The 116,805-nt window shown below is 31.2% G+C and overlaps 8 protein-coding genes, 1 long non-coding RNA gene, 1 other non-coding gene and 1 pseudogene across 17 annotated transcripts; 5 read left to right on the top strand and 6 right to left on the bottom strand.

Moving 5' to 3' along the window:
• Positions 1 to 1,180: 1,180 nt before the first annotated feature.
• On the bottom strand, positions 1,181 to 3,310 carry LOC128031944 (F-box/kelch-repeat protein At3g06240-like). The gene is made up of 2 exons (XM_052622319.1): positions 3,155 to 3,310; positions 1,181 to 2,659 (listed from the first exon to the last, which is right to left on the bottom strand). The coding sequence occupies exon 2, from the start codon at positions 2,576 to 2,578 to the stop codon at positions 1,364 to 1,366; it is 1,215 nt and encodes a 404-aa protein (XP_052478279.1). The 5' UTR covers positions 2,579 to 2,659; positions 3,155 to 3,310; the 3' UTR covers positions 1,181 to 1,363.
• A 2,791-nt stretch (positions 3,311 to 6,101) lies between these two features.
• On the bottom strand, positions 6,102 to 25,930 carry LOC105775761 (uncharacterized). 4 transcript variants are annotated; one of them, XM_052622318.1, is made up of 9 exons: positions 25,781 to 25,925; positions 8,344 to 8,405; positions 7,893 to 8,135; positions 7,505 to 7,651; positions 7,334 to 7,426; positions 7,144 to 7,249; positions 6,836 to 7,062; positions 6,564 to 6,753; positions 6,102 to 6,464 (listed from the first exon to the last, which is right to left on the bottom strand). In XM_052622318.1, the coding sequence occupies exons 3-9, from the start codon at positions 8,046 to 8,048 to the stop codon at positions 6,217 to 6,219; spliced, it is 1,167 nt and encodes a 388-aa protein (XP_052478278.1). In that variant the 5' UTR covers positions 8,049 to 8,135; positions 8,344 to 8,405; positions 25,781 to 25,925; the 3' UTR covers positions 6,102 to 6,216. The 4 variants fall into 4 exon arrangements, with proteins under 4 accessions (XP_052478278.1, XP_012453698.1, XP_052478277.1 ...); XM_012598244.2 differs by lacking the exon at positions 8,344 to 8,405 and having other exon boundaries at positions 25,781 to 25,930; XM_052622317.1 differs by lacking the exons at positions 7,893 to 8,135; positions 8,344 to 8,405; positions 25,781 to 25,925 and adding an exon at positions 21,352 to 21,613 and having other exon boundaries at positions 6,836 to 7,053.
• Positions 24,455 to 26,596, bottom strand: LOC105775763 (F-box protein CPR1-like; annotated as a pseudogene).
• Positions 26,597 to 37,888: 11,292 nt separating this feature from the next.
• Positions 37,889 to 38,565, top strand: LOC105777626 (uncharacterized). Its single transcript, XM_012600980.2, has 2 exons — positions 37,889 to 38,310; positions 38,408 to 38,565. Exons 1-2 carry the CDS (start codon positions 37,959 to 37,961, stop codon positions 38,422 to 38,424), a joined length of 369 nt encoding a protein of 122 aa, XP_012456434.1. The 5' UTR covers positions 37,889 to 37,958; the 3' UTR covers positions 38,425 to 38,565.
• Positions 38,566 to 45,289: 6,724 nt separating this feature from the next.
• LOC128033629 (uncharacterized) lies at positions 45,290 to 49,437 on the bottom strand. Of its 5 annotated transcripts, XR_008189614.1 has the most exons (8): positions 48,927 to 49,437; positions 48,068 to 48,149; positions 47,162 to 47,307; positions 46,957 to 47,086; positions 46,768 to 46,874; positions 46,423 to 46,470; positions 45,839 to 45,935; positions 45,290 to 45,649 (listed from the first exon to the last, which is right to left on the bottom strand). It is a non-coding gene; the product is annotated as an uncharacterized LOC128033629 (long non-coding RNA). The 5 variants fall into 5 exon arrangements; XR_008189611.1 differs by lacking the exon at positions 45,839 to 45,935 and having other exon boundaries at positions 45,290 to 45,589; XR_008189615.1 differs by lacking the exon at positions 45,839 to 45,935.
• A 4,256-nt stretch (positions 49,438 to 53,693) lies between these two features.
• Positions 53,694 to 55,657, top strand: LOC105777628 (uncharacterized). Its single transcript, XR_008189617.1, has 5 exons — positions 53,694 to 53,720; positions 53,896 to 53,950; positions 54,219 to 54,266; positions 55,207 to 55,404; positions 55,489 to 55,657. It is a non-coding gene; the product is annotated as an uncharacterized LOC105777628 (transcript).
• A 1,649-nt stretch (positions 55,658 to 57,306) lies between these two features.
• On the top strand, positions 57,307 to 57,858 carry LOC105777627 (uncharacterized). The gene is made up of 2 exons (XM_052622563.1): positions 57,307 to 57,670; positions 57,787 to 57,858. The coding sequence occupies exons 1-2, from the start codon at positions 57,338 to 57,340 to the stop codon at positions 57,856 to 57,858; spliced, it is 405 nt and encodes a 134-aa protein (XP_052478523.1). The 5' UTR covers positions 57,307 to 57,337.
• A 9,670-nt stretch (positions 57,859 to 67,528) lies between these two features.
• Positions 67,529 to 69,617, top strand: LOC105776881 (uncharacterized). Its single transcript, XM_012599826.2, has 3 exons — positions 67,529 to 68,016; positions 68,106 to 68,474; positions 68,879 to 69,617. Exons 1-3 carry the CDS (start codon positions 67,714 to 67,716, stop codon positions 69,518 to 69,520), a joined length of 1,314 nt encoding a protein of 437 aa, XP_012455280.1. The 5' UTR covers positions 67,529 to 67,713; the 3' UTR covers positions 69,521 to 69,617.
• Positions 69,618 to 70,682: 1,065 nt separating this feature from the next.
• Positions 70,683 to 73,156, bottom strand: LOC105776884 (uncharacterized). Its single transcript, XM_012599828.2, has 2 exons — positions 72,408 to 73,156; positions 70,683 to 71,192 (listed from the first exon to the last, which is right to left on the bottom strand). Exons 1-2 carry the CDS (start codon positions 72,758 to 72,760, stop codon positions 70,946 to 70,948), a joined length of 600 nt encoding a protein of 199 aa, XP_012455282.1. The 5' UTR covers positions 72,761 to 73,156; the 3' UTR covers positions 70,683 to 70,945.
• Positions 73,157 to 77,183: 4,027 nt separating this feature from the next.
• LOC105776883 (transcription factor MYB1) lies at positions 77,184 to 79,884 on the bottom strand. Its single transcript, XM_012599827.2, has 2 exons — positions 79,461 to 79,884; positions 77,184 to 78,323 (listed from the first exon to the last, which is right to left on the bottom strand). The coding sequence occupies exons 1-2, from the start codon at positions 79,807 to 79,809 to the stop codon at positions 77,431 to 77,433; spliced, it is 1,242 nt and encodes a 413-aa protein (XP_012455281.1). The 5' UTR covers positions 79,810 to 79,884; the 3' UTR covers positions 77,184 to 77,430.
• A 26,331-nt stretch (positions 79,885 to 106,215) lies between these two features.
• On the top strand, positions 106,216 to 107,241 carry LOC128034031 (lectin-like protein At1g53070). The gene has a single exon (XM_052622564.1). It carries the CDS (start codon positions 106,216 to 106,218, stop codon positions 107,239 to 107,241), a length of 1,026 nt encoding a protein of 341 aa, XP_052478524.1.
• Positions 107,242 to 116,805: the final 9,564 nt, after the last annotated feature.

The following is a 116,805-nucleotide window of genomic DNA, read 5'->3' on the forward strand; positions in this document are numbered from 1 at the left end:
AATGTTTGATAAAAAGAATTTAAATTAATCCCAAAGCTTTAATGTGCAAAAGAAAACATGCCAAAATTGTCAAAGATTCCATTGACAACAAACAAAAATGGATTTGCTTTCACATATCAACTTACCCACCATAATATTAATGCAAATTCCTTTATCAAAACAATGCTTTGAGTCTCCAAATTATAATGTAAAATTGGTTAGCTGGTGTTTTCAAGCATCAAAATATATCTATTTTTGTTGTGATTCACACCAGCTGACAGAAAGATTAGCTTAGCAAGATTCCTTGCTTTGTTGAGTAAATTGAAATTATTGAAGGTGTTCAAGGTCAAATATTAACCTAAATGTTACAATATTTAACGCAAAAGGAATACCATAAGTGATTGTTGCATATCATACCATAGATAAAAAGGAATAAAACGGTGGGACAACCAACAAAGTCAAGACTTGATTCATTTATCAAATCCTTGCTATCTCAGCTCAGCCATCAAAATGTAACGTAGTAGTTTATACTTGTGAGTTTGGTTTCTCAAGAATTGAATTTATTATCAAAATTCAACATTTCCAATAATTATCAAAATACCGGTGAGCTCCAGTTTCCGAGCGTTGCTGCGCTATAATAGAGAAAAAGCTTAGCAATCCAGACTGTCTCTGTGCTATTTTGCAAACTCGTATGCTGGAGTGAGAAATGAAATCCAAGTGTAGCCAGTTTTCTCAATTCATATTTGATCTTTAAGATATCATCCCTATTATTTAGGGATGGCAAAACTCAAACCATCATTCAGAATAGAGAGGATTTTCTTTTGAAAGTGAATGCAGATTGAATTTTATAGTAGTTAAAGCAATTAACACACAAGCTTGTAACACAAGGTAACTTGAAAAAAGTACCATAATTTCACTCACTCGAACGAAATGGGATCATGGCAACATGGATTTGTGGCTGATTCGATGCTCGTGTTGTGTTGTGGTGTTCATCGGATCTTCATCTGTTTAAGAATCTTAACCATCAGGTGAGACCTGTTTTGGATTAAGTTATAAAAATTATGCCACTTACAGCAATTATTTTAATTAGTTAATGACAACCTTAAACATCAAATCCTCTTCGACTTGCAATTTTTTTCCGCAGAAAACAATATCAACATCTAAGCAATCTTATAGATATCTAACCAACAAAAACCAAATATAAACTGAACAATTCTCCAAATACAGAAACCAGGAAATAGTTAACATCTCAAACATATAACCCAAACAATAACAGCAATATTAAGAAGCTCACAACAAAAAATTCCTATTACATCTTACACATATATGTTCTAGCTCCGCATCCCTCTTCATATTCAGTATCCATTTCATGCCTTCTTCATATTTAGTATTCATTTGATGCATCTCTCGCTGGTTGACGTATTACATGTTTCTCAATATTCTCTTGTATTCCATTGATACGAACCAGGCTCTCTAAATATGCATGAAGGGAGATGGTGAACCGAAAATGATCTAGATAAGTATTAATCTGAAGCTCCTTAAGCTCTTGGGTGGAGGCGTCAAATAGGAGTACTTCATCATTTGTGTCTCTAAGAAACAAGTCACCATTTTTCCCAAATCCCAATGGGTGTACAACTCCAGAAATGGATTTAATATTGAATTGTTTAGTCCACACTCCTTCACTTGTAACCCATAAATCAAAAGACGTGTCAATTCCTTCCGTTGGGTAAACAATAGCACCAAGTGATCCATTAAACACCAATAGATTAACATAGTATTCTGGGAAAGACCCAACGAATTCTGGGATAGGTAAAATTGAGAACTTCTCATTCCCCATGTCAAATGAAAGAATTAGTCCTCTAAAATCAAGATATGCCCCTGTCTCTGTTTTCCAATAGCAAATTCCGTCTACATAATTATTTCCCAAAGTTGTTCCAGTTGGTTTATAATCAGGACATGGAATTTCCTGCCAGGAATTACTTCTAAGAGAATACAACTCAACTTGGTCCATAAAATGAGGATGTGGATATTGTTCTTCACTATTAACAAAAGTAAGACTAACAAATCGTATGACTTTGTAGTCATCAGTTTTAGAGTCAAACCCAAAAGCAGCGTGGTTAAAAGAAACGTCATCTAAAGTAAGGTAGGTTTCTTCGAATGGGGAAAAATATGGAGGGCGTTGGATTGAAGATGGTGGAAGGATTTTAAACTCTCTGGTTGATGGGTTCCAAATGGCAGCCTTATCCTTTGAAGGATCAAGTAAACACAATAATCCATGACAAGCACCATAAACAGAGGGGAGATCATTCCTAAAAAAGGGCAAGTGAATGTTTTGTTTTACTATATAATTTTGATATTTTTCATTTGAAAGTTGAGAGAAATAACGTTGGAAGGTGTTACCATCACAGCGACTAAGCAGTAGATTAAGGTTGTTGTTTTCAAGGTTGTTGTGATAATTATTGGAAATGAAATGAGGAGTTTGAAAAGAAGAACACCAATACTTACAAACACAGTTGAAGCGAGTAAGGGATTTAACTGGCAGCTTTGACAGAATTTCCATAACCAAAGCTTCTGGCAATTCAAACCTTGGCCTCTGCATCTTGCTATTTTGATTTTCTTTGTAATTGGGTAAGAGGAATGAATAAAATGGGAGTTGGTAGGTGTCATCTATGGTCCAAACCTTAACCAGGAAGCAAAGAAGCATAAAAGGTAAGCATTTGATAGGTTATAATAATTATATGGAATTTAGGAAAATTTACTTATTTGCATTTGTATCCATGTGAGGAAGGATTAAGATCAAATATAATATAATACGTACTTTTGAATTTAATCCCCAATTTTTAAAAGAATAAATTTAAAGGATATCACATTTATTTACTTTTTGTATATTTGAAATTTAATACTTAATTTTTATTTTAAAGAATTCAATCTCTATTTTTAAAAGCCAAAAACAGTGATGTAGTTTTTTTTCACACGGCAATCAAAAAAAAAAATTTAAAGGTAGTTTTTTTTTCTCGTTTCTGCTCTTTTTCTTTTTTTCGTCTGTTCTATTTTACTTGCGTTTTTTTTTTTGAGTTTTTTCTTTTCTTCTTTCGACATACATATATCTACATTTTTTAAAAAAGAACAGTTTATATATATACATACACAAAAAAATAAAAATAAAAAAACTCACCTTTGAACTTTCCGGACTCGGCTACGTCGGCCGGTGCGGCGGAGACAAGGCGGCCCTTTGGCCGGAATCTGGATTTCATCCAGAGAAAAGAGACCCCCTTTTCCCTTTTTTTGGTTTCTTTACAGACTGCCGGGAATGATTTCTTTTCCTCAAAAGTTGTCTTTTATAGCCCCCCCCCCAACACCCCAGCAAAACGATGTCGTTTTGGTTGGCGTACTTGAGCAAGAAACGACGTCGTTTTGGCCTTAGGATCCGCTTGTGACCCGACCCGCAAAGAGGATCCGCGTGTCACCATTTAGGGGGATATCTTCACAATTGGTGCCTCCACTTTTGTCTCGCTTTCAATGTAGTTTTTTCATATATTTTTAATTTTGGCTACATAATTTTTCGTCTGTTTTAATTTGGTCCCCAGACCATGCACACGCGCCTCACTAGAACGATGCCGTTTGGTCAGTTAGGGAGTATTTCCGTTTTTGCTCCTCTTCCTTTCACGCGTGTTGTGATTTAGTCCTTTTTGTGCTTTTTATTGTTAATTTCGACCCTAAAACCTTGTTTATTTTCAATTTAATCCTTAATCTGCTATTTTAGTTATTTTTCCTGTTAAATTAATTATTTTAACATTATTAAAACTATTATATTGCATAATTATTATTTATTATTAATATTATTATCCTTATCTCGTTTGTACCTTTTTATTCTAAAATTTTGTTATATATATATATACATATCCGCATATGCTTTTCTAATATATATATGTATATTTTAAGGTTATTATAAATATACTTTTATATTTCATTTTTATACTTATATCTATATCCACGTATTTTAATTTATATACATATAGATTTTATATATACTTATTATAATTTTTTATTGTCATAAATACATACACATGTACACATACTTTTATATGTTCTTCTATATTCCATAATTTTATATACATCCATATACATATGTATATTTTAATCTACATACATATATGTATATATACACATACGACATATATTTCTATTTTATAATTTTAAAATAAATATATATATATCTATATATTCTTCTTATTTTTATATACACATGCATATATTTTATATTTCCTTTATTGTTTCGTTGTTTCGCGTAATGTCAACCTTTTTATGCCTATTTTATTTTAAAAGCATTTTAATTCGACTCTTTTATTTACTATTTATCTTACATTAATTAATTTGTCTCTGTATTTATTTTGCTACGTACAAAATCGTGCTACATTTTACCCGATTCATTAAAAATGATGTTTTAAACAAGCAATATTCATATTTTGAAATTCGAAAAGTCGTTCCCTAACTTACGGGGTTTCGACTTTCTAAAAAAAATCCAAATACCCGAACATTTTTAAGCATAAATTTTAAATAATCTCAAGAATTACTAAAAGATCGTGTTCTAACTTAGGGAATATGATTTTTTTCTAAAACCGATATAGTCAAACATCTTTTAAAATAAATTTTTCGGCGTTTATTTGTGCATCAAGAATTTAAGACATTGTGTCCTAATTCACGGGACGCGATTCATTTTCTCGATTAACGTAAAATATGTCCATTTGTCAACTTTTTAATATTTTAACAAGGGATCGTATTTTAAATCTCTTTAAAGTTTTCAATTTTTGACGAGACACTAATTAATCAACTAAGTACCAATTTTGGGCGCGGGGGTGCTAATTAGAGGTGATCATGGGTTGGGCAGTCCGGCCCGGCCCGATGGCCCACCCAAAATATGAGAGGGTTTGGGTAAAAATATAGGCCCGAAATATGGGTTTGGGCAAAAATGAGGCCTGCTATAAAACTTTTTGGTCCAGTTCTGCCCGAATATATAATAAATATATATTTTTATTTTTAAAATACATTTTCCATTTCCCCATTTCCCCATTTCCCATTAGACATTTAGTATTTATATAATAAATATATATTTTTTATTTTTTAATTTTAAAGTATTTTTAAAATACTTCTTTTATTTTTTATTTTTAAGATACAATTTTGTTGTTTATTAAAAAAAGGGTCGGGCTCGGGCTTAGGATTTTTTCTCGGGCCAGGCTTGGACAAAATTTCAGGCCCATATTTTGGGCTAGGCCGGGCCCAGGCCTAGGACGCGGGCCAAAAAAAAATTTAGGCCTGGCCCAGCCCATGATCACCTTTAGTGCTAATCCTTCCTTGTACGTAACCGACGCCCGAACTCGTGCTTATGTGGCACGGCACATAGGCTACTTTGTTGACCTATGGTTTGACCGACGATCAACTCACATTTTCTGTTAAAATTGGGCTAATTTATTAAAAAATTGTACCGTTAACGGTGTCAATCCAAAAAAAAAAAGGTTAATGGCTCAAACCCAAAAACTCAAAAAATTGAGTGTTTTTTCGACAATTATGCGAAATTCTTTGTTAAATTTGTTGGTTTGATATTCTTTCAAAAGTACATTATAATGCCTTTTTTTTTAACCCAAACCCAAACTTTTGAAATCAAATACTATTTTGAGAGGGAAAATATTTGATTTTTTTTTTTGTTCAATTGCTTGAATCTGGTTGGATAGTTTCTATTTTCGTTTTATTAAATTTCCTTTTTCTCTGTTTGAAGGCGACTTTAAAGAAAAGAGTAACATGCGAAGGAATTGCATTGGACTTTGCAAAGATCATAAAACACACATTAAAAATATGTATTATTAGTTCTGTTGGACTTAAAGATTTTGGGTTGTAACACTAGTAGAAATTATATAAAGAAAGATATTGAATGTTATGGGATTGGGTTTGGGTTATTTTAAATCTATATTCAGATTAATGTTATTTTAAAATCGAATAATTTTGAGTTTAAATCATTCAAAGTTGTTGATCGGATTTTATAAAGATAAAAAACATATTGAAAATATGTAATATTAATTGGATTATTTTAAACTATGACATAAATACTTGAGTCTCAAAATAAACACTAGCTCAATAAAACGCATATGATAATTTAGAGTACTGTAATAAAATACATATTGATAATTCAGATATTACATTAAACATTTTTAAACATACATGAGACAATTGTGGTAAAGCTGGCTATGGTAATTTTATGGTATCGGATCCATTACTGCATAGGCCGTAAAATAAGTTGGAACAATTTTGGGGAGTTCCAAAGGTATGGGATGGCCCCGGTCTTCCATAACAAATAAACATCTCCCCGAGTAGTAGAACTCTAGTTCTTCTGTGTTTACTGCATGAAATTTGTGGAGATGCTCCTATAAGTCGGAAAACTATGTCCGCAACTTGTCGGACCGTATAGGTGGATCTAGGTGTGAGTCCCATAGCTAAATCCCAAAATTCATTAAAACAAATAAGAGACAATAAAGTATATTAAACACAAATCTGAATGTGAAGAAAAAATAAAAACAATTTATTCGATATACCCGGATCTAAATTTGTCCTAAGTTGTATGGCCGATTGGAAGTATGCCAGAGGATATGGTGCAAAGTCGGAACATGTGCCATGTTTTGTCCATTCGTTGTGCAAAAAGCTAATGTCTAACTTTCCCAATATCAAGTTTGGCCATAGTCGGGGCAAGTCTACCCAAAGAACTGGATCACTTTTCAGCAAACTCTTTGAAATTAAAAACAAAAATCTGGTTAGATGACAGATAATTTACTTAATAGTTTTAGGCGAAGAATGTACGTATGCGTACTTCGAGTTTCTTCTTATCTAGATTAGGATTCGGATTGTTGCAAAGATTACTTGGACCATACTGGGTCACCGGCTTGTCATTAGCATCTTGTGCCCAAATTCCATGTATTGTAAATTCTGTTGGGATAGGGGTTTTACATCTCGAAGTAGAGCTGCAAACTGATGGAGGCCATTGAAGTGCCAGCTTGTAGAAGTGCGGAATTGCTGGTTGCTGAGGTACTGCAAATGCTACCCATAATGAAAAATTGATACAATGCATTTTTACAAATTTACAAATAAAAAGAGAACTACTCCATATATAAATATTACATGCATGGATGATTGGGCTGAGATTGGATGATTGTGCTTTGCGAGTAGCTGGTTTATGATCTCCTTTATAATCTTGGCGCACATATTTCACAAAATTTTCAAAGTCCTGCAACCATGAAATAAATATTGAGGTTACTTATCACAAAGTGTTACTTCACAATCACACCAAGAGAGAAATAAACAAACTCACTTGTCTGAGTGGCTGATTATTCACCACCACCCATGGCACATCTTCTTGAGGTGGCTTCAGATGTGCAGTCTCGTTAGCATATTGCAGCAGAAGCTGCATTTCATTAATTTGGAAAATCAATGTTAGAAAAAGCTAAGAAGTGTTAATTAAATACTAAGACATGCAGCCAACCTTATATCCAAATCCAGTAGTATAGCATTTGTTGATTATCTCCTCATTCAATCTCAGCTTTTCACTGCAATTTTTCCACAGTGCTTCAACGGGCCCCCCCTTTAAGCTTTGTTGCTCTGTGCAGCGAATGAATTCCAAGTGCTCTTTCTGCACCACAGTAGAGTAATTAAACACGAGTTGGAGATGAGTACAAATACTTATGGCTCATAGCAGTTACTGCATCAGGCCATAAATGGATGACACAACTATGTATAGTGTTTAAGTGACGTTCTTCTTCTCCATGTTGCACATTATCGCAAAAACTATAATTAGTTATAACACCAAAAAGAACTAGAACTTCATTAGTTAATAATGATAATACATTAAAATGAAGAACGGAGTAGTAAACCTGGCAATGGATTTCAGCATTGCCCCAAGGGACCAATCTTAGATTGGTAATGGTATGGAGGTCAGTGCGGAAGACCTTGACTAGGCTATTGGAGATAAGCGAGAATATTGCAAGAGCAGCCAGAATATAGAAGATTAATGGTTGAAGATAAGCCATTGTTTCAGTGGTAGCTTTTGCACAATGCTAGACCTCCATTGTGCAAGGCTTCTTATAGTTGAGAATTGGGATGCTGAGTATTGCTTTCTGTCACGTTCAGAAACCATGAGACAAATTTACAAAGTTATCATCTTTAAAAAAACAATTATACACCACTTTAAAAAAAAATTATTTACATGAAAGCTTGTTTATCTATTTATGTATGAATATTGTCTAAACATGAAAGGAGAAATCTTATTAGATAATAGAGTTTTATAATAACTTATAATTTAAATTAAGTTATTAACGTATTTACTGAATCATTGGCCTTCTAAAATGCTTTTAGATATCAAATCCTCTTCGACTTGCAATTTTTTTCTGCAGAAAACAATATCAACATCTAAGCAATCTTATAGATATCTAAGCAACAAAAACCAAACATAAACTGAACAATTCTCCAAATACAGAAACCAGGAAATAGTTAACATCTCAAACATATAACCCAAACAATTATAGCAATATTAAGAAGCTCACAACAAAAAATTCCTATTACATCTTACACATATATGTTCCAGCTCCACATCCCTCTTCATATTCAGTATCCATTTCATGCCTTCTTCATATTTAGTATTCATTTGATGCATCTCTCGCTGGTTGACGTATTACATGTTTCTCAATATTCTCTTGTATTCCATTGATACGAACCAGGCTCTCTAAATAAGCATGAAGGGAGATGGTGAACCGAAAATGATCTAGGTAAGTATTAATCTCAAGCTCCTTAAGCTCTTGGGTGGAGGCGTCAAATAGGAGTACTTCATCATTTGTGTCTGTAAGAAACAAGTCACCATTTTTTCCAAATCCCAATGGGTGTACAACTCCAGAAATGGATTGTTTAGTCCACACTCCTTCACTTGTAACCCATAAATCAAAAGACGTGTCAATTCTTTCCGTTGGGTAAACAATAGCACCAAGTGATCCATTAAACACCAACAGATTAACATAGTATTCTGGGAAAGACCCAACGAATTCTGGGATAGGTAAAATTGAGAACTTCTCATTCCCCATGTCAAATGAAAGAATTAGTCCTCTAAAATCAAGATATGCCCGTCTCTGTTTTCATATAGCAAATTCCGTCTACATAATTATTTCCCAAAGTTGTTCCAGTTGGTTTATAATCAGGACATGGAATTTCCTTCCAGGAATTACTTCTAAGAGAATACAACTCAACTTGGTACATAAAATGAGAATGTGGATATTGTTCTTCACTATTAACAAAAGTAAGAGTAACAAATCGTATGACTTTGTAGTCATCAGTTTTAGAATCAAACCCAAAAGAAGCGTGGTTAAATTCAACGTGATCTAAAGTAAGGTAGGTTTCTTCGAATGGGGAAAATATGGAGGGCGTTGGATTGAAGATGGTGGAAGGATTTTAAACTCTCTGGTTGATGGGTTCCAAATGGCAGCCTTATCCTTTGAAGGATCAAGTAAACACAACAATCCATGACAAGCACCATAAACAGAGGGGCGATCATTCTTAAAAAAGGGCAAGTGAATGTTTTGTTTTACTATATAATTTTGATATTTTTCATTTGAAAGTTGAGAGAAATAACGTTGGAAGGTGTTACCATCACAGCGACTAAGCAGTAGATTAAGGTTGTTGTTTTCAAGGTTGTTGTGATAATTATTGGAAATGAAATGAGGAGTTTGAAAAGAAGAACACCAATACTTACAAACACAGTTGAAGCGAGTAAGGGATTTAACTGGAAGCTTTGACAGAATTCCCATAACCAAAGCTTCTGGCAATTCAAATCTTGGCCTCTGCATCTTGCTATTTTGATTTTCTTTGTAATTGGGTAAGAGGAATGAATAAGCAAGCAAAATGGGAGTTGGTATGGTCCAAACCTTAACCAGGAAGCAAAGAAGCATAAAAGGTAAGCATTTGATAGGTTATAAAAATTATATGGAATTTAGGAAAATTTACTTATTTGCATTTGTATCCATGTGAGGAAGGATTAAGATCAAATATAATATAATACATACTTTTGAATTTAATCCCAATTTTAAAAGATTAAATTTAAAGGATATCACATTTATGTACTTTTTGAAATTTAATACTTAATTTTTATTTTAAGAATTCAATCTCTATTTTTAAAAGCCAAAAACAGTGATGTAGTTTTTTTTTTTACACAGCAATCAAAAAATAAAAAATTTTAAAGGTAGTTTTTTTTTCTCCTTTCTGCTCTGTTCTTTTTTTGTCTGTTCTATTTGATTTTTTTTTAAAAAAAGGGAAAGAAAATAAAAAATAAAGAAGAAAAGTCGAACTTTAACTCTTCTTTTTTGCGTTTGCGCTGCCGTGGGAGGCCGAGGTTCGTCGTTTCCAATGAAAAACGACATTTATTTTAGGCTCGGGGAGTCGAAAAGCTAAAAAATGGCTTTCTTACAATTTTCGGATGGTCGGAGCCATGGCCGGGGAGGGGAGCGCAGAGAGAGGGGAGAGACTGTTTCTGAGTTTTTCTTTAAAAAAAAAAGAAAGAGGATAAATGAAATTATTGAAAAAATTTTGGTTTCTATAAAGATTGAAACAGCGCCGTTTTGGGCCTTAATCCCAGTGATCAAAATGACATCGTTTCACCCTAGGATCCGCGCGTTGACCCGACCCGCCAAGGAGGATCCGCATTTTTTATTAATGGGAAATTTTTGCATTGAGCCCTTTCGCATTTTCTATCTTTTTAATACAGTTTATTTTTATTTTCAATTTTTACTCTATGATTTTTCTTTTATTTCAATTCAGTCCCGAGCAAAGTGATGCGTTTTGGAGGGCGAGGATATTTCTATTTCGATCCCTCCATTTCATTCGCGTAGTGCAATTCGGTCCCTTACCTCATTTTATTCCTGATTTCAACCCTAAGATTTTCTTTCATTTTCAATTTAATCCTTTTCTGTTGTTATTATTATAATATTATTAAACTAATTAATTTAATATTATTATTACATTATATTTCTTTTTCCCTTTTGTGTTTACTTATTATTATCCTTATTTCTTTTAGATATTTTTATTATTATCTTATTATTTATTTATCTAAATCCTTTCAAACTTTAGATTATTTATTATTTATTTATTGGTTTACTATTAGGTTCTATTGTTTTTTTTATTTTTATTTAGTTTTTACCTATTATTTTTCTTTTTATTTATATAGGTTATTTCTTTATTTTATTTTATTTTCGTCCTTACTATTGTCATTCAAATTACACATTTATTATTATTCATTATGCATGGTAGTACCGTGATTTATTTCTCACATTTTACTACGTACAAAATCGTGCTACATTTTACCCGATTCATTAAAAATGATGTTTTAAACAAGTAATATTTCATATTTTAAAATTCAAAAAGTCGTTCTCTAACTTAGGGGGTTGGACTTTCTAAAAAAATCCAAATACCCGAACAATTTTAAGCATAAATTTTAAATAATCTCGGGAATTACTAAAAGATCGCATTCTAACTTACGGAATATGATTTTCTTCTAAAACTGATATAGTCAAACATCTTTTAAAATAAATTTTTCGGCGTTTATTTGTGCATCAAGAATTTAAGACATTTTGTCCTAACTCACTGGATGCAATTCTTTTTCTCGATTAACGTGAAATATGCCTCTTTCTCGAAAATTTTTCATATTTTAACAAAGGATCGTATTTTAAATCTCTTCAAAGTTTTCAATTTTCGATACCGAGACACTAATTAATCAACTAGGTACCATTTCTGGGCGTTATGAGGGTGCTAATTAAAGGTGATCATGGGTTGGGCAGCCCGGCCCGGCCTGATGGCCCGCCCAAAATATGGGAGGGTTCGAGTAAAAATATAGGCCCGAAATATGGGTTTGGCCAAAAAATGAGGCCCATTGGCAAAACTTTTTTTGTCCGAGCCCGACCCGAATATATAATAAATATATATTTTTATTTTTAAAATACATTTTCCATTTCCCCATTTCCCATTAGACATTTAGTATTTATATAATAAATATTTTTAATTTTTAATTTTAAAGTATTTTTAAAATACTTTTTATTTTTTATTTTTAAAATAAAATTTTGGTGTTTATTAAAAAATGGGACGGGCTCGGACTTAGGAATTTTTCCCGGGCCGGGCCTGGACAAAATTTCAGGCACATATTTTAGGCCAGGCCGGGCCCAAGACCAGGACACGGGCCAAAAAAATTTCTGGGCCCGTCCCGGCCCGACCCATTATCACCTTTAGTGCTAATCCTTCATCATACGTAATCGACGCCTGAACTTGTCTTTCTAAATTTGATGGACCAAAATTGTTGTTTTGAGAAATCAAGTCGTTCATTAAAAACAATCACTTTTTGAGGTGACCCGATCACACCGGCCGGCCTCATCAAAAATGATTGGTGGCGACTCTCATTTTTCATTTTTTTAAAATAAAAGTCGACCTTTTTCAAATAAAATGGTTTCAACAGTTAACACCGTTAAAATTGTTAAAATTCTTTGGCATAATTGTCGAATATACTCTCAATGTTTATGGGTTTTTGGCTTGAGCCCTTAAATTTTATTTTGATTGACACCCTCAATGTTACGATTTTTTTCATAAATCCATCCAATTTTAATAGGAAACGTGAGTTAACCGTCAGTCAAATCGCAAGTCAATGAAGCAGCCTATGTGGCTTGCTACATAAGCATGAGGTCATAGATGACGTCATTTATAAAAAATAAAATTGTTTAACAAAATTCCTTTTTTTTCATTTTGTTTCAATCTTCTTTGTTCTTCTTCTCTTTCTCTCTTCCCCTCTTGCTGTTGTCGTCGTTGTGTCCAACCCCATTGTCGCCTTCCCTTTCACTCCTCACCGTCCCAACCCCCACCACCGCTCACTTCCCTCTCACTCCTCACCGTTGATCTCATTGGCATCTCTTCTAACATTTGTGGTGAGATCAACAAGGAAGAGTGAGAGGAAGGTAAATGACAATGGGTTGGATACAATGGCAACAGTAGCTAGAGGGAAAATAGAAAGAGGTGAAGAAATAAATTGAAACAAAATGAAAAAAAATATGTTAAATAATTTTGTTTATAGAAGACATCATCTATGAACTCGTGCTTATGTGGCACGCCACATAGGCTACTTTGTTGACCTGTGGTTTGACCGACGATCAACTCACATTTTCCATTAAAATTGGGCTGATTTATTAAAAAATTGTACCGTTAAGGGTTTCAATCCAAAAAAAAAAAAGGTTAATGGCTCAAACCCAAAAACTCAAAAAAGTTGAGGGTTTTTTTGACAATTATGCCAAATTCTTTGTTAAATTTGTTGGTTTGATATTCTTTGTTAAATTTTTTGGTTTGATATTCTTTCAAAAGTACATTATAATGCCTTTTTTTTTTGTTAACCCAAACCCAAACTTTTGAAATCAAATACTATTTTGAGAGGGAAAAGATTTGATTTTGTTTTTTGTTCAATTGCTTGAATCTAGTTGGATAGTTTCTATTTTCGTTTTATTAACCATTTAAAGTGTCAAAACCATTTTTTGAAAACAAAAATTAGTTGTCGACTTAAAACGAAAATTGGAGTCGCCACCAATCTTTTATTGAGGTGTGATCGGATCACCTTAAAAATGATTTTGGTCTACAAGTTTTAGAGAAAAGCGGGTTCGGGAGTCAGTTACGCACGAGGAAGGGTGAGCACCCTCGTAACGCCCAAAATTGGTACCGAATTCATTGATTAATAAAAACAAATTTTTATTTGGGCAAGGAATTAGTTTAAAATTAGGAATTCAGTACCTTATGGGGTAAAAATAAGAGAATAAAATATTTTAATTGAAAATGCACAAAAATTCCAAACTTAGGACCAAAGAGAATGCTAAGTTTTAACACTAGCAAACTCAGTCTTAACGTAAGCCTTCAAGAAATTGGTTTTAAGGATTTTGGCCAAGTAGAGAAAATGAATAAAAATCAACAAAGGATGCAATCAAGGGAGTTTGAATATAAGACCTTAGCTTGCTTAACACTTTAACCATTAAGCCTAGTAATCTATTCTTATCAACAATTAATTTCTAATAAATTCTAAGTTCGCTTACCCTATTCTTATTATTCTTTTATAAATTTAAATTTCTTCTACCCCTAATTTTGGGATGTGACAAGGCAACTCAAGCTGTTTTGACGGTGTATAAAATGTAAGTTTAGCAATTACGGTTATCCACAATCGAATTGAATTCTTCTTTATTTAATATATAATTGATTTTAATTTTTTATTATATATATTTAAAATAATGAAAATAATTTAAAAGTTTTGTAAAATCATAATTTTTAGAACTATTTATGGAAGGCTTTCTACATAAATTTACATAAATATTTATGGTGAGGATTGAAACTCAATCAATAAAAAAAAAAAGAGAATCGAAAATTGGAAGAATAAAGTAAATAAACACCCAAACTTTTGAAAGTAAATATTTTTTTTGAAAGGGAAACGATTTGATATTTTTTGTTCAATTGCTTGAATCTGGTTGGATAGTTTCTATTTTCGTTTTATTAAATTTTCTTTTTCTCTGTTTGAAGACGACTTTAAAGAAAAGAGTAACATGCTAAGGAATTGCATTGGACTCTGCAAAGATAAAACACACATTAAAAATATGTATTATTAGTTCTGTTGGACTTAAAGGTTTTGGGTTATAACAGTAGTAGACAATTGTGGTAAAGCTGGCTATGGAAATTCTACTGATTCGATCCACTCTCGCACAGTAGTAGAAATAAGTTGGAACAATTTTGGGGAGTTCCAAAGGTATGGGATGGCCCCGGTCTTACATAACAAATAAACATCTCCCCGAGTAGTAGAACTCTAGTTCTTCTGTGTTTACTGCATGAAATTTGTGGAGATGCTCCTATAAGTTGGAAAACTATGTCCGTAACTTGTCGGACCGTATAGGTGGATCCACGTGTGAGTCCCATAGCTAAATCCCAAAATTCATTAAAACAAATAAGAGACAATAAAGTATATAAAACACAAATAGGAATGTGAACGGAAAATAAAAACAATTTATTCGATATACCTGGATTTAAATTTGTCCTAAGTTAAATGGCCGATTGGAAGTATGACAGAGGATGTTGTGCAAAGTCAGAACATGTGCCATGTTTCATTCATTCCTTGAACCAAAACCCACTGTCTGACCCTGTCGATGCCAAGTTCGGCCATAGTGTGGGCAATTGGTTCCGAAGAGCTACATCGCTTTCAACAAGTTCTTTTAAATAAGAAACCAAAAATTGATTAGATTACGATAAATTACTTAATAGTTTCAAAGAAGAATGTACGTATGCATACTCGAGTTTTGATTGTAATATGGTAGGTTGTGGATTGGTGCGGGATGATGTGTATCATATGGGGCACCGCATGTCATGAGCGTATTGCACCCAAATTCCATGTATTTTGAATTCAGTTGGGATTGGGAGTTTACAGTTGAGAGTAGAGCTACAAATGAGGGAGGCCACCAAGTGCCAACTTGTAGAAGTCTACCACTGGAATTATTGGCGGCTGGGGTACTGCAAATGCTACCCATAATGAAAAATGATACAATGCATTTTCACAAATTTACAACGCAAAAGAAAACTACTCCATATATGGATATTACATGCATAGATGGTTGGGCTGAGATTGGATGATTGTGCTTTGCAAGCAGCTGGTTTATGATCTCCTTTATAAGCTTGGCACACATATTTCACAAAATTTTCAAAGTCCTGCAACCATGAAATAAATATTGAAGTTACTTGTCACAAAATTTTACTTCACAGTCACACCAAGAGAGAGAAATAAACAAACTCACTTGTCTGAGTGGCTGATTATTCACCACCGGCCATGGCACATATTCTTGAGGTGGCTTCAGATGTGCAGTCTCGTTAGCATATTGCAGCAGAAGCTGCATTTTATTATGTTAAGCATGGACTGCAATGCAACAGTCGACCATGGTGATGTCCAACATAGCAGATTAGCATTCGAGCAAGACCAGAAGCATTCATTTTGTTTAGTTTGTTTTTGTAATCTTTTGTAAATGGAACAAGTTGATATGCAACTTGATTTCATAGCTGGTAGGATATGAATTTGATAGATGTATAGCTGAATCAATCAGCTTTTGAATTTGTATTATTTTTGTATTGCAAGTTGCTAAAACTGATGGGAGCAGTTATATAAGTTAGGTAACTGTCATACTACTTTTGTAACACATATATTTCAAGGCTTTAATGAAAATTTTGAATTGAGCCTCATCGGTTACTTGTTGTTTGTGTTTCAATCTTGTTCCTTTGCAATTCCTTACTGTTTTATGAGCTTATGCTCAAGAAAGTTTCATCTTATTATGTTTTGTTGCTGCCATTTTATCCAACAAATGGTAATCAGAGCCTCTTATCTTTAGGGACCTCTGTGTTTATGTTTTAGCTTTCAAAACAAAGTCAGTTTTTTTTTTGTTTCTGCAAAATCAGTTTTCAGCAGCATGAGTTTTGCTCCTCCTCCACCACCAGTTTTTGCTGGAGATAACTACCATATTTGGGTAGTCAAGATGAAGACATACCTTCAAGCACTTGACCTCTGGAGTCAGTCGAGAGTGATGTCGAGCCAGCACCTTTAAGAGCAAATCCTACCATTGCTCAGATCAAGCAACATGGTGAGGAATGAGCCAAGAAACACAAAGCAATGGCCTGTTTGCAGAATAGAGTGTCGGATGTTATCTTTACTCGCATCATGGCCTGTGACTCTCCTAAGCAAGCATGGGATAGGCTTAAAGAGGAGTTTATGGGATCGGATAAGACCAGACAACAACAGGTCATTAACCTGAGAAGGGAGTTTGAGAACTTAAAAATGAAGGAGTCAGAAACTATTAAGCAATATTCTGACAGAATTATGGCAACTGTGAATAATATAAGACTCCTAGGAGAGGATTTTAGTGACAGTAGAGTGGTTGAGAAGGTGATTACAACCCTTCCAGAGAGGTTTGAATCGAAAATCTCCTCATTGGAGGACTCGAGGGACCTTACAACCATTTCCTTGTCTGAATTGGTTAATTCTCTCTATGCACTCGAGCAAAGGAGAGTTAGCAGACAGAAGGAGAATCCTGAAGGAGCCTTCCAAGCAAGAACCATGGAAGGATTTAGCTCAAATCAGAAAGCTAAGAAACCTTGGCTTGAAAGAAAGGATAAGGCAAGGAGAGAAGCAAACAGAGATGCAGGAAGAGGGAGGTTTCCACCATGCATTCACTGCAAAAAGACCAATTATCTGGAGAATTTTTGCTGGACTAGACCAGACATGCAATGCAAAAGCTGTAAGAAGTATGGCCATCATGAGAAAATTTGTAGGAGTCATGACAAGGCACAAGCACAGCCAGTTCAAGCCAAAACTGCTGAGGATGTGCAGGCTCAGGAGGAGCATGTGTTTACTGCTTCATGTTTTGCATTTAACAACAAGTGCAGCTGGCTTGTGGATAGTGGTTGCTCACACCACATGGCTGCAGATGTAGGCCTTTTCAAGAACCTTGACAAGAGCTATGTCTCAAAGGTCAAGATTGGCAATGGCAATCTGATTGAGGCAAAGGGGAAAGGTGATGTGGTGATACACACTGGTTCAGGTAACAAAGTTATTTCTGATGTGCTCTATGTGCCAGAAATAGACCAAAATTTGCTAAGTGTAGGCCAGTTAGTTAGGAAAGGCTATTCACTAGTTTTCAAGAATGATTCTTGTGTTATAAGTGATGCCTATGGTAGGGAGATAGTCTCGGCACCTATGGCAGACAAATGATTTATGCTGGATGTGAGTCAACTTAAAAAAAAAACTTACACAAGCTCAATGGATGATACTGATCTTTGGCACAAGAGGTTTGGCCATGTTAACCTCAAATCACTTGATTTGCTGCACAAAATGAACATGACAGAGGACATGGTGAAGGTAGATACAAGTGAAGGTGTTTGTGAGGTGTGTCAGCTTGGTAAACAAGCGAGGTTGCCCTTTTCAGCAAACCAGGCATGGAGGGCTCAAGACAGACTTGAGTTGGTGCACTCAGATGTCTGTGGACCAATGAAAACATCTTCACTGAATGACAGTAAGTACTTTGTTTTGTTTATTGATTATTTGACCAGATTTTGTTGGGTGTATTTCATGAAACAGAAGTCAGAGGTGTTTGACATGTTTGTGAAGTTCAAGGCTTTGGAAGAAAATCAAGCAGGCTGCAAGATTAAGGCCTTGAGGACAGAAAATGGTACAGAGTACTTGTCTGAAAGATTCCAGAAGCTATGTGAGCAAGCTGGAATCCATCATCAGTTGACTACAGTCTACACTCCTCAGCAAAATGGAGTGAGTGAGAGGAAGAACAGGACTGTGATGAACATGACAAGGTGCTTGTTGTTTCAAAGCAAACTTCCAGGCATCTTTTGGGCTGAGGGTGTCAATACCTCAGTTTATTTGCTCAACAGACTACCAACACATGCTGTGAAGGACAAGATACCTTTTGAAGCATGGTATGGACTTAAACCTGTTGTCTCACACTTGAAATTGTTTGGCTGCATATGTTATGTGCTTATACCAGCAGAAAGAAGAACCAAACTTGAAAAGAGGTCGACTGCTGGAATATTTGTTGCCTACAGTGGCTGTAAGAAAGGCTACAGGATATTTGATCCCTCGACCAAGAAGATTTTGGTAAGTAGGGATGTTAAATTTGATGAAACAAGTTTTTAGAACTTTGATGGTTCAGATACAAGTCAGTTTGAAGAAGAGGAAGGTGATAGCAACCTGGATTTGGCGAAGAGAGAGGCCAACAATGCCAATGTTGATGATGCTCCTGTGAGAGGGACTAGGTCCATTGCTGACATCTACCAGAGATACAATGTGGCCATTATTGAACCCTCAAATTATGAAGAGGCTGCTAGAAGCAAGAGCTGGAGGAAAGCTATGGAGGCTGAAATCGATATGATCCACAAGGATGATACTTGGGATCTGGTGGACAGGCCTGAACAGAGGAAGGTCATTGGTGTCAGGTGGGTTTACAAGGCAAAACTCAATGCAGATGGCTCTCTTAACAAACACAAGGCAAGGCTTGTGGTGAAAGGGTATAGCCAACAGGCTGGCATTGATTTTGAGGAGACTTTTGCTCCAGTAGCAAGGCTGGACACTATCAAATTCTTCGTTTGCCTTGGTCGCATGTAAGCCTTGGAAGGTCCACCAGCTTGATGTCAAGTCAGCCTTCTTGAATGGTTTCCTTAATGAGGAAATATATGTAGAACAACCTGATGGTTTCAAAGTCCAAGGAATGGAGGACAAGGTTTATAGGCTGAAGAAGGCACTTTATGGTTTCAAACAGGCTCCTCGAGCCTGGTATGACAGAATCGATGAGTATCTGTCCAAACTCAGCTTTGAGAAAAGCCTGAGTGAACCAACTTTGTTTGTGAAGAAGTCCAATGATGAGACACTGCTGATTGTGTCAATTTATGTAGATGACTTGCTGGTTACTGAAAGCAAACTTGAACTGATTCAAGAGTTCAATGAGAAAATACAGATTATGTTTGAAATGACAGACTTGGGAATTATGAGCTATTTCCTTGGTATGGAAGTGTGTCAGATTGACCAAGGTATTTTCATTGGCCAACATGCTTTTGCATCAAAGTTACTCACTAGATTTCACATGAAAAATTGCAAACCAGTGAGTACTCCTCTGGTTATAGGCCAGAAGTTGAGCAGCTATGGAGATGAAGAAAAAGTGGATGAAAGGGAGTACAGAAGCTTAATTGGATGTTTGCTGTACTTGACAGCAACTAGACTTGACCTTATACATTCGGTCAGCTTGCTATCTCGTTTCATGCATAGCTGCAACACATCACATTTGAAGGCAGCAAAGAGAATCCTCAGGTATGTGAAAGGAACCTTGAAGTTTGAAGTGATGTTCAAGTCAGGAGGTCAGCTGAAGCTATCTAGCTACTCAGACAGTGACTGGGGAGGTTCGATTGATGATATGAGGAGTACCTCAGGCTACCTTTTTTCATTTGGCTCAGGAGCTTTCTATTTGAGCTCCAAGAAGCAACAGACAGTTGCTCAATCAACTACAGAGGCAGAGTACATAGCAGCAGCTGGAGCAGTAAGCCAGGCTATTTGGCTTAGAAAATTGTTATGTGATTTGAATGAGGAACAATTCGAGCCTACTGAGATTATGGTTGATAATCAATCAGCAATTGCTATCTCAAGGAATGTTGTTTTTCATGGAAAAATAAAACATTTCAAACTTAAGTTTTATTTTGTTCGAGAGGCAGTGCAATCGAAGGATGTGAGTCTTGCATATTAAGCTCGCAAGACCAACTGGCTGATATTTTGACTAAGCCTCTTGGTGTTATGAGGTTTGAACTTCTGAGGGAGTTGATTGGTGTCTATTGCCTACAGTCCAAGGAGGAGTGTTAAGCATGGACTGCAATGCAACAGTCGACCATAGTGATGTCCAACATAGCATATCAGCATTCGAGCAAGACCAGAAGCATTCATTTTGTTTAGTTTGTTTTTGTAATCTTTTGTAAATGGGACAAGTTGATATGCAACTTGATTTCATAGCTGGTAGGATATGAATTTGATAGATGTACAGCTGAATCAATCAGCTTTTGAATTTGTATTATTTTTGTATTGCAAGTTCCTAAAACTGATGGGAGCAGTTATATAAGTTAGGTAACTGTCATACTACTTTTGTAACACATATATTTCAAGCTTTAATGAAAATTTTGAATTGAGCCTCATCGGTTACTTGTTGTTTGTGTTTCAATCTTGTTCCTTTGCAATTGCTTGCTGTTTTATGAGCTTATGCTCAAGAAAGTTTCATCTTATTATGTTTTGTTGCTGCCATTTTATCCAACATATTAACTTGGAAATTCAATGTTAGAAAAAGCTAAGGAGAAGTGTTAATTAAATACTAATACATGCAGCCAACCTTATATCCAAATCCAGTAGTATAGCATTTGTTGATTATCTCCTCATTCAATCTCTGCCTTTCACTGCAATTTTTCCACAGTGCTTCAACGGGCCCCCCCTTTTAGCTTTGTTGCTCTGTGCAGCAAATGAATTCCAAGTGTTCTTTCTGCACCACAGTTGAGTAATTAAACACGAGTTGGAGACGAGTACAAATACTTATGGCTAATAGAAGTTACCACATCAGGCCAGAAACGGATGACACAACTATGTATAGTGTTTAAGTGGCATTCTTCTTGCTGGACATTGTTGCATAAACTATAATTAGTTACAGTAGAAGAAAGAAATTGAACTTCATTAGTTAATATTGAAAATATATTAAAATGAAGAATGGAGTTGGAAACCTGGCAATGGATTTCAGCATTGCTCCAAGGGACCAATCTTAGATTGATAATGGTATGGAGGTCAGTGTGGAAGACCTTGACGAGGTCATTGGAGATAAAGGAGGCACAACGTGGACATAAACTTGTTTCATAGTACAGTGACACAGTAACCTTGTCATTAACATTATCTAAAGAGGAATGGGTGGGAGAAATAAGCATGAATATTGCAAGAGCAGCCAGAATATAGAAGATCAATGGTCGAAGATAAGCCATTATTGTTTAAGTGATAGCTTTTGCACAATGCTGAACCTCCATTATGCGAGGGTTTTTATAGTTGAGAATGGGGATGATGACTATTGTTTTCTTTCCCTTTCAGTAAACCATGTGACGAGAAACAATTAATGTTGTTGCTATATCTAATGCAGACGGGTTTCAGTAAACCATGTGATTATATAAGTTGGACACTTTTTTAAAATATTAATTGTAAAATTTATGGCCCCATACACACTGCATGGGCTGTTCTTATTTAGCTCAATTAATGGATGCATCCATCTTTGAGCAAAGCTCAAACTGGGTTCCAAAAGAAGGAAAAAATAATGCTTAACCATGTGCCAATTAACAATTTTTCTAAAAAAATTTAATCTTCTTTTTTGTTGATTATTTCAACTCCAAAATACGTTAAAACAATTCATTAAAATACATTAACATTACCTAAAGAGGAATGGGAGGGAGAAATAAGCGAAAATATTGCAAGAGCAGACAGAATATAGAAGACCAACGGTTGAAGATAAGCCATTGTTTTAGTGGTAGCTTCTGCACAATGTTAAACCTCCATTATGCAAGGGTTTTTATGGTTGAGAATTGGGATGATCATTATTGTTTTCTATCACTTTCAGAAACCACGTGACGTTAGCATCCCTAAAAGAACTATTATAGACCACTTTAAAAATTATTTACATGAAGATTGTTTATTTATGTATGAGGTTCTTGCTTTTTCTAATTTTACTTTGGAAATTACAAAAATAATCAACATTGTAGTTATATCTAATACTAGTTTCAATCACATGTAATAAGTTTCACGTTAATAAAATAAGTCCTTAATTTTTCTTAACATGGCTTTCGATGTGTCTGCTTCAATCAGATAAATATGGTGAATCAACTTCACAAGTAATTGCTTATAACAATTGATATATATGTATATATATATGAACTTAACCAAACATCCTCAAAGTGGTTGGAATTTTGGTTTCTTAAAATTTTAGTAGGGTTTAAAACTTGATTAAGAGTATGGTAATTAATGGTTAGAGGAGAAAATGAATTGATTTGTTTTTATAAGTACTGTTAGTCTTTCACATGAAATAGTGTAAGAATCTCAATTTAACAAAAATGATTTGCTTTTATCAAAGTCTCAAGATTATAAGGTAGCATTGGTTGGCTGGTATTTTCATGCGTAAAAATATATTCATTTTGGTTAAATTGTGATTTTTTCTACACTTGTATGTGACTCACACTAGCAGGTAAATTCTTTCGTTTGTTGAGTAAATTAAATTATCAAAGGTGTTCGAAGTCAAATATTAACTTAAATGTTGCAATAATTAATGCGTAAAAGCCAAACATTTAATGCATGAAAGCTACTTCAATTTTGCTAATCATTTTTATTAAATTGTTATTCATAAAAATTTTTATTGCTTGCCAGATACATAGCACAATTCTATGACGTTGGTCGGCTATTAAATTGGCCGTAAAATAAGTTGGAACAATTTTGAGGTGTTCCAAGGAGTTGGAATAATCTCGGCCTTCCATAAAAATATACCTCTCCCGAAGTAGTAGAACACTAATTCTTCTGTGTTACAGAAAATGCATTATGGAGTTGGGAGTTGAAGCGCCAAATTATAAAAGAAATATAAAGGTCAGGGATCAAAACTAAAAATTAACGAAAATTGAAAATTGACTACTTTTATATAATTAAAAAGCAGAGGGTCTCCAACTGAAAGTTAACCATTATTGTTAAGCACTGGGGTGATAGTTAACCATCATAGTTTTTTGTCACTTCCAATAAACCATGTGACAAATTTTCAAAGTCATCATCTCTAGAGAGCAATTATACAACACCTTAAAAAGGAAGACTTGAAATTGGGTCTTTAGATGGAGAAACAAGATATGCAGCTTAAATTGTGGATCAGTTTCATATATAAGGTTGCTTGTGAAAGAGTATAAACAAGGTGTAATTGATGACTTAATAATCTGGTAACCCCAAATCACTGTAATCGGTGGAATTCGTCTTTGTTTAGCTACTTTCAGCTATTTTGGGTATAAAATTTTTGAGAAATGTCTTCGTTTGGGTTCAAATTGTAGATAAGTATAACTGATTATTGCATTCTAAGAAATGGAAACTCAAGTGAAATACATGTGGGTTATAGTATTTATTGTGAGTATAAGCATTGCAGGATTCCATGGAGTGGATGTAACTCATGATTATTATGGTCCTGTGGGAAGCATGACGTACAGAAGGAAGCTCAGAAGCTGTCTCCATGTACATACGCAACCAAATTCCGGAGAGCTCCAGTTTCCGAGCGTTGCTGCGCTATAATAGAGAAAAAGCTTAGCAATCCAGACCGTCTCTGTGCTATTTTGCAAACTCGTATGCTGGAGTGAGAAATGAAATCCAAGTGTAGCTAGTTTTCTCAAATCATATTTGATCTTTAGGATATCATCCTTATTATTTAGGGATGGCAAAACTCAAACCATCATTCAGAATAGAGAGGATTTTCTTTTGAAAGTGAATGCAGATTGAATTTTATAGTAGTTAAAGCAATTAACAAACAGGCTTGTAACACAAGGTAACTTGAAAAAAGTACCATAATTTCACTCACTCGAACGAAATGGGATCATGGCAACATAGATTCGTGGCTGATCCGATGCTCGTGTTGTGGTGTTCATCGGATCTTCATCTGTTTAAGAATCTTAACCATCAGGTGAGACCTGTTTTGGATTAAGTTATAAAAATTATGCCACTTACAGCAATTATTTTAATTAGTTAATGACAACCTTAAACATCAAATCCTCTTCGACTTGCAATTTTTTTCCGCAGAAAACAATATCAACATCTAAGCAATCTTATAGATATCTAACCAACAAAAACCAAATATAAACTGAACAATTCTCCAAATACAGAAACCAGGAAATAGTTAACATCTCAAACATATAACCCAAACAATAATAGCAATATTAAGAAGCTCACAACAAAAAATTCCTATTACATCTTACACATATATGTTCTAGCTCCACATCCCTCTTCATATTCAGTATCCATTTCATGCCTTCTTCATATTTAGTATTCATTTGATGCATCTCTCGCTGGTTGACGTATTACATGTTTCTCAATATTCTCTTGTATTCCATTGATACGAACCAGGCTCTCTAAATAAGCATGAAGGGAGATGGTGAACCGAAAATGATCTAGATAAGTATTAATCTGAAGCTCCTTAAGCTCTTGGGTGGAGGCGTCAAATAGGAGTACTTCATCATTTGTGTCTCTAAGAAACAAGTCACCATTTTTTCCAAATCCCAGTGGGTGTACAACTCCAGAAATGGATTTAATATTGAATTGTTTAGTCCACACTCCTTCACTTGTAACCCATAAATCAAAAGACGTGTCAATTCTTTCCGTTGGGTAAACAATAGCACCAAGTGATCCATTAAACACCAATAGATTAACATAGTATTCTGGGAAAGACCCAACGAATTCTGGGATAGGTAAAATTGAGAACTTCTCATTCCCCATGTCAAATGAAAGAATTAGTCCTCTAAAATCAAGATATGCCCGTCTCTGTTTTCATATAGCAAATTCCGTCTACATAATTATTTCCCAAAGTTGTTCCAGTTGGTTTATAATCAGGACATGGAATTTCCTTCCAGGAATTACTTCTAAGAGAATACAACTCAACTTGGTACATAAAATGAGAATGTGGATATTGTTCTTCACTATTAACAAAAGTAAGAGTAACAAATCGTATGACTTTGTAGTCATCAGTTTTAGAATCAAACCCAAAAGAAGCGTGGTTAAATTCAACGTGATCTAAAGTAAGGTAGGTTTCTTCGAATGGGGAAAAATATGGAGGGCGTTGGATTGAAGATGGTGGAAGGATTTTAAACTCTCTGGTTGATGGGTTCCAAATGGCAGCCTTATCCTTTGAAGGATCAAGTAAACACAACAATCCATGACAAGCACCATAAACAGAGGGGCGATCATTCTTAAAAAAGGGCAAGTGAATGTTTTGTTTTACTATATAATTTTGATATTTTTCATTTGAAAGTTGAGAGAAATAACGTTGGAAGGTGTTACCATCACAGCGACTAAGCAGTAGATTAAGGTTGTTGTTTTCAAGGTTGTTGTGATAATTATTGGAAATGAAATGAGGAGTTTGAAAAGAAGAACACCAATACTTACAAACACAGTTGAAGCGAGTAAGGGATTTAACTGGAAGCTTTGACAGAATTCCCATAACCAAAGCTTCTGGCAATTCAAATCTTGGCCTCTGCATCTTGCTATTTTGATTTTCTTTGTAATTGGGTAAGAGGAATGAATAAGCAAGCAAAATGGGAGTTGGTATGGTCCAAACCTTAACCAGGAAGCAAAGAAGCATAAAAGGTAAGCATTTGATAGGTTATAAAAATTATATGGAATTTAGGAAAATTTACTTATTTGCATTTGTATCCATGTGAGGAAGGATTAAGATCAAATATAATATAATACATACTTTTTGAATTTAATCCCCAATTTTTAAAAGATTAAATTTAAAGGATATCACATTTATTTACTTTTTGTATATTTGAAATTTAATACTTAATTTTTATTTTAAGAATTCAATCTCTCTATTTTCTAAAAGCCACAAACAGTTTTGTAGTTTTTTTTTCACACGGCAATCAAAAACAAAAAATTTAAAGGTAGTTTTTTTTTCTCGTTTCTGCTCTTTTCTTTTTTCGTCTGTTCTATTTTACTTGCATTTTTTATTTTTTGAGTTTTTTCTTTTCTTCTTTCGACATACATATATCTACATTTTTTTAAAAAAAGAACAGTTTATACATATACATACCCAAAAAAAAATTAAAAATTAAAAAAACTCACCTTTGAACTTTCCGGCCTCCTCATACAGAGGCCAGTGCGGCGGAGACAAGGCGGCCATTTGGCCGGAATCTGGACTTCATCCAGAGAAAAGAGACCCCCTTTTCCCTTTTTTTTGTTTCTTTACAGACTGCCGGGAATGATTTCTTTTCCTCAAAAATTGTCTTTTTTACCCCCCCAACAACCCCAGCAAAACGACGTCGTTTTGGTTGGCATCCTTGAGCTCGAAACGACGTCGTTTTGGCCTTAGGATCCGCTTGTTGACCCGACCCGCAAAGAGGATCCGCTTGTCTCCATTTAGGGGTATATTTTCACAATTGGTTCCTGCACTTTTGTATCGCTTTCAATGTAGTTTCTTCATATATTTGCCTCACTGGAACGATGTCGTTTGGTCAGCGAGGGAATATTTCTGGTTTTGCTCCTCTTCCTTTCACGCGTGTTGTGATTTAGTCCTTTTTGTGCTTTCATTGTTAATTTCGATCCTAAAACCTTGTTTATTTTCAATTTAATCCTTAATCTTCTATTTTAGTTATTTTTCCTGTTAAATTAATTATTTTAAAATTATTAAAATTATTATATTGCATCATTATTATTTATTATTAATATTATTATCCTTATCTCGTTTGTACCTTTTTATTCTAAAATTTTGTTATATATATATATACATATCCGCATATACTTTTCTAATATATATATATGTCTATATTTTCAGGTTATTATAAATATACTTTTATATTTCATTTTTATACATACACATACTTATATCTATATCCACGTATTTTAATTTATATACATATAGATATACATGTACATACTTATATATATTTTCCATATTTCATAATTTTAAATACCTACATATTTTTTATAATATATGTATATACAAATTTTTATTGTCATAAATACATACACATGTACACATACTTTGATATGTTCTTCTATATTCCATAATTCTCATATACATACATTGTCGAGCCCGATTTTCAAAAATGTGAAAACAGTGGTATGAGATCATCAAATTGAAAATAAGCTCAGAAATTTCATTATTAATAATTACGAGCCAAATATGATTTTTAAGAGATTTTGAATTATTAATTTATGTTTTATAAAAATTTATTAATCAAGAAATTGAGGAAAAGAGGTATTGAGACCTCGATGTTATAAAATGAGCCGTAAATATTTTTATAAATATTTACGAAGTGTCAATATGGTAGTGTTAAAGTTTCGTCAGAAAATTTTAATGTTTCGGCAGTTAATTAATTAAAAAGGACTGAATTGAAAAGATGCAAAACTTGCTAAAGTGATTAAATAGTTTAACAATTAAATAAGGAAGGGCTAAAAGAGAAAATGGACCAATTTAAGTGGCTGAGATGGCATACCATTAAAAAAATCTAAGATTTTTATGCATTTAAGGACAAAATTGGAATTACAAAAAAATTTATGTGGCCAAATTTTATTTGAAGGATTTCAAGACCATTTCTTCTTGAAATTTTGGTGGAAACAGCCATGGAAGAGGGTTTGGAGCTGGTATTCCATATTTTGGCTTCAAGTAAGTTTAATTCTTGCTTTTTCCTTGAAATTTTTATATTTTTAGACTTTTACAATTAGGTCCAACTTAGTATTCTACTAGTTTCTCATTTTGTTGAAAGTTTTGGAAGATTCCAATGATAAGTTCATATGATTTTTGTTATTTTATGATGAAATTAAGATGTTAATGGATGTTTAATGGTGTTTTATTAAAGAATTTTGGATGAAAACATGTTTTAGGGATTAAATTGAAAAGTATTGAAATTGTGGATAACTTCTAAAATTTCATGGAATCCATGGGTTGTTATTGATATGTATGAGAATTATTAGTCTTGAATCAAGGATTACATTGCAAGAATTTCATTTTCCGAGCCTAGGGACAAAATTGTCATGTATTAAAAGTTTAGGGTCAAATTGGTAATCAATATTTTACACTAAAACAGTTTTGGGCAACAGCAGTGGCCTAACTTTGAAAAATCACCAAAAATTGTGGGAATTGAATTAGAAGATGAATAAAATATGAAATTAAAGCTTATTGAGTCTAGTTTCTCATAGATGAAATGGTGTAAGCAATGGAATTGAAAATCATGAGATATAATTAATTTTGTGAGACAATGTTAGAATGATTTCGAGTTCCCCTGTTTTGACTTTGGAAAATCATTAAAAATTGTAAAAAATAATTATGGGATAAAATTTATATGTTTAGAATCTTGAATGATTCTATTTTCAAAAGAAACAAACGAGAATATTATCCAAATTCTGTACAATGAGATAATTAATTTTTAGTGAAGAGGGGTCAGAACTGTCAAACAGTGAAACAGGGGAAACTTTAAAGAATAAATTGTACTTATTGGCTGAACCAAAAATTCTAAAACTTTTATGGTAATAAGATATGTGAGTCTAGTTTCAGGGAAAATTAACAGATCTTAATTTGGAGCTCTGTAGCTCGAGATATAAATAAATTAGCGACTCAAACTCAGACGGACAGCTTGAATTTACATACAAGAAAATAGTGATAGTATGGATAATGTTGTTTGAATGTGTTATACACATTAAGGATGTGGAATGGAGAGGAGGAGGAGGAAAAATTGGAAAATATATGAATGATTTGTGTATAATTGGTAATACGCTCGATTATAATTGATAAACGATGAAATAGAAATGATGCATATATTTTGTGCAATATTGGTCATGGTTTGAGCTCAAGTGGGAAAATAAAGTTTCATGGTACGTGTGTATGGTATATTTAGCATATGATTTGGCATGAAGTAATGTCATGAATGGGTATTGAATTAACACATGTTAGTAAGTTTAAAATAAATATTGTGTTCATCCATGCTTATAATGCTTATGCTATATGCTTATTTGGCTGAGATATTGGGTATACATGCTTAGGCTTTGGCTAAGTCGTGGCTTAATTATGCCACGTTAAACCTAAAAGTTATGCATTGAAATAATAAGAGCCTGAATGGAAATATGCTTGTGATATGCATAGGCAACGGGTGTGGAAAGGTAATGAAATAGTAAGTTCATATGGCTGAAATTTAATGATTAAATGTTAAATTCATGAATTATATAATGTATGATGAGATATATTTATTGTTGAAATGAGAACAAAATAAAAATGCAAAAACTGAATAAATGATCAAATTGAGCGGAACACCGGATTTGAGTACTTCTGATCAGTGACAAAGTGATAAATGGTAGCTTTAGCTACACTTATCTGATCAAGTGACAAAGTGATAAGTGATCATACGTAAGACCATAGTTATACTATGGCAAAGTGAAAGTGAAGTACTCAATTTTCCGTAACCGTTCCCTAATTTGATTAAGGATGGTAAGTGACAAATTGGCCCAAAAGAATTAAAGAAAATGGATAAGTGGTAGTGTATTTATACCAGGATGATGTTGTTATTTAAGCTAAAGTGATATTTTCATTGCAAATTTGAAAATTTCATAAATGTGTTAATGAATGGTATAATCGATAAACGTTGAGTTAAATGGTAAATACGTATTAGTGTTGAACTTAATGACATTTAATTGTATGTGAATTAAATGAAAATTGCTAGTAATATGATTTAAATTGTGAACATGAGAAATTGCGAATTGAATGAAATGGAAATGAAGCATTGAATTGCATGAGTATGTATCGGGTCTCATAGGCCCTAATTATTATGATCATAATATTTTGAGGATATAATTGTGAAAATATAAATGTTTGAATAAAAGATTTAATTTAGATGGAATTTTATAACTCGGTTAAATACGTTTACAAGTGTATGTGTTTTGGTAATGCCTCGTACCCTATTCCGGTGTTGGATACGGGTAAGGGGTGTTACATCCATATACATATGTACATTTTAATCTACATACGTATATGTATATATATGCATACTACATATATTTCTATTTCATAATTTTAAAATAAATATATATATCCATATATTCTTCTTATTTTTATATACACATGCATATATTTTATATTTCCTTTATTGTTTCATTGTTTCGCGTAATGTCAACCTTTTTATACCTATTTTATTTTAAAAGCATTTTAATTCAACTCGTTTATTTACTATTTATCTTACATTAATTAATTCATTTCAGATTTATCTTTCATTTACTTGCACTCGTGCTATTTTTGTATTTAAAGGATATCACATTTATGTACTTTTTGTATATTTGAAATATAATTCTTAAATTTTATTTTAAGAATTCAATCTCTCTATTTTTAAAAGCCACAAACAGTGATGTAGTTTTTTTTTTTCACACAGCAATCAAAAAACAAAAAATTTTAAAGGTAGTTTTTTTTTCTCCTTTCTGCTATTTTCTTTTTTTCGTCTGTTCTATTTTATTTTTTAAAAAAAGGGACAAAATAAAAATTAAAGAAGAAAAGTCAAACTTTACCGCTTCTTTTTTGCATTTGCGCCGCCGTGAGAGGCTGAAGTTCGCCGTTTCCAATGAAAAAGACATTTTTTAAAGGCTCGAGGAGTCAAAAAGTCAAAAAATGACTTTCTTATAATTTTTCGATGGCCGGAGAGGGGAGCTCTGCAGAGAGAGGGGAGAGAGTGTTTCTGAATTTTTTTTTTAAAAAAAAAAGGAGGAGGAGAAATGAAATTTTTGAAAAAAATTTGGTTTTTATAAAGGATTGAAACGACGTCGTTTTGGGCCTTAATCCCAGTGGTCAAAACGACGTCGTTTCACCCTAGCCCTTTTGCATTTTTTATTAATGGGCAATTCTTGCATTTAGCCCTTTTGCATTTTCTACCTTTTTAATACAGTTTATTTTTATTTTCAATTTTTACTCTATGATTTTTCTTTTATTTCAATTCGGTCCCGCGCAAAGTGACGCGTTTTGGAGGGCGAGGATATTTTCTATTTCGATCCCTCCATTTCATTCGAGTAGTGTTATTCGGTTCCTTACCTCATTTTATTCCCGATTTCTCCCCTAAGATTTTTTTTTCATTTTTAATTTAATCCTTTTTTGTTGTTATTATTATAATATTATTAAACTAATTAATTTAATATTATTATTACATTATATTTCTTTTTCCTTTTTGTGTTTACTTACTTATTATTATCCTTATTTCTTTTAGATATTTTTATTATTATCTTATTATTTATTTATCTAAATCCTTTCAAACTTTAGATTATTTATTATTTATATTAATATTATTATCATTTTTATTTTTATTTTAAACTATTTTACATATTATTTATTTATTTATTGGTTTACTATTAGGTTCTATTGTTTTTGTTTGTTGCTTTTTTAGCTTTTACCTATTATTTTTCTTTTTATTTATATAGCTTATTTCTTTATTTTTTTTTATTTTCGTTCTTATTATTGTCATTCAAATTGCGCATTTATTATTATTCTATTATGCATGGTAGTACCGTGATTTATTTCTCACATTTTTACTACGCACAAAATCGTGCTACATTTTACCCGATACATTAAAAATGATGTTTGAAACAAGCAATATTTCGTATTTTGAAATTTGAAAGTCGTTCCCTAACTTACGGGGTTTCAACTTTCTAAAAAAAATCCAAATACCCGAACATTTTTAAGCATAAATTTTAAATAATCTCGGGAATTACTAAAAGATCGTGTTCTAACTTACGGAATATGATTTTCTTCTAAAACCGATATAGTCAAACATCTTTTAAAATAAATTTTTCGGCGTTTATTTGTGCATCAAGAATTTAAGACATTGTGTCCTAACTCACGAGACGCAATTCTTTTTCTCGATTAACGTGAAATATGCCTCTTTCTCAAAATTTTTTAATATTTTAACAAAGGATCATATTTTAAATCTCTTCAAAGTTTTCAATTTTCGACACCGAGACACTAATTAATCAACTAGGTACCAATTTTGGGCGTTACGAGGGTGCCAATTAGAGGTGATCATGGGTTGGGCGGCTCGGCTTGGCCCGACGGCCCTCCCAAAATATGGGAGGGTTTGGGTAAAAATATAGGCCCGAAATATGGGTTTGGGCAAAAAATAGGGCCTGTTGGCAAAACTTTTTTGGCCCAGGCCAGCCCGAATATATAATAAATATATATTTTTATTTTTAAAATACATTTTCCATTTCCCCATTTCCCATTAGACATTTAGTATTTATATAATAAATATATATATTTTTAATTTTAAACTTTTTTTATTTTTTATTTTTAAAATACAATTTTGGTGTTTATTAAAGAAATGGGCCAGGCCGGGCTGGGCTCAAGCTTAGGAATTTTTTCCCGGGCTGGGCTTGGACAAAATTTCAGGCCCATATTTTGGGCCAGACCGAGCCCAGGCCTAGGACGCAAGCCCTGCCCATGATCACCTTTAGTGCTAATCCTTCCTCGTACGTAATCGACGCCCGAACCTGTCTTTCTAAACTTCATGGACCAAAATTGTTGTTTTGAGAAATCAAGCGTTCATTAAAAACAATCACTTTTTGAGGTGGCCCGATCACACCGACCGGCCTCATAAAAAAGGATTGGTGGCGACTCTCATTTTTCGTTTTTTTAAATAAAAGTCGACCATTTTCAAAAAAGGTCAACCATTTAAAAAAAATGACTTCTCTTTGTTCTCTAAATTCTGGTGTTCTGGGAAATTACACAAGGGGAAATTGGGTTTTAAACGAGACCGCCTGTGACCCCTCCAACCTTTTCTGGGAATTGAACCTAGTGTGGTTTTTCCAGTTTTCTTCCAATTTATTTTTCCGATCAAAGTTTCAACCGACTTATTTTGTTTTTTCGGTTTCAATTCCTTTCGAGAAGAGCAATACCACTTGTGTTCCACCTTCTTTATTCGGGTGTACAAATATTGAAGTATTGCATTAATCTTAGGAGGCGAAGTCCATTACACGATTACAACGATCAGGGAAAATTTTCTTCTAATGCAGAGGCTCTTCCACGACACAATGATTGCTTTATTCATTTACACTCAGCTTGTTTTCTATCAGCGCTAACAGTTTTATTTTGCAGTAGTATATTTCCAACAATTTAGAAGCAAATTATACTACTGTTTAAACATAATCGTTTCCATTTCTTACAACTGGGATCAATGAAGGCTCCTACAGGCAATCAATTTGAAGTCACCTGAGTAGTGCAAAAGTGTGCCTAAATAGTGTTGGAGTGGTTGCAAGCTCCATCTGTGTTGGCTAGTAGGCCATTGCAATCAAGATGGGCTAGGAAGGCCTAGCGAAATTGAGTCGAGATGGGTCGAAGGTCCCTTGCGTTTGAATGGGTCTGAGGACCCTTGAGTTTGAGTTAGTCGGAGGTCCCTTGAGGTTGGGTTGGTCGGAGGACCATAAGCAAATCGTTCGATCCTTGTGTTTGGGATATGGCTTACGATGCCCTTATCCATGATAAGCTACTAATACATGAGATTTGTGGAGCTAGTTCAAGCGTCACTAAGTTTTTAACTAAAGTAAACTGGAAAGTTATCGAGTTCGAGAGCTTGACTAAGAAAACTAGTGGGGGATGTCTTGTTTAGGCAACTTATGAGTTTGCATGAATAAGCTTAGAATCTAAAATTAAGATTGAGATCAACTTGGTTTGGTGGTGCTATATATGTTGCGATTAGCCAAGATGGCCACACCCAATAGGGTGACCATGGAGGGGTCGAGAGGGCCTAAGTTGGAGATGGCCAATGTGTCTAAATTTCCCAAGTTGAGAACTTTTTGTGTTGGTGTTGCAAGGGATGGTTTCCATAAACCACGTCCAGAGGGATGCATCTAACGAGATGCCACTTGAGTGCGATTGGTGTCACATCCAGAGGGATTTTTTTTAGTATCAAAGATATGGTAATATTTATTCGACAAAGGGTCATACCATTAAGGGTTCCTCAAGGTTGTAACTTGATCATTATGTGTTGTGGCATTGAGTCTGAGTGTTCAATGAAGGAATGGGCATAGAAAAAACTACACCAATGATTGAGATAAAACCTAGTTTGAGTCTATATCCACTGCATGTTGAATGAATCATAACCATGGGTTTTGAAGGCCCAAGATAGACTTGCGATAGACTTGCAACTAAAATGTCAACTCGATGCAACAAGGTTACTAAAAGTGTGTCTTCATGTCGATGAAGGCATCAACATAGTAAATGGGGGATTGTCATTGTCTGCAATTTACTATGTTAATTATCATGGTTGAGCTTTCCCCAAATGGTCTTGATTGAAATTAAACTAAAATAATTTAAAAGTTGGAATTTGGAATTTTTCAGATACCCTACAATCTTAAAGGGATGTTGTGATGCAAACTGGGTAACCGATAAAGTTAGCTTTATAAGTGGGTATGTCTTTACTTTGGGTGGAGCAGCTATATCTTGAAAGTTTGCTAAAAAAACGTGTATTGCTCGCTCCACGATGGAATCAGAGTTTATAACTCTTGAATGAGTCAAGTAAGAGGCTGAGTGCCTTAAGAATCTACTTGCAGAGATTTCTTCATGGGAGAATAGAGTACTTGCTTTGGAGTACATGAGGTTTGAAAGGAGCCTAGCTGATCCACTAACCAAAGGGTTAAGTAGGAAAATGGTTCTTGATTCTTTGAGGGGGATAGGTTTTAAAGCCTAGTAGTCGAGGAATTCATGGTAGATGCCCAACTTATTTCTCTAAGTTCAATGCGGTCAAACAAAACCATGGAAACACTTATAATGTACATTCTACCTATCCTTGTGGTGAACGATGTACATGCATAAGGTTGAGTTCTCACTCTTAACGAATTCATACCCCAAGATTTGGATGGTCCTATTGCGACGGACTTGATGAATTCACTGACATGTGAAGTTGAGTTTATTAGTCTTAATGAGATCATATTCTAGAGTTTGGGTGGTCCTATTGAGACGAACTTGATGAATTCACCGAATTTGAAATTGAGAAGATCAGCTTAATAAATGCTCTTAATGATTTCATAGTCCTAATTTGGGTGGTCTACATTGAGATAGACTTGATAAAATCACCTATGTAAGCGTGAAGGACTAGCCACCTTCTATGAAAAAAATTGGACAGTCTTTCTAAAGCACTTACCAGCATCTCGAGGTATATCGGCTAAATTGTTAATCTATCGCAGAACTCAATTGAACCTGAGATTAGTAGTGTGTTATGAGTTTTCTGCTATTTTAACGAGTTTCAGATTCGTTAACTTGTTAAGAGAAGAATTACTCATTTCACTGTGTATTAGAACTAATCTAACAGATACTACTACTTTAGCGGCTAATTCCACTATTACTTTTTAGCTTTTCTCTCCCAGAAGTACTTTTGACAACTTAATTACGTTTTCACCCCTCCAACACATGAAAAGCCCTGCCAACCCCCTCCCCCCGATACGTCACTGGTTCACAGTTGACATTCTCTCTTATTTAATTGGACCAAGAATTTTAACCTCAAAATATAAAAATTCAATCTAATCCCTCTCTTTGGATTGATACCCTACAAATTCTTAGTCCAATTAATTAAAACAACCACAACTTCATGGTCAATTGAATTCTTTAAATAACTTTTGGGATAATGTTTGAAAATCTAAAATAACTTGTAAAGGATTAAATAATTATATAGAGAGAGTGTTTAAATTATATTAATATTGCTAAAGGATGAGGTGAATGAACGCGAAAGTGAATCGTAAAGTTTGTCAAAGTCGCGAATTTGACTTAGGGCTAGAGAAGTTCCGAATGAAATTTGAATTTTGACACAACCTGAAACAAAATTGAATCCAAGTAAGATAAAAAAATTAAAATAAATAACTTAAATAAAATAATAAATCAAAGATTAAGGAAGCGAATAAAGAAGAGATAAATGGAAAGATAGAACGTGGCGTGTAGAAGTCCTAAGAAGCCTTGGAAACACGACGAATCCATAGCCCCCTTCAAGCGGCTCTAATTTCCCCTCCAAGATAGAAACCTTGGCAAGAAAAAGTTTGAATATGATCCCCACAATCTAAAAAGATTGTTAAAACTCTTCTAAAAGAAACTCAAGAGAAATTCTTGAAAAGAAAAACCCAGAGAGAATTTATTAACTCAAAAGAGAAATAGAATAATAATGAATTGAATGAATTGTGTACAATGCAAAGGCCTATATATAGGCTAGCTAAATAAATCTAAATAAAACTCTTAAGTATACTAGAACTCTAATTTAATCTAAATAAGAAGTAGTTTTAAACTAATTTTTCTTGTTAACATAAAACTCATAAATAACTTAAAATACTTAATAATTATCAAAATTTCGGAATAAAATAATAATAAAATAATAAGATCTGACAAATATAATATTGGGCTCATATATAATAAAAATCAAATCTAAAACCCGAACCCAATATTATTTAAACTCGAATTAAAAGTTTGAAATTCGTAAGTCCCGTCATAATCTCATTTAGAAATTCTGCTTGTGCAATCTTCACTAAAACGGTCATAATATGAGCTCCCGAACGCAGAATCGAGTGATTCAAAATGTGTTTTGAAGCTAAGAGATAGATCTTCAAACACCATGGACATCTCTACCCAGAAATGCCAAGATCCCATCCAAAAAGTCATCGCAAGTCTGCTGATTTTCTAAGCCTGAAAATTGACACTTTTGATGATTGGAATCTAATAAATTTCACCCCATTCGTGCGTATATCAAAGATGATACTAAAAAGTGAATTCACTACAATAAAAAATTTTCTCAAAAAAAGTATTTGATAAAAATGTACCGCTTCATATTGTTTTAAAATATTTCTAATTAATATTATACCCTTTCTAACACTAATTAACCATATCTCTTTAATAGTATTTTAACCCTAATTAGTGTTGATTAATTAAAAAACTAATGTTAAAAATTAAATAATATTAGTAAAGCAAGGCTTACGATTTTGTTTGTTCAATTAGATTCATAAATTATAGTATAATGGGTTAGAATTTAGAATTTTAAAATTTTATGATTTTAGGAAGAGGGTTAAATTAAGATTTAGGGTCTAAATGGGTTTAAGATTATAGGTTTAAGGATTTTAGAATTTTATAAAATAGATTAATTTTAGAGTTAAAAATAGTAATGAAGTTAATTAATTTTATTTGAACGCTATTTTTTAGGATTATCTTGATTAAGTTAAATTTATATAATATATATATATATATATATATATATTACCTACCCGAAAACCAGAACCCCATCAGCCCACAAAGATGGTGTGGGGTAAAATCGAAAAAAGACAATGTGGGCAAAAGATAGACTGGATTTTTATAAGCTAATGCTTAAACTGTGGATTAGATTCGTATGTATGGTTGTTTGAGATAGATGTTACACACAGAAACAAGGTGTAATTGATGACTTAATGGTCTGGAAACTCGAAAACGATGTTCTTAAATAGTAGGTATAGCGGCTGACACGTGACTTTTTCTCTAGTTCCATGTCCATTGTAATGGGTGGAATTATCAACTTGTTTGGGTATAAATTGTTGAGAAGTGTCTTCCTTTGAGTTCAAGTTGTAGACAAGTATAGCTGAATATTGCATTCAAGAAATGGAAACTCAAGTGAAGTACATGTGGGTTGTGGTGTTTGTTGTGAGTATGAGCATTGCAGGGCTCAACGGAGTGGATGCAACTCATGATTACTATGGTCCCTGTGGGAAACATGACATCGAGAAGGAGGCTCAGAAGCTGTCCCCATGTACATACGCAGCCAAATACCGGAGAGCTCCTGTTTCCGAGCGTTGCTGCGCTATAATAGAGAAAAAGCTCAACAATCCAGACTGCCTCTGCGCTATTCTGCAAACTCGTACCGCATACGATGCCGGGGTGAGGCCAGAAGTTGCCGTTACCATTCCAAAACGCTGCAACATTGCTGTTCGTCCGGTCGGTCACAAGTGCGGAGGTACGTACAATTTTGCATGCTGCAGTTTTCAGTACCTTGACTTTAGACATATAATGGTTTCATTCTGATGAAGCTATTGTTTGTTTATTTGTTGCAGGTTTCCCATTTGTTTAAGCCTCAACACATCCAACAATCTAAGTATGGTGGATTCACTGTGACATCCATCTAGCGTTTTATGCTTAATAAAATCTGCAGTTTTACTTTTTATCTTTGAGCAAATAAGTAAAAGTTGCAGTTGTTTCTTTCAATAATACTAAATTTAAGTTTACTATTTGTCTTTTGCAAATCATCCGGATATGAAAATTCATCCTCACTATTAACTACAACTATTCATCCCAAGGGTACCCGAAATTTGAGATAGTTTAAGTAAAAATATTAGATCCGAACAATAGGTCCAGGTAAAAAAATTATATTCGTTTAAAAATTAAGTCGGGCTGAAGTCCAATCCGGTCTAACCCGCTTTTAAGTTTATAATATTTTATATTATGTGTTCTATAACAAATTAAAAAAATAAATTTATACTAAATATATAATATTACTCTAATATAAACATTAAAATAATATTAAGATGACTATATAAAAAATTTAATAAATAAAAAATAAAATTATTAAATATTAAATTAAAATAATCTAAAAATAATATAAACTGATCTAAAATAGATTTGAGTTAAAAATTTTTCCCAAATATTTAGACTCATATTTCAGATCAAGCTTAAACAAATATAAAATATGTTAATATAATGCTTAAACCCGACCTATATCCAACTCAAACAAATAAACACCTCCACTTTTAACGAAAGTAATAGTAACATATTGTATGAATTTATAGTCATCGGTTTTAGAATCAAACCCGATGATTGATTGAGGAAATTTTTTTTATTTGCAGGTTGATCCTTGTGGGGGAAGGATAAAGGTGACTTCTAATCACCACCAAATTTACCTGCAAATAAGGAAATTTTCCTCAATCAATCAAACTTAATTACTAAAATATGATATTTGATAGAAGGAGATTGAGATAATTTACTGTTTACTTAGGATTAACCAAAAATTGGTATTTAAATAATTTTTTCATCTCGATACTTAGAAGAAAAATATTTAACTCGTAAATTAATACCCTAAGTATACTCTTTTCTTTAAGTAGATTTTTTTGTCACAAGTACTACGTAAATTTTATTTTTGAACAAGCGTAAATTAATTTATACTAAAAAATTTCAGTCAATAATAAACTATCATGCCATATAAAAAATTTTAAATAATTTTTTAATTCTTTTATTTTGTAACACTCCCAACCCGTATCCCTCGTCGGAACCGGATTACGGAGCATTACCGAAGTTTACAGATCAAACAGACAGAAATTTCAAACATTTCATATCATCAAAACAAGTCATCAAAGCATCATTTTAATCCAAATTATAAACATATCAATTCCAAATCAATTTTGCCTAGTTCATGAGCACTTAAACATAGAATTAAATTCACATGCACCTATCTAGATTTAGTTTAATTTATCATGCCATAATATGGCTTCAAAAACAAACACATATTTATATGTATAAAACCAACCAAAATTAAACTTATAACCTCATTTACAATCAAACCACAAAAGAACTATTATTTAGACACCCTAGGTACATGCCGACACAAAGGATAAATATCACCACATTTGAGTTCGGGATCGTTGTTAGATGCTGAATCAGCGATCAAAAGTTAAGTACCTAACCTGCGCACGGGAAACAAAACCGTACACTGAGTATAAACTCAGTGGTATTTCTATAATCCGAATATTTAAAGATAAGAAATTACAAATATACAATTGAAATATAAACACATATTAATATTTAATTATTACAACAACCATATCATATTTCATTTGTTTCACAAATATCTCAATTCTCATACTTGATATATAAATAGCTTTTCACAATTTATTTCACATTTCATTATACGATTGCAATATCCATTCCATAGTCATTTCATGAGTATATAACTCATATATTCCATATATTTGCAACATATTTCACATTCTATTTTCAATTCACTATTTCACTTCCATTTCTCATACCATACCATTTCAATATCAATCATAAAACTTTATTATTCATTTACCCCTATTAGCACGACTCGGACTCGAATGGATACACGGATCCAACCAAAACACACCAGTTTGGCACTCAGTGCCTCATCGGATAATTCAAAGTAATAAATTGACACCCAGTGTCTCATCGGCTAAACCGAAGTAAATTGGCACCCAATGCCTCATCGAATTAATCCGAAGTAGTAAATTGACACCCAATGTCTCATTGACCCGAAGTCGAAGAAATCCCTGAACTCTTCCAATCTTATTGCATGTCATCTATATCCAACTCAGCTCGATACAGTTAATAGGATTTCAATTCACTTTTCAAATACAACCAATATTCAATTCAATTCAAATAATCAATATATATTCAATATATATACCAATTCAATCAATATAAATTCAATAAATTTATCACATACTAAATCAGTCTATTTCAATTGCAAAACACAATAATTCTCACCTCAACACTTACCATATACATTAAATTGAATTATAACAATTAACAACTAAATTCGGATTATAAAAATACAAACCAGAAATTCCGAACTATTCCTCGTCTACTTTTATCTTTCCCCTTTTTAGTCGAGGATTCCGGTACGACGTTAGCTACAATTAAAACAATTAAAATTCATCAATACAATACAATACAATTCAATTTCATATTGCATGTTTTAATTTTTACTCAACATTTGTCTAAATTTCAATTTAGTCCCTAAACCGAGACTAATTTTATTTCTTCACAATCAATTTTATATTTTCATTCAATTTCCACTTTAAACTAGATTTAACTCTCTAATTTCACTTAAATCTATAAATTTTGATTTTTACAATTTAGTCCCTATTACTCAAAATTTACAATTTATTCTACAATTCAATCCTTTTTCACTTTTAACTTAAAAATCTATCAATTTAATCTCTAATATTAAAATTATTCAACATTAATAACATTTAAAAATTCAATAATTTTAAAATTTTGACATGGGTCGGGTAGTATTTAATATGGAATTCAAAACATAAAAATTAAAAGAAAAGGGACTAAATTAACTAATCAATTGAGCTTTGAACAATTGAAACCCTTAGCTTTTCTTTCTCCTTTTCATTCTTTTTCTTTCTTTCTTTTTCCTTCTGTTTCGTTTCACTTTCTATTTCTTTTCTTTCATTTATTTGTTTTATTATACATTATTATATTATTATACTTAATACTTAAGTAAATATTATAATATATATATATTAACATAAAGTTTTATAATGATTTCACAAAAAAATCTACCTTATGCTGCCTCATAAAGAAACAATGGCATAATTGCTTCTTTAGTCCTTTTAGTTTTTCTTTAATCTATAATTTAACTTTCACCCTATATGTAATTTAGTCCTTATACCTAATTTACTTTTAATTCAAGTAAATTCACTTAATCGAAACCTAATTAACTACACAACTAGCTTCGTAAATATTTATTAACCATCGAAAAGTTAAAATTTCTTAACTAAACTTTAATATCACCTTAATGACACTCTGTAAATATTTATAAAAATATTTACGGCTCAGTTTATAAAAATAAGGTCCCGATACCTCATTTTCTAAAACCACTTAAACTTAATAAATCGCTTATATAACATAAATTATCAAATTAAAAATCTTTTTAAAAATCACATTTGACTCGTAAATATTAAATAATAATATTTACAAACTTACTCGTCGAATTTGGTGGCCCCGAAACCACTGTTCCCAAACCACTAAAAAACGGGTTGTTACATATTTAATTTTTTTTTTCCATTCTCTAGCTCTCTTTTCTTTTTTAAATGCTCGACCGGTTAAAATCATGTTTTCAGAACCAAACTTGATCAAGGTACTGGTCCAAAGATAGGGATTGAATTGATTGATTCACAAACTGATACAAAAAAGTTGAATCTGGCTAAAAAAACATGTTGAATTTGTTTTCTCTATTTTTAAATATATATTTATTATTTTTATGAATATATAGTAATTTATTTAATCGAACCAAACAAACGATAAAATAAAAAACTAACGATTTGATTGGATCCTCAATTAATTCGATTATGAAAATATTGATCAAAACCATATAATCCATATATACAACTATTCCAATTTTGGCTACTTCAAAATGTATAGCATGGAAATATACCTAAGGAATTTAAGCAAAAAAAAAAGTAAAAGATCTCAATGGTCCCTCTCAATTTTGATATTTAGTAAATTGATCTCTAAAAAAAAAAGAAGAAATTTAGTCATTGTCAATTTCAAGGTAAGTAAGAGAACTAATCATAGCATTCACCATTTCAGTAAATTTATCTTACTTTTGATTGATATAATAAAAAATGTAACCCTCAACATTTACAAATTTTGTCATTTTGACCTTAATTTTAAAATTTAAACAAATTTAGCCCTCATTGAAATAAACAAATTTAAAATCATGACTAAATTAATAGAATTTGTAAATATTGAAGGTTAAATGGATTTATTGCTTTCATTCCTTGCATTGATTTTAGGGGCCCTACACATCAAGGCTTAGATGGCAAGAAATGTTGAGACCAGCTTAAAGGATATTGCTACTACTATTCTCAAGCAAATTGGAAGGGATTAAATAACAAGGAAACCACAATACATAAACCTGCAACTAAAAACAAACCGAAACTGAACTACCATAATTCTCCAAACCCACAAACTAGGCAAAGGCTAACAACAATATTATTTTTTTGGTGAATTATAAGAGTGGGGCAAAGTCCTAACAGTAACACGACTAGCACGATTCGAACTCAGGCCACACTTGAGACAGTAAACACCTTGACCAGGCCAACGAACAGGGTTTAGGCTAACAACAATATTAAAAAGCTAACAAGTAACCATATTCCACATGAACTGCATATCAAGAGAAAAAAAAATGCTCCTTATCCATCTTCATATTCAGTATTTGTTTAATGCCTATTCCTCTCCTATTCGTTGACGTATTATATGTTCATCATGTTCTTGTCTTCCATTAATTGGAACCAGGCTCTCAACATAAGCAAAAAAGGATATCTTGGGTGGAAAGGTCAAGCAGGACTATTTCATTATTTGTGCTTGTAAGAAACAATTCACGGTTTTCCAAAACTCTAATGGGTGGCTAACTTCAGGAACAGATTCTATGCTGAATTGTTTAGTCCATGCTTCTCCATTCATAACCCAGAAATGAAAATACTTCTCAGGTGTTGTCCATGGTTCTATCGCAATGTATGTGCTTGGGTAAACAATAGCACCAAGCGATCCATTGAAAACCAATAACTTAACACGGTATGGGTCTTCTGTATAATACCCAACAAATTCTAACATTAGTAAAATGGAAAACTTCTCATTAGCTATGTCAAATGAAACAATTGCGTCTTTATCTTCCCTCATCATTATTTTCCAATAAAAAATTCCATCAAAGTAAGTACCCCACTTTAGTGGTAGGGGAATATCAAATTTGGGTAAGGAAATTTCCTTCCAAGAATCACTTTTGAGTGAATATAACTCAATTTGGCTCGCAAAATGAAAAACTAAAATTTCTTGTTCACTATCAAAATTAAGAGTAACAAATCGTATGAATTTGTAGTTATCAGTTTCGGAATCAAATCCGAAAGCAGCAGCATCATACATGACATGTTGTAAAGTAAGGTAACCACGGGAAGGAGGATGTCAGACTAAGGGTGGAAGAAGGATTTTAAACTCATTGGTTGATGGGTTCAAAAAAGAAGGGTGTGGGAGTAATGATAGAGGATGGATTTTAAACTCTCTGGTTACTAAAAGTGTGTCTTCATGTCGATGAAGGCATCAACATAGTAAATAGGAGAGTGTCATGGTCTACAATTTACTATGCTAATTATCAAGGTTAAGCTTTCCCTAAATGGTCTTAAGTGAAATTAAAGTACAATAATTTAGAAGTTGGAATTTGGAATTTTTCAGATACCCTACAGTCTTAGAGGGATGTTGTGATGCAAACTGGGTAACGATACAGTTAGCTTTATAAGTGAGTATGTCTTTACTTTGGGTGGAGTAGCTATATCTTGGAAGTTTGTTAAAAAGACGTGTATTACTCGCTCCACAATGGAATCAGAGTTTATAACTCTGGAATGAGTCAAGCAAGAGGCCGAGTGCCTTAAGAATATGCTTGCAGAGATTTCTTCATAGGAGAATGGAGTACTTGCTTTAGAGTATGTAAGGTTTGAAAGAAACCTAGCTAATCCACTAACCAAAGGGTTAAGTAGGAAAATGGTTCTTGATTCTTCAAGGAGGATAGGTCTTAAAGCCCAATGGTTGAGGAATTCATGGTGCATACCCAAATTAGTTCTCTAAGTTCAATGTGGCCAAACAAAACCATGGAAAGACTCATAATCACTACAACAAAACAGGCATTTAGCGGCGCTTTTTTAGGCCTTTAGCGGCGCTTTTTAGCGCCGCTAAAAGTCTTTGTGGTGCTTTTAGAAGCGCGGCCAAAAACGCCGCTAATGACAGCGTCACTAACTTTAGCGGCGTTTTTATAACTAAACGTCGCTAAAGACCATGACCTTTAGCGGCGCTTTTCCCACAAACGCCGCTAAAGACTATGACCTTTAAAAGCGCTTCTCCCACAAATGCCGCTAAAGACCATGACCTTTAACGGCGCTTTTTCCACAAACGTCGCTGAAGACCATGACCTTTAGCGGCGCTTTTCCCACAAACGCCGCTAAAGAACATGATCTTTAGCGGCGCTTTTATCACAAATGCCGCTAAAAGTACAATTCTTTAGTAACGTTTATGGAAAAACGCCACTAATTTTGGCAAATTTGTAACATCCGATTTTCATCCATATACAATCCTTCTTGTAACATAAAATCCAAACAAAAAGGGCAAATTTAAATGATACTTCAAATTCAATGCAAGATATATGATATAAATTAATAACTGAATTATAATTCAAAATATTCTTACAATAATATTAAAATTAACAATGTTAAAAATATTCTTACAATAACTAAATCACACTAAAATGTTTACACAATTACCTCCCAGAAACAGGTGCAGCAGACCACAAGAACAAAAAAAAAGAAAAATACACAAATCCAGAAACAACAGTTTTTGGCAATCACTTTTTCAGGAGTAATACAGAAAAAATAACCCCCTGATTTCAACAAAAATGACACATTACTCAAAAGTCTGCTTGCTTTGTCTTCAGTTTCAAATTTTAACTGCAAATAGAAGAATAGAAATGCACTTCAAATTCATACATTAGAAGACCAAAACCACATCTGCAAATAAATAAAAGCAAAACATACACACAATAAGTACTGGAAAATTAAACCAATACTAACTTTCAAGGTAACACTTTGGAATAAAAATAAATAATTAAAGGTCTAATTATGAATTTTATCCCCTTAATTTACAAAACCTGATAAGTTAGTCCAATTAATTAATTAGATAACATTAATAAACCTTACTGTTAAATTACTAGCTTGAATATCAACACTTCAATATTTAATATGTAAGGAATTATCAAAAATCAACATTTCCACATGTTAGCAAAGCAGCCTGTTCCTGCAGCATGCAAAGATGATCCAATGCTTCAATAGCATAAAAAAAATAAAGTTTTTAAGCATACTAAAATCCTAAAGAGAAATAAAGAAATTGACTTGGTCAAAGATATAGAAGTTTTTCATTGGCATAAATTTCAGTTAGAACATTGAACAAATAAAAAACTATATATATAAATATTGCAAAGTATAAATCCTGGCAATTCAATCTATTTGATTAAAATCTACCAAATAGTTTGAACTCACATGCTTACCTGCTTCCTATATTGAAAGACAAAATATGCATTAATTTTTCTATAGGAAGTGAAATCATAAAATTTAAGATTAAATAGAATATGGGTATCTCCCCATTATAAGCTTAGATCAAACAAAATTCAGAAGAAAATCTAAGAAGATACGCAAAAAAAAAAAAAATCAACATGAACCAGCTAAGGAATGAATTAAAAGAAACCCAATAAGCAGACAGAAAAAAAAGGAAAATTTATTATTACCTGTAGAAAAGTAACTTCAAGGGTGATTAATGTAAAGGCCTTTTTCAGCTGAAAATAACGATAAGAAGAGAAGAGGTGAAGGTTCAAAATCCTATGCAAATATGGGTTTACTTTTTTTCTTTTAATTATTTCTCTAAATTATTTACAAGAGAATCGGCAATTTTATTTAGGGGGTGGTGGAAAAGCAAAACCATTCAAACTGAAAATTATAAAAAAGCAAGAAGCCAGGTATTTAAATATATTCTCTTTTAGCAACATGGAGTTTTTGGGATCAAATTCTAACAAATTAAAGTTTCCAATGAAATTCAAAATTACACCATTAAGTAAATAAGAGTTTTAAATTACCTGAGATCAAAAAACCATTTTGGGTATAAACTTTTGTAACTATTTATTAAATCTGCAATGTCATTTTGATGCTTTGGTTCAATATTAGCTGAAGCTTCTCTAAGTTCCTGCAATTTTAAAACAACAAAATTTAAAAGAATAAAAAAACAAAAGCTTTTTTCGAGATGGGGATTCAATGAGGCAAAATACCTGTTCGTCAACGACGTTGATATCACTGAGTTTACGAGCAGATTTCTTCCCAGAACTGCCCATTTCTTTTGCTAAGAAATAGTTTCTTGAGAATCCAAATTCCTCTTCCTCCGCCGTTAAAATCCATTTTCTGAAGATTATTCGCTCAAACAAAAATATTTGCAAAGATAATAAAAATGAAAATGAAAATAAAATGACATTATACATGATTGGAGTGCTATACGAGTAATCATGTTGCAAGAAAAGTGATTGGAGTGCTATACGTATAATTCCAGTTTCGCAGCTCTTATTCTCGTTTCTGTCTAATGCTTGGACATCTTGGTTGTGGTTGATTTTGATGACTGTTATTTTCTGTCATGAAATGAATGAAAGTGTTTTTGGCCAACAACAACAACCAAAAAAAAAAGAACACTAAAAGAACCACATGCTAAGGATGAAGGGATAGTAGCCCCCAACTTCGAGCCAGAAGAGGCAGACACTGAACCAGAGAGAAGAAACAGTAAATAGTAACTTTGGCTTGGATCTTTATGTCAACTTGCTTGTCATAGCCTAGTAAAAGTAAAATACTCAAATCTAGAGCTAACAGGAAATGTAAAACATACACAGATAATCGCTTCCTAATTCAAGAGTTCTTAGTTCAGTATAGGAGAAGAAACAACGTAAGATAATAAAGCAAATAACTCTTGAACCATTAAGATTCATTGTTGAGTAATCTTTAAAATAATAATAATAAGGGTCACTCCTACTTCAATAGGAGAGTAGAATTTGCTGATACTCATACAGCTACTCTTACAATTGAGATTAGCATCTAGATAAAATTCCTCATCAATAAACCAAAACCTGAACATTGTGATTACAATTGATAAATGAACATTTAACTACCTCAACTTAGAAATCACAACATATGGTATAAGATACCTAAAGGAATAAAGCTACAAAAATAACAATTACAATATAAAAAAGACAACAAGAACAAAATGTTAGGGTGAACCTAATAGAACTTAGAGAGGTAATCATGTTAGCTCCGCTTGCTCAGATTCCATTCACATGCATAGAAATGGTTGAGCTAGATAAAGACAATGCCTACACAGGATCCAAGAAGTCCATTTACCTTGATATCAGTACCAGTGTATTGATATAGTCCGTTTGCTTAAAGCTTCATGCATTTGGTTCTGCTACTAATTTGCTCAACACTGTACCACGTTGAAGGCAGAAATAGATAACTTAAACAAATTAGAAATAGATAAATTAAACAACTTAGAATAGATAACAGTAGTCTCTCTATCATATCCATCACTTAGAAATACATTTGCCTTATCTATTTATTTTTAAACTACTTTAAAAAAACATTCAGTCATCCTCAAAACTCAAAAAGTACCTCAGCCAAAATGGTTAAATTAGCATTCAGCACAAGCAATTTAGTAAAAAAATTCCAAGTATTTCGATGAAAAAATACTCATTAAAAAAAAAGAATTTTGGATGAATTACAAAAGCAGATCAAAGCCTTGTGCCCTGTTAAGTCACAGTGAATATCTTAACCATCAAATTAACATATTAAATTCTATCAAAATGAATGATTAAAATTGGGATTAACATATTAACCATCAAATTAACATATATGAAATACCAAACAGGCATTAAAACAAACACATGGAAAACATAAGAATATAACTAGTTCTTCTTGTTTGTATGCGGCGTAGTCATTCTACTGCTAAAATTTCCACTTAGCTGGGAAGAAAATTGATCTGCAAATCCTTCATAATCATTCATTACATTCATATCATTATATAATTTTGAATGACAAGTCTCAATTGCTTCTCTCTGATCTTTCTATCAACAATTATTCAACCAGTATTGCCATCAATATTTAGAAATCAAAGTGACTCTAGAACCTAATTTTCTTTAATCCCCTAATTACAGATAGACAAGCTGATAAAATTTAGACCGTAAATGAACATATAAGATCTTACCTTATCCTTCAAAACAACGGAGCTACTTCCTCCTATCAGAATGGTTGCTTTTCATCAACAGGATTCGAATCTGAAACTGACTCCATAAAGGTAGGTTCCTCAATAGACCCTTCACTCTCATATTCATCCGGCACTTTACCGTTTTCATTTGGCACAGTTGAGTCAGATTCATCTTCTTTCTTCCCAAATAACTTAGATGGAAGAATATATGAGACAGCCGTTTTTGCACTTCTCTTGGCTGCTTCATGGAGGAAGAGAGATTTTTGGATTTTGCTAAAAGTCCAGCGGGACTGTGACTGTGATTGTTAAATGTGTATGAATCGAGATCGGTTTTTTTTTAAGTTCTGCAGAGAAAGAAAAAATAGCTTTCCAAAATTGGGCGTTTGAATTGGGGTTGAGGAAGAAAAGATAGCAATGGGGTCGGAGTTAAAAATTTTAAAGGACGTATGTTTGTAAAGTTGGGGGGTTTCAAGGGGGAAATTAGGGATTTTAGGAGGGAAAGTTGGGGATTTTGGGGGGAAGGGATTTTATAAAAATGGCGCTATTTTTTTATTATAAAATGGTTATTTTTTAAAGTAAAATTATTTTTTGTGAATGTTTTGCTATATAAAATGGCTATTTTTTAAAGTAAATTTATTTTTTGTGGCGTTTTTTATAAAAACGCCGTTAAATGTTTTGCTATATAAAATAGGCGCCGCTATTGCTTACCTTTTGCGGCGTTTTTATAATATTTTGCTATATAAAATGATTATTTTTTAAAGTAAAATTATTTTTGTGGCGTTTTTTATAAAAACGCCGCTATTGCTGACCTTTTGCGGCGTTTTTTATGAAAACGCCGCTAAATGTTTTGCTATATAAAATGACTATTTTTAAAAGTAAAATTATTTTTGTATGCGTTTTATAAAAAACGTCATTGCTTACCTTTTATGCTTTTATATGTTTTGCTATGCGCTATTTTTTAAAGTAAAATTATTTTTTTTGGCGTTTTTCTTTAAAACGCCGCAAAAAATTATTTCATTTGGAATAAAACGACACTGTTTTTCTATGCTAAAAATCTTTTATTTTGTCTGTTAAAAATTATTAGTTAAGTGATTTTATAAAACATTTATTATTATTTTTATAAATTGAATTTTATAAAAAAATCAAGTACTCTCAAAATAAATATCGATATTTTAATAAGAAAAAATGATTAAATAGTTGTAATTAATTATTAAGTTACAATTATCCAACGTAAGCAATTAATCTCTCACATATCAAATTTCTATTAAAGATTGAGACGTTATCGATCTAATCTCCATTTTATTAGAGATATTTCTTCCTAACTAAAATATAATTATTTTGCTAGATGTTCGATGTGGAATGATTTTAGTTTTGTATTTTATTTTATTTGTTATAATTTGGTCCTATATATCCAAAATAGATAGTTACCTATCCGTATCAATTTGTTACATTTTTTATTTATTAATTTTTTAAATCTAATATTTAAATATATCAAATGGTTTAAATTAAATATTTTTAGTCATAAACACCGCTAATGTTACCTTTTCCGTGTTTACGTAAGAAACGCCACTAATAAATTAAATTCTTGTAATGAAACGACACCGCTTTTGAAAAATTCTAAATCATATTAGCGGCGTTTTGGCTATAAACGCCAAAGCTCGCATATTTTACAATTTTTATATTCAATTATTGTATATTGCATATAAATTTTAAACTAATAATTTTTACAATTTATTATTTCTCTTTTACATTTATATAAGAACTTATTTAATATATAAATTAAAAAATACTAATTAATCTAAACCTTAAACCCTAACTCGACCTCGAATCTCTAAACCCTAAATCACTAACTCTTAACCCCAAACCCCAAACAACTAACCTCTAAACCTTATTTAATATAAAAACTAAAAAACACTAATTAATCTAAATCATAAACCCTAACCCGACCCTAAATCCCTAACCTCTAACCCTTAAATATTACTTAATATATAAATTAAAATGCACTAATTAATCTAAACCCTAAACCCTAACCTGACATCGAATCTATAAACCCTAAATCCTTAACTCTTAACCTCTAACCCTTAACCCCTAACTCTTAACCCATAAACCTTAAATCACAACCGTTAAATCAGAGTCCCTAATCCATAATCCCTAATTCCATAATCTATAAACCTTAAAATTGCAACTCTTGAACCAGCCCTAAATCCTAAATTAACCATATATCTACCCTAAACCATATATATTAAACCCTAAACTATAATGATAATTAAATTAAATATTTTAAAATTAATACTATCGTATCTTTTACAATTATATTTGAAATTATTTAATATATAAATTAAAAATCAATCAATCATGTACACAAAAAAATTTAAAATTATTTTAAATAATATTATTATAATTTCTTCATTTTTAACAAATATTTTTCTATGTTTTTTATTTTAAATTATTTTTACATGTCATTATTTCAAATTTATCCATTTTTAACAAATATTCAATTAAAAATAAATTAAATAGTAAATAGCAGATAAAATGTTTTTGCGGCGCTTTTTCAAAAACGCCGCTAAAGCCCCGAGCATTAGCGGCGCTTTTTTAAAAACGCCGCTAAAGATCTGAGTATTAGCGCCGCTTTTTTAAAAACGCCGCTAAAGATCTAAGCATTAGTGGCGCTTTTTCAAAAACGCCGCTAAAGATGAGCATTAGCGGCACTTTTTTTAAAAGCGCCGCTAAAGATCTGAAAGGTAGAAAACGATGTCGTTGGGAAACGCCACTAAAAATCAAGCATTAGCGGCGCTTTCCTGGAAGCGCCGCTAATTGTCGATCTTTAGCGGCGTTTTACGTAATGCGCCGCTAATGCTCGATTTTTAGTGACGTTTTTTGTTCAAACGCCGCTAAAAGCCTATTTTGGTGTAGTGAATGTACATTCTACTTATCCTTATGGCGAACGATGTACATGCATAAGGTTGAGTTCTCACTCTTAACGAATTCATACCCTAGGATTTGGGTGGTCCTATTGCGACGGACGTGATGAATTCACCGACATGTGAAGTTGAGTTTATTAGTCTTAATGAGATCATATTCCAGAGTTTGGGTGGTCCTATTGAGACGGACTTGATGAATTCATCGAATTTGAATTTGAGAAGATGAGCTTAACCAATGCTCTTAAAGATTTCATAATCTTGATTCGGGTGGCCTATATTAAGGTAGACTTGATGAAATCACCTACGTAAGTGTGAAGGACTAGCCACCTTCTATGAAAAACATTAGGCAGTCTTTCTAGAGCACTTACCAGCATCCCAAGGTACATTGGCTAAATTGTTAATCTATTGCGGAACTCAATTGGACCTGAGATTAGTCGTGTGTTATGAGTTTACCGCTATTTTAACGAGTTCCAGATTTGTTCACTTGTTAAGAGAAGAATTACTCATTTCACTTTGTTTTAGTACTAATCTAACAAATACTACTACTTAAGCGGCTAATTCCGCTATTACTTTTTAGCTTTTCTCTCCCAGAAGTACTTTTGACAGCTTAATTACGTTTTCATCCCTCCAACACATGAAAAGCCCTACCAACCCCTCCCCCGATACATCATTTGTTCACAGTTGACATTGTATCTTATTTGGACCAAGAACCTTAACCTCAATATATAAAAATTCAGTCTAATCTCTAGGGATTAACTTAACAGATTTAATTTTTATCTTATACTTGCTTATGTTATTAACTTGGATTGTTTTTTAGTTGTTTCTCTTTTTCTTATCTTATGATGCTTTGAGTTATTCTGCCCTGACTGAAATATGCCCAATTTTTATGTTTTGCTTGTATGATTTTATGAATATTTGGACGCACGTTTGTTATCTGACAAAAGAGATGAGAATTTGGGAGTCGAGTTATAATTTAATTCATTAATGAAATCTTCAGTGCTCAATTTAGGGATTTGATTGATGTTTTGTTTGTATGATTTTATGAATCTTGTGCACACAAGTTTCTTATCTGAACATAAGAGATGAGGATTTGGGAGTCAAGTAATAATTTCATTTATCAAAGAAATATCAATTGAGCATGTGCCAGTTTATAATTGTTAATATTTATCATTCAGCAGATATTTCCTTTATTTTGTTTGATTTTTTTATACTTTCCAATTATTTTCCCTTGGTTTAAGACTCTAATTGGCGGCATTAATCTGTTGGCATTATACTTAAGCTTAAGTTAATAATGGAATTGAGTTGATTGGAATTTTGCAGGATACTTAATATTGAAGAAAAATGTCTCATCGCAAATTTGAGCATCCAAGGCATGGCTCTTTGGGATTTCTCCCAAGGAAAATAGCCTCCCGCCACAGAGGAAAAGGTTTCTCCTATATTCTCTTCAATTGTTTATAGTTGGATTCTGCTATGTTTGTTTAGTAAATATTGTTAGATTATTCTATTATTTGAATGGTTTATTGCATCTTAACCAATCATACTGCTGCAGAATTAGCTGTGACCAAGTATAATCTTTTCTAGTTTAGTAGTTTGCCTTTTAGATTTGATATACTCTCTGAAGTTGTAATTGCTAGCACGCTCCCTTAATATTAAGTTAAGATTTTTAGCTTGTTCAGGTTATATCTTTAATTCCCTATATGAATGTTTTTTTATATACAAGCTTCTAATTTTTCTTTCTTCCAGATTAATCACGGTTGTTCAGTGAAGGCATTCCCAAAGGATGATCCTATTAAGCCATGCAGATTAACTGCGTTCTTGGGATATAAAGCTGGAATGACCCATATAGTGAGAGAGGTTGAAAAGCCTGGTTCAAGTAATTTTTTCTCTTCTGACCATCATCTGTAAATTTTGGAATACTAGATAGCCTGTTGCTTATCTGCTGCTATATGAAATAAAACCACGTGCCTTTTATGTGCTTTCTTGCATTGTTTACTTTCCTCCATGGTCAGGTGGATAGCATAATGTATTTATATGTTCTTTTCTTCCAGAACTTCACAAGAAGGAGACATGTGAAGCAGTTACTATCATTGAGACACCACCCATGTATTTCGGCTTCTTAACCTTATAGCTCACCATTTAACACTTGCTAATAAATTTTATCATTTATTAAGATTCTCCTGTATGCTTTAAAACAATGAACTTAACGTGCAGGATCTTTTCCATCTTTCTGTTGTATGCATCATAAGAATTTGAGTGAAACATAGGAAAATAATTCAGAATCTACGAACTCTTTTGTCTGTTACCATAATACTCTGTATAGTTACATTATTTTTGTTGTTTTTTACTCATCGCCTTGTCTATTGTGGGTCAGTGTTGGCGCTGGTGCTCTCGACTACTCTCTGACATGCAGGCTTTCAAGGTGATTTTTTAGCACAAAGAAAAATCCTCTATCTTTACTACTGTTGTAGATATATATGGATGCAACAGAAAACTCTTCCTAGTTTCAATGCATAATCTTTTTTTTCTCTTTAACACTCGTGTTAGGCTGCAAATCCTGGCTACACATATTACATATTTTATTTTGTTCCTATTGCATATGTTATTTTTAAATAAAAAATTATGTTATTTTTGTATGTGTTTTAAAATGCAAATCCAAGTTTTAAAATTGTAATTTTGACATGTAAAAATTTTAATATACTTTTAACAACATAATAAAATAGTTGTCGTGACATCACTATCGAACTATACTAGATAGCAGAAATGAGAGTTTAGTAGAGCCAAGTGGTAAAAGAATTGAATTATTAGTTTCTCTTGAGGAGTTAGAATTAAAAAGAAAATAAACATCAAATTACAAGTTTACAATGCCTCTACCACCATCTTACCCCCATTGGATGCACAATATTATGAAGTAAAATATTTTGGTTTACATTAGTATGTAATCTACATGTTTAATCCAACAATTTAATGTGTTATTCTGCTGTCAGATAGTACCTGGGTTTAGGGTCCGTATCATACTAGTTCTTGGTACCATCGCTGCGATATTTGGACAGGTTATGGCCTCGTATGTTGTTACACAACTTGCAGGGTTGGATGTTCAAACAGAGCCAGTGGTATTACAATTTACAGTATATATTCTCTGTGCTGAAAACTATTGCAAGTTAATGAGCAATTTTTCCTTGAAGATTTAGCCATTTTAATTGATGATTCATATATTAATATTTTCTGTTTGTTGCGAAAAGTTTATTGATGGAAATTGGAGTGGCAAGAATATATAATATATGCTTTGCTTCTTCCACTGAGCATTTTAGGGAGAAACAAATTAGGTTTAAGGCTTTTGACATGTGCTTGAATCGATGAAGGGTGGTTTTTGGATCAAATTGGCTAAGACTTGGACAAAATAGTGGAAGAACATGACCTATCATACCAGATGGCTCAACTAAGTTGAGGAATACCAGATTGTCAGCATTTACATCCATTTCTTCATCTTCATTTCTTGAAGCATCAGAGGTTTCTTGAAGCTTTAAGGTTGTATGGTCGTGGTTGGCGCCAAATAGAAGGTAAGTGCACAATGAGTTGAACTGATTTACTTATCTTTGTCATGTTCAATATGGTTTGAACAGTTTGCTCTTATTTTCATGCAGAGCATGTAGGCACTAAATTTGCAGTTCAAATTCGAAGCCATGCTCAAAAGTTTTTCTCTAATGCTCATTGCTTTGAGTTCATTACAAGATTTCCTTGATTAAGTAGATGTATTATATCTTTTATTACCAAGATTTACTTGATTAAGAAAATGCATTGTATTTTTTATTACCTTGCAATGTGTATAGTCATAGGCAGGTTCAACTACTCAATCTGTTTCACATATGTATTATTTATTTTAGTTTTGATTCTAAATTTTATTTTTACTTTAATATTTTCGACAACTTGAGTTCTAACTTTTGAATTTTAATTGTGTTATTAATTTATTATTTTAAATTCTAAAACTAAATTCATTAATTTTTATATTTAATTTTAAAGTTAAAATTTTCATAGAAAATTTAATTTAAATAATATTTTTTTATCCTTAAAAAGTATATTTAAAGTTCAAATTTAAAAAATAAAGCATAATATAATATTTATCATAAAAATATATATTATTTGATTAAAATAATTTTTTTAAAGGTTATGTTTTTAGCGGCGTTTTTGCGAGAAGTGCCGCTAAAGGTCATGATCTTTAGCGGCGTCTGTGGATAAAGCGCCCTCGAAAGGTCAAGATCTTTAGGGGCATTTGTGATAAAAAGGCCGCGAAAGGTCAAGATCTTTAGCGGCGTTTGTGATAAAAGCGCCGCTAAAGGTCATGATCTTTAGCGACGGTTTTTCAAATAAATGCCGCTAATACTTTTAGTGGCGCTCAAAAGCGCCGCTAAATGCCTAAACAACGCCGCTAAAAACTTATTTTGCTATAGTGCCTCTCTAAATTGGTACCCAACAAATTCTCAGTCCAATCAATTAAATTTAAACAACCACAGCTTCATGGTCAAATGAATTCTTTAAATAACCCTAACCCTTGGGAAAATGTTTGAAACTTTAAAATAACTTGTAAAAGATTAAATAATTATATAGAGTGTTTAAATTATATTAAGATGATACTAAAAAATGTATTTAATACAGTAAAAAATTTCTTTAAAAAAATATTCATTAAAATGTACAGCTTGATATTGTTTTAAAATATTTCCAATTATGTCAAGAAAAATATTTCTAATTAATATTATACACTTTCTAATACTAATCATATCTCTTAAATAGTATTTTAACCCTGATTAGTGATGATTAATTAAATAAATTTAATGTTAACAATTAAATAAAATTAATAAATAATAATAGTAAAGCAAGGCTTACGATTATGTTTGTTCAATTAAGTATAATGGGTTAGAATTCAGCATTTTAAAATTTTATGATTTTGGAAAAAGGGTTAAATTAAGATTTAGGGTCTAAATTGGTTTAAGATTATAGGTTGAAGGATTTAGAATTTTATAAAATAGATTAATTTTAGAGTTAAAAATAGTAATAAAGTTTATTAATTTTATTTGAATGCTATGATTATCTTAATCCAAGTTAAATTTATATAATATATATATTACCTACCCGAAAACCAGAACCCCATCAGCCCACAAAGATGGTGTGGCGTAAAATCGAAAAAAGTCAATGTGGGCAAATGATAGACTCGGTTTTTATAAGCTAATGCTTACACTGTGGATCAGTTTCATATATATGGTTGTTTAAGAAAGATGTAATACACAGAAACAAGGTGTAATTGATGACTTATTGGTCTGGTAACTCGAAAACGATGTTCTTAAATAGTTGGTATAGCAGCTGACATGACTTTTTCTCTAGTTCCATGTCCATTGTAATATGTGGAATTTATCTACTTGTTTGGGTATAAATTGTTGAGAAGTGTCTTCCTTTGAGCTCAAGTTGTAGACAAGTATAGCTGAATATTGCATTCAAGAAATGGAAACTCAAGTGAAGTACATGTGGGTTGTGGTGTTTGCTGTGAGTATGAGCATTGCAGGGCTCAATGGAGTGGAAGCAACTCATGATTACTATGGTCCCTGTGGGAAACATGACATCGAGAAGGAAGCTCAGAAGCTGGCTCCATGTACATACGCTGCAAAATACTGGAGAGCTCCGGTTTCTGAGCGTTGCTGTGCTATAATAGAGAAAAAGCTCAGCAATCCAGGCTGCCTCTGCGCTATTCTGAAAACTCGTACCGCATACGATGCTGGGGTGAGACCAGAAGTTGCCGTCACCATTCCAAAACGCTGCAACATTGCTGTTCGTCCGGTCGGTCACAAGTGCGGACGTACGTTCAATTTTGCATGCTGCAGTTTTCATTACCTTGACTTTAGGCATATAATGGTTCCATTCTGATGAAGCTATTGTTTGTTTATTTGTTGCAGGTTTCCCATTTGTTTAATCCTCAACACATCCAACAATCTAAGTATGGTGGATTCACTGTGACATCCATCTAGCATTTTAAGCTTAATAAAATCTGCAGTTTTACTTTTTATCTTTGAGCAAATAAGTAAAAGGTGCAGTTGTTTGTTTCAATAATACTAAATAAAATGTTACTATTTGTCTTTTGCAAATCATCCGGATATGAAAATTCATCTTCACTATTAACTACGTTTAAGATAGTTTAAGTAAAAATATTAAATCTCAAAACTAAGTTCAGATAAAAAATTAGATTCGTTTAAAAATAAGTCGGGCTTAAGCCCAGCCCAGTTTAACCCTTTTAAGTTTATAATATTTTATATTATGTTATTTTTATATATTTTGTATTTTATAATAAATTAAAAAATAAATCTATACTAAATATATAATATTACTCTAATATAAATATTAAAATAATATTAAGATGACTATATAAAATTTTTAATAAATAAAAATAAAATTATTAAATATTAAATTAAAATAATTTAAAAATAATATGAGCGGATCTAAAATGAAATTGGGTTAAATTGTTTTCCAAAATATTTAGGCTTATATTTCGATAAACTATTCTCATCAAATTCACATAAACATAAAATGCGAATTAGTTTATATTTTTTAAATAGCTTTACTTTAGGTAAAATATATTTACTTTAATAATAAAATAAAGAACTTTTATGAGTAAAAATTATAGATTAAGAGCTTATTTAACTACAAAAATAGGTTGAGGGCTTGTTTATTAAATAAAAAAGTGAGTTGAAAGGGAATAAAAAGAAAATAATAAATAAGGAGGGCTTAGAAGGCAATTAGCCACGTTTCAACTTTAGTGCCGCCACACCCACAGGCGGCACCAATTTACTTTCAAAATTCAAAATGTTAAATTTGCATATCAGGTCCTTGAAACTTTAGATCATTACATTTTAGTCCTGTCCCGCCTATGGGATACCCTCCTCCAGGGTGTTTTTTTTTTGTATTATTTTCGTAAATAAAAAAAGTATAATATTTTGGTAATTTTTTATTTTTTTATAATATTTTAGTAAAAATCCCAATAATAAACTATCATGCCGATAAATTTTTAAAATAATTTTTAATTCTTTTATTTCATTTTTTTTTACATTCTCTATCTCCCTTTACTTTTTTACATGCTTGATCCAGTAGGATTGAAAAGTTCTTTCATCAGTTAAAATCATATTTTCAAAACTAAACTTGAACAGGTACTAGTCCAAAGATAGGAATTGAATTGATTGATTCATAAATTGATAGAAATAAGTTGAATCTGCTAAAACAACATGTTGAATTGGTTTTCTATTTTTAAATATATTTATTATTTTTATGAATATGTAGTAATTTATTTAATCGAACCAAACAAACGATCAAATAAAAACTAATGATTTGGTTGGATCCGCAATTAATTCGATTACGAAAATATTGATCAAAATCATATAATCCATATATACAACTGTTCCAATTTTGGCTACTTCAATATGTATAGCATGCAAATATACCTAAGGAATTTAAGCAAAAAAAATGTAAAAAGACCTCAATGGTGCCTCTCAATTTCGATATTTAGTAAATTGATCTCTTTAAAAGAAAAAGAAGAAATTTAGTCATTGCCAAAGCTAAGTAAGAGAACTAATAATAGCATTCACCATTTCAGTAAATATATCTTACTTTTGATTGGTATAATAATAAATGTAACCCTCAACATTTATATATTTTTTCATTTTGATTTTAATTTTAAAATATAAACAAATTTAGCCCTTATTGGATATAAACAAATTTAAAATCAAGATCAAATTGATAGAATTTGTAAATATTTAAGACTAAATAAATTTATTGCTTTCATTCCTTGCATTGATTTTAGAAGCCCTACACATTAAGCATTAGATGGCAATAAATGTTGAGACCAGGTTAAAGGATATTGCTACTACTATTCTCAAGCATATTGGAAGGGATTAAACAACAAAGAAACCACAATACATAAACCTGCAACTAAAAACAAACCGAAACTGAACTACCATAATTCTCCAAACCCACAAACCAGGCAAAGGCTAACAACAATATTATTTTTTTGGTGATTACAAGGGGGGAAGGCAAAGCCTTAATAGTAGCACGACTAACATGATTCGAACTCAGGCCACACCTGAGACGGTGAACACCCTGACCATCAAGCTAACAAACAGGGTTTAGGCTAACAACAAGCTAACAAGTAACTATATTCCACATGAAGTGCATATCAAGAGGAAAAAAAATGCCTATTCCTCTCCTACTGGTTGACATATTATATGTTTCTCATGCTCTTGTCTTCCATTGATTAGAACCAGGCTCTCAACATAAGCAAAAAGGGATATGCAATGTGCGTAAACATTTAGGACAAGTATCGATCCTAAGCTTCTTAAGCTCTTGGGTGGAAAGGTCAAGTAGGACTATTTCATTATTTGTGCTTGTAAGAAACAATTCACCAGTTATCCAAAGCTCCAATGAGTGGCTAACTTCAGGAACAGATTCTATACTGAATTGTTTAGTCCATGCTTCTCCATTCATAACCTAGAAATGAAAATACTTCTCAGGTGCTATCCATGGTTCTATCGCTATGTATGTACTTGGGTAAACAATAGCACCAAGCGATCCATAACTTAACACGGTATGGGTCTTCTGTATAACACCCAACAAATTCTGACATTAGTAAAATGGAAAACTTCTCATTAGCTATGTCAAATGAAACAATTGCGTCTTATCTTTATCATCGGGATATTCCCTCATCATTATTTTCCAATAAAAAATTCCATCTAAGTAAGTACCCCACTCTGGTAGTTGGGGAATATCAAAATTGGGTAATGAAATTTCCTTCCAAGAATCACTTTTGAGTGAATATAACTCAACTTGGCTTGCAAAACGAAAATCTGAAATTTCTTGTTCACTATCAAAATTAAGAGTAACAAATCGTATGAATTTGTAGTTATCAGTTTCGGAATCAAATCCGAAAGCAGCATCATTATACATGACATGTTGTAAAGTAAGGTAACCACGGGAAGGAGGACGTCGGACTAAGGGTGGAAGAAGGATTTTCAACTCATTGGTTGATGGGTTCAAAAAAGAAGGGTTGTGGGAGTAATGATGGAGGAAGGATTTTAAACTCTCTGGTTGATGTATTCCAAAGAATGACGTTATCCATAAAACTATTCTGTATACACCATAACCCATGACAAGCACCATAAACAAGAATATCATCATCCTTAAAAAAGGGTAAGTGAATGTTTTGTTTTATTAAAGAATTTCATCCTTTTCGGTCGAAAGTTGAGAGAAAACATGGGTGTAGGTTTTAGCAACATGCTGTTGGAGAAGGAGATTAACATTGTTGTTTTTAAGGTTGTTGTGATAATGTTTCGAAACGAAATGTGGAGTTCGAAAAGAAGAACACCAATATTTACAAACACAATTAAAGCGAGTAAGGGATTTAACTGGAAGCTTTGAAAGAATTTCCTTCATCAAAGCTTCTGACAATTCAAATCTTGGCCTCTTCATCTTCCTCTTTTCCTTTTCTCTGATATTATTTTTAATTCACTTGCAAATATAAATAATCTCATAACCATGTTTTTCTACAAGTCAGGTGTCATCTATGGTGGAAAGGAAGCAAAGAAGACAAAGCATGTAATACATTTAGGAAATTTTCCTTATTTACAGGGCTATCCATGTGGAGAACAATCAAGGTAACTTCTAACCATTACCAAATTTACCTGCTAAAAACAAGGTAAATGGGTATATCTGGGAATTCAATCAAACTTAATTATTATCAACAGACATGCGAATATGATGAACTTGTTTACTTAATCTCTCTAAAAAAATTTCTAACTTCACCCCTATTTGAAGATATAAGCACTTTATTATTGTATAAAAAAAGCCCATTTCTTTTTCACTCTAGTCCATCAAAATCAACAAAGTTGTATCATTTATACGAAATGAAAAACAAAAAAGGTTTAGAAGATTCCTTGGGAGCAAGGAGAAGATCAAAAGAAATTGAAGAACAACCACTCGCTAGCCTTCTGTTTTCCGTATCAGAAATTGTAAAACTTGGGATTATATTTGAAACTTTAACTTATAAAGATTTGAGCTTAATTTATATATTTATAAATTACAATTCAACCCCTTAAAAACCATTAAATTATAAATTTATATATGGTAAATTTACACTTTAGCACCCTCAGAAAAAGAAAAAATTGTGTTTAGTTATTTTAAAAATAATGAAATCATAAATCAAGTACATGATAAAATTATATTTTGACCTCTCAAAATTTATAATTCTTTTCTGGCCCTACTAAAAAATTTCTCGATTCTCCCTAGGCTAATGGTAAATTTCTAAAATTACGATTTTCCAAATTTATCTTTTATCTTTTAGGTCTACTTTTGATTCTTTTTAATTATTTGATAGGAAATTGTTTATTTTATTGTTTTGATTATTTTAATTCTATATGTTAATTTTATGTTTTATTTATTTTATTTAACAACTTAAAATTACACTATCAGTTAGATTCAACCGGCATAGGCATTATTGTCAATGCAGGAGAACATGAGTTTGAGTGCGTTAAAGCGCATTATCTCCCTATTTATGAATTGAGGAGGGACAACAAAATCACTATCCGTTGATTCCTACTTTTTACTTCATTAATTTGTAAATTTTAATTTTTTTTTCAAAATTAATTGACTTTGATTATATTTTAAAGTAATTCTCATTTAATTAGCAAAAATATTTCTTTATATTATAAAAATATTATTTAATGAATTAAAATAAATATGTAAAATTAAAACCTTTTTTTTCTTTTCCTTTTAGGCCTTTACCAATTCAATATAATTTTAATATTTACATTTACAATATTCAATATTTATGCTTAAAATGCATTAAATTCCACAAAAGACAATCCTATGATTAATTAGTCAAATTGATGTCAGTATACACCAATAGTTGCTATGAACATGCCGTGATTATCGCTGAGGATTAGTCTTAATTAAATTCCAAATCAAAACCCAATTAGCACATCAAACATTATCAATTTAACCCATAATTTTTTAAAAAGCTTAAATTGTGTTCTTTCTCCTTATACTTTTATAAAATTTGAGATTTAGTCCCTATATAATTAAATTGAAAATCCAACCCTCTTAATCTTTCAATTAAAAGTTTTCATCCAATCATTATAACTATTGGTAGTTTCCATTAAAATTTGACAACTCAGCAAGTTTATTTTTATTACACATGATGATAGTCTAATCAACATATACCAAATTGATGAATTTTAACAAGGAAATACTTATGATTAAAAAATAAAAATCAAAACTTTTTTTCTCTCAATAAGTGGGAGATCACTCATTATTATTCATTGATTCCATTTTTTTTTCTTTTGAAGAAAAATAATGTAATCTTGGCTTTATTATACCCTACACGAGGGGTTGCATTTCTATAATAATAATTATTATTATATTTCCAGAAAAGAAATTGAATCATGAATTTATAATTAGATTTTTATATGACTTGATTTCTAAAGATTTTGGCTAGATTGTGAGTGATTTTATGCCTTTTGTCTCTCCCTTAACCCTACTAAAGAGGCTAAGCATGTGGTTCTAAAATTTGTTTTATTTATTTTTACAATTTAGTTCATATTGGTTAAGCATATTACTTTTTATTTAATTATGGTTTTAATCCTTCTACCATGTTGAAAATTAGGGTTTAATCTCTTTAATTTAAATTGACATAATTTGATCATTCTATTTTTATAGTCTATGTTATTAAAATGACGACGTGGAAATTTCTTTACTGTTATTTGATCTCAACCATCAAATTATGCTCAACTAATAACATTTTAACAAAAGCAACTGCCAGCCTTATCGATTTGGACATACTAATAACATAATAAAAATAACTAAACCCGTAATTACACCAATTTATTTTTTTTAAATCCAAAAGGAAGGTTTAGGTTATCACTTGTTCCCTAAGGTAAAATCATTTGACATAAGTGCTTCTCGGAAATTAAAGATCATCATTGCATCTAGCAATCTTCTTGTTGATATATATATATATATCTAATAATCAATTTTGAAAAAAATTACAATATTTGATGTAACCCATATTAAAATTCCAAATATGATAATTACACTAATTTATCTTTATCAATAAAAAACTTATTTGTTTCACCGATGTCTTATACATATATCAATAATGAAATGAAATATCTAACTAAATTCAGTTGAGTTTGAGTCATTTAAAAATTTTCAAAATCATGTCTCGACTAACTCAATTCGTGAACATATTTATAAAAAAGATAGTAAAAATTAGGAAAATTGAAAGATAAAGAACAAAACATATAATTGTTGCCTTAATTTTTTCTACATGATCAAAATCCAAAATTATTAACAAAAATCCAAAAATAAGATCAATAATATCGGTCCCTCACTACCAACAATCCAGGGCAAAGAATGTCTTATTACCTCAATCTTAGACATTAAAAATCTTTTTAAAATACTAAGAATCTTTTGTAATAGAACAAACCCACAGCCCTAAATAAAAATTAAATTGAAAAATATATTAAAATATTTTCAATGAACGTGCATTACATGATTGGATTTGAAGGAGATTGGGTTCATTCTCTTGAGTCTTATTTCATATTTTATTTAATTAAAAATCTAAATAAACAAAAATATTATAATAATTAATAAAGGCTTAGCAATACACTTGTCGTGATACAAGATATGAAGTTAATATTATATTTTAAGGGTGAATTACACCCAATGTCACTAAACTATTAGCAAGTGTATGCGTTATGATCACTCAATTTCGTAAGTTGTAAAATAGTCATTAAATTGTTTGAAATTTGTCATTTAAGTCACTGAACTATTTGAAAATTTTTATCTAAATTATTGGGCTATTAAATTTTTTTTTAAAAAAATAGTTTAGCTCACAAGCTCGAAGCGACGACTCGATGATTAATAGTGTGAATCAGTACCCTTAAAAAAGTTGTTTAGATTTTAGTTCACAAATTCGTATTCATGAAAAAAATTTTGAATTGTAGAGGAGAAGGGAAAAGAGAGTTCTTGATTGAAGCAAGCAATGGAAACAAAGAAGGCTATACAACAACGATTTTAACAAACCCAATGACTCAATTGAAATTTTTTAAGTTAGATAATTAAAACGTAAACTTATTAACAACTTAGTGACATTAATTGTAATTTACCCTTAATACTAAAAAATCTATTATTTGAAAAGATATAAATAATTTTGAGATTAATTAAATTAATTAAGAATACATTATAATATTTGATTAGGAGAATAATAGCACCGCAATGGCGGCCGAGGGAAATAGATTGTACCCCAAACCACCATGCCTTAAGACATCAATCAAGTTGTCGGTCGCATGCTGCGGCACAAGCCCTGTTTAAGTTTACTTTTTTTCCTTTTAATTTTGATTAAAGGTGTTTGATTAATTATTTATAAAATAAGTTAAAAGGGCATATTCTTATCCATTTAATTTCCCCAAAACTTTTTGCTTTTCAAGATTTGGGAATTTAATTTTAACTTTATTTATATCTGAATTATTGTTAATGTAAAAGAACGTAAATTTGAGTATATTAAAACATTTTTATTTTCTTATTAAATAAGACATGTGTCACTCTTTAGAATTTTACATGCAGAATTTAAAACTCTATTCATAAAGTACGGAATAATTTTCCTAATTAATCAATTTTGAGTACACTTTAGCTTTTTTATAAAGAAGTTATAAGTATAGATACGAGTATAACCATAGTTATAATTATTCGAATCAATCAATACAATACATTATCAGATTGATAATTAAAATATATAATCTAAAATAAATCAAAGTTAACGAATAAATGGTTGGATGCAATGGTAAAGCACACGTTTGAACTTTGTAAATTACACTATCGAGAGGAACAGTCACGAATTCCGAACACAGATCGTAATTAAAATTGTTGAGGTGGTTGACATTCGGGCATAATAATATTTTAATGAACATTGAATTTAACTTTTTTTTTATGCTTGTTGAAATAAATAAATAAAAACAAAATATTTAAATATTATGCCAAAAAAATTAACTATTATCGGGTAGTAAATAGCTGTCAAAAATTTAATTTCACCTTTTTGGAGAAAATTTAGGAGAAAAGGATGGTGGAAATTGGGATGTCAAATTGTCAATATATACATATCTAATCGTATACGTGGGACAAATGGGAAAAAAAGTTTAATTCTAAATTTCCATCCCTCACTCTATTAAAATTAAAATTAACCCCTTTACTTTAATTTATCAAAATTTGGTCCTCATATTTTAAAGAAAATTGATAAGTTACTCCGTGATAAACACAAGAACTTAAACTATTAATTTTGCTAATTTTCAGGTACAATTTAACAACAAGGTTTCACAGTGTTGCCCAATTGAATTAACTTCTCTTTAATTTTTTAATTCTAAATTTTATCCTCTATTTTATTAAAATTGAAAATTAATCCCAGCTCGTATTGTAAAGAAAATTGAGAAGTTAGTCTAATTATTGACAAGCACGAGAATTTAAATAATCGATTTTAACTGATTTGTTGCATATAAAGTTTTGACTTTCAAAATAATTTAACGATAAAACTTAACAGTGTTATCCAATTAAACTAATTTCTCAATTTTAATAAAATAAATGGATGAAACTCAAATTTACACAAAAAAAAAAAAAAGATTTTCTTTGTTGAATTGAAGTCCAAAAATTGTAGGACCCTTTTAACTGAAAATTGGTGAGTTGAGATACATCTTATTCTGCCAGGCTTTCATTTTCAAGTTTCAACCTTTTTGAAAAAGATGTTCCTTTAAGAGAAAATAACACAATTGAATTAAATTTTAAATTAATTTGCAGGATTTTTCTATATTGGGTTACTTCTAATTGTCGTATTTTCCCATTGACTTTCTTGTTTTTAGCTCACATAAACTTAGAAAATTATTAATGTTAATAAATTAAAAGGTAATCATGTGAATGTCAGCTTCATTTTCTATCTGTTTTATAAGTCAAAAAGCTTGAAAAAGGTATGGATTAAGTACAACGGTCTTAAGGAAACATTGAAAGAAGCACACAATTAATGTAGATAAAAAATATTAAAATATACAAACTGAGTAAAAATAGGTTTATTTTATTAACTTTTAAGTTTATCAATTTTCTTGAGACATCAGAAGTCCTAACGATCAAATAAAAGGTGATTAATATATGTTGAATATCGAATTCTGAATATTTATCGACCTTTTCGAAAGATAAAAAATCATAATAATCAAATAAAAAGTGATTAGCATGTGTCAAACATCGAATTTTGAACATTTATCAACCTTTTCAAGACATCAGACATCTTAATAATCGGATTAAAAAGACTAACACATACTAACTTTTATCAACCTTCTCAAGAGATCAAAAAAGCCTAATAATCAGATAAAATGCGACTGTTGTTAAAATTAAAATAAAAATCAGATCCATTGACTGGTTTAAAATTAGTTAAAATTAGTCACTTAATATAACATGGGTGTTAAGTTAGAATACAAAAGCTAAGAATAGTATATATATATATATATATAAACACATACATGTATAGTTGTTGATTAACCAAAGATTTGAGAAATATTTCTGTATATATATATGCTTGAAACAAAGACAGAGAGAGAAAAGCGTGCAAACACGACAGGGACAAAGCAAACCACGTTACAAAGGGACCAAAGTGGTCGGTTGTTGATGTACATTGTTCACCAGCTATCTTCTTCCTCTTTTTATCTCCCTTTCATCCCAATCCTCTCTTCTTTACTACTTTCATACTTTCCTATTTTTCAGTGCCAAAACACACACAAAAACCCCCCATTTTTTTCCTTCATCAAATGAGGAAACTTTGTCCAAATTATGATCTCCCAGATGGGTTGGAAACAGTCTTGGAAGTACCAATCCCTGAAGAAATGTTTGTTTCAAACAAGACAAGCAATCACCGGTCATGGCAAAACATGAAATCATGGATGACTTTAAAACCAAACACCGAACAACAAAGACCTTCAATGGTGACTGTTTTTGGTGGTAGGAACACAGAGATTCAACTCTTGCTTGGTGTTATTGGTGCTCCATTGATCCCTCTCCCTATCAATCATAATGATAATTTCATTACCAAGAACATAAAAGATCATCCCATTGTAAGAAGATTTTTAAACTTTAACATTTCCAAATCAAAATCTTGTCTTTTTTTATGTTTATGAACTTTGGGTTTTGTTTCATTTCGTAGGAAGCTTCAATGGCGAAATATATAGTGAAACAATACATTGCTGCGGTTGGTGGTGAAAAGGCATTGGGGTGTATCGATAGTATGTATGCTATGGGGAAAGTGAAAATGGCTGCTTCGGAGTTTAGTGCCGGTGAAGGCAGTGTGAATAGTAAGGTTGTTAAGGTGAGGAATTTGCGGCACGGCGGCGGTGGTGAGGTCGGTGGTTTCGTTTTGTGGCAAAAAAGGCCGGAGCTTTGGTGCCTTGAACTGGTGGTTTCCGGTTGTAAAATCAGTGCCGGTAGCGATGGGAAAGTGGCTTGGAGACAAACACCTTGGCACCATTCTCATGCTTCTAGAGGTCCACCTAGACCCCTCCGGCGGTTCTTACAGGTATCGAATCGGATCAAACCTTTCTTCATCATTCGATCCGACATATTCGGGTTCTTAATTGATTTGGGTCATTTTACTTTTTGCACTTTTCACTGGTTTCCATTGATTTCCATGTTTAATTTTTAAAGTATTAAATTAAAATTTTATGTTTTTGGAAGGTTAATTTATAATTTTATAAAATTCAAAGGGAAAATAATCTATTTTGCTTTTGAGAATTTGGGTCAGTGTTTCATGTGAACAATTATTAATAAACTTTTGACCTATTACTTGCAATATGACCCACTTCAATCTGTTCTATGGCATGGTAAGTTCGGACTTACACTCGTATCAGATACATAATTTATGATTTTGTCGTCTTTCAGTGTGATTTTGTTTACTAAATATCATCTCATGCCACTTGGTAGGGTCTTGATCCGAGATCGACGGCAAATCTGTTCACGAATTCGGTTTGTGTTGGTGAGAAAACGATCGATGACGAAGACTGTTTCGTCCTAAAACTAGAGGCCGAACCTTCGGCGTTACGAGCTCGAAGCAGCACCAACTTAGAGATCATTCGTCACACGGTTTGGGGTTGCTTTAGCCAAAGAACCGGTCTCTTGATCCAACTCGAAGACTCCCATCTCTTACGTATCAAATCCCCGGGGAACGATGGTGTCTTTTGGGAAACAACAATGGAGTCCTCTATCCAAGACTACCGAACCGTAGATGGTATCAACATCGCGCATGCTGGCCACACTCGGGTCTCGTTGTTCCGGTTCGGGGAGAACTCCGAGAGTCATTCGAGGACTAGGATGGAAGAGGTTTGGACAATTGAAGAAGTCGATTTTAACATCAAAGGGTTGTCGACGGATTGCTTTTTGCCCCCCGGGGATTTGAAGAAAGAAGAGGAAGGGTTCGGGATCGTCCCAAGTGACGTACGATTGCCGTTTAAGCTCAGAAACGATCGCTCTAGTAGGGTTCATGGATCCAAAATTGTTGCCATTGATGTTGATGAATGTGACGATATATCATCCTCAGATGATGATGATGATGATGAATTGTTTTAAATTTGAATTCCTTGTAATATTAATTTGTAAATATTGATACTATAACATGTATCCAATTTGTAGCCCTCAGCATATGAAAAATGCCAAGTTTTGTGTATTTGAGACCTTAGTTTTTTCTACAATATATTTTGTAAAATTTTTCCCCATTTTATGAAAACAATATAAAGATATAAATTATACTTTGGATGGATGTAGGATCAAGTTATTTGTAGATTTATTGATTAGGTGAGTCGAATTAATTTTGACTTGGATCAATTTAAATAAATTCTTTAATTTCGAATAATTTCGAGTTTAGGTCATTTAGGTTAAAAGGTATATTTTTTGAGTTGGATCATAACAGTACAGTGGAGTGAAAATCTAAAAAGGTGCCAACGGCATCTTGGTGAGCGGTAAGTCTACGGGAGAGACTCTTAATTGGCGCAGCAAGGGTTGAGTTGAAGAGAGCCTTTCAAAATAGAGAAAGCAAAGCCTTAAAAAAAGGTAAAACACAACAAAAGGAAAAGGCAACCAAGAATCAGTGTTGCCGCCCATCACCATCCCTAGCGGCTCAAGCAACCACCCATCCATTGTCGGAGGACTTGACAGTGTCATTGTCAACGTTGGTCCCTCCTCAAAAAGTTCTACATCAGAAGGTGGGAAATGAGCCCCAAGGAACTCAATCCATCCCCTTGACAAGGAGGCAACGCAGCATCCCCAAAGTGACCTCAGTGCCATAACCCATTGTTTTCAAAGCCAAATTAAATCAATTCGGATATCAATCCAAAGAGAAGTTGAATCAGTTGACCTACGAATTAGTATTAACCGATTCAACCAAGTTAAAAAATCAATTAAACCAAAAATCAGTAACTTAATCGATTCAACCACCAGCTTAATTCTAAAAACTTTGTTGTCACCACTTACACCGCCCTTTAGGGTCACCAGACCACCCAAACCAACACCAAAAGAGTTAATACTCTAGAGATGACGAAGAAAAAAGGAAAACGAAAAGGGGAGGACGGAGGGAAAGACGACGGCAGCAAGCCGACGAGAACGAAGCAGCTTTCCGCCAAGTACACCATAAAATATTTACACCAAATTCAATACAAAAATTATTTACATTTCCTCACAAATACAACTCACAAACATCTTAATTGCTTTTACCACATTAAAAAAAAAAAAAGCATTTGTTGTAAACAAGCTTCAATATGCAAAATATAAACTACAAAGCGTTTGATAACCTTGCTTGTGTGAATTTAAACCCAGCAAAAACCATAACTTACACACTTCATTCAATCTTGAGGATACTAATATAAACATCATACTTACGGCTTTAACTATCGTGAGTACCCGAAAATGGAGCTCGATCGTAAAATCGAGAGGCTCGTCAAGGCACCATCTTGATCATCGTATCGTACACAGGTGCCGCAAGCTTGGATACAAAGCATTTCAAGATGGTACATTGAACCGAAAGAGCCAAGAGATAACAAAGGCGAAAACCATACAGGCTAACAGGAAATTGAGAAACCGATGACCTTGCCAAAAGTTTCGGGTTTCCGCACCATGAATGGAAACAGGAGCTGTTGTTGCTGCTGTTGTTGCAGAATCATTCGGTTCGTTCCATGGCTCCATTGTGTCGGTTTCGTTTGCAGCATCAACAACATTCTGAGCTGTTGATCCGCAAATCTCACAAGTTCTGAGATAATGAGACATTGAAACATTTAAGATACAGATTGTTCATCTATGTTACTCGGATTTGAGAGTAAATGTCAAACACAAGCTTCCGCCTAACTTTTTCCATACATTGAAATATCATACACTTATACTATGTCGGAATATGTTTAGAATGTATCAAACACGACTACTTCAAGAAAAATGAAACACAAAGATTGCTAAGGCAATAAACAGCACCGAGACCACGTAGTTAAAGTGTCATATCTCTATACCATGTCTAGTTATACATTATACACAAGTGTTAAACACGGATATTTCAAGAAAAAAAATGAAGGATCAAAGTAATATAGAATGAATATGTTGATTATCCGCACCTTTGAAGATAAACCCACTTTTAGAAAAAGTATCATCGAGATCCCTGTACTTGCATTTTTTTCTGTCTACTTAAAAAATAGGTAAATTAATTCCTATATATTATAGATCAAATAGCAAATTGGTCTTTTCTATTAAAAATTTTATTCATTTGTACTGTTAAAAACTATCATAACTAACAGAATAATCAAACACTGACATATGATATGTCACGTGTATCAAATTGTAACAGCAAAAATGGATGAAACTTTTAATAGAAGGGCCAATTAACTTTTTGATCTAATGTATAAGAACTAATTTACCCTGGACAAAAATGCAATTCAACTCCTAATTCAGAAAACTCAATGTTACTTTAATCACCCACTTTCTTTGTTTCGTCTTTCTCGACAAGATAACACATTAAAAACACTTATGTTTAACCTATTTGGTTACGGATAAGTACATGAACCAACTGAACTAAACCCGACATAAGTAATTCTTAAAAAAACCAAATTCGATATTCAAACTAGAGTCCTTACTTTATAATCTAAGAAAACAGAGAAAAAATATTCTTTGTTTATATATTCTCCCCCATTGTATTCCCGGGCCATTAACAACAAAAGATTCCTCAACTTTTTTTTCTTACAGAACAAAACCAAAAATAAAAACATAAAAAAAGGGCAAAAAAAAAAAAAACAGAACCAAAATAACCTTAAAAAAAACATCATGGATCCACCATTGTTTTGACCACTTTTTCAATTTATTTACATAAAGCCCTTGCATTTCCACATTTCAGTCCCAAAAATCACTGAAGATTCAAGCAAGATATACATAAATCATGACAGTGACGACAAAATACGGTGACAATGTTTGATGAATTACTTACCTGTTTCCTTTGATTTTGAACCAAGCTTCAGCACAATGTTTATGAGCAGCAGCCAAATCATCCTTACAAGAACAACCTAACTTAATAGGAACACCAGATTCAAGGTTGGTCGGGTCCAAAGTGAGATGACAAATCCTGCAATCTCTTTCCAGTTCTTTTGCTAAATGTGACTTGGTTTCAGACACTACCCCAGACTCAAGATCCAGTTCCAGAGAAGAAGAAGAACCGTGACGGCTGCTATCTTCTTGTTCCTCGTTACCTGTCAGGTTTCCTTCTTGTTGCTCTGTTCCTTCATCAACAACGTCAATGGCGATGATGACCCCTTGGGGTTGTTTTGGTAAAGATTGTTCCATTTAGGTTAAGACCCAGTTTTTGAATCCTCATGTAATTGTTCTTACAAACAAAAAATTCATCAAATTTTCCGACAGTAAAGCTACTTGAGTTCAACTATGCATTAGTAGCTCTGTTTGTTTTACAGAGGCTTTTTCTTTTGGCTGGTAAACACTGTTTTAAGAATGGTAGGTGTTGTCCCTCTTTTCTCTCTCTGCGAAACAAAGAGAGAGAAACATGAACAAGAAGAAAAGATCTCATGTAGAAATATACATAGATTTTAAGGGAAAATATTCGATAAACCAACTTGGCAGAAATTTTTAAAGTACTATTTGTTGGATAATCGGGTAAATTTAACAATGGTTGGTATTAAGTCTAGGGTGTTTATAGTTAAATTTATTTTCGAATTTTTTTTATTTATTCCAATGGTAGTTTTGTGAGATTCACGAAATGAGAGCATCTTAATACTCATTTTATTCACAAATGTGTGGTGAGGTACTTTCACTCCATAAATCTCTTGAAGTTTTCGTCGGAATCAATAGATAAAATTTGATGATAAAATCAAACACAAATACTCGAGTTTGATATTAACCATTGTTGGAGGTTCGACCAATTGTCTTAAAGATGACAGTTTGATTTTTTTCTCCAAAAGAATCAACCCCTTTCAACGATATTAAAATTTACTTAAAGTAAATTTTTTTAATTCACATCATTCGAACTTAAATCGATCAAAACACGATAAAAGTATCATAAAGAGTTTTATACTATGGGTCAAAATTTATTTTACTCAAGAGTAAATTAATTTTTATATTAAAAATTCATCTATTTTTAATTAAAACTGAATTGATTAATAAAATAATTAAATAATTACATATGGTACTTTATTTTGACCTACATAACTAGTTTTTATTAATAAAATAGATAAAAATTCTAACAAGTGAATTAATTTATTTTTTAATCTAATACGTAAAAATTGGATTATTTGTTTTTTAAATATTATTACCATAAAAAAATTAATATAATGATAGTAGTTGATTGAAGTGACCCAAATGAAGCAATCATGTTGTCTATATAAGTAAGTGTGTTTTAATTACACATCATTCGATTTTGATGCCACACATCCCAAAAATCCTGTAAGAAGGAACTTAAGCAGAAATTCCGAAACTACCCCTGTTTTTTTAATAAAATTTTGTAGTTATATAGGGTATTCTCGACTTTGAAAAGGAATTTATTGATAACACCTCATCGATACAAACAAATAATAATAATTAAAAAGCGTACCACAATTTAATAATATCTTCTCAAGTACTTTTAAGCATGCTCGCCTCCAATCAATGCTTTAATTGGATTACAAACTAATTAGTTAATTTCAAAATAAGTATAAATCAATTAAATTAAATTATAAATTAGTTAAACCAAATAATTAAAAAAAATTAATATTTTTATTTTTATGAATTTTTAGTAATATATTCAATCGAAATAATACTTTACTAGTTTCTGAACCTATGGTCAAAATATCCAAAACAGAACCTATGGCCAGCATTGGCGGAATTTTTTTCCCAAGTTAGTACCTTATCTTAACAATTATTTTCGCACTGAGATCTGAACTTTAGAATTTTCGAAAAAATATCGATGACTAACTTAAACCAAAAGAAACTTATATTTTAATGTGAAAACAATTATCAAATTCGAGTAATCACCAAATTTAATCACCAAAAAATGGTTTAACTCTTTTTTTATTTTTTGTCGTAACCAATATATCCATCGCCGATAATAATGATTAATAGATTCACCACGATTACCTTTCAAAAACCTAAACAACTAACCATAAAATATACTTCATTCTCGTAATCAAAAATCCAACTATCAACCGTTTGATGAACCAAAAAAATCTATCAACTTTAAATTGAGAGTGTGACAAAATAATGTCAGTATGGATAATGGAAGGATGGATTTTGATGGGTGCTTTCAGAACTGGGTCAAAGACAAAAACAGCGGCAGACACGGCCTGCCACCATCCTACATTATTGTAATTTTTGAGAATATAAAAAGTTATCCATCACAATTCACCCTTCACACCTAAGCAAACAATTTGCTTTTCTTCTTCTTACTTTCTCATAATTGAAATACAATGGACTTTATTATGATCTTACAATCTTTTAGAGAAATTATATAAAAAGTTTGTCAAGACTCTTTGCTTTGTCTCCTCTAGTGCTATCATCGATAATTTCTTTTTAATAGTCTCATTATAAGTTTTAATTATATCTGTTCTTTTTAATATGATACTTAAAACTAGGTATAACTCCTCCCCAACTCATACATAGAAGTATAATACACTTCAGCGTGCTTGAACCCACATCCTCCTACGTTGATAACAATACTCATACCAATCGAGTCAAAACTCAATCGGCTGCCATCGATAATTATATACACAAACATTGTTGATTCAATTAGTTGAGTATTAATTAATTCCTCATTTAATAAACAAAACTTTTAACCTTTTTTATAAAAACCAATAACCTATAATTTAGGACCAATATCTTTCGCCTAAACTTTTTATATTACATACGGTGCGTTTATTCGCGGTTAGTGTAAAAATAACGGTGACGGTGAGATTAGATATTGCAATGACACTATAACGTGGAATAAAAAGTAAGCTAAATGCACCGCACCCCACCGCCCATCCAAACACACCCTAAGTGTAATCAAAATGTTTTTTTTATCGAAATTAAATTGTATTATTTTTACGATAGTAAAAATGTAATTTCACCATTTTAATAACTTATATCATTATAGTTTTTAAAATATTAAATCAATTTTTTATCATTTTTGAGGGCGAAAGTGTAATTTTACTATTACTAATTTAAAATTTTATAAATTATGAAGGAGCCTAAATAAAAAAAAAATCATTTTAAGGGGTTAGGGCCCCTGCTAGCCTCTTGTACTTGCCACTGCACATATATGAACATGAAAACCACAAATTTAGAATATAAATATCTATTTAAAAAATAATATATAATAAATAATAAAACGTGTAGTTTGAAACTGATTAATAATAGCACATGAAATATGTACGTTATTAAAATGGAAAAGACAGAATAAATTGTTTATCATAGTGTTGCCATCGATCTTGAGTCAATGTTGAGATAATAAAGTATTCATAATAAAATTAAAATGTAGAAAAATATCAAAACAAAGTTTTAGCCTAGTGATAAATTAAAAGTTTTACTAATGTAATTGGTGTGGGTTTAAATTCTACCATATGGATTCTTTTATTGATTTTTAATCGAGTTGATAACCGATTAAAGAGTGACACCAACTCAACCGGCTTTTAAAAATTAGTATAGATGATAAAATTAAAGCATTTTATCTAGGGATAAAAGCAACTTTCTGTCTTTGAATTTATTTTTCAATTTAATCCTTGATTTTTTTTCACGTTAACTTTTTTAGATTGGATCTCTTATGATAATATGATATTGTACCAGGTTGTTACTTAAAATTTATAATTTTATATAAACATGCATGAATTAAAATTGAAAAAAATCAAAATTTAAGATTAATATAAAAGGATTTTGATGGACCAAATTGAAAAAAGAAAACCTATTTTTAGATGCTATAACCTTGCCCCTTTTATCTATCGGCAGAAAAGGAGGTTTTTCATTTTTCCAGAAGATAATGAGCAGCTCCAAGAACTTTGTCTTCACTGACCCTCTAACAACTGTCTCGTGATATGATTGGTCAGTTCTTTACAACGTTAGGGTCAAAAATATAATTTACATGAATTATCATTACCTGAAACGATTTTAAGTATTTGATTATATTTTGTTCTTTTATTAAAAATAAATTAATTAATTTTTGCGTTTTAGATTTTAACGATAAAATTGATTTACTCATTTTTAGTAAAATGACAAAATACAATATGATTCTTAATGCAAACTTCCATGGTTGTTTTACCAATATGATTACTATGAAAAGATATATTATACATCGAAATGTACACACACAAAAATAGGTTCAATTTTGCTATTAGTCTTTGTACTTTGTAAAACTTGTGCGTATAATTCCTATGCTTTAATTTGATAAGATCGAACTACTTAATTTTAGTCTCTGTACTTGTTAAATATTTTAGTTAAATTCAATTACTAGTTTTGTACTATGCGTATAATTGTAAATTTTAAGTTTTTATATTTATCAATTTCAAAATTTTAATCTACATTAACTGAATTTTAACTAGCAATATGCAAAATAAAAAGCTGATAGCAAAACTTGATTGAATGAATTTAATAGTTATTATTTGAAAAAGACTAAAATTTAAATTTTAAAAATATAATGACTAAAAATACCAAATTAAAATTTCGAGACTAAATTCATAATTTTTGCAAACAACAAAGATTAATAGCTGACTTTAATCTAAAATTTAAGAAGCATTTTACCTGAAAAAACAGCTAAGAAAAATGCAAACATTAGGTTAATTATTGAGCAACATATTTTACATATCTTCACCTAAAACCAAAATTTATGATCTCTTTATCAGAAGAGATCAAATATGGAGTTTTGCATACTGTAATATATATATATAAAAACAACTCAGCAATATATCATTCTATACCCTCCAATATAAAAAACCATAGGTCAAAAAAAAATTTAAGAGCAATATGGTCACTCTTTTATATATACTGATTCTTCATCATCTTTAGCTCAAACCCTCGACTTCAGATCGCATTGTACATGTTTGTGTCGGTAGAACTTCCGTTGACATTCCGGTCAACTTGCTCTGTCCATCGGTGAAACACATAGGGTCACTCTTTGTGTGTATATCCGATCCTTGAGACATTCTCTGGCTTGTTGCATTGCTCGGGATCCTAACGCAACTGTTCTCGAGACCACTTTTTATCCATGCGATATTGTTCAAATCGGTTGCTATGGAGATTAGTTCGTGACTTGAAAAAACATGGGGCTCCTCATAGTCAACGAACTCAGGCCCTAACAATGAAGTACGGGAATGACCCCCACAAGGAGTTGAACAGCAACCAAAACCACATCGCAATGGAATGATGGGTTCACAACGAAGATCTTCTAGGATTTTTCCAACTCCCCAGTCTGGCCTGGATGATTGAGCCAGAGGCCCTTGCACCGGGATTCTACTTGTCATTCCAGATTCAGTTTTAGAACTGCTAGGAGTGTTATAACGGCTGAATGCACTAACACGTGCAACTGGACGACAAACGGCAGGATGGTTTTTCGGTTCAATGGCAAACTGATCCTCTTGTATCGGAGGTTTGTCTTCTTGTAAGTTCGGTCTATCGTCCATCACCATATCTCTTCCTTCAAGATGTTTGAAGTGGTTTACATCTCCGACCGAAAGTGTTTCTTCCGAGGAAGCTTTTGTTCTCTCAAAGCTTCCATCTTCCATCGTATCAGCTGGTCCAGGCTTAAACCTACCTAGCTCCATGCATCGACGTCTTAACGTAGAGTTCCAATGGTTCTTAATAGCATTATCAGTTCTACCTGGAAGGAGCTTTGCTATCGAAGCCCATTTGTTGCCATGGATTGCATGAGCCGAAATTATGATACGATCCTCTTCATCTGCATAGTTGAAATTCCATATCAGAAAATATTCACTTTTACAGCATCTTTTCTAACAGCTGCATAATGACAGCAAGACGGAAACCTCTGACTCGTCTCGAAAAAAACTCTAAGTTTCATAACATAAAGGCAAACTCGGACCCATGACCACAAACATTAGTATCATAAGACTCTGGTCCGTTAATGAAAAGGAAGCTGAAATTAGGAGTGTTGCTCTACGTGATGATTTACGCATGCATAAGGCAATAGAAATCTGTCACCAAAATCGACTAGACAAAGATGCATTGTTCTACATACACCACACCGACTTTATCTCCACTCTCAGGGAATAATTAACAAACAATATGATACTTATCTCCTAAAATGTACATATTACCCTGACCATTCTTTTGTGAGATTGTGGGTGGGAGTGATCATTTCAGCTTCAACTCACTTCCGATGGCACCCAAAGACACGTTCATTACACACGAGAAGGAAAAGGAATGGCAGTTGAGCTTAAAAAAGACTTTCAAGATACAAACATAAGACCTACATACATCCTATCATCTTCTTATTAAACTTCGAAGCAAAGATCAAGTAGGCAAAGATGCATTATTCTAAGTATACGACATGTAGCAGAAAAGGGTTACAAGTAAAATGAACTGGCATATGGCGATAGCGATGATTTCAGCTTCAACTCGCTTCCAATGGCATAAGAAAAGAATACCAATGGTGTTCTCGATAACAGGCATTGTACTGAATACATCTTCGTGAACTAGAACAAGCCGATAAGACAACAATTTTCACTAAGGACTAATAGATATCACACTCTAGAACTTAAATTTCCTTCTAAGAAACAAAGATACAACCTTTACAATACAATGTAACAAATAAAGTACCAAAATCCAACAAAACTTGGAACAGTTGCAGCATTTGTTTAAAACCAACTAAAAAAACCAAACATCATCAATCAATCAAACATTAATCCAAATGTAAACAAAAAAAAAAAAAAAGAGAATAAATAAAAACACAATCTTTTTTCACTATCTAAATCAAAAATAAAAAAACAAAGAACCAACAACTACCCATTTAAGAACAACCAAAACCCAAACTAGAAAAACCCAAATCCTCATTCAAATAAAAGAAGAAAAAAGTTACCAGTAAAAGGCTTGCGCTTAAGGCAAGGGTCAAGCTGGTTACACCAACGAAGCCGACACGATTTCCCAGACCGACCTGGAATTCCTCGGGCGATCAAACTCCAATTCCTCGCCCCGAACTTCGCCACCAACCGACTCAACACCGCGTCTTCCTCCGGTGACCACGGCCCTTTCACTCTTGTATTATTATTATTACTACTACTCCCACCACCACCCCCAACACCACTGCCCCCACCGCCACCAAGCTCCGACTCAGCCACAATAAGCTCCAACTCATCACCACCGCTACCAGAACCACTACCACCAGCCGCCGGCGAGTCTTGACGGTTGCTTTCTTTTTCATCCTCCATATTTTGGGGCTTTTCTTTTTTCAGTTTATATTTTTTTTCTTTTCCTTTTTTGCTCCTTTATTGTTACCCACCTGCCCAACTGCAAAATAATCATTTTTCTCGGTCTTCTTTGACAAAATGACAGTTATATCCTCTCAAAACGGTGACGTTTCTTATTTTCTTATTGTCGTTTTTGACTTGGGTTGACTTCTGTTTTAGTGGGACCCAGTTTGTTATTGGTCAATTACGTTCTAAACCCTTCCAATCAATGTTTGGTAATTAGGTTTTCGTTGTAATAATTGACTAATATTTGGGGTGTTTTGGGTATCCTTGATTCGGTTATTTGGTGGGCCAGATCACATGAGAAACCGCCTTCAGTTTTTCGTCTTATGAAGTTGAATAATGTAGACTTTCGTTTTATAATTACAATTTTACCCTTTTCGGCTTTTGTGTTCAAATATGGTTTTTTGCGCCCATGGGCCTATACTACAAATGATCTTATTGGGCTTTTATGTTTACTACAGGCCCAATATATTTATTAGTAAATTACATGACCCAATGGGCCTATACAACATAACAAATATGAAAACCATGTTTTCCTTCCAAGTAAACATCCATGGATCGGGCCAAACTAGATGTGTTCATGAGTTAGGTGGTCTAGTCGACCCGACCTGTTCTGAGTCGGTCCGTTTTACTATTTATAAATGATAAAAAAACATAAAATAGTTTTAAATTTATATTCAAATTAATATTTTTATAATTAAATTTAAATAAAAAATTATTATTTTTTAAACAAAAAATGGCTTGTTTGGCGGGCCTAGGTGGGTCGTACTCGAATTCAAGCTTGAAGCTTTTTGGAACTAAACTTTAGCCTAACCTACCTCATGAACACCTCCAAGCCAAACCAACTTCCGAAACTTGGAATCGGAGTTCATAAAAGTTGGTTTTAACTAACTTACTTGATGAATTGATGTTGGTCAATTAAATCTAGTTTGGTTTAAGTAGATTATAGTTATCAATTTTCTATTTACTCAATTAGATCCATCCTACCCATTCAATAAATTTAATAAGGTTATTACCATAACCAACCCATAACCCAATTAGCTAAATACCTATATCCACCCAACCTAATTAATGAAACCTAATCCTATGGTACATCCATTATGTAGGTTAAAAAATGAAAACTTAAAAGTAATAAATTGTTTTGAACAATCTTATTATAAGTTTCGATTATATCTGTTCTTTTTGATAAAATGCCTGAAATTATTCATAGCCCCTCCCCAACCCATAAATAGGAGGATAATGAGTTTCAGTTCATTCAAATCCACATCTTCATGCATTAGCAACAATTGAATCATCAAGTGAATTCATTAAATTAAGTTGGTTCAATTACTTTAACTTGCGAAACAAAAGTTATCGGATAGTTTCAATTACTTTCTCCTAAATAATTAAACTGATATTCAATTTTCTTGCCTCGAACCTACACATCCTTAATTTCTTTAAGACATGTATAACCCTCTAAATAAGGAATTAACAATTTTGTATCCTCTAACATGGTAACATTTTTTTTATTTACTTTTTTCATCTTCTTTATCCCTTTCCTACAAGACTTGCCTAAATAATTTTAAAACATAAAAAAACCCCAAAAATTAAAACAAAAGAAATAAAAGAACCAATGCTCCAAGTGGTGATGATATAAAATGTTACTAAAAAGCAAGGTTTTAAGTTGTTGATAAGCAATGATGAGTCCACTTTATATTATGCCAAATCAATAATAAGAATGGGATTCTAAAATGTGACACTTTTAATGATTAGCATCCCACATTTAAATTAAATAAAACACTTAATTTTCTTTTGGTGTAATTAAGTTGACTTATAATCATGAGAAGCATGATCAATCCACTACAATATACAACAAACATTCTCTTTAATGGTATCTTTTCATTATATTTAATCTCACTTTTATTTCATGTTGTCTTTCTATTTCATAAATCTGGGAATCATAGGTTATCATTTATAATTATACATACAAAACGGTTTGATTTGATTTGATTTTAAAAGATACACTAACGTGTAGTATTTTGATATTTTTTAAAATTAAAATTTTTACATTATTATATCGTTTATCAAGGAGTGGTTCGATTATTAATAGTTTAATTTAAGCATTTTAGACCTTGAATATAAATGAAGAAAAATTGTTTTTGGGCTCTTCTTAAAATTTATTATTTATACTATTATTTAAAAGTTTGATTGAGTTGGTATCACCCATCAAATAAATATCAACTCAATTGTAAAATTAACAAAAATTCATTATTCTTACAAAGCAACAAATATTATTTTGAGAGTAATTTTATATATATTTTTATATTTTATATAAAATCTAGGAAAATCAATATATAATTTTGGTAATAAACCCAAGACATTATAGTTTTAAGGCTTAATGACAAATTTGGCCATTTACATGTTTTGTCAAAATGGCTCTAATTGTATTTTTAGTCTTTTCGGCCATCAACCTTTTTTTTTTCAATCTACTTTTCCTAATGTAATTAATGAAAGTACCATTAAAAAATTAATGAGGATGATGTGAAATTTCATATGTAAATTATTTTAATGAGATATAATTTATTATTTAGATAACCCAATAATATAATTACATGTGAAAAATAAAAAATAAATAATACACTAAATTAAAAATAAATCTTAATTTAAATAAAATAAACGTAATTATCTAAAAATTTAACTCATCGAAAAACTTCTCGAGAAATAAACGTATAAACAATTAAAATATTTTGAAAGAAAATAAAAGATAAACTAAGTCTTTTAGTTCTTAAATAAATAGAAATTTTACATTTTTGATCCCTTCAAAAAAATTAATAATGTAATTTAAGTATTTTAACACAAAATTTTCAATCTTGGTCATTTCAAAATTTTATAATTTTGTCTCAGCCCCCAAATAAAATTTCTAACTTCGCCCTTAGATTCAAAGGTGCAAGCGAAAGCCTTGACTTCCTTATTCATATAATGAAATTGCGTTTTCAACCTCTCAAAAAATTAACTATTCAATCTAACCTTTCTTAACACAAAATCTTGGGGTTTGCCCCTACATTCATCTATGGAAGTTGACTCAAAACTTCCCTTTATGTATATATATATATATACTCGAGTACTTGTGGGAGATTGGCCTTTCTTTTTCACTTATAAGCTTTATCTTTGTCTCTAAGCTTAAATTTGCAGACATGAAATTGTGGGTGTCTCTTTCATATACATATATGTGCATATATATTGAATAGAGGACAAAAAACAAAAAAAAAAAGAGTGGAATAGTATTTGTTGAAGAGGTTTTGAGTAAATCAGTTGTTAGATTGTCTTTCGTTGTCTCATTATTAAAAGGAAAGATGCCAATCGGACATATTTGCTAACCTATAATTTCCAAACCTTATTTTATTATACATTTTTACTTTTAAATTTTATATGGTAACCTTTAAATTTTATTTCAAAATTAGAGTAAATTACATTATTAGAGTTTTTGTTTTGCTCAATGAATCATTCAAAACTTTTTATTTTAAGTCACTGGGTTGTTAAAATCGATTTTATATGGCTTTCTTTGTTAGCGCTGCCTAAACCAATCGCAAACTCTCTTTTCTCTTCTCTTCTACAGTTCTTTTTTTTTTCATGAAACAACTTTGGATGTCACGAGTTTAAGAATCAAAATTCGAACAGCTTTTTTCTTCGATCTCTGATATTGACCGTTAGATCGACTTGGATCTAAGGTATGTTCTTCTACTGGTCGATGAGTGTTGATCCACTGTATCAATCATCGAATCATTTATTAGAGCTCGCTTACAGAACTTTAAAAAAAAAAGCTTAACAACTTAGTGACTTAAATAAAAACTTTTGAATAGTTCAATTATCAAATTGTAACTTTTTAATTAAGTGAACAAAATGAGAAATTATCCATAATTTAGTGAATAAATTTTATTTACTTTTAATATCTTAAGAATTATATTTTCTTTATGTTTTAGACATGAAACACCTAGAAAAATAAAAATTTTGAGACTTGTTAATCGGAGTAATTTGGAACAAGTTCTAAAATTTTCAAACAATTTCAATTTGGATCATTTCGATTCATAATTTTTAAATTTTGATTGTTTTGGTTTTGATAATTTAATTTGGGTCAATTTAAGTTTCACAACATGTTTGGATTATTAACTTGTTATAACCTAATTAAATTAAATTAAAGGGTAAACTACACTCCAAGTCACTAAACTATTAGTAAGTTTACGTTTTGGTCACTCAACTTTAAAAATTACAAAACAGTCCTTAAACTATTCTAAAGTTTTCGTTTAAGTTATTGAACTATTTAGAAGTTTTTCTTTAAGTCATTGGGTTGTTAAGTTTTTTTTTTTTTAAATCGGCTAGCAAGCTCCACATGACGATTCAACGATCAGTATGGTGGATCAATACCCATCAACAAGTAAAAAAAACATACCTTAGATCCAAGTCGACTTGACTGTCAATGTCAAAGATCGGAGAAGAAAACTGTTTGGATTTTAGTTCATAGATTCATAACATTCAAAACAGTTTCACAAAAAAAAATTGAATTGTAGAAGAGAAAGGTAATGAAAGCTTTCGATTGGTGTAGACTGTAGACGGTGCAAACAAAGAAGGCAATACAACAACGATTTTAATAACTTAATGACTTAAATAAAAACTTTCGAATAATTTAGGGATCATTTTGTAACTTTTTGACATTAAACGAATAAAACATAAATTTATTAATAATTTAATAACTTTGAGTGTAATTGATCCTAAAATTAATTAATATACCTATCCGACATATATGTGGATAATATTGTTTGTAATAATAAAACCTCCTTTTGACTCCTTTATATGGATTAACACCTGTCAATGACCTGTTGGCTTTATATTAATTAATTCATTTTACAATTATTTTAATAGAATAATTTAGATTTAATTAAGAATTCAAATTATAAAAAAAATACTAAAACAGTTTTTTTTAATTTAAGAATTCAGTTGAATTCTAATTATAATCGAGACTCAATGTAACTATTGAATAATAAAAACTAGTAAATAAAAAAAAATTGATCTAAGCAGTAAAATGAAAAAACAAAGGTTCCAAAATCAGCTGCAATGATCGCGCAAAGCCAGACATGACAGATTTATGACACTGATGAAATGAAACTATAGATTGGTTGGTGAAATGTTTTTCTTTTATTTACTTTTGTTGTCTCAAAAGTTACATAATGATAATTGGAGATTGGAACTGTGTTGTTGGCTTTACAGATTTCAGTTTCTAACCAGAATTTAGGCCACGAAAAACAATGTAAGAAAACAAATTATAAAAGATGGATGAACAATGTTTTAAAGGATGTTTGTTGTTTTGTCATTTTAGAAATTTCAATAATATATGGAGGTTGATGACGGTTTACATGGAGGTATCGAGATGATTTTTTGTGGGTCAATGTATAATTTTATCTCTATACCGAGTTTTGTTTAAGTGGTCCTATGCTTGTCCACTTGACCTCTATATCTGAAAGGTTGAGTTTGATTCATACACCATATATTTTTCACCACGAATCAGTTCTTCAATAGCGTAGCTGCATTCACTCTTTAGCGACTTAAGAAGCACTTTTACAATAGCCAACATAGGGACTTCTCAGGGACTTCGTCTCTACGCTAATAGACTGTTGTCCGAAGGTAAACAAAATTTTGAGAATATATTGAGAGGGGCACCCAAAGAAAGCAATAAATTTATGTTAACAACCCAATTGGCCAATATTCTGTGACAAATTCATTATTTTATGATTTGGTGCAAATATGTATATACATGCACACGCAATGTTGATCTTAACATCACATATCATTACATCTAGTGAATATGAAACTGCTGTTTTTGTAGTAGCATCTTCAATCTGGAACATTTGTTTTGTCAAACATGTATACTTTAAAATGAAGATAATTAGGCACTATACACATATATATATATATATATATGATATGGGGCTGCTAACTAAAGTTTCATAAGGGCCTCCCAAAATTTTCTATCATTAGATTTCCCTAGCATTACATGTTTTTAAAGATGATAAATCAATTTCATCAAAAGGCAAATAAAAAGAAGTTGATGGTTTGATGTATCATGGAAATTATTTCGAGTAAAGCCAATTTAATTCTGTTACTATTACGCGACAAAATTTTAAAAAAAACTTCAAAATACGAAAAATAAAACATCAAAAATTTAATTATATGCATGTTGGGCACAACACTTACACTCAAATTCGAGTAATATTTATTCAAGGAATTAGCTAGATGATATAGAGAGCAAAAGAGACATATTTTATGAGCATGTTTTTCCAACCAACCAAAGTGCTATGGACCATGTTTCCAATCTCTATTGTTTTCAAAAACACAAATAGGGGGCCAATGGGTTGTTTCTAGACAGACATAAGAACCCCTCAAAAAGCAAACGGGATGTATGTTCCTTGTTCATCTTCATAGATTCGTATAGCAAATGAAGGGTTGAAAATTCATGGCATGCAATCTTTTTCTTTCTTTCTTTTTATTTTTTTGACATGACTAGGATTTGCACCTATTGTTTTTTGTTCAACTAAAGTGACAAACACAACATTTGATAACATGTTTTTTTCTTAGACCAATGACTTTGTAGAATGTTTTCAACAGGTCCTAAAAGAAACCCCTTAAAAAATCACTAATGAGAATTGAGTGGGTGTTTTGTAATCTCATTTGACCTGTCAAATCTAATCAACAATCGAAAATAAGATTCAATTAATCAGAATTCAAATTCAATTTGACTCGATTTTATGACAGCAAGTTAACTTTCCGAACTAAAAATCATTTGAATTGAAACTTACTCGAATCCAAGATGATTAAAATTCAAAATCACATAAATCTAAAATGATTAAAAAAAACCCTAAATGACCTGAACTCTAACTTAACTCGAAAATCTTGGTTGCAAAACCTGAAACAACCTGAATTTGAAATTGATCTGTAGCCGCAACTAATTCAAACCTGAATAATGACTCGAGACCAAAATGATTTAAAAATTGTAAAAACCCAAATTTACATTATCCAAAATTTTTCTTATTCAAGTTTAGATTGCATGGGTTAAAAATAAAATATTAAATTTTTTATATTAATATTTATATGTATTTTATAATTAAATTTTAATAAATAAATTTAATTTAAAGAAAGAGAAAGATTAAAACAACAGTACATGAATTTGCTTCAATAAATGCTTTGCCTTTAAACCTAATTAATTAGATTCTAAATACAAAAATTTTAATGACTATTTTCTAACATTTAATTGGAATTAAAATTTGATTCTCACAATTTAGTAACAATGCTTTTTGCATTATTAATGGTTGTCGGCATTTAGATTTTATTGGATGTCTATTTCATATTTTACAACTAATATATAGATAATAATTAAAAAGCAATTATTTTATACATTAGGAGTTAAAATTTTATTATGTGTATTTTTTTATATAATTTATCTGTCTTAGCTCGATTGGAATTAGCATTGTTGTCAGTGCAGGAGCATGTGAGTTGAGTGCATTAAAGCGTATTATCTTCCTATTTAAAGGTTGTATGTGTCTTAGCTCGATTGTAATTGGCATTGTTGCCAGTGCAGCAGGATGTGAGTTCGAGTGCATTGAAGCGCATTATCTTCCTATATAAAGGTTGGGGAGGGACTATGGTTAATTTTAAGTATTATATAAAAAAGAGTAAATATAGTAAGAATCAATAATGAGATTAATATTTAAAAAAGTAACATATGACACTCTCATCGTCTTATTTGTGGAGTGAGTGGAATATAATTTTTTTTATTTTAGAGTTCCTAAAATACATTAATAAGTTCAATCAAGATTTTTATTTTTGAAATACTCTTTTACAAAATTTAGACTCTAATTAAATGAAATTTTGAATCTGTTAGAAATTGTGTGACTCGAATCTCGTCACTTGTTGAAGAAGTAAATACAGTGACAAATAAGGGGATCTGTGGGGGTGAGAGACCGAGGAGCCCCTACGGTATGAACCATACCGCACAACTTGAGTCCATATAGAGCTATACTTCTACTATTTGACTTTGATTAAAACATGGTTTTTCAACCCTTGAATAGATGCATTCGAAACTCCTCCTGTATCATTTGTTTTTTGAATTCCTTTTCCTCTGCCCGTGATATTTTCTCAAAAGGGTTTCCACGTAAAATTTATATGTTTTTTTTCTTATTACTTTGCGATCGTTTTACCATCATTATAAATAAACAAGATCCATAAAAAGTAAACAAAGGTAATTTTCACAAATTGATAGATTAATGGATTGGTATTAAAGAAATTAAATTTAAAATTAAAATCAAAATATTCACGATACACATTAAATTAAAAAATCATTTAATTTATATATATCGATATAAATAATATGATGATGACTTTGAACCAACGGCCCTTAAGCTAATAAACATTAAGACTAAAACAAAATAAAGTCCCATGGCCAAAAATGATTGGTGGTGATCATAACTAGGGCTAACTTCAAATTTATATTTGCAAGAAAAAACGATATCAACAAAAGAATGGAAGAAAAAATAGAGAAAGAAAAAGAACCCTTAATCCTTTATATTTGAGGGTCCCAAAACCTTAATTTTTGTTGTTGTTAAAGGCACTCAATGCCCCATTCCTTACACACAAGATAGGCTACAAACATTGATGTCATTGAAAAGTAAAGCTAGCTAGGGTAGGATAGGGTGTCCTTAGCACTAATTGAATTGTCCTTTTGTATGAAGACCCTCTCCTAATTGAGAGAACCCATGTGACATTCAAAGTCCATGTGTCATTAAGGAAAACAACAATAGAGTACCTTTAAATATCATACATGAATTTGTGGTTTTAATTACATTTATCATATACATAAATTTAAGAGTGAAAGTATTATGGAGGCTTTTGTATTAGGATTCGAGTTACATTTTATTTCTTCGACTAAAAAATGGGAAAATTAAATCATCTACGTTAAATCAAAGAGCAAATGAGTTTTTTCTGTTATAAATTTCAGAACTAATTTGTATGTTTACATGAGGTTCATATAGCACGTCATGTGTAACTGTCTAGTTATTTCGTCTGTCACACCAGTTTTTAACAAATGATCAATTTACTCTTTAATCTAACTCCTAATACATGGATCTCCATAGTACTTTTACCAACTTTAGGGTTTTTAGTTCTCTTATACTCAAATATTAACCAGTTGTAAGGTTTTTGTATAAATAGAACGTCGACAATGACAATATATCGTAAAGAAAAGAGAAATAAAAATAAAGAACACACAGATTTTTACGTGGAAACCCTTTCGGGAAAAAAACCACGGGCAGAGGAGAAGAAAATTCACTATGTCGAATTCGAATGATTACAAAAAGAGTTTCGACTATATATATTTATAGGTTAAAAAAACCTAATTCTAATCAAAGTCAAATATATTATGTTAATAAATGCTAAATATATTATTACTCATAAATACTAAATCTTCTAGAAAGAATATATATTTTGTTTAACTTGGCTTGCAAGCAATCTCTTAGAATTTGGGTCACACAACTCTAACAATCCCCATCTTGACACAAATTCTCAACAAACAAGTTTTTCACCTCTTCCATAAAACCCCTTTAACAATGAACACCAACCAAGTTTAATCAATGCTCAAACTTGGTTATAGGAAGTGACTTAGTCATCATATCTGCAGGATTTTCATGAGTACTAATTTTGCTCACAACAATAACACCACGAGCAATAATATCACGAACAAAATGATACCGAACATCAATGTGTTTTGTTCTCTCATGAAATATTTGATCTTTTGTAAAGAAGATGGCACTCTGATTGTCACAAAATACTGTACTGATTTGAAGGTCTTCATTGAGTTCACTAAATAGTCCCTTCAACCAAATAGCTTCTTTACAAGCCTCAGTAATCGCTATGTACTCAGCTTCAGTGGTAGACAAAGCGATTGTAGTTTACAAAGTGGCTTTCCAACTAATTGCACAACTTCCGATTGTAAAAACATAACTTGTGAGAGATCTTCTTCTATCAAGGTCTTCAGCAAAATCAACATCAACATACCCAATGAGTCCATCTCTAGTTCTTCCAAATTGTAAGCAAACATCAGTAGTACTTCGTAAGTATCTTAAAATCCACTAAACTGTTTTCCAATGTTCTTTACTAGGATTCGCTATGTATCTGCTAACTGCACTGACTGCATATGATAAATCTGGACGTGAACAAAGCTTAGTATACATGAGAGATCCTACTGCACTAGAGTATAGAACATGTGACATGTACTCAATCTCATCATCTGATTGTGGAGACAAAGCTGATGAAAGTTTGAAATGAGCTGCTAAACGAGTACTAACAGGCTTAGCACTCTGCATATTGAACCTACAAAGAACTTTCTCAATGTACCCCTTCTGACTTAGGTATAATTTGCTTGCTTTTCTATCTTTGAGAATCTCCATACCAAGTGTCTTCTTTGCTGGTCCCAAATCTTTCATCTTAAATTCTTCAATTAGTTGGGCTTTTACCTTTTTTGTCTCTCCTTTATCTTTTGCTGCTATCAACATGTCATCAGCATAAATGAGTAGATACATAAAAGAACCATCATTGTTTTTCTTAAAGTAAACACAACTGTCAAAAATACTTCTTTTGAAATCATGAAAAGTCATAAAGGAATCAAACCTCTTGTACCACTGTCTTGGTGACTGTTTCAAACCGCAAACATAATCCTTTTTTTAGACTGTAAAACCTTCTGGTTATTGCATGTAAATATCTTCCTCAAGTTCTCCATGCAAAAATATAGTTTTTACATCTAACTGCTTAAGCTCCAAATCATGCATGGCCATAATATCAAGCAAAGCTCGAATCGAACTATACTTCACAACTGGGGAGAACACATCTGTGAAGTCCACTCCTGGAATTTGACTGTAACCTTTTGCAACAAGCTTTGCTTTATATCTAAGTTCTTCAACTCCTGAAGTCCCTTCTTTCTTTATAAACACATATTTACAACGAACAGTCTTTTTACCTTTAGGAAGTTTCATAAGATCCCATGTTCTGTTTTTATGGAGTGATTCCATCTCCTATTGCATAGCAAACATCCACTTTTCTGAGTCTTCACAACTAACAACCTCAGAATAATTAGATGGCTCTTGGCTTGCATCTATATCTTCAGCCACATTTAAAGCATAAGCAACTAGATCAGCCTTGGCATACTTCTTTAGAGGTTTAATTCTCTTCTAGTTCTATTTTTGGCAATAGAGTATTGTAGTAAAGAAGCAACTCTATTATGAATTTTTGTACTCGCTTGAAGAGTCGACTCTGTTGTAGATTCTGGATTAATTTGATGCTCCACCTGCTTTTGATTTTCTTTATTGGAAGAGTCTTTAAGAGATAAGTTAGGTAGCATAGCAATTTGATCAAAAACAACATCTCTGCTAATCACAAATTTTCTATTCTCAGGACACCATAACTTATACCCTTTTACACCAGCTTTATAACCAAGAAAAGCACATTTAATGGATCTTGGTTCTAATTTTCCATTATCAACATGAGTATACGCAGGACACCCAAATATATTTAAATCAGAATAGTCAGCAAGATTACCAGACCATACCTCTTGTGGAGTCTTTTTCTCAATGGCAACGGATGGAGATCGATTGATAAAAAACATGCAGTAGAGGTTTCTTCGACCCAAAACAACTTTGGTAAATTGACATTTGACAACATACATTGAACCTTCTCCATGATTGTTCTGTTCATTCGTTCTGCAACACCGTTTTGCTGTGGAGTATGACAAACTGTCAAGTGTCTCACGATCCCTTCTAACTTACACAGTTTATTAAACTCATCAGAACAGAACTCTAAGTCATTATCTGTGCGGAGGTATTTTATTTGTTTTCCCGTTTATTTTTCAATCATAATTTTCCAAGACTTAAATGCGAAAAACACATCACTTTTCTGCTTCAGGAAGAACGCCCAAACTTTTTTGGAAAAATCATCCATAAAAGTTAGCATATAATTAGCTCCACCTCTCGAAGGCAGTCTTTATCTGCCCTTTCATCACAACATATAACTTGGCAGTCTTTATTTGTCCTTTCATCACAACGAGGGAACCTTTGGAAATATTCAAAACCCCACTTTTAGCTGTGTAGCTGTACCTTTTTGAATCAATAGTACTCAACGAAATTAAATTTCTCTTCAATTCTGGAACATGTCGCACGTCACTAAGTGTTCTGACAACTCTGTTAAACATCTTAACTTTAATTGTTCCAACACCTGAAATTTTACATGAAACATTATTTCCCATCAAAATAATAACTTCAAACACTATTTTGTAAGTTGTAAACCAATCCCGATTGAGACTCGTGTGGAAGGTGTCGCCCGAATTAAGGATCCGCTCCTCGCTCAATTTAGAATTGTTGGTAGAAGCGATTAGAAGTTCACCATCGCTGCAGTCTTCTACAACATCAGCTTCACTAGAATTTTCTAGTTATTTTCCCTTTTGATTCGCAGCCTCCCTTTTTATCTTGTTCTGTAACTTATAACACTCAGATTTAATGTGCCCTTTCTTCTTACAAAAGTTACAAGTTTTACCTCTGTTTGAAGACTTCGATCTACCCTTAGACTTCCACGATCATCATCAGCATTCTGATCTTATCTCTTACGAACAATGAGACCCTCTCTCTTAGAGTCGGGTTTAACCACAAGATGCTTCATCTTATCATGCGAGGTCAAAGAATCATAAACATCATCAATTGTGAGAGACTCGCGACTATATCAAATCGTGTCTCTAAAGGTTGAATAAGACGAGGGCAATGAACAAAGTGGAATCAACCCTAGATCTTCCTTATCATATTGAACCTCTATGGCCTCCAAGTTTGAGAGAATTTCTTTAAACACTGTAAGTGTTCGTGCACAGATGCACCTTCCTCCAAATGATGAGCATAAAGACTCGCTTCATATGCAACTTCCTCCAAAAGATGAGCATAAACGATGAGCACCTTCTCCATGGTCGCTTCATATATTCTTTGAATTTAGCAGTTTTTAATTTAGTTATTAAATTGTTTTTGGTCCACGTTAGTTTTGAAATTTAGCAATCTTTTCTAATCAGGATAAATCTCAAAATTATATATGAACTTCGATTTAATATGCAGTTGTATATATGAACTTTAATTTGACGTGATTATACACATGAAACTCTAGTTGTAGTTCAAGTTTATACTTGAAACTTTAATTTTGATTTAATCATACACATTTAAATAGATAAATAACCAGTTTATTTTTATATTAGATAAATATAATTATTTATATATGAAATATATAAACATAAAATGATGTTATATCAATAATTGTGTTAATAATTTACAATGATTGAATCAAATCAAAATTTCATGTATAAAATTGCACAAAATCAAAGTTCATGCATACAATTGCACATTAAACCATAGTTCATGTATAGTTTTGAGATTTATCCATTTCTAATTTAGTTAACAATTTATATTCTGTTGGTATATGATAGTGTGTCACTCTAAGATTGTACCACATCATCACCTAATTTATATAAAATCTAAAAGAATACCAAACAAATTAAAATTATAAAGAAATTTAAAATTTTAAAAAATTTAAGTGATGACATGGCAAAATCTCAAAAGATCATGCCATCATACCTTAACGGAATTTAAGTTCGATTACTAAAGTAGAAAAAGAAAACATACCAAGTTCGAGATAAATGTGACAAAAAATAAGAGATCAAAGTGAAAGAAATTACTAAATTTAAGGACTAAATGTTAATTTATCCATTTATTTATAATCATGATTTTTTTTTTTTCATCTCAGAAAGAATAATGATGCCAGCAATTTGTGAAACAAAGCTTCAAACATCAAATCAAATAAAGGAATAGTTGTACAGGTTAGAAGTTGTAGGACCATCATATGATAATTGCAAATGAATGAAAACCACAAAGATTTCAAAATTCCACAAATTTTGGTACAACATTAGGAATTTAAATTTCGAAAATATGAATTTTAAATTTAAAATCAGTGTATGTGCTATGTGGGATACTGTATTTAGTAGTGAATTTAAATTTTTCAAATATTTTGAAATTTTGAAATTCATAATTTTATATGTTCGAATATATATATATATAATTATATTGAATTTTGAACGCACCATTAGAAAACATAACATTCGAAATTCATAAAATTTAGAATTTGGTCTTTATAGTTTTACTTTCAGAAATTTAGTCTTTCTAATTTTCAGGTTTTAAAATTCAAGTTTAATTGTTAATCTTGATAAATTTTTTCTGTTAAACTTAATGGTTTGATATTTTAAATAAAAAATTCACTTGGTAGATGTATAACTAAAAAATGACGACCTAATGAATTTGAATTTGACAAAAGATGTTTAACAATATTAACAGTTAGACTAGTATTTTTAAATCTGAAAATTAAGGGACTAAATACCTTAAAATAAAATATGGGGTTAGAGCATATTTTCATTTTATTAATTAAAATTTATTTTTTATAATAATTTCAAATATTGAAACCTAAAAATTCTTCCCTTTCTCAAGCTAAGATCCAAAAGTTAATATATATATCATAGCATTAAATTTCATTAATTATAGGAATAAATGTCAACAAGTGGCACAAATAATAAACTCCCTGCATTACTTAATTGGCTTAAATTCAAAATCAACCATAAAAGTCCACTCTAATAAAATCCAATAGAGGTACATTCATAGGGGTGACTTAATGCTGTTATCATGTCATCATGAGTGAGGCCAATTGAAACTGAAAAAAGTCTACTCTAAAAACAACCATAAAAATCCAAACCAAAGAATTTCAAAAAAGAATCTGCTTCTTCGAATTTAGATTTTTAGTTCTTCAAAATTTATAAATTATTCGAAATTTAAAGTTGGATATTCGATTTAAGCTCAATCATATAACGATGAAAATAGTTTGAGTTTCAGCTCGATGCTTAATTGAGCTACTCAAGCTTGAGTCGGATCATTAGTATTCAAGTTCTTTCTATATAATATGAGAAAAACTTGATTAGGCTCGCAAGCCATTCGATTCGAGTATTATGGTACTCCAATATTACTTGATAATTATCTAATCAAATTCAAATAGCTTCCGAACATCAGTATTTCATTTACACCCCTACATTTATGTATATATGCATGTATCCAGGTAACAATAAGGTTGATTCAAGTAAATTTAGAATATGCTGTAAGTCCCTGTACTTTTCGTAAATTTAGAATTTAGTCAATGTACTTTTGTTGCTAGGAAATTAGTCCCTCTACTTTTTAGATTTCAAAATTCAGGTACAGCGGTTAACATTGTTAAGATTATTTTGTTAAATTCAAGTTCATTACAACGCTATTTTTTAGCTATATTGCTATTAAGTGAGTAATTTTTTTTATTTCAAAATGTCACACCAACAAATTTAACCCCTTAAAAAAAATCAACAGTGTTAACAATTGGACTTGAATTTCAAAATTTGAAAAGTAGATGAACTAAATTCCTATAAATAAAAATACATGAACTAAATTTCAAATTTTTGAAAAGTATAAGGACCTATAGCATGTTTTAACCTATAAAAAACTACATCAAACTTTCTCGTATATTACAAGTATACGCATGTATGTATGTATGTATGTATGCATGCATGCAAGTACTGAGTAACATACACTTTGAGTGGTGATGGAAATTTATGTCCTTCAAAGAAGGGACACATATATGTCCTTCATTGCACACTCTCTTCCCCTTGATAGAAACGAACCAAAGATCCAACTAAAAACCCTTCCTTTTTTCCCTTTCCCACTATATGTAACGTGACGCCAAATTCCATATCCAAAACAAATTTATAAAATTCTGCTACGATGCGTACGTAAAAGAAATTATATATAGATTTGCGAGACACAATTTTACCAACAAAGTGGTGGGGCATCAATAGCACCATGGAAAAATAAAGCCTGCACATAGCATGTGGTCGATTCATGCTTCTTTAGTGTGGACAAGATCTAGCACCATACACCATGATCTTCAGAGACCAATTGAGACTCTTCATAGCTTATTCAATTGCCCTATCATCCAATGGTTCATATTTCTTCCTAAGAAAATGACCAATTGTAGTAGTTCTAGTTCATCCATATATATATATATACACAAATGATGAAAAAAAAAGCAATACCAATTGTACTCGACTGCTTTTCTCAATTTAATCCTTAAACTTGGATCCTGATTTAAGAGCTTTGCTTCTCTATTTTGTTCTCTGCTTTCCTTCTATTTTATTTATTGAATGGCTGAATAAATAAACAAAAAAAAAGGCTTTCATATGATGATATGATGCAATCTAAAAACTTCGTAATAAATGAAGATCTAAGTGAAAAAATAATCAAATTCAAGGACTAAATATTACTTTTATCCGATGATAATGTATCTTTCAGTTCGTAGTTTGGAAGCAACAAGAAATGATAAGGTTTGGGAAAAAGCAGCAAACTGACAATAAATAAAAGGTTAAAATTTTGACATGGTTCATGCATATTGCCTTTAGTCCACATACGAAGAAACTATCCTATAGATTTTATAAACTTTGGTGAAAACTACATGCATGATGATAAATATTTGTGGGTAAAATTATAATTTTATGTGATTTAGAGGATGAGATCAAGCGAGATCAGAAATTTTATTTAGAAATATCGAGATAAAATTATAAAATATTTAAAAAAACAGTTCCAGTAATAAAATATTTTTTTCGAACAAACTTTTTTTGACACAATGTCTAGAACTATCTATAGCTCCTCTCCAATTCATAAGTAGGAGGATAATACGCTTCAACATGTTCAAATCCACGTCCTCCCGCATTAACAATAATACACATACCAATCGAGTTAATACTCAATCGACCAGCAATAAAATAATAAGAAAGCGAAATCTTTTCTGAAAAAATAATGAAAAGAATCAAAGGCAGGCCTATTAAATTACTCAATATATCTGCCGAAAGAACCCTAAATATAATGTATCTTTGACGTACGTAATCATATGGTCTAAATAAATTTATTATTGCTTTGATATTAATAATAATAATACAGTCAAAATTGTGGTTTTAGTCTTTCTAATAGGCTCATATTTAAGATTTAATAATTATATTTTAAATTTATCCTATTTTATAATATTATTAGTTATTTAAAATAGTTATTAACTTTTTCTTCAAAATTCTTTTCCAAATTGTCATGTTAGACATGAATTTTTTGGTGTTGGAATAGTTAACGGTATTAACTATTTGAGATAACTGATAACAACGGGTGAAGGCAAAAAATATTTTAGCGGGTGAAACTGAATTATAAATTATTGGGGACCAAAAAATAAATTTACTATTATACTAGTTTATAATTTTATAATTGTTCAAGAGACTTAAAAAATATTTTTTTTGCTTGTTTGGGGAGCCAACGCCACTAAATTCCCCGTTAGATTCACGTTTACTAATAACGTTATAAATATAGAGGATCAAATAATGCCAAATTAAAACACAGAGATTAAATAAAAATTTAAGTATAATTGAAGGATCAAAACTACAATTTAACTCAAAATCATCGTAAAACTCGAGTAAAAATAAATTAATAAATTGATAATCGTATGATATAAAATAGAGGTACTCATGGGCCGGAACGAGTCAGGTCTGGACCGGGCCTAAGCGTGATATTAACATATTTTATGCTTGTCCAAGCTCGGCCCAATGCGACATATGGGTCTAAAATTTTGTCCAAACCTACTCATATTTGCAAAAGACAAACCCAAGTCCATTTCAGGCTAGCCCATATTATTTTCATTTTTAAAAAAATATTTTATTGTTTTATTTTAATATTTAATATTTTTTATTGAAATTTTTTATATAGGCATCTTAACATTATTTTAATGTTTACATTAGAGTAGTATTATCTATTTAGTATAGGTTTATTTTTTTTAATGTGTTCTAAATTACATAATATATAAAAATAACATAATATAGAATATTATAAACTTAAAAACAGGTTGGGTCTGGGCCTTAAATGTTCAAGCCCGAGCCTAGCCCATATTTTAAATGGGCCTATTTCTTTTGCCCAAGCCCTTTTTTGGGCCTAATATTTTACTCAAACCTTCCTAAATTTCGGCCAAACCTTCGGACTTAGACGAGTAGCTTAATCCATGAACATGTCTATATACAAATAAATAAATATTATAAAAAAATTTGAGAATGTATTCCCTTGAAAAATAAGTAATATAAAAGAGTTTGGTGTAAGGGATTGGATGGACCACAAAGCTTCATATTAAAATAAGCAAACAACAAAATGAGAAATTATTAATAATGGCCACCCAACTTGTTGGGAATTTCTAAGAAGGGATAGCTTGACCCACTACTAGTAAAAACCTTTTCCATATGTTTGTTGGTTAATTTCATAATGGGGTCTACATTTTCAATTTTTTTTAAAAAAAATTGTACATTTTTTTTTAAAAACAAATTGTACATTTTTTACAAGTCTCAACACCAACAAAAAAAAGTTAAAAATCAATTTTTTTGTTTATAAAATTAACTCTTCGATTTTCACATTAAAAATTCAAAAAAAATTATAGTGTTTAAAAGGTTAGAAAACCAAATTTCTCGATTTTATCATTTTTATCAGTTCAATTAGATCAAGATTTTCAGAATTGGAACCGTGGTCAAATTGGTCTAATTATTAGTTCTCGGTCTGATGAATCTGTCCAGTTCAATTAAATAAATTATAAAAATTAAAATAGAAAAAATCAATTCAATCGATGATTCAACTGGTCCGACTGATTTACCGATCAACTGATCAAACCCTTTATTTCAAGCCGGTTCTTGATCCAATTGACAGTTCGGTTCTAAAAACAACAGCCTCTATTGATATTTCACACTTAATAATAGTAAAAAAATATATTTTTTGTTGTCCTAAAAAATTATATTTATTCTTTTTATCCCAACTTTCATTTAAAACTTTTAATTTAGCCCCTACTTTGTACTTAATTCATATATAATCACTAAATTAAATCCAGTCCGATTTTATTTCATAATCATTTCATACAATTTTACCATTATTTTTCTCATCTTATTTACCATGAATTTTTTATAAATATTTTTTTTTAAATAATTTTGAGCAGTTAGCTATCTGTTTTTATATTGGAGAGAGGTCTCCTAAAAACCCACTTTTCCTCTATAAAAGAAAGAAACAAAACAAAGAAGAAAGCCCCCAAAAGTAAAGAAAAGAAGAAGAAAGGGTCTCTCTGGTTTAAACACTGCCAAGTACTTGAGAAGGCATCCAAAGGGATCGCATTGATCCTTTATTTTTTTTCAACCCTATATTTTCTTTTTCTTTTCAATTCTCCCCCTCCCCCAAAACAAATTCACAATTTTGGATCATGCTATCCCTTTGGATTCCTCCTTTGGTAGCTTCAAACATATATACACACATATATATACTTATATATATGATAGCTTCTTGCCCTGAAACCAGTGGATTCGTAGAAGAAAATGGCTTCAAACACCCTCTTCGTATCATGTAAGTGAATCATAGTCCATCTTTCGTACACACATATATACATATACATACATAGTTTGAGTTTTTGTCTTCATGGAAACCAAAAGCTGATTTCTGTTGGGTTTTCCTTTTAGTGTTTTAAAACTCTTTAATTTGCATGAGTTTTCTCTTAGGTTTTTGGGTAGGGTTTTTTTTTTCACCATGGTAGCTATGTAGTTAAAAGCTTAATTTGTTTAAAAGTTTTTTTATACCTAAATTCGTAAATTGAAAGATAATACACACTTAAACATTTTCTCGCATGTTATAATAATATAATATTTACTTTCACTCGTAATCTTAAATTCGAAATTTTTGAAATCCTAGATGATGAACATATATTATTAGATCTAATTTCATGAAATATGGGAGATCATTTATGAAATTATTTTGCTTTATTTTATAAATATATACATACATGTATATTAATTAATTAGTATTTTTAGCAACAAGAAGTTAATTATTTCTTGATTATATTAGTGGAGGATCTTAATTCTGAGTTTATTTTATAGAACTAAAAGAAGAAACAAAACCCAAAATATCTTATGTTTTTTAATTTATTAAATCATGTAATTTGAAGAAGCAAATGGGTTTGTTTTAGAGGTAAATATATATAATTTTTCAATTATTATATGTAATTTCTTGGAGGTCCCTGTCTATGAATTAATCATCATTGATAAATAACCAAGTGGAAGCTAGCTATTCATACCCATTATGAATAAAACAGTGACTATAATTTTTTTTAAATCTTACCCCATTTTGGAAAATTCTTTTTTTTTATCATTACATTTGAGTTAACCTTTTGAAAAGTAACTTTATAAATGATTTAAACATAATAAATTATGATTTTTTCCATTTTTTGGGAGTTTATTCCTAAGTTTAATATGATAAAATTTGATTTTATTAAAATGAATTATATGGATGAATTTATTAACAAAACCCTAAATCATATGCTTAAATGACTTTAATTAGAATCCAAGGTAGTGAAAGATTGGTATATATTTAAGGATTTCAATTTCTTGTAAAAAAAATTTCCCTTGGGGCTCACATTGAGTGTCCCAAAGGCAAAGGAATCACGCACATGTGATGACAGACCATTAATAAAATTTTATATAATTTTACTTAGACATGTGTTATTTCTTATATTTATATATATATATATATTTCATAATTATGTATAAATTATTTCACATTTACATAACTTTTCATAAATTTATAATTTTATTATACAAATTTTAATTTTTTTAATGTTATATGTATGAATCTTTGATTCTTCTTTCTCCTTTTAATTTTCTTGATCCCTCTAAACCACATGACCCCAACATTCTAATATTTTATCTTATTTACATATAAATATATATATATCCCTTTTGTCACATGGCCACCAACAATACAAACTACCCATTTAATTTGCTTAATTACTCACCATTGTGTACATGTGTATGCATTAATATCCCAATTTTTATTCGGTCCACCGATAAAGATCACGATTGTTTTATGTAGAGTTTTAGATTCGAGTGTTGTAAATAAAGAAAATAATTTCATTTAAAAGTTCAAATATAACATTGTTAGGCGTAGTAGAAAGATATATTGAGAGAACTCAAGTTTGAACTTTGAATATAACATTGTTGGGAGTGGTAGCCATGAACCCTGAAATGATTAATTTTCATGGACAGTAAAAGTAAAAATACCATAAAGGTCATTATATTAAAGAGTAAACAGTCGCTTTTATTAAAAATTCCATCCTTTTCCACTACTACATTTAATTGTCAGATTATTTCGTCAACCGCACTAATTTTTAATAGTACAAATTTACTTTTTAATCTGATATATAGAGATTAATTTATCGACGGGAAATGAACATAAAATACCACCATTATTTTATTAGGGAACATTTCCAATAAATGAAATAAACAACAAGTTGATCCTCCCCAAAGACAAAGCAACAAACATTAACCCTTGAAAATGGGGATTTTTTATCCTACATGTTGAAGACAATTGCAATATGATTTTATAGTACTTGTAAGCTATTAAGATTGCAATCAGGTCTAAATATTAGAGAGGCATTAATTGCTTTGAATATTCTTTTTATATTTTATTACAATAATTTACTAAACCAACTAGTAATTTCATGTAGTTTTTAATTTATGGTTCATTGTATTTATCTATGCTCAATCTTCCATAAAATAATATTATTATCAATTTCTTTACTTTCTTTGTAGTAATTTTAGGTTCGGAGACAAATGTATTGTGTCACACATCTTGTAAGAAATTTTGTCTATATAGAAATTTTTTATGTTATTTTTTAAGTTTTTATGCTTAAAACTATAGAGATGGTAATAGAGCGAAACAGGATGGGTTCTTTTTCACCTTGAATTCGACTTGATTTTTACTTATATATTCCCAAACCCATCCCATCTTGAACCTCAATAGTAGATTTGGCATTAAATTCTGGAGGGTCTAACTTTTTTTTTAAAAATTTTGAGGGATTTAATGAGAATTTCACCCTCATATCAAATAAATGTGTTTTTTTTTAAGAGTTGAACTCTTTAATGAAATGAAATAAAATTGAAAATGGTGAGTAAGATATGGGCCCTGCCAAGTTTCAGAAGTGGAGAATTTTTGGGGACATTAGAGTGTACAATTTGTCCTTTGAATGTGAAATATCTAATTAAAATGTCTCCTCCTTGGACTCCACAAATTGTATAATATAAAACTATAGATTATATTTTTTAAAAATATTTTTAATAAGATATTATTTTTCAAACTAAATATCAAAAACCCAAATTTCTTCTATTTCACCCTTTAATTATATAATGTATAAAAATTTAAACAATTAATAATTTAATATAAAAATTTTAATTTGGACTTCAAATTTTATAATTTTATCTAAATCCTAAATGAAATTCCTCGCTATAATATTTTTATGTGATGAGATTTAAACTCGAATGATGCAATACCAATTAAAGGAAATAAAAAAAAATTAACTTCATGGTTTCTTATTTATCTCCACAACTTGAAATGGAACAATATAACTGCAAAAGTGTCCTATGCATCCTTTATGACTGGTTTTACAAGCTTTTGTCTTTGGTCTGAAATGAAAAACAGCCCCCCACACATTGCATCATTGTGTCTCCAAGGTTTATGAAAACCCAAAATTTTTTGAAAATTTAGAATCTAATCTTTGTAATTTTATGTTCAATAATTTATAAGAATCTAAAATTTTAATTTTCTAAAAGAATTACATGAATTAAATTTTAAATTTTCAAAAAATACAAAAACTTACGACATATTTCAACCAAACAGAAATATAGATAATGAGAATTCTGATCCGATTCAACTTTATAATCTTACTTACGTGGAGCTTTATTTAGAGAATGAATTCATTAAAGAATTTGTTATATGCGACCACTCCGCTTAAGTTAACCACCTTGAATAGAGAAAAAGAGGAAGAGCTTGCCTTGCTTCGTGACCACCATGCGTAGACCACGTCTTTCTACAACATCTGTCTCTTGGTTGCTTGGAATGTGAACAACTTTCCAAATCACATGGGACCCCTCTAGAGGCTCCATAGCAAGACAACAAGCTAGCGCTCTAATCACATTTAAATACATTTGCAGAAAGACTTATCTGTTTGTTCTCCTTAACAATACACTAATGTAAAGAATCCTACATCAAGCTATACAAACAAGACCACTCACAAACACTTCCAAACATCTCAACACTTTTGTATGAATCATCACTCTTATCACTAACAGATCCACTAAAAATGGGTGAAAAATATATATTCTATTACATGTATATATTTTTATAAAAGAAAAACAGTCGAATATGCCTAAAATATAGAATTTTTGAGCACCTAGATTTTAAAGAAAAATGAAGGGTTTCTATACTGTTATGAAGAAACGTCAACCTGGGAAACTGGCAATGACTGTGGGGCCGTGGGCCGCTAAATACAGGCTCCCATGCAGGTTTCATCAGACTCGGGTCGAGTCTATGTGGGGTGTATAAATAGATTTTTAAATTCGATTCGATTCAAAACATGAATTTTAAATTTTGTATAATCTCGTTCATATTTATAATTGTTAACTCAAATTTATTTAATATGTTTATATTACCTTTTTTTTATAAGATAAATATTTCTATTTATTATTTGTAATTTATACATATGATTTTACTATATATTTTTAATTCTAATCATAAATAACCTAATTTTTTTAATATTAACATTATAATATCATATATTTTACATATAGAAGTTTGAGAAAATAATTTATTATAAACTTAAAAAAATTAGGTTGGATCAAGTCAGGCTTTGAATATTAAAATCTAGGTCCAACTCATATTTTAAATTGATTTTTTTTGTTTAAACTCATTTTTAATTTTATTCATCTAAATCTTCCTAAAAAATTTTTAAAAATTCTTGGAATTTGAACGAATAACTCAATACTTAAACAAATATTTCAATACCAAAAAATGTTATGTTTCTTTTCTAACTCTAGAGATTATAATAAAAGTAGTAGCGTAGTTAGGGGATTGGAACTTGGCAGGCCCTGACCCCTCTTAAAATGAATTTTTTTTTATTTAGGTTTTTTAAAGTTTTAAATTAGTAAAAGTAAAATTGTACTTTGACCCCTTAAATATACTATGGATCTCTGTACTCTTCACAAATTTAGAATTTAGTCTTATTTTTCAAGTTTTTAAATCCAAGTTCAATTATTAAAATTGTTAAATTTATTGGTATGACATTGTGAAATAAAATATTAAAAAACCCTACTTGGTAGTAATCTAACTGAAAAGATGGTGTTGAAATGAACTTTGATTTAACAAAATAATCTTAACTGTGTTAACGAGTAAAACATGAATTTCAAATCTGAAAATTAAAAAGACTAAATACTTAAAAATAAAAATACAATAATTAAATTTCAAATTTACAAATAATACAAAAATTTCCACATAGAGCATTGAATGTATCTGCAACTCCAACTAAAACACCATTTTCATTAAATGTTTTCTTTGAAGTGTTTGAAGCTGCCATGGCAACACTAGACATGATTAAAACATAAACTTGGCATTTACAATACTAACAAAAACAACACACACATATATATAGCATTTAATATTTTTTAGAAAAAATCCATAAAATGTCAAATCAATTAGACATTTAATCTTTTTTTAGAAAGAAAAAAAAAAGAAAGAAAGAAGAGAAAAGCATTTATACCTTCATAACTCAAGTTAAATAATTCTCAAAATGCTTGAAAAAAACCTTAAAATTTCTTTTATTAAGTGATCTCTGACCTTTTAAAGAAGGCTTAAGGGGTAAAAAAGTCTCTGAACTTTTTATAAAAAAAAAATCAATTAAATCCTTCAACAAAAAATACACTCAATTAAGCTATTAAACTTGAAAATTGCATCAATTAAACCTTTTGTTCGACGAAATTCGTTGTTGACTGTTAGCTCCATTAAATGTTGATGATGTGGCAGTTAACAGTTGCCAAATCATCCATTTTCTTCAACGTCATTAAGTTTACACATCATCTGCCGCTTGGAAGAAAACGCATGATTTGGCAACTGTTACCTGCCTCATCATCAACATTTAATGGAACTAACGACGGATTCCGTCAAAGGGCTCAATTGATACAATTTTTAAGTTCAAAGGTTTAATTGAGTCTGTTTTTTGTGAAAAAGCTTAATTACCTTTTTTTTGAAAAGTTCAAGAAATTGTTTACCCTTTATGATTTTTTAATGAATTTTTTACTAAAAACTCAAAATCCTTTAAAATATCAAAATTTCATTAAAATGGAAAAACATTCCTAAAGTTTCCAAAAAATCATATAATTATTTTAACTTTTCATAAAATTTTAATATTTTCTAAAAAACCTAGAATTTCAAACAAATGGTTTTTAAAATTTGATGACAATTTTAACTTTTTTAGTTTTGCATACTTATAGTTTTAAATATATTTTTTATAATTTCCAAAAATAGATTATAATTTTAAATTTTAATATTTTCCAAGTTAACATTTTTGGAGTTTTTATGATTTTTTAAAAAATCTAAATTTTTGAATTTGTTTTTTACTTTCATTGACTTGTGGTGGTGTGTGATTGGTGAAATTAACTCTCTTTTTTAATGTAAAATATATAGATGTGTAATGAGATGTACAAAATCAAAGTACAAGAGCTAAACCGATAATCAAAATAGAGTGTAGGGACCAAGTTGATAATCAAAATAGAGTGTAGGGACCAAGTTGATAATCAAAATAGTACATGTATTAAATTAAAGTGATAATTTAGCTACCGTTAGCATTTTCGTTAAAATAAATTATCTGACTCTTTTTTAAATATATTTAAATAATAATAATGTAATTTCTAAACATTAAAAATTAAATTTATAGTTATTAAATATATATATATTAAAACAACCCTAATTACCAGATAAAAATTAGATTAACCCTTTATTGAATGAACATCTCAATTTTTAATATCAATACAACTTGCAAACTACAATGGTTAACACAACAAATTTTGAATGAAAAAAATAGCTTAGATTCAACTGAACAACCCTTAATTTATAGAACTTGAAATCTATTTCATAATAATAAAAAAACAAGATTTCAGTCGTTCAAAGCAGTTTCCCTAAGCCAAAAATGGAACCTTTTTGCCAACTGCCATGCCTTCAATATTGAAACCCCTTTGTATTCGGACCCCCAATATAAATCACCCTTTCACCGTCCCTTTCCCAAAAGAACAAAGAATCAAAATTCCAAGAAAAAAAGTAAACAAAAATGGCTACTTTTTCCATTCATAGCTACCCTTTCTCTTTTAACCTTCAAATATTAATCTTTCTATTCTTTACAGCAAAACCCGTTTCCTCTTTTGCCCTTCAAAATAACCCCAATTTTGATCCCTACATTTCCCTCTTTGGGGATGCCAGGGTCGAAAATGGAAGCTCAAATGTCATCCTCACGCGCTCTCACGCGCCGAGTTCTGGTCTTTTATTGCTGGACAAGCCCTTCAAGTTTGTAGGTGAACCGGTGTCGTTTTCAACTGAGTTTACCTTCTCTTTATCACCTGGTAATGCTGATGGTTTAGCTCTAGTTTTTGTTCCTAATGGATTTCAAGCAAGGTTTACAAGTCAAGGATCATTTGGTCTTTTTGGTGAAAACATGTATTTGGGTATTGAATTTGATACTCAAAAAGATGATAAAGTTGGTGACTTCAATGCGAATCATATAGGAATTGACATTAATAGCCTTGAATCTATTAAAGTTAGTAACTTGTCATCATCATCAATGGTGTTAAACAATGGTGAACCATTGAAATCTTGGGTTGATTATGATTCAAGTTCTAAGCTTTTACAAGTTAGGTTAAGTACATTTGATTCAAAAAGGCCTTTTAGTCCAATTCTAACATACTCTATTGATTTGTTAGAAATGTGGGGTACTAAAGATGTTTTTGTTGGTATAATATCAACATCTATTAATGGATCTTCTTTCAGTAATGTTTATTCATGGAGGTTTAGGGTTAGACATGTTTTGAATTCGATGCATTCATTGCCTGCAAATCCACATAAGGATAGTGATGGATTTAGAACAGGGAAGAACAAGTTTTGTGCACTTACATTCTTGGCAGGGTTGATTTTTGGTACCGGATGTGGAGCTTTGTTCGCATTCGTGGTGTTGTTTATGTGGGCGATTTTGGTTAGTAGGCATTCGGTGTTCCCGGTTGAATGTCAAGTGAGTCCCGAAGATTTTAGGTACGAGATGGTCGATGTGGTTGTAGAGAAAGACAATCAATTCGATAAGAATTAGCGTACAGAACTTGCGTAAAACTTATGTATTTTTCATTGTTGTGCATTTCTTCTATAAGTATAGCTTGCAATGCAATTTTATTCATTGCTTTTTTTTTTTCTGTAAAACATTATGAACATTATTTGAAAGACTTTTTCATTACATATATAGTCCTTTGTGTTGCTTGGATCCGAGTCATTCTTCTTTTGCTTTGATTCGAGTTGAATCTTTATATGGTTCTTCGAATCAGAGATAATCCATGCAGAGCCTTGTGTGTGTTCGTAATGCTGTTTTTATATGAGGCAATTCTAGTTAGTAGGTATACGGTATTCCTGGTCGAGTGTCGAGCAAGTCCCGAAGATTTCAGGTACAAGAAAGGAAATGTATGTTGTTGTTGTGCATTTGTTTTGTATGTATAGCCTGCGATGCAATCTTTATATGGTTCTTCGGGCTGAAATAATCTATGCAGAGCCTTGTTTGTGTTTGTGATGCTGTTTATGTTGGGCAATTCTAGTTAGTAGGCACACAGTGTTCACGGTTGAGTGTCGAGCAAGTCCCAAAGATTTCAGGTTCGAGAAAGGCAATGTATTTTGTTGTTGTGCATGTGTTTTCTATGTATAGCCTGCAATGCAATCTTTATATGGTTCTTTGGATCGAAGATAATCTATGCAGAGCCTTGTTCGTGTTTGGGATACTGTTTATATGGGGCAATTCTAGTTGGTAGGCACACGATATTCCCAGCTGAGTGTTAAGCAGGTCCCGAAGATTTCAGGTACGAGAAAGGCGATATATTTTGTTGTTGTTTATTTGTTTTGTATGTATAGCCTGCAATGCAATTTTACTCTTTGCTTTTTGCTGTAAAACATTATGAACATTACCCTTTGTGCTACTATTAGTAATTTTGTTGCTTGGATTTAAGGCATTACTCAAACTCCGAGATCGATTGCTTCTATTCGAGTTGAATCTTTATCTGCTTCTTTGAATCAAACATAATCTATGCAGAGCCTTGTTCACGCTCATGATGCTGGTTAGCAGGCACGCGGTATTCCCAGTTAAGTGTCAATAAAGTTAGGGTGTGAATTTAGTGTTTTCGTTATTGTTGTTGTCGTCACTTCCGTATTTTGTTGTTGTGCATTGTTCTATATAGAACATTATGAAGATTATGGTATACGAAAAAACCCTTTCTGGTATAGCCCTTGATGCTACTATTAGAAATTTTGTTGCTTCAACTCGAGTTTCAATCGTTACATGCTTCTTCGAGTTCAAGAATTGTCGTGTAGAGGAAAAGGAAGAACAAAATTATTGTACTTTTTGATTAAGCACTCCTCACCCCGGATCTATATACGGCATGCGACTGGTTTATGTATATTTTGCCTGTTCTTTCATCATGAGAAGTTTATAAATCCGATCATCTGTTAAACACATATACTTATATCTGATACTCATACTCGAGTCTAAGTGACTTTGTTAAGAATTTTATATGGTTAATGGTATCATTTTCACTTGCATTTCTTGTTGCCTTGAGCATTTGTTTGCTTTGCTTCATTGGGTTTCAAGCAAATTCTATTCTTTACCCTTTACTAACCTGAAAGCCTGCTTCATTTTCATGGAGAAGAGAATATAAATACTAAATTAAGGTAAATAGTTTAAATCCAAAAATTAAAAGCAAATTTTGATCTAATTTTTAAATATATTTTAACGAAATTAAAAGGGTTTGTCAAAATCTAGAGCTAAAACTCTCTTTGATTGGGAAGTGGAGCCTCATCCCGTTTTAGCCCATTTCAACTACATCTCTTCATTATTGGGCTACGGCCCATTATATTCTCTATCCAAATTTAACCCAAATCAAGTTGTAAGTTGAACCACAACATTACACTTTATCATCGAGGAAAGGAAAAAATAATAGAAAATTTATAAATAAATATTAATTTTTTATTCAAACATAATTGAAATTAATTATATTTTATTTATAAAACCTTTGCTATTTCTTTTTATTTTACTTATATATGGCTTGTTTCTTAACCGTACATCAAATTTTATTTCTTAATTTTATTATGTTAATTAAATTTAAAAGTGAGCATAAATATGAGTGTACATTTGAACCCCGTGTGTTGACCTGATAGTTAAGGTGTTCACTACCCCAGAAGTGGTCTGGGTTCGCTGTTAGAGCTTTGTCCTCCTCTTGTAATTCACCAAAAAATACTAAAAAAGTCAAAATAAATAAGTTGAAGGGTGTTTATATGAAATTAAAAAAAAACCAATAAGTTTATCAAGTGTAAGAAAAATACTAAATTGACAATCAAAATTAAAATTTAATAGCAAAAGGTTTAATTTTAAGATTGAGATATCATTAATTTAATTGATATGGATGTTATTGAACATCTTTAAAAGTCGGGGTTTAAGGGGATTTCAGTGTGTACCTTCTCTAAGTGAATATAATTAAGGTTTTATTAGTAAATTGATCCTTAAACTATACTCTAATTCTAACAGTAGTCTTTGAAGTTTTTAGAAAGTGATACTTAAATTATCAATTTTGTCACATTTTTATCCGATAAGTGTATGACTTGTAATAAAATGTACCACGTGTCACTTTTTATTAGTTGATATTGTTCTTCAAGTAAACTGAGATAAAATATAAGAAAAATTGAAGGACCAATCTTGATATTGGGATATAGTTCAGGGGCCAATTTACAAATAAATATATAATAAATTAGGAATTTAAATGTTTAAAGATAATTTTAAAAAACAAAAGAGTTAATTGACATCATGAAACTATGATCCTCGTTTTATATTCGCTCCCATTCTAATTACATCCCAAACTATCAATATTATATCAATCAAGATCTTTCATTCTTGAAATTGTTAATTTAATCATTAAATGACACGTCGGATCTTATGTGGCATAATTTAAAATGAAAAATTTAAAGACTAATGAATATCGTAAAAGCGAATGTCGTAAAAATCTTTTTCATTTTTAGTTTTACTTTATTGTTAGATTTTTTCAAAAGTTATGCACCGATCTTTTAGTTTTTAAAATCATTTTAAATTATATTATATAAGATTTGACGTGTCATTTAACAATTTTAATAATAGAGGGACCTAATTGATATAACCTCAATAATTTAAAGAAATAATTAAAAATATTTTAAAGCTTAATGACCAATTTAAAATGAATTTCATAGTTTGTAGATGATTGGTGCAATTAACATTATAAGAAATAAAAAGGACACGCGATTTAAATAAACATAATTAGTGAAAGTACTTGCCAAGTCCTTCTATTATGGGGATTAGATCAAATCAGTCCATCTATAATTAAATGAATCAATTTAATCCATATACTATTAAAAGAATCAAATAAAGTTAAATTATAACAGAGTTAACATTTGCTATTTTAAAAATGACATGGAAATTATTTTTTCATTTGTAGTTCAACTCCAAATAAAAGATTCCATAGGTAGAAACGAAAAACTTTCAAAATAATAACTCATTAAACAATAAATGACATATTTTCAAGCAATAAATATAAACTTCATTGAAATTTAACCTTATTTAATTTTTTTTAATAATAGAAAAACTAAATTAATCCATTTAATCTGGAAGTGCTTCTCCTGGTGGAGTGTTGTGAGACCATAATGGGGATTGGGTCTTGCGATATAACCACTATTTGAGAAAGTGCACAGTCTTTGAGGTTGAATTATGGGGTATTTTGGATGGTATGTTTATTTTACTTAGCAAAGGTTTTAAGAGAGCTACGATTTAGTCTGATAATTTGGAGGTGGTTAGGGCCCTACATGTTAGTGTGTTGGTGGATTCAAGAATTATAATGTTTAGGAGGGTCCAACGGATTATGAGAATCAAAGGACAGTGGTTAATTAGGTATGTTCCTAGATAAGACAATCTAGATGCTGACTGTTTGACTAAGTTAAGTTTAGGACGGAAAATAAGCCTACGGGTTTATAATTACGTCCCTAATGAAGCATTAGGAGTTCCATATCAATATAAAGCAAGTGGTACTTTCGATCAATTCAACTTGATTTGGTCGTCAAATATATTCACCAAACATAATTGATATCACGACACGAATACCTCTTAAGAGTCATGTTTGAGGCACCCTTATTTAAAAATTAAAATTCAAATCTCAATACTTTAAATATTAATAAAACTACTATTTAATCCTTAAAAATTTATAATTCAATTTCGATATTTTTATCAATACAAAATTTCTCCACCCAAGACTGACTCAATCCTTATCAACTATCATTTAAATTTATATATTAAAATCATTTTTCGTATGTGTAAACTGTAACAATAACCCTATTTATGCCAAAGCAAACATCGAGAAAGTGCCCTTCATGTCTTTTGTTTAAAGCCGTCATTGAAAATAAATACTCCCAATTATACTATTTATTGATAACCTCGCTTAAAGTTGCGTGATGAAGTTTTTAAGGTGAAGTTTGGTACATAAAATATAAACGAGTATAAGCTACTCGAATTATCGTCTTTTTATATGCTCAAAATAAATTATTTGTGAATTATATTGAGGAAAACAAAAAATATTAGTCTCACATAGATTGAGAATAAATGTAAAACTTGTATATATATGTAAACCAACTTAGTAATTATTGAATTACTAAATTAATGCTCTCCCTCGTACACGAGGCGGGTGTAAATCCAAATCTATTGAGCCAATGGTGGTCAATACTCCTTGCTATGCCCTTAGTTAGTTGTAATAATAAAAGTGATAATCTTATGTTTCATCATCCAAATGGTAAAATATTACATTCCGACCTATCAAATAAAATAATGGAACATGTATGATAATATACTAATTACTTTTACAATTTTATATCCCGAAAATCAAACAATTAATGCTCGAGTTCCATCATAAAACAAATGTTAAATACAAATTCTCTTTTAAATTATTCAGGATTTAAGTTCGAGTTTTATTTAATTATATTTTGTATTAAAATAATTCTCATCTTTTGATGAAAATTTTATTATATTTAAATTGAACCTATTTTTTTGGGGAAAAATAAGTACAACTTAAATATTAAACATTAAAATGAAACTATCTGGATAGATCTTTCATCAGCAGTAAATTAATTCTTTTGTCTCGTACCACCTTAACGATTTTGTCTACAAATTTATTATTTTCTCGAGAAATATGCTAAAATTTCCAGAACCTTCAAAAATATGTGAAATCTCCTTAGACATTAAAACACTTTTTCTTTTGTTTTGTCTAAAGTGTAAGTCAGTGAGTTTCTTTAGACCAAAGCAAATGTCGAGAAAGTACCATAGATTTCTTTTGATTTTTGATTAAACAGAAGACAAAGAAATAATTACTGCCGACTAAAACTAGTTATTAACATCAGGACAAAAAAGGAAGAAAAAGAAAGAAAACTATTCAACCAGTTGGAATAGTGTTGTTCGAATTGGACCGGATCAGTTAGGTCAAGAACTACCCGGAATGTCAATCCAGAGAATGGTTTGAACCTTAACCCATTAAAAATCGATTGAGCTAGCTAAAAACTAGTTAAACAGGTAATTGAACTGGTTGGATCGACGAATAGTGATCTGATCGGTTCGACCATCGGTTTAGTTTAAAAAATATTTATATAAAACATTAGATTTTGTCACACCCACAATGTAGCTAAAAAATGTACGTAACAAATTTAAAAAATTGATATAGTAACAAAAAAAAGCTTTGGTTAAAGATGACACCATCTCAGTAAAACACTTAAGTATAATAGATCTATTACTTATTTAAAATGGAATTGGTGGCATCAACTCAGTAAACATTTAAATATAATAACAAATAAACTGATTGAATCTTAATTCAATTGACATAAATATTAATATCAATGTAAGAGTTCGTAAATTTACTATTTATTCATAATGTTGCTAACATAAAGGACAACATCAACCAAAAAAAAAACTAATCATCAAAATCAGCCATGATAATAATCAATCAATATCGTGCCAAGTGTTTTGTGTTGAAGCACCTGACATAGTGAGATAAGCAAATTGTCCCATTGGGACTTGCAACATTCCTACTATAGATTATGGGTCAGACAGTCCATAATTGATAGTGACAGCTTAAATCATATTATATACACTAATCTATCCAAAACTATATCTTATACACTGTTAATTGAAATCTTGCACAAAAAAGTATATATATTATATTATATTATTTGAATAAAAAAGTGTATATATTGTAAACCACTTATATAGCTGCAGTTGTCCTCAAAAAGTCCAAATCCAAAATGATTAGGTGGAAATTTCTTTTTTAGAAAACAAGTATTTAATTAATATATATTTGTTTACATTATCTTTACTTTTAATAAATTTTATATATTTAATGGTAGGGATGTAAGAAGAACTAAAGGAAATTTTTAATTAAAATTTTTTTATATTGTTAAAATTAGCGTGCTTAAATGAATAACTAGACAGTTGTACATGACATATCACATGTATCTTATGTTAATATATCGAAATCGGTTTTAATAATATAAATAAATAAAATTTTTAACAGAATAATCAATTTATTTTTAATGTATAACATATAAGAATTAATTTATTAATATTTTAAAATATAAAATATAATCTAATGCAAGTACCAACTAATTATTATTTGAATGAATCAAATTGATGTCAACTGATAAAATTATGTTACATAATTCAAACCTTTTATGGAGGTGGTTGAGAATTTGAGGAAGCCATGATCATATTCAAACTTTTTTTTTATTTTTTTTAATTATGTTATACAATTACACCTACAAGCATGGTTGTTAGGGTTGGATTGAATTGGTTGTCAGGATATTTAAATTTTGGTTCGTAAATTTATGACGTTTAAAACTGTTTCATAAAAAGAAAAAAAATTATAAGAGAACGGTTAGGAAAGCTTTCAATTGGTGCAGGCGGTGCGAACAAAGAAGGCCATACAACAGTGACTTTAACAATCTAGTGACTTAAATGAAAACTTTCAAATAGTTTAGTGACCATTTGGTAATATTTTTAAATTGAATGATCAAAACGTAAATTTATTAATAATTTAGTGATATTATATATAATTTACCCATTTTATAATAATAAAACCCGTGATTCAACTGACAAAACTAAAAATAACAAATCTAACCAGTTCAACCATTAATTTTACTGTCGGCTCGGTTCTCTCGCAACCTCACCTAAGAGTCTATTGGTATAGAAGAAATTAGATGAAGCAAACCACAAGCATGTGATAATTGACTTTAAACCTGCCTAACTGCCTAACTCAACTATCGATGACGACACAAGGTATGATATCAGCCATAGAAATTAACCATCAATATCGCCATCCATTATTTTTGTTTTATCAATAAAATTGGAGCTCAAATCCTTATCAACTACATTTAAAAATTAAATAAAATTTACTCATAATTTATTACTTTCCATTGTAATTAATTTTTTCATAATTTCAAAAAATTACATTTATCATCGTTAAAAAAATTAAAATTTCAGCTTGGAGGAATAGACGATTGATTCTCAAAGTGATGTTGTAAACATATTGACAAGTGATGCTAAAGATAGGGAGTTTAATTTAGGGTGAGTTTGGATGGACGGTGCGTTTACCTGTGATTAGTATAAAAATAGCGGTGGCGGTGAGATTAGATACTGTAACGTGAGACAAAAAGTAAGCTAAACGCACCGCACCACATCCAATCGCCCATCCAAACCCACCCTTAATTCGGAAAGTTCGAGACTATTTGAAGGAGTGAGAGGTGGTTATTCAACATGTTTATGAGGAAGGTAATAAATTTGCTGATAGCCTAGCATCGATGGCTTGGAGGTAAACATTACAAAATATTTTCTATTATTCTCCTCCAGTAGCGCTATTGATGTTATGTCACCAAAAACCGTGTTTGTTTAATTTATATATTTTCTCTTCTATTATATAAAAAAAAGGAAATAAATAAAAATCTATAAAATTTCCAGAACATGCGAGATCTCTTGCTTGAATCCAATCCAGAGAATTGCTGAATCACCTGACACAGTGGGACAAATCCCATCAAGGTCCCTACAACATTCCTCATTTCACTTTATTTCTTTTCGAAAATTTCAGCATTCGATAATCATATTAAATTTTAATAATTTCAAAATTGAACTGGATGAATTGTTTGAAAAGAGCTACCAGCTCTCACAACTGAAGTGACAAAATTAAAAATTACTTGACCAAAATTAAATTAAAAATTTTTGAGTGGTTATATGCAAATTTATCACTATATTACATTAATTATAATTTCACAATTTGTAAAGGGACTTAATTATAATTTTATCATTAACATCCCTTCAATGAAAAATAGCAATTTAGCCCCTCTAAAATAAAAAAAAGCGTAAGTTAACACATGATAAAATTATGATTTAGTCCTAAACAACCTAAAATTATAAGCTAATAAAATGATGGAATTGCATTTTGACTTTGATAAGAATTTATAATTCAATTTTGACCATTCCCCAAAAAAATTTAAAACTTTACCCTTATTTTTCTATCGGTTGAAGTATGATAGAGGCTCTTATATTAAGGGCTAGATTGCATTTTACCTTTCTACTTGAAAAAAATAAACAAATTAGTTATTGTACGTTAAATTAAATAGAAACTTATTGTTCGGTTAAAATTTTCATTCATTTCTACTATTAAAAACTAACGTAGCTGATAAACTAACCAGACAATTACACGTATACCTCATGCTGACATATAAAAACTACTTTTTACTAAAAAAATAAATGAAAATTTTAACAGAACGATCGGTTTACGTAAAGTAGACATCAAGCAAAGCAGCATTGACCCAACAGTCCTCAATTGTGAATGACAGTGACAATTTAACCACATTATGTGCACCAATAACATAGCTGCGGTTGTCCTCAAATACTCAAATTTCATTTGCCGTTCAAAACTTACATTTACATCCATACATATTTATATAATTTTCAATTGCGTGAACAATTGCATTGCTCACCAACTTTACACTACTTTGTAATTTTCTCTCATTTGCGTGATTCATTTGATTTTCAAATCTGTACACGTCCTTTTCTCGAAATTTACGTAAAAAATAACGGGTTAATATAATATTTAGTCCCCAGACTTATTAACTAGGTCCACTTGTATTAGTATCTTTGTTTTAGTTTACGTTAGTAACTGAATTTGATAATTACTTCTATTCGATCCCAAAACCTAAAAAATGTACTTATTTGATGATGTGACACTTTTGAGAATTTCACGCAGTCAAAACTTGATGAAATTCAAGTTTAAAGATTAAAATAAACTTAATTCTATTAACCCGATGTGTTTTTTTTACACATACTCAAATTACTAAAATAGATAAAAGAAATACATATACCAAAATAAACCTAATTATAATGTTTAAGGGTCAAAAATAATATTTAACCTAAAATAAGATATCAGCATCTTTTATCACAGATTATTACTAAAAGAAAATCACTTCATTTATTTTTAATTTTCACCCTCTAACTTTCGTGAATGTACACAAAAGAGCTAGAATTAACTGGAATGCTTGCCACTAAAAAGAAAAAAGAGGATATGCCTAC

The sequence above is a fragment of the Gossypium raimondii genome, chromosome 10 (genome assembly GCF_025698545.1).
Source record: "Gossypium raimondii isolate GPD5lz chromosome 10, ASM2569854v1, whole genome shotgun sequence".
Classification (NCBI taxonomy): domain Eukaryota; kingdom Viridiplantae; phylum Streptophyta; class Magnoliopsida; order Malvales; family Malvaceae; genus Gossypium; species Gossypium raimondii.

Excerpts from the sequence above, each read along its gene's own strand:
- LOC128034031 (XM_052622564.1), top strand. The coding sequence starts at position 106,216 with ATGGCTACTTTTTCCATTCATAGCTACCCTTTCTCTTTTAACCTTCAA.
- LOC105776884 (XM_012599828.2), bottom strand. The coding sequence starts at position 72,760 with ATGGAACAATCTTTACCAAAACAACCCCAAGGGGTCATCATCGCCATT. Across the intron at positions 71,193-72,407 it reads TTCAAAATCAAAGGAAACAG|AACTTGTGAGATTTGCGGAT; the intron begins GTAAGTAATTCA and ends TCATTATCTCAG.
- LOC105777626 (XM_012600980.2), top strand. The coding sequence starts at position 37,959 with ATGGAAACTCAAGTGAAGTACATGTGGGTTGTGGTGTTTGTTGTGAGT.
- LOC105776883 (XM_012599827.2), bottom strand. The coding sequence starts at position 79,809 with ATGGAGGATGAAAAAGAAAGCAACCGTCAAGACTCGCCGGCGGCTGGT. Across the intron at positions 78,324-79,460 it reads TAAGCGCAAGCCTTTTACTG|ATGAAGAGGATCGTATCATA; the intron begins GTAACTTTTTTC and ends TCAACTATGCAG.
- LOC105776881 (XM_012599826.2), top strand. The coding sequence starts at position 67,714 with ATGAGGAAACTTTGTCCAAATTATGATCTCCCAGATGGGTTGGAAACA. Across the intron at positions 68,017-68,105 it reads ACATAAAAGATCATCCCATT|GAAGCTTCAATGGCGAAATA; the intron begins GTAAGAAGATTT and ends TTCATTTCGTAG. Across the intron at positions 68,475-68,878 it reads CCCTCCGGCGGTTCTTACAG|GGTCTTGATCCGAGATCGAC; the intron begins GTATCGAATCGG and ends GCCACTTGGTAG.
- LOC105777627 (XM_052622563.1), top strand. The coding sequence starts at position 57,338 with ATGGAAACTCAAGTGAAGTACATGTGGGTTGTGGTGTTTGCTGTGAGT. Across the intron at positions 57,671-57,786 it reads GCAACATTGCTGTTCGTCCG|GTTTCCCATTTGTTTAATCC; the intron begins GTCGGTCACAAG and ends TATTTGTTGCAG.
- LOC128031944 (XM_052622319.1), bottom strand. The coding sequence starts at position 2,578 with ATGCAGAGGCCAAGGTTTGAATTGCCAGAAGCTTTGGTTATGGAAATT.
- LOC105775761 (XM_052622316.1), bottom strand. The coding sequence starts at position 21,603 with ATGGCTTATCTTCGACCATTGATCTTCTATATTCTGGCTGCTCTTGCA. Across the intron at positions 7,652-21,351 it reads ATGCTGAAATCCATTGCCAG|AAAGAGCACTTGGAATTCAT; the intron begins GTTTCCAACTCC and ends ACTGTGGTGCAG. Across the intron at positions 7,250-7,333 it reads ATAATCAGCCACTCAGACAA|GACTTTGAAAATTTTGTGAA; the intron begins GTGAGTTTGTTT and ends TCATGGTTGCAG.